Here is a 108,107-nt window from a genome sequence, read left to right on the forward strand (position 1 = left end):
TGCTAATGCTAAGTTAATTAATGGTTTGTATGTTTTAGAATATACAACTCATGTCTACAACATTGATCATAAAAAGCAGAAAACAGATGGTTCAAACCCAACTTACCTATGGCATTGTAGGCTTGGACATATTAACCAAAAGCGCGTCCAAAAATTACATAAGGATGGACTCCTTTCTTCTTTTGATTATGAATCATTTGAAAACTGTGAGTCATGCTTGCTTGGGAAAATGACTAAGTCACCCTTTACGGGTATAGGTGAAAGAGCTAATGACCTTTTGGGGCTCATACATACAGATGTGTGTGGACCAATGAGTTCAAAAGCTAAGGGTGGATTTAGCTACTTCGTTACTTTTACTGATGATTTAAGTAGATATGGTTACATTTACTTAATGAAGCACAAGTCGGAAGCCTTTGAAAAGTTCAAAGAATTCCAGAATGAAGTACAAAACCAACTTGGGAAGACAATTAAGGCATTACGATCTGATCGTGGTGGCGAATATTTAACCCAAGAATTTGATGAACATCTGATTAATTGTGGAATACTTTCACAATTAACCCCTCCAGGGACACCTCAATTAAATGGAGTGTCAGAAAGGAGGAATAGGACTCTACTAGATATGGTTAGGTCCATGATGAGCTTTACTGATCTTCACATATCTTTTTGGGGATATGCATTAGGAGCAGCTTCCAGAGTACTAAACAGAAGCCCATCCAAAGCAGTTGAGAAGACACCATATGAATTATGGAAAGGAAAAGTTCCAAATTTGTCTTATCTCAAGATTTGGGGATGTGAAGCCTATGTAAAACGTTTACAAGGCGATAAACTACACCCTAAATCAGACAAGTGTTTTTTTGTGGGCTACCCCAAAGAAACAAAAGGGTATTACTTCTACAATCGCGAAGATGACAAAGTGTTTGTTGCTCGCGACGGTGTCTTTCTAGAAAAGGAATTTCTATCTAGAAAGCCAAGTGGGAGTAAAGTGGTTCTCGAAGAAATTCGAGACGAGCAACAAATGGATGTGGATAACACCACATCAGAGGCGAGGGCGCATGAAACAATTAATCATGCGTCGGAGCAAGCTAATTCCACCAGCGAGACTCCTATCGTCCCACTTGAATCTAATTCATGCGAAAATCTTCAAGGAGTTGGAGAGAAAATTTCTACTGTTGCTCCTACCCCACGTAGGTCTGCCAGAATCAGAAACAAACAGTTTGTTGAGGTTCTGTTAACTGAGGATTCTGAAATCTTCTTATTGGAGAATGAGGAACCCACAACCTACAAGCAAGCTTTGGTGAGCCCCAACTCAGATAAATGGCTTGAGGCCATGAAATCCGAAATGGAGTCGATGTCTGAAAATAAAGTATGGACCCTAGTTGACTTGCCTGATGGGGTAAAACCCATTGGTTGCAAATGGGTCTACAAGATTAAAACAGACAAGGATGGAAATGCCTACATCCATAAAGCAAGACTAGTTGCAAAAGGGTTCAGACAGATTCATGGTATTGACTATGATGAAACTTTTTCCCCAGTAGCAATGCTTAAGTCCATTCGGATTCTTCTAGCGATTGCCGCATTTTTCGATTACGAAATATGGCAGATGGATGTCAAAACCGCATTCTTGAATGGGTTCTTGAAGGAGGAAGTGTATATGACACAACCTGAGGGTTTTGAAGATCCAGAAAATCCTAGAAAGGTATGCAAGCTTGAGAAATCCATTTATGGATTAAAGCAGGCATCCAGGAGTTGGAATCTTCGTTTTGATGAAGCAATCAAAAGGTTTGATTTTGTCAAAAGTGAAGAGGAACCTTGTGTATACAAGAAGTTTAGTGGGAGCAGCATAGTTTTCTTAGTCTTGTATGTAGATGACATACTTCTCATGGGAAATGACATACCAATGCTTGAATCAGTCAAGGAATGGTTGAAGAGTTGTTTCTCCATGAAAGACTTAGGTGAAGCTGAGTACATTTTGGGAATCAAAATCCATAGAGACAGGTCTCGAAGGATGATTGGACTAAGTCAAGAGACTTATATTGATAAGGTTCTTGACAGGTTCGAGATGACAAACTCCAAGAGAGGTTTTCTCCCCATGTCCCATGGCATTACGCTCAGTAAATCTCAATGCCCGGTTATGCCAGATGAGATGAGACGTATGGCTATCATTCCTTATGCTTCTGCAATAGGATCGATAATGTATGCCATGATTTGTACAAGGCCGGATGTTGCATATGCTCTAAGCATGTGCAGCAGGTTTCAGGCAAATCCAGGTGAAGCACACTGGACAGCTGCCAAGAACATCCTTAAGTACTTGAGAAGGACGAAAGGAATGTTTCTAGTGTATGGTGGCGAAGATGAGTTGGTTGTCAAAGGTTATACGGATGCGAGTTTCCAAACAGACAGGGATGACTTCAGATCTCAATCTGGATACATTTTCTGTCTGAATGGAGGAGCAGTGAGCTGGAAGAGTTCGAAGCAAAGCACTGTCGCAGACTCTACGACAGAATCAGAGTATTTGGCTGCTGTTGAAGCAGCTAAGGAAGCTGTTTGGATAAAGAAGTTCCTGACTGAGCTGGATATTGTACCAAGTTCTCAAAAGGGTATCGAGATATATTGTGACAATAATGGAGCTATTGCTCAATCCAAGGAAGCTAGGTCACACTTCAAATCCAAACATGTAGAGAGGAAGTTTCACCTCATTCGAGAGATCGTTGACAGAGGAGATGTCAAGATGAGCAAAATTCACATGGATGAGAACATCGCTGATCCGCTTACTAAACCCCTTCCAATGCCTAAGCATGAGAAGCATACTAGTGCAAATGGATTGAAGCGAATGGTGTAATTAGAAGTTGTTATTTGTTTTGAGAAAATAAATTACATATGTAATACATTCATTTGCAGAATTATGTTTAATCAGAAATTATCTTTTCTCTTATTTAATTGTGGTTTCAATATTAAATAAAATGTCCAAAAATGATTATGGATTGATGGGCTCATCAGGTTATCTATTCGATAGAGACCTGGTGTATGAAACCCCACAGGTGAACAAAATCCACATATTATTTAAGTTCCTAGTTCGAAATCATTAAAGTGGACATAAATGATTTCAATGAATGGACTAGCATGTAAGATTGATTGGATAGCTCGGTTTCATGGGCTATAGGAGTATAGTGATAATGCTCGGTCAATCACATGGATATGCATGAATGATGCAGGATCGAACTATAGACCAAACTTTGAAGTTCAAGTATAAAACTTCCGGATATATTAGTGGATTCCTTTGACATGAGTGGAACATTGGTTTCATTCAATGGATGAAATAACTGTGGTACATTCAAACGTCTACCCGTAACTGGAGATTATAAAGGGTGTTTCCCGGTTGTTTCAGAAGTTGAGTGGGAGCTTTGGTTGCCACAAGATTGGATAGAGTCTTCCTATTAAATTAGGAATGTGTCATGTTTTGGCCTCTTGAAGAGGGAGAATTCAGAAAATGCATGGCCGTGCTCAAATGAGTTATATAGTAACCATTTGTTTTGTAATTCTAACTCGGATTTCAAGAAACGATTTGTAGATTAATATAGATCGCATAAGATGCAATCATATTATCAAATCGACACAAAATGACTTAAGGAATTTGAATATTGCGCACTTGTCTCAGACAAGTGGGAGATTGAAGGAATTGTGTCTTCGATAAGTGCAATTACTAGATATATCAAGGATCACTATTATGGAGATAATAAGTTCATTCTATTGGGGCGTCATCCTCTGTTGCTAGACTATGAGAGATGATCTTTGGGCTAGTCAAATAGCTCAAAGCCCTTTAGAATGGATCCTATATTGGTCACACACAAGGGTATTGGGTTAAGCAAGTTAGAGGCCCATTTATGGGCCTCATGAGCAATCAATTAGTCATAAGCATGAGTGGGCTAAGTATAGTTTGAGTGGGATTAGGAAGTGGGCTTGGATTTGGACTTGGACTATTATTTAGAGATATGATCTATAAATAATAGCCTTGCCTAGGGTTGGACACATATCACAATTAGCAATACAGTGAATTGTGAATCAAGCAACCACCATCCAAAGGCCCTCATCCTCCCTCTCTCACCGCACGCCTCTCCTCCCCTCTCACCCACGGCCGGCCACCCCTAGTGGCCCTCGTGGTGTTGCGCGGTGGTTCTTGCCTGGTTGATCGTTCGTCCATCTCCGTAGAAGGTCGATAGAAGTGTTCTTTCGCGACTAACTAGCATTAGTGGAGGTCTTAATCTGTGCCCGTGGACCAAGTAGAGGAATCGCATTTGAGGTTCTTTATCTCCCATTGTTCTTGCTCGATCATCGTGGAATCACGCTTCAAAGGTATAATTCTTACTTCTTTATGTGTTATGCATGAGATCCTTGGTTTGGTGCTATATGAATATGATTCATGTTAATTCCGCAATTTAGTACCTATAATCTCCTACACATTGTGCATTGTGCATTGTGTGTGAGTAATATATACATATGTTATTTATATGCATGACAAAGGTCACTTTATGCTGTTAAAAGGGTCACTTTATGCGGTGAAAAGGGTCACTTTATGCTGTTAAAAGGGTCACGTTTTTATTTAAAAGGGTTACTTGTTGTAGTTTAAAGGGTGACTTTATGCAGTGAAAAGGGTCACTTTATATATTTAAAAGGGTCACTTTATGCTTGTTAAAGGGTTACTTTTTCAGTTAAAAGGGTTACTTGTTGTATTTTAAGGGTGACTTTATGCAGTTAAAAGGGTCACTTTATTCATTTAAAAGGGTCATTTTTTGCATTTAAAAGGATTTTTATGCATATATTCTGAATTTTCCCATGAGTAATTTGTGAATTTGTAATTTATGGTTATCCTCTGTATTAATTAGATATAGGTGGTTCAATAGGTGGATATCGTTATAAATCGCCTTCAAGGGGAAAAGCAATGGGTAAAGAGCCTGCTAAGGTCAAAACAGTACCTAAAAAGAACAAGACAGTTCATGAGAAGGACAAACCAGAGTCTAAAACTGTGAAGGCTAAAACTGTTCCTAAGAAGGCCAAAGCAGAGTCTCAGAAGGTTAAAGCAGCTCCTAAGAAGTCTAAAATTGTATCTAAGAAGGCCAAAGCAGATTCTGAATTATCTTGACAATATTATCTGGCGTGATGATGCTCTTGAATATACCAAAGAATTGTCTTCACACTTGGTATGTTTATGTTGATTCATTGTTATGTTTCTGTTTACTTATTATTTCCATTTAAATTTTTTTTCTTTTTTCTTGTTTTTATTTTATTCTAAACTTTTATATTTTATGTCAGTGTGATCAAATGGGTGTTTTTCTCGGAAAAAGAAATCATCCAAAGAGTTCTCAGCTACCTTCTTATGGGTTTCAAATTGTTGAGTTGGAATGGAGAAAAGAAAAGGTTGACAATTTGGACTGTGGGGTGTTTGTCATGTATCACATGCTCCATTTTGTTGGCGAATCGTTCAAATTAAATGAACTGAAAACAGTAATTATTCATCTATTTTGTATGTAGTTTTTCCCTTTTATTAATTACATATTGATAAGTTTTTTTTTTCTATTGTGAGATTATTGGGAGAAAATTTCTGCGAGGTGAGATCTGTACGACACTGGTGCTGTGTGATTTGAATGAATCTAGGAATGATGTGTTGTCAGAATTAGAGAAGTTCAATGAGAAGAAGAAAGATCCTTCTTATTGCCAGGGAATTGAAATGAGAAGAAAGGATGCAATTGCTGCAAAGAAGAAGAAAGAAAATGAAGAAAGAAAAATGGCAGCTGAAGCAGAAGCAAAGGCAGAGGCAGAAGAAGAGAATCCCAAAGGAAAAAGGGCAAAAAAGAAGATAGACAAGTACACTCCTTCTAAAGGGTGAAATGACTGTTAGTTATTAGTTGATTAGGTCTAGGAGTATTTTTTGAACAATGAAAAAACTTAATGTTTGTGCATATACATCAAGTTAAATGATGTAATTAAACTTAGTGGATAGTTTTTGGTTCTTTTGGAATACTGATGTGTGTGCATACATTAAGTAATTTGAAAGGTTCTTGTGTATGTTTTTTTGGGGTCACTTTTGTGCATAAAAAGGGTTACTTTGTAGCATAAAAAGGGTTACTTTTTATACTTGATAAGGTATACTTTTGTGGGTAGATAGGGTAACTTTTATGCATGAAAAGGGTAACTTTTATTGATAAAGGGGTAACTTTTATTAACAGAAAGGGTAACTATTACCAAAGAAAAGTGATTTAGTGGATAAAAAGGATAACTTTTATGCATGAAAAGGGTCACTTTTATTCATGAAAAGGGTTACTTTTATACGTTAAAAGGGTAACATAAGTTGATGTTTCCAATAATTAAACATCTGCTAATAAAAGTGTCAATCACATTTTCATTAAACTTGCTTGTCATAAAGTAAAAAAACAAAAGAAAAATAGTTTAACAATACAAGGTATATTAATTTCGAAAAAAAAATGTTCTAAAAAAGATCTTAAAAGAGTCGTAAGTTAGGTGTCTTTGATCCAAATTCTGAATTTGGAGGTGGCAGTGCTGGTTTTCTTTTTCTCTTGCTTTTTTCAAGTCCTCCTTTTGCTCTCTTGCTTCTTCCTTTTGTTACAGCCCTTTTAGGATCAAGTATTATTGGTACACTTGTGCTTGTACTCGATGCTGAAGAAACGTAAGTATTGCTTTGAGTGCTGTCTGCCACATCAGGAATGTTAGAAGCAGCTTCTGCACTTTTTTTCTGAGCAGCACTAGCAAGTAAGTCTTCCACCATTTTAAGACTGTTTCTGAAGCTTTCTTCCATAAATGCTCTTGTCTCTTCATTTTCTTGACTTTTTAAGATTAGATTGTAGAATTTCCTCATCATTGTTTGCGTCCATGGAATATATTGCTGTTTAGGATCCTGATTCTTCAACCTATCCCATGCCTCTGTTTTTGCAAACTTAGTCCATCTTTTTGAAACATACTTGTCTGGTATTCTTGTTACTGAATGCAAATGTAGAATTCTGATGCAATGATAACATAACCATCCAGATGCTTCAAAATTTTTGCAAGTACACCATACAGTCTGGCTCTCATGTATATAGTTTACTTGATGTGCAGACCATGGCTTGTCTTCTAGTGTTACTTGATAAAGTAGGCATTCTTCATTACTGCCTAACATCTGAACAGTTGTTGCCATAGAGTATCCAAACTCCTCTTCAAAATCTCTAAAGAGTGATAAAGTGAAAACCTGTACATCAAAATCATGTAGGTTCATTTAAATTGCCATATATTAGGTGTATTTTATGTAGTTGTCAGTTAACTTTTTACCTGTGCAGCATGCTTTAGCATTCCAGACAGAGGTAATGAAGTGAATGCTATTGACTTGCTATAGGTAAACTCATCATATTTCTCTGTGCTTCTCCAACGATTGGTTGTCTTCTTAAATATGGTATAAAATTCTGTCAAAGTAGTTGCTTTACTTGCTCTGAATCCTATAGCATGATTAGTGCTTTCACTCCTTTGTGACGATAAGATTCCTGCTGAAAAAAAATCTCTACTAAGGGCAGGTTACCATTTGTCTTTCAACTCATACACTCTTTTGTACCAAGAGTGTTATGTCAACTCATATTTCTGCAACATTGCCTGCCACTTTTCTTCGAATTCTTGTTCTGTCACACACATCTTTAAGCACTGGTTGAATGCAAATTTGAATTCTTTGTCTTTTTTAAGAGCTCCAAATCTGGTTATGGCATTTTGCTCCAAATGCCATATACAAAGTCTATGCCTTGTATTAGGAATCACCTGCATTGAAAATAAAGGGGTCACTTTATGCTGTTAAAAGGGTTACTTTATGCACTAAAAAGGGTAACTTTATGTAGCTAAAAGGGTAACTTTATGTGAAAAAGGAAAACTTTATTGTCACAGCTCAAATTTGTAAGATGTCAATATAAATCTTTTACCTCCAGAATTGCATTTGCCATTGCTTGGTCGTGAATATTGAAGTTGGTTTTCTATCCTCCATAGCTTTGAAGAAGGTTTGTAGTAACCACACAAATGAATATGTCGTTTCATCCCCAATAAAAGCACATACAAACATACAATTATGCCAGTGGTTATTTATGCCAACAAATGGAGCACATATAAGATTATATCTGTTGGTTCTGTATGTTGTATCAAAGACAAGAACATCTCCATATATCCTATAGTCTTCTAGCATCATTGAATCTCTCCAAAAGATATTGCAAATTCTTCCTTCTTTGTCAAACTTCACTCTAAAAAAGAAGTTTGGATCCTCTGATTGTTCTTGACTTAAAATGTTCACTAAAGTTTGAGCATCTCCAGCCTCAATTTGTTCCATTCTTAACCTTGAGCAGAAATTCAGGTGATCTACAACACTATGGCCTACATTCTGTTCTCCTCCAGCCTCTGTAGCCATGTAATAGTAAGTGTCCATTGTAGTTAGACCTGAAGATTTCATTGTTTTGATTGCTTCAGCTTTTTCCTCTGTCATTTTTCTTTCAGAACGATGCAAATAATGCCACTGTGGCTTTGTTAGCTCGTGGTTATGCTGAATAACATGAGACACCACCTCAAACTGTCCTTCTTTATTCACTTTTACTCTTATGCATGCCTTGCAATTCGATCTTGTAATGGCTACTTGTCTTGGCTTTCTTGCTTTTACATTTACATACTCTTCATCAACCATTTCAACTAACTTTGTTTTCTTCTGACCTGAATGTCTCTTTCCCTCAGCAGAACACACATAGTTTTTCTCAGTTACTATTTTTGTGTGTTGTTTGAATCTAGTTGTATGTTTTCTTATTGAAAACCCCAGTATAGCAGCATGTTTTTCATACAATTCCAAAATTTCTTCAAAAGTTTCTCTTACCACACCAACAAATGATCCTCTAAGATTTAAACCAGAAGCATCAATTGGATTTGTATCTGTTATTTAATACAAACAAATCAGATAATAACCACAGGCAGCATAAAAAAGGGTAACATTCGTGTGAAAATAGGGTGACTTTTATGCATGAAAAAGGTAACATTTAGGCATTCAAAGGGTTACTTTTTGCATACAATCTGAATTTTCAACATACAATCTGAGTGTAACATTTGTGCATAAATAGGGTCACTTTTAAGCATGAAAAGGGTAACATTTAGGCATTCAAAGGGTTACTTTTTGCATACAATCTGAATTTTCAGCATACAATCTGAGTGTAACATTTGTGCATAAATAGGGTCACTTTTAAGCATGAAAAAGGTAACATTTAGGCATTCAAAGGGTTACTTTTTGCATGCAATCTCAAAAGTTCTGCATTCAATCTGAGGGTAACATTTAGGCATAAGTACGGTCACGTTTATGCATGAAAAGGGTAACAATTATGTATTCAAAGGGTTACTTTTTGCATACAATCTCAAAAATTTATAGAAATTACCTTCAGTTGCATTTGATTTGGTTGTTTATTCTGAATTTGAATCAATTGATTTATCAGGAACCACTTGATTTTCTGCATTGTGAATTGCGTCTTCTGCATTCTCAATTGCTTCATCTGCATTATCAATTGCTTCATCTGCATTGTCTGGATGGTTGAATATTGGTACGAATTCATCTCCAAAACAATAAGTTTCTTCTTCTTCTATAATCGATCGATTTAAATCGATTTCAAATTCAGTCTCAATTTGCCTCTGTTTTTGTAGCAATTCGTGAATGAGATTGCTGCAATTTGTTGTATCGAAAGTCGAATTCTCCATTGATGATCGAATTCTGCAATTTGTAAGTTTTCTCACTTTCTTTGTCCTTAATTGATGATCGAATTCTTCTATTTGTGCGTTTTCTCACCTTTTTTCTCCTCGATTGATGATCGATTTCTGCAATTTTTGCGTTTTCTAACCTTTTTTCTCCTCGATTGATGATCGTTTTCTGCAATTTTTGCGATTTCTCACTTTCTCTCTCCTCAATGGATGATCGAGAGCTGCGTTTTCTCACTTTCTCTCTCCTCCATTGTTGTTCTGCGTTTTTTTGATTTTTAGGTATGAAATTCCGCGATTTAAAAAAAAAACAGTAAATATGTTGCACGTGGGAAAAACCCGATGTACAGTAAAAATACTGTACACCGGGTACATGCAAATGGAATTGTATATATATATATATATATATATATATATGTACAAATGTGATTCCTTTGAAATTGATAACAATTAGTTATGATTTTTTAAATACAAAAATGATACTTAAAATGAAAATTTATAAAAAATAAAAAAGCAGAACGTGTTTCTTTTGTACCTCCACAAGATTCGAACACAAGATGACTATCCATCATCACTCAAGGGGTTTGTTTCTTAGACCATTGGAAAATACATTTTTTTTTTGAGAAAAAAATAGTTATTAAAGATTAGTTATATGTACTTTTTTATATTAAATATAAAAGAGTTACACATCTAAAAGTATATCTTTGTTCCCTTCAAAGAAATAATAAAAAAAAAGTATGTTTTTTTTTTTATTTTTTTTATTTTTTATTTTGGTATTTTAAAATAAAATATGATTTCGTAAAATTGAAAAAAAAAAATAATGTTTTTTTTTTTTTTGTTATTTTGGTATTTTAAAATAAAATATGATTTCGTAAAATTGAAAAAAAAAAAACTTATGTATTGTCATAAGGTTTGAACTCAGGTCAACTATAGATATTACACACGAAACTTGTATTCTAAATTTCTAGACCATTGGACTAAGGGGTATCAGCACGTTGATTAGGTGAAAAGAAATTTATTTATTAAAATGTGTCTATGACAATTCCGGCGAAACTTTAGTGTGTCTAATTACAATTCCGGCAAAACTTTGATGTCCATTACAATTCCGGCAAAATTTTGTGTGTCCAATTATAATTCCGGCAGCAACATTAAACCAATTTCCAACTATACATTCTACAAAAATTTTACAACATTAACGTATCAACCAAATTTGTATTCATATAACTCTATTCTTCAAAAGTATTAACATAAAAATTCATCTTGATATTTATAAACCACCAGCGAAAAAGACCGGTAAACACGCCGGCGAATATGTCCGGAAAACACGTCGGCGAAAACGGCAAACGACAAGTAAACAAGCCGAAGGAAAAAAAAATCACCGACCGGGTCAACTGATTGCATGAAGAAACTAAGAATTTCAGATTTCTTGAATGTTCTTCATTCATTATTGTTATCTATGGAGAGAGAAAAAAATTGGAGAGAGAAAAAAAATGAGGAGAAAAAAATCAGATGCAATTTTTTTTGAGATTATATACTAAATTAAATTAGGTAATTGAATGTTTAGGATAAATTTGAAATTCAAAATTCAAAATTAAAAAAATAAGGTTTGAAATTCAAATAAAAATAAGGATGACCCACACATAAAAAAGATTCTCATTCCACCAATAGAAGACTTGTGTACGATATTCTTTGGTACATCATGTGTACCCCTACTCCCTCCATAATTTACACATTGTAGCTCATATTTGACTTAGAGAAAGTGTACACGATTTTCAGTAAAGAAATCATAATCGAACCTACTCAAGTTCAATCGAAAAATCTTCATTCTTAATAGAAAGCTCGTATAATCGGCTTCTATCAACAAACTTGGTGATTAAGATAACTTTACAAATAATGCAAAAAAGCGCTCTCCACTATAGGTTTCTTTATTTTGATTTGTAGAAAATTTGCAAAACTTTACAAGTGGTGTGCGATCATATATTTTTGATACAGTATTAGATTCAATGCAGGCATCAAGTAATGTGGTATGCGATCATATTAAAATTTAAAAGTGGGTTCAACGTGTCACCTTCTTTTAACAAAGAAAAACTATGATTTAAGCAAATTTTACTTTCTACCTATATTCCTTCTTTCATGGGACAAGAATGTCACCTTGATTTTTCCTATCACTTTTTTCAGCTTCGACTTCAAAGTTTTTTTTTTTTTAATAAACTCACGTACAATGTTTCTTTTTTCTCAATCAGTAACAAAAATTACACATGACATAATGAGGAACAAGAATTTGATCCAGACTGCTTGTACTACTTCAATGTATAGCTGTTTAATCACGTGAATCAGGCAAACAAATTCTTAGTTGTTTCGGGGTACAACTAGCTAGCGTACCCAAGCCTGTTTCATTACCCATTTGCTGATTTGGAGCTAGTAGCCCCAGACGAGAAACGAGGCAGTGACTATGATTAAGGGCAAGTAAGCAGAAGCCACACAGCACCAAGAACAATGAACTATGACCAATTGACCATTAATTTGAACTATGACAAAATTCATACATGCATTTCCCAAAACAACCCCACATTTTTTCCCCTGATTCTTCCCCCATCAAACCCTGTAATGGTAACTTTCTGGAGCATAGATACAAGTCTAAGTTAGTGGAAGTCTGATATACAGACTAACAGTTCAAATTTGTGGCAAAAGTTGTGCTACATACACCTGAGTATATTCTCTGGCCTCAGTTGCACTTCAATCAATCTTCTTTCTTGATGGTTTTATCAAGTGCTTCCAATCTTTCGACTAGGGGTGGGTGAGAATAGTGATAAGCTGAGTACCATGGATCTGTATTCATAGCTGACAAGTTCTCTTCCTGTCATCAGAAAATACAGATTCAGAAACACTCTTTCCAAACAAGTACTGATACCATCAAAACCAGACTTCTCTTGGACACAGATATGCATGAACATAGCAAGTACAATATCATATGCATTAATGGCAATAACAAAGCATAACAGAAGCTCAAGCAATGTAATGAGAAAGGCTAGTAGACTCGTAAGGCAAAAGAACTCGACTACTTGCTAAACACAGTGTACTAGTAGTCGAAATTATAAACTGACATGACTTCATTTGACATGTATAAAAACAAAATGGAATACATTACCTGCAATTTCACAAGACCGGCCTTGAGCTCATTTGCATATCCTAGGTTCTTTGCAAAAGCATCAGCCTGTGCAAGAGCAAATAATTGATCAAAACATGAACCAATAATTCTAGTAGAACTGTAAAAGAGACAATATTGAGTCAAAGATGTCACCTGAAATTCAAAAGACCGGCTGACAAGATTCAGGGCAAAGTTTACAAGGTGCTGGAGAGGTATCACAGTGTGCTGAATTCAAAAAATAAAAAAAGGAAAAAAAAAGAAATTAATGTGTTACTAAATGCTCAGGAAGCAAACAGTTTCATTTACTGAAACTAAAATTTGGAAAATTCGTATCCAGTATGCAGAAAAGAAGCACACAGCAAGAAATTAGGTGGGTTGATAATTGTGTAAACTGTAAAGTCATACAGCACAAAGATGCCCACGCTAATCTTATTAGATACAGAATAGCGCATGACTAGGTAGAAGGAACTCTATTCAAAGAAGAGATTTATTTCAGCATAGTAAATCTAGAAACGCTCAATAAGCATTGACAGCTAAGTCTGCCCAACAAGATATTCACATCAGTATTGATCCAAACCTGAAATATTATTAGACCGATGAGCACCGGCTGTACACCATGAAATCCAAAACTCTCAAACAGGTCCTTTGAATTCCTCACAAGAGTATATCCTCCAAATTGCAAGAAAGTAAGAATCTGCATAAGTTAAAACATATAAAAAAAACCATCATCAGATTATTGAGGACCTCAGTCAGAAGAAAACATATTGGGCTGAATAGCGCATGAAATCATCAATTTTAGATATCTATCAACTGCAAGATAACTTTGATTCAAAGAGTTCAATGTTTATCAACTATCCATAAAGATTTTCCACTTTCATTAGAATAATGTCCCAACAAATATTGGCAATTCCCTTGAAATTCAAAAGGATCACAAATTTCTTACAGAAGTATCATAAAAATCTAACAAGATGTCACCAGGTAGTTACAGCTTCACACTAACGCTTTTTGATAAAACCCACATCACATCAGATTTTAAAAACATACTGACAGTCCTAGCCACTGAGCTAAGTATCACTGAGACGATAGCTTCATTACTATCATATTTCTACTATTATTCTGGAAAGCTATATCATATTATCAATAAATAATTGCACACAATATGTTGTACAAAGAGACTTCTAAGATAAGAGGCTCAGCGGCATGTTAAATGGTATTACATGACAGTTTATTCTGCCACATCTATGGCTAGGTCCACTTCCGATTTCTGAAGCAATTAGCTAGAGTATAAATAACCTGGTAAATATGAAAAATTGAATCTCCCAAGTTCCAGATTTTGTTCATAGTGATTCATTGCTCTGTAGTTAAAAGGAAAATTTGATGACATCATGAAGCAGGTGCAATCTAGTCAGTCAGATTTTTTAAAAAAATTATTTGTCAATTATGCAGCTAATAGACAAGGAGAGCAGATCAAACTTTAGCCTACTCCAAGCCACATAACAAACGAGAAAGCAGACAAAAAATTGACAAGTTATACCTGGACAGCAATGAAAGAATACATGGTATGATTGAGTTTCCAGTGCCCTAGTTCATGTGCAATAACCGCGACAACCTCCTTGTCATCCTTGCACTGCGAAACCATCAACAATCCAACATCATTTCCCATAAAAAACATAATGGGTATGCGATTTTCGACATTGTTAAAAAACTGGCAGGAACACAAAAAAGGCTTTGTAGATTCACAACCAGCAACTTCTAGAACACATCAATGAATGGTAAAGCACAATAAAAAAAAAAAAAGCATAGTAAATTCACAACCAGCAACTTCTAGGACACATTACCAAAAGATAAAGACACTGTTGAGCTAGTGTTTACTAAATTAGAACAGAGCACAGAAATGCCACAAGAAATAATCTGTTAAAGCATTCCTTAAAATATATATATATATATATATATATATATATATATATATATATATATATATATATATATATATATATATATATATATATATATATAAAACCACATTGCTGCAGATTACAAATAAGAATGTTTTGTTAATTTGAGAAAATAGTCATGAGCACTAACAATACAAAAAGCCAAGGAATAATATTAGGTAAGGTGACAAGTATCAGCAATTAAATTATATAGGTCCAGTACTGAGCTTACCTGCTGAATCAGTGTATCGTAGAGGACAATACGCTTGTTATTGAAGAAACCATACATGTAAGCCTGCAAATCAATAGGAAACAAAAAGATAAATACATATTTCTATCTGCATTCCGGTAACTGCCAAAAGCATGTCATGCACACAGAAATGATACAGGTGGGTTGGCTGGATTGGAGCATTAGTTATTGTATTTTCCACAACACGCCTAATGAGGTCGAGGTGTTACAAGATCTTGCTGGGCTTCTAGAGATTCTTTAGACTGTTGCATTGAATATTTATTTGATTTTGGATGTTCAGCACCACATTTTTACACTAAAATTGGATGCACGTATTCTGGTTTCTTTCTACTAAAATTTTCAACTCCAAAATATTATAAGCTAAGAACAGAAGATATACATAAAATTGCATTTTCCTCAAATTTCATCAAGCAACTTTGCATTAACCTAGTCTCATATCTCTAACTTGACAATCGAATCATTTTTCAAGGCCACTTCAGTTTAAATTATCTAGACAAGGGAAAAGTTTCACCATTAAAAAGATTTAAATACTCCGTATAGGACAAGTTTGTTCACTAGAAGATGGGGAAAAATAAAAATCCCATGTCAATCACCTTGTACATCATACAAGGATTTTTCAGAAGGAATCAAGCAGTGTCTAAAAAAACCATATCCCAAAAGATCCTTCCAATTCCAGGCCAACCAAATGAATAGCCCAACATGCAGAGCAGTGAGAGCACCAGCACAATTTATTGATGTACAATTTTGATGCTCGTAAGTTGTAACCACAAAAATGGAACAAAAAACATGTAGATCGTAATATGCCTTGTACCAAAACAGCATCAAGAGTTTATATGATATCATGTCAGCCAGGATATCAACTAATACACATGAGGGCACAAAATGAAAATCTTAACAGAATTCCCGTCAAATGACAAAGTCACAGTAAACAAACAGGTATCACGTACTAAGCTGCAAAAGAGCAGTAAAATGCTAGGGTCATGAGAGAGTTACGAAACCAATTCTGCTTACAGAATTTTACTTTTAACAGCATTTTAGTTGCCACATATATATTAAAAAAAAAAAAAAAAAAAAAATTAAATAAAAAAACTCTTCCAACCTCAAATCTCAGTTTTTTTTTTTTTTTTTTTTTTTGAAGGTAAACACTGAGCCCTGCCACTAGGATCCGATCTCAACAAAAACAAGAAAAGGTTTTATGGCCTGGAAGGGGAACAATGGTGAGAGTTGAACTTGGGTCTTGGCCCCTTGGGTGTGGGAGGAGGCACCCTTACCACCACACCCAAGTTCTCTTCTCTAGTTCTCCTCACTTCTCGACTTTGATCCTTTTATTTTCAAAACACAATATAGGAAGGCAAAACAACAAGAAGAATACAGCAGCATAAATGAAAAAAACTAAAAATAATCCGCGTCATGTAAAATCTTGAAAAAAATCACTTACACACATGCCCACATAGATTAATAGCTATTCCTTTAGCAACCCTAAAACCTCCAGGCCGCAGTAAAAAGTTGCCATTAAGCATCACTTAAACTATTTAGTAGTTTAGTACAGCAAATCAACATTAAAAGACTAGTCATAGGTCCCATGATATATTTCAATACAAAGGTTGCATAACAGTTTAAAAGTAATCAGTTAGTGATGCAGGATTGCAGGCTTTAGAAAGAAAATAATGCAAATATAACAGCTGAGAACTCACATTGCTATGGCTTGACCTGGTCGATCCATCCACTACAAATAATTTCTTTAAAGGAAATTTCAGTGAAGAGGCGAGCTCCTCAATTTTCGTCCTTAGCTCTCCTTCAGGAAGCTATTTTCCACCACATTCCACAAAAAAATAAATTAGGCTACATATAAATTATAATCTGCCTGAAAAATCAGAGAAGCTGAGTGACATTATACATACTGGGGTGAACTTGTTAAATAGAGGAGCAATCAGAACAGGATAGAGGGTCATCATCACAATAGACAGAGCAAACATGAATCCCCAGAGGTAGATAGCCAAGTACGGGCCACCTTTCTGCAATTAGGAAAAAAAATGAATCCTTTACAGAATTAATAGGCAATAAAGGATATCAGCCAAGCAAAAGCAAAGTGAGCAGCGGTCAATACCTGTACAATGACTATCATTGCAGACACGATAGGAGGTCCAATCACAATTGCAAGAACTATACTCTTCACCATATCTTTAAAGAATAACCATACAGTTTGCTGCACAGCACCATTAATAATATTAAAAAATTTAATAAGAAGAAAGGTTAATGTAAAATCATAGAAAAGTTAAGTCACTTAATACATAGACGAGGAAAAAAAAGTTAGATTGGATTTACCTTATTAAACCCATGGCGAGCTTCAATCACAAAAGTTGAGTACAGAGAAAATGGCAAATCAGTGATCTGCATTAGAATATACCTTAACTTGTAAGCTTCAGCTATCATACATTTAAGTTATACACCATAATATCCTTCAATATTTACACATAAACATAGACAGAAATATAAAGAGAGAGTTTTACAGATATATATATATGCATCACACTACAGCAACAAAAAGTCAAAAAGTATTTGCAACAGATATCTCCCAATTTTATTTTATTTTTAATAACAAACTTTTAGTACATGTACATCACCCTTTTGGGATAAGGTTTTGGCATTGCAGTTGTGGTAGTAGGTTTATCATCTTATTTTACCATAGCAAGCACGCGTCTGTGAATCAGTTTCAGGCTGTGCCAAAGGACTCTCACCTTTACCAAGACATATACAGATTTTATAAGCTTCCCATATTACCTTTTGTATATATATTTAACCAATCATTTCCCACCCATTTACCAAACCAAACATTAACAAAGCTTTGAAAATTCACATTAAAAACATAACCTCAAACTACACTAAAATATAGCAACAATTTCAGAATGAAGACGCAACAGTTCTACACAATTCAAGCACATGTTCTGCATAACTAGCTTTTGGGACAGCCTTACACTGTATGTAGCTCATTAAAAATAAATAAATAAATTAAATAAAATTAAATAAAATAAACAGGGTGAAGTAAATGAGTTAAAAGAAATCGACTTCTGTTCTGTTTCCATTTAAATAAGAAGAATCATCAACAATAATTTATGAGATGGGGAGAAGAATAAAACATAAAATCAGGGGTCAGGACCAACAACTGTTGTGTGAGTGTGTGTGCTCAGCCACAGAGCCAATTGATAGTCCTGGCCGTTTAAAATACAATTGATACAGGATTAGGTTCTTCAGGGTTGACGAGTCCAGGACCCAAGTGTTATCAGTTTCTAGACACCAAGCGTAAGTGTGATAAGGTAAGTATTGACAAAATACCTGTGACCAAATCATAACACCAGCTAAGAAAGCCAAGGTGTGCAATATTTCATTTTCAGCATTAAGGCCTGCGTATACTAAAAAGTCTCCTGCTTTCTGTGTACAGGAAAAAGAGGAAGGACAAAAGCAAAAGAAGAAAAAAAAAAAAGAAAACTTAGTCAGAAACAATATGAAGTATTTTACAGCAGGTTCACTAGAAAACAACAGTACATGATTCAGCCACTCACATTCCAGAACCATGGGAGTATCCCAAAGTATAAAATTCCTGAATCTAAAACTATAGTAACAAACTCGTGAACAAAATGGAAGGCACTGCATTCAAAAAAAAAAAAGAAAAAGTCATTATCTGCAGGTGGGAAAGAAACGATGAAAGAAGAAAGCTTGATAACCCTTTGTAATACAAGTGGATGATTTGAAAAGAAAAAACTATCAATAAACCTTTTATCAAGACTATATGCCCGGGATTTTTCAAATTTCTCTTGGCTAATCACTCCTTCCAAAGGCTTGGGGAGTGTCGGTAACTTGTGCGCAGAATGTTGACGTAAATCGAGATAGGTTTCAAAGAGGTACATCAGTATCATAAAACCTGAAGTTGGATAGTAACAAGAAAATGACAAGAAAGTAGTTAAGCAAAATGGCACATCTACAGAAATATTAAGCAAGACAGACGACCAAGAAACAAAAAAAACTGCAGACCACAGCAAAAACAACAGTAGAGCAGACTCTCGTTTTTTTGAATTTTCAATACATTATATCATCAAAGCTGTTTAAGTAGACAAATTGCACAATAAACCTCAGTTTCATATTCACAGTATGATGATTACAGCGGCTGCTAAAAAGGTAGATAGATACATCACCAATTAAACGTACTATAACAACTATTGATGCTTTATTTTGTCAAAAACTATGAAATCCACTTTACGAAATATATTTAATGCGTATACTTTGTCCTTAGGGATGCATATATCATAATCAATATGTTTGTAATATATGAATAGATGTTTAACTTATTGCTCTTGGGTGTTACTCTACTTCATCTTCTCAATCAAAGAAATTCTTTTTCCAGATTGAGAAATTACCATATATAAGGAGTATTTTATCATTGGAATAGAGGGTGAAGGGGAAATTCCATCCTCATCTTCACCACATGCTTATAGTCATCCCAACCCTATGTTTTGTGTTCCTCAACATTCCCTAGTCCCCTATCTTTGCTAAGTACTAATAAGGCAAAAGGAAAAGACTCATGTGCTTTACATCAATTTTAACAAATCTTATATTGGTAATTCACCTCAAAGTACAACAAAACCCTAAAGGTTGCATTAATATTCATATAAGATGGCTCCATATGAACTTCCAATGATTAACTCTATTAGCTCAACTTCTGCACCCAAAGCAGCTAAGTACCACTTCTTCCTTCGACAACGCCTGGTCCTTATTTCATAAAGAAAATCAACTTTTCTTCACCTTCAAATACTTCTTTTCCTAATCTAGATATAAACGTCTGAAACTTCTTTGGAATCCCTCCCAATTCAATTCTTGCAATAACCTTCCCTTGAGCAAAAGATCGACCCACAAAATGTACTATTACTGTAACAATATTGCCCAATAATCAAAACAGATTTCTTAATTCACTAGAACTTCCAAATATAGTGACAATCATACATCCTAAAACAGTATTATAACAATAAACGGAATCAGAAACGGTAACTTTAACACACAATTGAATGCATGTATCACCTCAATAAAACACCGATGCACCATTAATTGAGCTGCAATGCCACAAACACAAACACAAATCCAATCCAATAAAATAGGTATCAAAAGCTTAAACCCAAAACCCCCATTAAAATTAAGATTGTAATTTATATCAAATTGCAATAAAAACAAATCAAAACAAACAAATCAAATACTGGGTATTGAATAAAAACAAGAAAGAATGAATACACGTATAAGATTAAACGATTCAGAACAAGCCACAAAACAAACAACAGAGATTTAAAATGAGAAACCCAATTAAAAATAGAAATCTTGAATTGGGTAATGAAGAACAGGGAAACATACCGACGACGGCTTCCAGATAAGGAAACGTCATGGCTGAATCGAAGAAAAATGGGTAATTTTCTTGGAATTTGGAGAGAGAAAGAAGAGAGTTTTAGAGAAGCTGGATGAATGAATGAAGAAAGAAGAGCAGGTATACTTAATACTGATTGTTAATTGTTAATCGTCAAGTCTCAACTCGAAGTGTAGAAATGACCCGGGTAATATTATATGGGTGGGTCAAACACTCAAACCTTAGAAGTTAGAATTGGTATTTGAGACTTCGGAGAAAACTAGAAACACCCAACATACGTTTTGCGCTAGAAAAGTTTGTTGTTTGGGCGGGTCAAACAATTAAAATGGAAACATACGAACATAGGTATCACGCTAGAAAAGTTAGTTGTTTGCACTAGAATTTTTGTTGTTGTTTGCGCTAGAAAAGTTTGTTATTTGAGCGGATCAAACCACGGAGAAGTAACATTTTGCATCGGTTTTGAAATCTACCATTTATGTAGGATCAGTGTATACGACTGTTTGATTTTTTACTAAGCTATTTTTAGTTATTCAAACCCGAACCCTTACATGGATCTAGATCCGGACAATATTCGTGTGATCCACAAATTTGAAATCGAGTTCAATCGAATTTAGCTAGTCCAGTTATATGGATCTGGTCTCTTGTTCTTTCTTTCATCAGAAAAAATTACCTACAAAAATTATCCTAGCAAAAATAAAAATACAAGTATATTATCAACCCTATTATCAATCTATCACTTCTGTATAAACTAGACTTTAGATGCTAATATATATCTGTTTGTATTCACAAAACTACAATGCCTTCTGTAGTTCTCTGTATCTACTAGTATCACAACCATAATGCTCCCCTAAATCGTCTAACGATTAATCTGCCTGCTCGGCTTCAAAATTTGCTTCAACAGAGCCATTTTTGGGACATTCCAGTGCTCCACATGCCTGCCATACACAGCAAGAGGAAAATCGAATTCAAGGCATGAAACAAGAAAAAACAAACATTGAAAAAAATGTACTTCATATTCTTGTGGCATACCTGCAAACTTTACCAGATTTTGGATCATAATAGTACTCTGTATAACCTGTAGCTGCAATATAATAATCATCCAATGGTTCTTTAGAGATTCTCCTTGGAGTTTAAATGGAAAGACATACAAAGTATATAGTTTATAAGTGTAGTTAGAAAGACTAAAAGATACTACACACTTTTTAGAAAGAGCATAAAGTTGTAAGCCAAGAGAATTTTGTGTGTTATACATGGAGTATGAGCTTATCATTTATCAAAGATCCACTTGTAATCTCTAAACATATAGCTGAACAATCAAAGTTCCACTTGTAGCCAATATAACATATATAAAAATGAAACAATGGTCCGATCTCACACTTGATCATTTAATCACAATCCAATAATTCATGAACTACTTAACATGTTGCCAGAAATCGGTGTTATGACACATTTTTCTACCACGACAACCCCTAATTTCTAATTGGCGGAAACAACAGAGAAATTCTATTTGAAAGATGGTTGCAACAGTGTGAAATTCAAACTCTTTACAGCCAAGCAAACTGGTGATGTGTTCTAAGGTATGCAAGTATAGAAAGTATGTCACAGTCTGTACCTAAGTTTTTGAATACATGGGGACTAATAGATGATCATGAATCAAATTAATTTGTGGACTAAATCTCACTCGGTTAGCTATAATTCCTTTCAGGCCTTGCCTTTGAAAGAAACATGAGATTCATGTGTGAACAAACACCTACCAGAAAGGATAGGCTTCCAAGGGAAAGACATGATACAGCTGAAACGCCAATGTCCAATACCCTTGTCCTGCAGTTGCACCAGATTAATCAGGTAAAATTTTAAAAACCAAATGCTGGGAGTGGTAAATGCCAAGTAAAGTTACCTCAAAGTCTTCCCACTTCATGAGTTTCATGTCAGACTTTTTGATAAGGGAACCAAAGTTAGTGCAGTTTCTCTTAAATCGCCTAAGCCCTTTAAAGGAACCCGCTGGATCAGCGAATTCACAGTCCTCTTCATACGCACCAAGCGTCAGATTTCCTGAATTTAAGCACCAGTTACACCAGCCAACCTATGAAATACTGAAGTATGATTTCAAGCATAAAGTTTTGGGAAACAATTTTGTTTTACTTATTTTGCGAGCAGAGTTGTAGGAAAATGCAAATATACAGTACAGATGGAGTTGGAATTCAAAGTCTGAAGTCTCTGGTATCTATCACACTGATTTTTGCTAGTTGACATCCATACTTTGGACAAGAATTTAACTAGTGACAAGTTTATATACACATATAATATTCCCTCGGTTCCTAAATAATATACCACGTTCTAATATAAACCGTCCCAATATAATTGGCTACTTTCAATTTTTAGCAAGTTAGTGAATATATTTTAACCTTTACAGTATTGGCAACCCCAATAAAAAACCTTGACTATAAATACCAAATGAAGATTACATTGATATGGCGAATATGTAAATGATTATACAGTAAAGGATAAATATGATTATTGATTAATAACCTACCATAACCAGATAAGTAGTGCTGAGTGATTGCATACCTGTGACAAAGTAAGATCTTTGAAAGTCTTCTTTGATTGTTTCAACGACAGCAGCTCGATCAATAGCTCCAGACTCATTACAGGGAAGCTCAGAATATTCATCCATCACATCAGAAGGCGGTGATCGGAAAAGTGAAGCAGCTATGCCAAGCAGTTCAGAAGCATACCATGCTACCTTAAGCACCACATTTTCAGGTTCACTCCCATCTTCCTTTTGTGTTGTCATTGAAGCATTGTTGCTCCTTGTTACTGAATTCTCCTTATTGAGTCCATAACACTTTATTCTGTAGATTTTTGGGGGAGAATGATGAAGCTTAGTAGAATTCAGATACCTGTAATCTGTACTCAGGTGGAGAGTTGCAGAGCCATGTGAAAGAAAAGAAGCCATTTGTGTGCAGGTATCTCCCTAGAGAGAGATTTGTGTCTTTCTTTATCTGTCTGTGGGGACAGGATAAAAATTGTGGCCAGGAAAATTTTAAAATAATGGACTGATTTTTTTTCGACAACATGCCAAATAGGGAGTATTGGAGCATGCGCAATTAAATCATGGACGCGTAAATTAAAAGAGTATAGAGAGCATATGTAAAAGAATACGACATTATGTAAAAGAATACCACATTACGATGTATAACATGAAATGTGTTGTTTTATTTTATAGCAATAGTTAAAAAAGAAAAACATACCGTACATGTTATTGTATCATAATATCGGTTGTATCATAATATCGGCCTCTTTTATATCTGCAGTTGTGTTCTATGGACAAATGGAGCATAAAACATTATATAAACTCTATTTTTCACTCAAAAAAAAAAAAAAAGTGTAGATAATTACGTAAGCAATTAAATTCCCAACTCTTTTTTACAATCCATGGAAGAGAAAATTCGGAGATAAAAAACAATGTCCTAGTAAATGGAATTTAAAAAAAAGGGGAAAACAGAGTGAATCTAGTATGGAACTTAGTTACACATTCCGTATCAATCTAAATATCTAATCCACAGGCTAAAAAAAACTCCTGGACACCTATAAAAGAGAGACAAAACGAGAAATCTTTTACTTCTATAGGATTGTTTCATTAAGCGAATTACTGAGCTTATAATATGGATAGCTGCAGTAAACTGATATTGAACAATTCCAACAGTATGTCTACAGTTTTTCAGCCTGTATGTACTTCACAGCATCAGGTTAGTAAGGAACTGCCAAAGTGCACACATCTGGATATGCAGATGCGTCAACAACCATCTGATAAAAAGAGCAGGCAGCTTTGAAATGCTAAGGAAAAACTCCGAACTAAGTACTGACAGAAGAGCTTGGGGAGATGGAAGCTTGGGGATCAAACAATCACACGAGTGACGTGCTCCTGAGAAATTCCCAAGTAGTGAATCATCAAAAAGATGTACAGCTGAATCACATCTGAAATTTCTAGGATATCATGTTATCATCTCGATGGCACCAGGTAAAATACATAGTTTCTTTGGAAGGAAACCTATATGTTCTCCATCAGACTGAATATAAATGGGATCACCATCATCAATTTGCTGCACTTCAATAGAATGTACACTGCAACAAGTAGAAAGAGGCTTGTTTAATCAATCATACAATAGATGTGGGCAAGTGTATCACTCAAAAACCACGACATTTTCAGTGAAACAGTAGATTAAGAAACCATAAGTGAAAAATAGAAAGTAGCAGAGAAGTAAGCAGATCTCTCCAGATGCTAAATTCAATAACCCCAGTAAAAAGGCATGATGCACTAAAAGCAAACAAATGTTGTATTCCTAAGCTAGAACATTAAAACCACCCATTGTAACACTGAAACAACGTTTTATGAGATTTGTGGTGAGCAGACAAGAAGTTAAAGCTATGTACATTACCAAAAGAGCATACATCTTCTGCTTTATTCCATTGCAATGTTTTAATTTTTACAGTATTCATAAGTAAACTTTGGCCATAGTTTTTACTACTTTAAAAATAACAAATGTTATTCTGTAAGAGGTTGTTTGTTTAATTTCAATGTATAGTTGTCAAAAATCAGTTTTATATAGAACACACTATAATACAAGTTAAGACAGAAATGGTCAAAGTAGCAGATGCCAAAGTCAACGTTGCAATGATTTTTTGTGAAAAAATAATTAAAGAATTAATCAGGATCAAGTTAAACTTCTAGATCTTCAATATAGAAGATGAGGGGAAATGGTGTGCATGCTTAAATAATCTCAATTGAAGAATGAACTTTTGAAGACAAGCAAAATAAGCTCCATCACAAGATTCACAACCGAGGTTAATTATTGCAGAACACGTTAGATTCAATATACAGGGGAAAACTGTAAAAGAACGGAAACCAACATCCATTGGGCTGAATGTGTATCAAGTATGATAATCAATAAAGCAGAATAAATTATGGATCAGGTTGCCTAAAATTGAGAAAATACCTTCTTGATGTTACATTTCTAACAGATAGATGTGTCCCATTATACAACTTATGCAATTTCAAAATGAAGTCATACCACTTGAAATCCTGAAGGGCCACAACCTGCACATAGAGAATATCATAAAGTGGTCTGTAGAACAAACCATTCTTTGTCACAAAGTAATTCTAAAATCCTCCTATATCAATTGGAGTTGGAGATTTTTTTGGTTCTCTTATTCTAGCAATACATAACAAAAAGACGTTATAATGGACAAGGAACTTTAAACATGTTACAGGGAGGATGTTGCACCATTGGAGATCCAAAAAAAAACAAGAAAGTTAGGTCACCTCAAGGTTTCCATCAGAAGGATCAGCGTTGGGGGTAATCTTCATGCCACCACCAAAGTATTTTGCATTTCCAATGCAAAGAGCTGTAACTTGAGAGTACTTCATCCATTCACCATCATCAATCTAAGCATTGAATATAAAGGAACATAAGTTTAAAAACATGATAACCAAAATAAAAAGACAGGACAGAAGTTGCAGCTCACCTTCACCCTAAGATCTACATTCTTGTGCCCCATGAAAGCTTGCAAAGCCCCAATAACATAACATAGATTCCCCAAAGTTTTATATCTGGCAGCATAGTAACCTGCCTTTGCACTCCTAACACCCCCACAAAAACATAAGGATTATGAGATGTGCTTTGTGATGATGCAAACACCAAAAGCTAATAAGGAAGTCAATTTAGAAATTAAGGATTAAAATTTCACAATTACACCACACACTCACAAGTGAATATCAGCAACATTTATGAAATAATGAGGTTCCTTATCTTCTGCAGTAATGACACCGACATCCAGGCGTGATTTTAACCCTTCAAAGCAACTTCATTAGCAAGTGTAGCAAGAGCATGCATAGGATATAAAAATTTACACTCGACGTAAAGATAGCATGAACAATGCCAAAAAAAAAAAAAAAAAAAAAAAAAAAAACTTGTCTGCTCACCTTTAGCTATGCGCTCAACAGCTTCGTAAGGGTCATTTTTCCTGAAGAGCAATAAAGAATAGATGAATAATTTTATATCTTCACATGTATTGAGAATTTCAAATTCAAAATTCTAGATAAGCAATGCCAGCATAACTGACCAGCCATATGTTCTGGCAAAATCAGAACCTGTGCCTAAGGGAATAAGCTGCAGAAAGAAACAGCAAGTAACTCAGCACTGAGCTGCAAAAATCCACAACAAAAAACACACTGAAAAATGCAGCTACAACAAGAATTTCTTTCTGCAAATAACAAGCTTGAGTCAGTAATTCCTTACACCAAGTGCAGTTGTATGATCAGGCTTTTCACCTTGGCTTGAAACAGGTTTTCCTTGCCAAAAGAAGCCATTCACAACCTATTGCAAGCCAAAAACCCTAAATAATGTTAACAATACAGTAGTACTAACTTATAATACTTGTATTTAAAAAGATAGTAGTGACATCAAAACTCTGAAGAAAGAACTAATATATATTTTACTAAAGGAAATGACAGCATGTTTGTCGAGGGTTTTCTAGATCAGTGAAGCAAAAATTCATAACACATCCAACAACACAAATATAAGTCAAGAACACAAGTTCATTCCATTCAAGCCAAAAAGCAACTGCTCTAGATAGAGTTTGGGAGCAGAAGGAAACACACCTCATGAAGAGTTCCATCACCACCCACAGCAATTACGGCATTGGCACCCTCCCTGATAGCCTATTCAAATAAGGATGGAAAATGAAATCAATGCAGCCAACAATAAATGGAAGATCACAACTTTATAATTTTTTTTTAAAGAAAAAACCCGAAGTTATACCTCTCTTGTTATATCAGTTGCGTGGCTGGGACCTGATGTAAAAGACTCACATATCTGGGCCAAAATGAAAGTAGCTTCAGAAAAAAGCAAAGGTAGTATAAGGAGATACCATATGCATGACATTCCCAATAATGACTAATAAAGCAGTCCAAAGTATCAAGTCAGTCAAAATCAGTAAACTGCATGATCCAATATCAAATGACCAATTTCAACAGCAATTCAGGTTACATAAAGCGTTTCTCATTGTAATTAAGTTATGATTCAACTTCTATTCACACAAGCAATCGGAAAGAAATAGGCCCTCCGTCTATTCGCCTCATTGATAATGTAATATGAATTTTCATGGCAAGAACCTACTCCAAACAGAGGGAGTACTTGATATATGAGCCAAATGGAGTTAAAAACCCCCCAAATTTCAATGACTTCACGTAACAGCTTTCCCTCAAAGTTCTAATAGAAGGTCAAAAGCAAAATCTGGAGCATGATACAATCTAGAATACTCATAATTCATCACATTTACATAACACTAAGGTTCTTTTCCATGAAAAATACATCGAAGTCTCATTCGCTAACATCTATTTGAAAAAATTTCAAAACAATTAGTTCATTGAACTCGAATTTCAATTCCATCGTAAATTCTAACACAAATCATCAAACATTTACAAATTCTCTAAATCTATCATCTATATGAATCTAAAAACATGTCGAAATTCACAGAAGCTTGCTCAATTAAGAAACCACAAATTCAATAAAACCGAAAAAAAAAAAAAAAAACAGAATAAAGAAGAAACTCACATTGCAATCAGAAGAAAGACGAGACCTCAAAAATGGCAATAATTTCTTCCATTCCTTTCCAGTCGTACCATTTGCTCCTACCGACAAACAATTCCATGGCAAAATCAACATCTCACAACAAATTCAAGGTGTTCAGCAACAAAAAATTAGAGCAAATCATAGAAATAGGAGAGAGAAAGAGAAAAACCTCGAGGATTGACGACGAAGACGAGATCAGAGCGACGAGAGAGAAGATTAGTGGAGGAGAGAGAAAATTGAGGCGGCATTGGTGGAGGATTATTCTGAGCTGCAATAAAACTCATCCGTACTGCAATTCCATAAACCATTTTATCTTATTGTCAGCTGAGTAAGAGGTTCCCACCGCCTGAATTTATGGCGGTTCTTTCTGGATCACGATAATCTCTGCTTAACTTGTAATACTGGAATTAAGAAGATTGATTGAAGGTTACTCTCTTAAGTTGGTTCAGACATGCTACGACAATTATGTAAATATTTAACCAATTATATTACATAACCAAATATGCAAACTCGTATGCGGTGCGTTCTATTTATTTGATTTTTACAAGTACTTGATTGGAATAAAGTGAACTAAATAGGGACTAAGGGCCTGTTTTGATTGACTGAACTGAGCTGAACTGAATATTTTATGAGAGAATGAAATTAAGAACTGAACGGAACTTATTGAAGCTGAAGTGAACTAAACTAAACTGAAAATAATTTAAAGAGAATAGGCCCTAAATGACCGACATTTGTGTTGCATCTTGCTTCTCAATTTGCCTCTCAATACACTCAAAGCATTTCCCTTTGCTATAGATTCTAAAGACGATTATGGCTACTTTTTCACAATCCTTGTTATGAACTTTTCTTATTCCTAATTCTATAGCCAAGTGAATTTCATTTTCTAAATCGACGGTTTCAACAGTAAATAGTTAGTGGTAATAACCAATGAACAAGGTTTAACTTTTTACAGAGATTAGTTAATTTGAAAAATGATGCTAGGTGCAGCAGAATTTAACAGATAGAGTCGTCAAAGTCAAGCTCCATAACACTGCTTGAGGTAGCTCTCATTAAGGGACGCTCCAACTACTCGAGAACATGTACCAAAAGTGATCAGGCTCAATGGAAGATTGATTGACAGCAAAAACTTTTCATTTTTCATACAACATCATAGTTTTGTTACATTCATGCCAACAGGCCAAAAACCGTAGGTACATGGAAAATGCCCAAAAAAAAAAAAGAAAAAAGAATGCTCATGAACAACCCCTAGCTTCCTATCTCCTACCCCTTGACTTTGAGTCAAAGTGGTGAGACTTCAACTTCTTCTTGCGAACGACAGTTGATGGTCCACTACCCTCTCTAAATGGCATTCCCATAAGGGACAGCAGTTTGTAGGCTTCCTTATCCGTCTTAGCTGTTGTTATTATGCAAACATCCATTCCCCTAGCCTTGCCAACAATCTCAGGTTTAATCTCTGGAAACACACTTTGTTCACGAAACCCTATGCTGTAGTTCCCATGCCCATCAAAGCTATTTGGGTTAACACCTTGGAAATCCCTTGTTCGAGGAAGAGCCAAGTTGATAAGACGGTCCAAAAATGAATACATAAGCTGCATCTCAATAAGCTTAGAAGTTAGAACATTTGTAAATACATCTCTGAGAGGTATGTCTTTGCTACATGCCAAAAGTTAAGTTAAATTACAATATTGAATGTGCAAATGTATGCAAAACCAGAACCAAAATCCACCACATTCAAGACATATATGAACTAGGTTGAATACACGAACTGATCATCAGAGAATCTGACCAGATTCCTGTTATATGACTAATTATGATAATATCAATGCTCATTTTCTGCCAGTATTACGCCCTTGGCTGAACCACAGAGCTGCTAGTTCAAGCTCTAAACCCATTCCATTTTCACCGAGTGAGAAAAATCAGGAAAATAGTGCTGTATTATACTAACTCCTCACAAAACATGATAAAACCCGAGTGACAAAACAGGGATGCAGCATCAAAGTTATCAAACAGTATAACAAAGCAATATTTGCAAATTAAGTCAACCCAAAATCAGGTTAGAAATGTCGATAAATAAACAGGCAGTAGACTTACATTTCCTCGTAGCGTGACTGCAATCCCAAGTGTCATACCTTCTCGGACCTTAAACCCTGCAATGGATGTTTTGGCCTTTGTCTTTACTGGCCTCTGCCCAGTAATTAGTGCCAACTCGCTAATTGCAGCATCCAAACCCTTGGCATTCTGTGAAGCATCCCCAATCCCACAGTTGACTACTATCTTCTCAACCTTGGGAACCTGTGCACATTTCATACCAACAAAAGAAAATTTCAGAAATTTAATCACAAATTCACAATATAAGATTTCTCTCCGACCTCAATTGCACAAATATTATTGTTGTAGTTGTATAAGGATAAATATCTGGAATCATTTATGATTTTATCAATATATTTGAAACTTGAAAGGAGCCCATAAAAAACCAAGTAACGATATCTTCTCCAGTAAATTCGAGTTCTTCTATACTAGAACTTCAGTATAATCTAAATACATTTAATAGAATGTTCATAAAACCTCCCTCAAAAGAAGTAAGATACATGAACGGGGAAAGGGAGAACTAATCCAATCTCCTTTCAATGTTGTGAGAGAGGCATAATTTGATAATACACTGATGATAATTAGCATTCTGCGGTTCCGCCCTATAAGTAATAAGCTAAATTGAACAAAATGAAACAGATAATCCAAATAATTCAGAAAAACTGCAGCATTTAAGTTTCAGGCACCTAAATTCAAATAACAAAAGATAAACTGCAGGAATCAAATTCCAGGCACATAATTATATGAACATTCAAGCTCTAAGTTAACAGATAAAACCATAGGATGAATTTTCATCTACATTACAAAACAAACCAGAAATCAATCCTTTACACTAAAATTCCACGACATAAACCTAAACATGAAATTCAACAGAATAACCTCATTCAATCCTAAAAATTCAATATACCTCATAAAAACGCCAACACATATCGTCAATTTCAGCACTAACATGAAAATTTAATCTATTAAGCAATTAAACACACAAAATAGACACAATTTCACTCCAAATTTTTTGAAAATAATGGTGAAATACTTAAGCAGAAGAGAGAGACCTCAAGCATGTTGGAGTAAGAGAATTCATCCTTAAGAAGAGGAATAATTTTGTCGAGATAAACATTCTTAAGACGATGAACAGTCTCCGCTTCAGATTTGTCGACGAAAACCGCCGTACCAGCAGCCGCTTTGATGGTTACCGGCGAGAATCCGACGCGAGGAGCGACGGAGCTCCGGCAAGGAAGTCTGACGCCGGCGAAGGAAGAGGAAGTTGATTGCAGCAGCGATGCTGAAGCCATGAGTGAGCAAGAGAGGTGTGATAGAGGAGAGAGAAATGGTGGTTCCTTAAAATAACACTGCTTTGAGAGGATCAGCCTTAGCCATTTGCAAAATTGGATTTTACAAAATTATTATGAAATTGAGGATTTATAAATAAAGTTATGATAATTGTCAAAAGTGTCTGGGTGGTGTAGTCGGTTATCACGCTAGTCTCACACACTAGAGGTCCCCGGTTCGAACCCGGGCTCAGACAATATTGTTTAATTTTTAAATTTTCTCCAATTTTTAATTAATAATTCTATTTTTATTTTTATTTTTTTTTAAAAAAAAACAAAATTTACACCTACGAACATAATTATTCTTCAATTTTTGCGGATTTCCCATTTTGGATTTGTTTTTCATAAATTAACTTGTTTATAATCTCTTTTCCTTTTTTTTTGACAATATTGTTTAATTTTTAAATTTTCTCCAATTTTTAATTAATAATTCTATTTTTATTTTTATTTTTTTTAAAAAAAAAACAAAATTTACACCTACGAACATAATTATTCTTCAATTTTTGCGGATTTCCCATTTTGGATTTGTTTTTCATAAATTAACTTGTTTATAATCTCTTTTCCTTTTTTTTTATTATTATTTTTTTTTTTTTTTAATTTGGAGAGGTTTAACATTAAAAAGAAGCTAATATACTTATATACGCAATTACGCGTACCTTAGCCTTGGGGCTCATCAAATTTAACTATATTCTATAAATCACTTATTTGAACTAATTAACATGTATCATAATTTCCTGAAAAAGAAAAAAATTAACAAGTATCATAGTTGGACTTGAGGAGTTATATTGACCCCATACAACAACACATGTCCAAGTGAACGAACTTTTTGTTGTGAAAATAGCTCCTATACTGTTAACTTGTCTAAATGACTGAACTTGTTCAATAGTTTACAGTTGTGAAATTAGCTCCCTCTTATTGATTAATAGCTTATCTAAACTTGCAAGTCATAAAACTTATAACTTGTATGTGCTTATTGATTGTTAGCTTATCTAAACTTGTCTGAAATTACTTTTCCGAAAATAAGTGAAAATTAGTAGCTGACAAGAACAAAGCCTTGTATAGCATAAAGAGCGCGCCAGAGAGAGGCTCTTCTGAGTTTCTCCACATCACAGAAGCTGTAAGCCTGCAAAAAGCCGACAATCATCCGCAAATGGAAAGCACTGCTCAAAGAGTAATAATCTCTCAGACAGTAGAAATAATTTATAGCCATACCCTTTTTAAAAGTAAATTCCCCCGTGTAAAAACAAAGAGCATGTAAAATAAACTCAATGCTAGACGTTGGAAGTTGGAAGCCAAGGAAAAAAAATAAAAAAAAATTACGGCACTATTAACAGTTTACAGTAGGCACAGCCGCACAGACAGCCCATCCTGCAAAAGTCATCTGGGGATGAAGATGATCATATGTTTTCCTTTTAAAATACATCCACAATCGAAATACACTATCTGTACCGAAAACCCGTGTCCAGTTCATGTCCATACATTGCTCGGCTAGGACTGCCAACTGGAAAAGGGTGTATTTGCTTTGGATTTGCTCGAAGTTCCATCTCCAAGAGTCTTTGAAATGCCTCAGGGGGGTTGTTAGCAGCACCAAGCTCAGGACCTAAATTTAAAAAAAATGCAAACCACACAATAAGTTAATTGAAGCTCAAATCATGCAGGATGCAAAATTAAAAAATACAATAATAATACAGAGTTGTATAGAATAAAGAATAAAAATTAAAAATTAACACTCCAAATTCCCAACTCTAGAAATGAAGACAGCTGGTGAAGTTAAAAGATTGAAACTCAGTTGTGTGTTTTAATAATGAACCCTGCCCGCCCATCCCCCACTCCTTGCTTTTGGTTCTAACTTATGAGACCGCAACTACTCATCACTGTTATAAATTATAGGATGATTAAAAGGATGCAGGGGTAAGGACAGCATACAGTTGGTGCTCCTTACCATGGCCTGAAAAGGAGACTCTTTAGAGATATTAAGGAGATGGTGATGTGAGACTCTTTAGACTCATTCCCATTTCTACACTTGAAAACCATTTAACATTTCATGGCATTGTGAACTGTGAAGAAAGAATAACAAAAGAGGGTTGGGTCGAAGCTTTACCTGATGGGCTCATTCCAGGACCACCAAATTGTGACTGCCGTTGACCAAATGGAAAATTTTGCATTGAGTTAGGCTCCTGAATGTAACCGACAGGACTGTGACTAGGATGAGGAGGCATAGGTGCAGCACCAGGAAATCCCCTAGCCAAATGAGGTGGAGGAAGATTGCCAGCCATGTGCATCTGTTGCAAGATTGGAGAAGGAATGGGATGATCAAACCCTGGAAGACCAGCCCCAGGATGTTGGAAAGATGGGTGGCCCATGTTTGCAGGAAACTGATGATGTGTTGGAGCATCACGATGAATCATAGCCTCAGGAGGCATGAAGTTTAGCTGTGGATCAAGATGTGCAGGATGTGAGTCCAAACCATGAAATAATGGTCTGTTGTGGTTCATTTGGGAGCTATGGATCTGTGGCGAAGATGCCTGTGGATGCATATTTTGGTATGGAAGTTCAGTCTTCAGCATATCAGAGGGACCATGAAATAAGCGTGGGTCATGCCCCCCTACCATGGATCTTTCATCTTTGGGAGCCCCACCTAGTGCTGCTAGTTTCTCAAAAACATCAGCCGACATGCGTGACGATGGGGGTGGGAAGTCTAAGTTAGATGAACCTGAATTTCGCATCATGGAGTTCTCAGCATTCATAGGATCAATGAGATTTATTAAGCTATCTTCTTCAGGGAGTGCTACATCAATTCCCCTATCAATGCAACCAAATTTAGATTCAACTTCAGCAGGTTGCTTAGAGAGTTCAGCTTCCTTTAGAGCATCATTAAACCCAAGCCAATCTCCTACTTTATCTGACTTGGGAATTCTATCATTTGGTGCAAATTGATTCATTCCATTTTCGTTCATTGTAGGAGGAAAGGGAAAATTATTTGAAACATCACTTCTTGCAGAGCCAGTTACACTTCTTTGGGCAGAGTGCAATTCTGTCATGAATGCTGTCCCAAATAGAGACTCAAGGGTCAATGAGTTTCCTGGATTATTTACCCCATCAGCGTCAATTACATTGCCATCAAGTTTACCTAATTTGCCAACCTCGTGATCCTCATGTGGTTTATTAGGTCTTTTCTCAACACCTGTGATTGGCACTACATCTTGTGACCCTCCTTTCTGCAGCAAGGAAAGAAGATGGTGTGAAGCTTGATTGTCAATATCATTGCGAGGGTGTCCAGCTTTCATCTCTAAAGCATGATGCTTAGTCCCAGAAAACTGAGAATTTGAACTTTCTCCACTAATTCCTGAAAGAATTGACTGCTCAAGATCTTCACAAGTTAGCACAGCAGGCTTTGCTTCTGTAACAAAACTATTAGAATACTGCCCCGATATCTTGCCTGGAGAAGACGCTGAATTGGGCGTTTTGTGCCCCAAACCAGTCTCTGAAGTAAAAATTGATCCAAATGCTGAAGTGTTAGGCACATTGGATCCCCCTTTTTCACCACCACCAATTAATGACAGCAGATTACTTGGCTTCTCGGACGATAGATCTCCTGGAGGTTTCAGAGAAGCAGTTATGTATAAATGAAATAAATTACCAATTTATTACTAAGCAAATCGAGCTTACCTTCTTCAGGAAACCAACGAGAAAATTTGGATTGCAACTTATTAGGGCTCCAAATATCATCTGTCTTAGCATCATCCTAATAATACCATGTACAGATATCATAGCAAATTATCAACCAAAAAGATAAAATTTGACATTAGAAGTAGCTAAACAAAGACCATACATTCTGTCTCAAAACTTGACAGCAAGTAAAGCCAAATATCATCACAATAATATGGACTCCAACTTATCCAGTACAAGCAATTGTTAAAGAAAAGCAACAAAGAAAAAATGTACACTTGGAATATAACACAAACGACTCAGAAAGCCTCTCCAGAATACCCATATCCACCCCAGCCTTATTTAATACCAATGAACACATAAAACAAGGCACTGCTGTCAAGAGAGATGTCAATGTGAATTGCCACACCCCCCCCCCCCCCCCCTCCTCTCCTGAAGAGGTAGCCATCATTCTTTCATTATGTTTGTATTTCAACAGGTAAATTCACAAAAAAGAAAAGTTAAAAGGTATTTCCTGCTTTGTTAACCTAAGACAAAAGAGTAAGGCCTCCACAACTGCAAGCTATATACAAAAAGGTTGCACGGCATAACAATCATATAATAAGCACAAGCTGAACAACTGCATAAGGAAATGCAAATAAGGAGAGCATTGTTACCTCAACAAAGTTGGATGTGCTACCATTGCTGGCCGTTAATGAATTGCTAGATGTTACAGCATTGCCAAATAGCTTATCTAAAATGGATGTTGAACGAGCAGGTTCACCCAGTAGCTTAGGCCCAGTAACCCCAAAACCAAGTCCCAATATTTCGCCATTCTCAAGGACCTCACTAGCATCAGGAAGTCTTGGAGCCTTTGAATGATCAGCACCTTGAATAATTGAAGATAAGTCCAGCGCTTTTGCTGCCTTAATATCAGATGTGCCACTCGCCTGATTGTGAAGGTCACGAAAATTTCTTTCCTGAGCTTTGTTGTTTACATCCTGATGATTGTCTTCTGGTTCTGATTTTCCAATCTACAGGATAAAAGGATGCACGCATAAGCATTAAGAATGAAAATATCTCAGCCAGAGTTAATAATCTTAACGTAGTTTAACTGTATTTCACATGATTAACACAGGAGTTGACAATATTTGCAAGCAACTTTCTAGTCCTAGTGATCATCTCCTTAACAGTCAAGGTCTCACGGAAGGGGTAGTAAAAAGAATAATGGAGAGACAGAAGAGCAAAACAAAGCTCAAGCCAAGCCACAGAAAATGCAAGACAGAAAGGAAAAAAAAAAGTTTAAAGAGGACAAGGCCATAAAGAAACCATTTTCTAATCATCTTGAGGGATACAGCAGGGTCAAGTGCAAGTTTTTTAAAAAAAAAAAAAAATTTAAAAAAAGAAAAAAAGTTGGGCTAGATTCAATGAGATTGGAGGATCCAAAGTGAGAGCCAATTACTAATCAAAGCAAGACTGGGGCAATACATATCTGAGCTTAACCACAATTTTTATAATTCAAATAACATGCAGATTGATTGTAAACCAAATCTCAGGTCATGACACTCCCTTAATCTTCATCTTATTGCTACAAAAGTTAACCATCCAAATCCACATTTGCCATGTAGACTGTCAATGATGGTCATTGAAATTTTAGCAACCTAAATTTTAGTCATGTGCCATGTAGACTGTCAATAATGGTCATTGAAAGAGCATGAAGGCTTTCAAGCTTTTATTGCAATTAATACATGGACAAGCTCATTCTCCAGTCTCCAAGTTATTTATAAACAAATGGACTCCCCCTACAAATACTACATTGCACACTTTTTTTGCATAAAAAATGTGTATAAGCTCGTTCTCCATGCTTTCTAGAAAAAAATGTCTGCCCTAGCTACTATGCTCTCCTAGCAATTTACCAAACTTCACTTTTTTTAGCCTACAGTGCAAGATCAGTTAAAAGGGGACAAAACTACTGACGTGAAAATCATACATGGTAGAGAGGGAAAGTACTATCTACTGACCAGTGACCACTATAGATTTACATCAATTTTATTAGCAAAACTACTTACTCCAGTTTTAAAAGCCTGAAGGAGAAAAACAATTACCTCTATTGATTCAGCATGCACCAGAGACGACTTGGCCGTGGAGCTCTTATCAACAACACTACTCACAAAACCTGGAGGAACAAGTGGTCTGGATGGAGGTGCATGCGAGGAAACTGAAAGCTTGCTGGAGTCTTCTCGTGGAGTTGGTTTTGATACTTTATCCAAGTCAGTGGACATCTTATCATCACTGGGATTTTCCAGCAATGCCATCTCTGAAAAGGCATCCCCTGTCTTGCCTTGACTCGATTTCTGTTTCTCTTGAAGTGCCTTTTGCTGCTCCTTCCTCATGAGTTCAAACTCAGCTAAAAAAAGTAATTAACTGTTAAAGTTGAGTTTAATGATGAAGAAAACTTGAATCTAACCAATTACATTGAAACATCGAATAAATGAAGATACCTCTTCGCTTTTTCTCCTCTTCAACCCTATCCTCACTGGTATCATCAGCTGAGCCAAATGTTTCATCATTGAAAGAGTCATTAGCTTCCCTTCGAGAGTGAGGTGCTGCCTGGAGGGGAGGGGAAAAAAATTGGTGAACCTAATATATATAATAGCTTTAGCACAGAGTTGCAAGAAGATAAAACTAAAATGACAACAAAAAAAAAATTGTATATTCAAGATCTAATGCTGAACATATAAAATAGACAGAGTAAGCACTCACATACATCAGTTCTTAAAATCATAGAAAAAGAAGAAACACACACATATACTAAGATCAAAAATGAGTACAAAGACAAATACAGAAATTCTAAGTAACAATCCATATACAATGACGCACTGCATACCTTATATGGACGAGGAGGATGATATGGTTCATTGCTCCTGTTAAGATGAGTGTTCTCATTAGGAGGACGAAACCTTGGAACTGGTGCACCTGCTGCATATCCAGCAGGTCTTGGAAAAGAGCCACTTCCAAGAAGACCATCATGTTCAGGGGGGCTCTGCCATGACCTCCTTGTCTGGCTTCCATAACGCCTTCCAGACTCTATGTAGCAGATGGCTTGTCAAATATTATTACAGAAGAGAATACTGATGAATAATCAGTATTTAGCCTAACTCATCAAAACTACTTCAACAAACTCCTAATTCAGAAACGCCCATATAATCCTACATTCCTACTTCTGTAACAGTACCATTTTATCTAAATAAACCTTTGTTAATAATCAGAACATATTAAATTCCTTCTAAAATTAAAATTCACATAACTCAAATTTCTCAACTACTCAAAACATCAAAGTAAAATTTTAAAAATGAAAAATAACATTAACATGTAATTATGCAGCAGTAAAAAATTAGCTCAGATTTTCTAAATATTATTAAGCTCCACAGAAGAATAGTCAGACCAATTTTACGTGCAATTACAAAAAACGTCTTCCTTGAAGAGAAATTAAGATCACCAATTCTATTTACAGAGACAATATAAGCGGTAGCATAGTTTTATGGCGGTAAGACAATTCATCATCATACAAGGTTTACATTTCAACTCCTCATCAATTTAGCCCCCGTTGTATGGGGAGCCTTAGATCACACAGGTTTTCCATTTCCTATAACAAACAACTTCCTCCACCCCCCAAGGGGCGGTTCCTAGAAGGTTGCAGGGAAACTAATCATCCATGACATATTTTATCATCAACCTATTGGCCATTGTCCTCCACAACTAATAAGACAACTCTATCTCAATTTGTTGGCACAAGATCTTCACAAGACTAGGCTAAGGGTGTTCTCTTAAAAAATAAAAATACTCCTCTATATCTCAAAGGAGAGGTCATTGTAAACCAGTTTACTAACACAAAAGATATGCATAATAGAAAGAAATTGTCCTCCTAACATTACACAAGAGCAAGTAGTGAAAAAGAAAAGGAAGAGGAACAAAAACTTTGATGAATCAAGAAATGCATGATCAAATAAAATGAACACCAAACTAGTCAGCACAGATAAAAAGTAAACTAAGAAAGTGATAGCGACGAATGATTCTGAAGAAAATACCTGAATCTGAATCAGTATCACTTCGTACACTTGAACGACTATCCCACCTGTTCGGTCCTCTAGAAAAATTACCCGAATCCCCTTTAGCTGACATGGATGATCCACAGTCAGTTCTCTTATAACCGTGCAGTAATGAACTTCCTAAGACACGTTGACGATCATGGGTGGATGCATCATCAAAATCACTGATCAATCACCATACCCATATTAGTAAGCCACAATGGTAAAACACTAATCAAAAGAGGAAAGTTTGCAAGTTTTATAAATCATAATACCTCAGAAGTGATTCATCAAAACCCTTAGGTAACTTTTTACAAACTTCCAACTCACTCAATGACAAAAGAAATTCTCTTGTATATGATCTGCTCGGTTTCCTGTGGCAGTAAAACAAATGCATCACTAGATTAACTTCAACAAAAGACAGAAAATCACTATAACAAGTCAATAAACAACAACAAAGGTGATCAAGTACTTTGAGGATGTAGCAGTTGAATCCTCCAACTGGACCGCCGAGAGTTGCTCCTCAACTCCAGAACTTGCGTCAGACATGGTAGATAAATATAAGAATACACTTCCACAACGATCTCAACCGATTGCACCACTCTCCACACTAAAATTGTTGAGGTAAAACAGGCATATGAACTCAGAAGACTCGCAACCCCACAATATCGAAAGCAAAATATCCTCCCCTTGTTCAGCAAAGTTCAAGCAGAAACCAGTTTTCCAACTCCCACTTTCTACTCAAAGCATCTCACCATCCAATAACCCATCATCATCCGCTTCAAAACCATTGCTTCTCTCCAGAAATCAAAATCCCATCTTGTAAAAAAAATCAATTATATTTCCAATCCACAAACCCTAAAGAGTTCAAATAAGTTCATCCCACTTCTTGATCTAGTCAAATTAACCAATCTACAATCAAAACTACAATTACTTCACAATAAATTCTTAAAACAAAATCACAAACCACAACCTCCTTAATTTGAGCTTAACATAAACATATATATACAGCAGCACTCATCATCTTCAAATCAAATTTCAAACTCAACTTCTAAATCAAGAAATCCTAACCTTAAAACCACGTTGAATTCCAATAATAGCAACCTCGGACAAACATTTCGAAAATGATGAACTACTCAAACTAAAGATTCAATCTTTTTTCTTATTTTTGGATTTTTTTGGTTCCTGTGTTCCCCGATAGAAATCACAGTGTTTTCCTAAAACAAATTAGGGTTTTATCGCATCATTTGTCAAATTTCTGGGTTTACAATTACAATTACAAGATTACAAAAGGGGAAAAATCACCTGAGATAGGATTCGAAGGAGAGAGAAGTTCAATCAAACGTGAAATTTGATGGGTATTTATCTTCTTCGTTTTCTTACCTCTGTGATAAATTAGATCGTTTATGAGGAGAGAGAAAGAGAGAGAGAGAGAGAGAGAGAGAGAGGGGGGGGGGGTAGAAGAGGGGAGGAAATGATATTGATAAATTCAATGATGTTAATGCACTCGCGTTTAACTTCACGTGAATGTCACGCCCTTGAGTGTTTCAAACTTTTAATGAAAATGATTCTATCATTTTGCCAAGGTCTCTAATTCTCAATTGGACAAGTCTTTTGATTGGCTGTGATTAGCAAATCCTTGTAAGTTTTCTTGCATTAATCCAAATCCTAAACTTTTGTACTATTCCATGTGGCTATGTGAGATTTGAGGGATGAGCACGAGGATAATGTATTTAAGATTGCGTTTTGTAGTTATTTTTGTATTTTACATTGAATTTTTTGTTATATGTAAAGTGTATCAACTCATTAAGTTCTAAATTTCGAAATCATTTGTATTTGCATTTCCTTGATATCGATTTGTTTTTGTTTTAGTAGTAAAATGTAGCTATATTAATTGCAAACGGCGTAATCTAATATTTTGTTTCAAGTAGGAACTGTCATCACAAGATTAAACTCATTAAACTGAGGAAATAAATGTAAGTTACTTAACAATTTTTTTCCCTCGTCTAAATAGAATCAATACTTTGTGAGCGGTGTTAAGCAATTTTTTAGCATTCCAGCCACATCAAGAAATAAGTTTTTCTGTTTCATTTTATTTAGTTAAATTAGAAGTAAAGATAATATGAGAAAAAAGTAATTTTTGAATAATAAATTTTACTTACACTTGTAGACCGTTGAAGCTGGGCTAAAGAAGTTAGGGTGTGTTCTATTCACCTGATTTTCACTTATCTGAACTTATCTTAACTAATCTAAACTTATTTTAACTTATTAGACCTTATTAAAACTTATTTTAGTTGTAATTTGTACTTGAGTAACCCTTATCAGAACTTATTAAACTTGAACTGAACTTATCTGAAAATAAGGTGAAGAGAACATACCCTGAATCAATCATCCTCGAACATTTTAAAAAAAATTCTAATTTCTAAAATGTGTCACAATCTAATCAAAAATTATTTATCTAAAAATTTATTGTTCAAATGTATCTTTTGCCTTATCTACGTAGTAATATAATTGGATATTTATAGTGGAACATTATAGTTGACCATTTTGTTTCATCAAAGACGACAAGAATGGATAGGCAAGATCTTACAATGATGGTCTTATGGGCCTAGCCAATAAAGAGTGAGTTTGAGAAGCAAAAGTTGAAATTTTTTGGAGCAATCAATGACTTCGCTCTTAGCTTCAAGAAATTTTGCTGCTAACAAAGAAGTCACGCCAAATACCAAGTTGAAAATGCAACCACAGTAAAGCCACACTCAGAGTTGCAGCACAGGAGCTTATGAATTGCTGCTTTGTAAAGGTCAAAAAAAACTTTATTCTATGGATTAGCAGAAACTTCATTCAATATCGATAGTTTTTTATTTGTTTACCAAATTTTCTATCAAATGAGAATGCATGGTTGGGAAACTGACGGAAAACTCTATTATAACATCAACGGTCAAGTCAAACCAGTTCCGGACCTTCTTCTATATACAAAACGTTCTCAGATTCAATATGCACAAAGGATTCTCATGATTCAATATGTACAAAGGATTCTCATTTGCAGCTACGTTGAAAAAAGTTTTAACATTCCCAACAGCAGCAGCAGCACTCTCTGACTAGTAGATATTACAAAAACCTCAGTAGAGGATCTCAGGACACTATACAGAGACACTTTCAAACCTCATAAGAAAAAGACTTTATATTACAAACCTAGACTAATGTCTCAAGCAACCTATTTGTTGGCTGCAGTAGAACTCCAGTACAAAACCCAGGCACAACAAGGTATGAGGAGCGAGGAGGTACACCACTTTGTTCCCTCCCAAGATTCGACTCTGCTAACCAAACTCGCAGAGAGCATGCACATTACACAAATACAACTACATGGAACATCTGGTTGTTTAGGATCATCCAAACTTGTGTACTGCTAACTTCCACTGGAAATATCGTATACGCGGTCATATCATGAAGGGGAAATGAAAAAGAGAGTAAACAAATCTGATACCCGACTGATACCTTCTTGATTAGTAAACAGCAGGAATTACAGTCTTGGAGTTATCTTGAGCTGGCAAGAGATGACTACATGACCTAGTTTTACCAGACTCCGCATCATATGATGAAAATAACTTCCGCTGCCACAATGAAAAACACAACATCAACACTAAATAAAATAAAATAAAATTTAAGAAGTAACTAATGTCTAAAAACAAAGTGCACTTACATATTCCTCAAATTCAGGGCTAAGCAAATTGACTGAAAGATTTCTCATCAACAGCAATACCTGGTAAGATATCAAAAGACACATCATTAGATATTTAAAAATAGTGCTGTTCATAAACATAAGAGAAACTTCTCAGAAAATGCTGAAACTATCATGTCAATCAAAAATCAATCACATACATATCAGATGCTTCAAGATCAAGCAGCAAGAAAAGAACTCAAAAGAATTCAAACCACTCAGGGACATTATAATTACTCTGTAGTATATATTCCTATTTTCCCAAATAATAAGAGAAAAGGAAACATACTGTTTCAACATTAATTGGGTCCATTGTCTTTAACCTCTGCAGGTGATCACGAGCATTGGGATCAAAGACACTTCCAATAAAACTGTAAACCTGAGCAAAGTCTGGTACAACTGCTTCAAGTGGAACAGAAATAAATGTTAGCATATATTCTGGCCAATGCATAATTTATACAGTAGGCAGATAGAATCCTAAAATTGTAAACATCATGGTTTACCATACTCAGGGTATTATTGAAAAACAAAAGGGATCATGCAGAGAATATCAGGTGCATGTTAATGAAACCCACATATAAATTCAGGATATATAAAGAAAAACAAGAAAATGCAAAGCAACATCAGATAAGGAAGCTATCAAATGAAACTTTATGACAATACATATTGTTCTTACTACCTCTTATTCAACCTGCCCCTTTTGCTCTTTTTTTCTCCACATACTATATTACGACACAATATATGAAATTTTAACTACTATTAAATCCTCCCCTTTCTTGCTATTCCTTTTGTTTTTTTAGATGATTTTTCCACCCAGATCATAGGACTATGAAAGAAGGTAAACATTACATTAAACCAATGAAAATTAACACAAAAAAGGAAGCAGGTAAATAAATATTTTATTCTATTTGTAATTAAAATGAGAAAATTAAAGACTATAGCAAAGCTGCAAAGGAGACACTAATCTCTAGTGAAGAAAAGGCTTCCAAAACAACCAATCTGACCTGGGAAAATAAAATAAAATTCACAAGACAGCTACACAGAGACGTAACTAAATGTATGTCAACTGAAATGTCAATGTACCCAGATTAAATTAAAACATTATAACTAATGTCAAGTAATAGGAACAAAAGGCAAAAAGAAAGGTAACAGTTTAATTGCTATGGACAATAATCAATATTTAATGAAGAGTAAGGAGCTAAGGATAACAATTGAAGCTTTAGACACTATCAAGTATCAACTATTTAAAAAATTAATCGGGTTTTCTAAGATGATGTATATACAACTGTACAAGGACTTGAAGGTGAAAAGAAGTAGCTAGCACAAGAAAAGAATGGTTGATGAAAAACCATGAATAAAGGTAAAGAGAATGATAGTTCCCAAGATGTCAACAAATGCACACACTCCAAAAGAGAATAATGTTACAAGTAAACAGTTAATTCAAGCCAGCACTCCAGGTCGAACCCAACACATGTATATGATATATCCTTCATCATACAATTGCTATACATCCAGGAACACAAAATTGAAGCACCATACAAAAATAAATAAAGGGAAATAACCCAAACACCCACTATGTTGTCATGAGAATTGGCCAGATTTGGCAAATCTACATAAATCACTATGGCAAGAAACAATACCTTTGATACGCTTTCCCTGAGTTGTCTGATCCGTAGCTCCAGCTGTTGGCCAAGTACTTCCGCTCTCATTGCTGCTGCTGCAGCAACCTGTGGGAGTCATTGAGGGCATTGCTAATGCTGCATCATCTGCATGACAGACATGCCAGATTAGTTTCAAGTCTGGATTCTTTCAGGTAATTTTTCCAACAGATTATTAACTTTTCATCATTCTTAAGAACACAGGCCAGCTTTTTATGATACACAATACATCACTGTCCTCAATTCTTGCTAAATTATGTCCACTTCTTGATAAATTCCAGTCACAACCTTTTTGTGTTGCTTAATACATGTTTTCTAAGATAGCAAACTGAAGTTGTACAATTCCTATAATTATTTTTTGTATTTTACCCTCGTTTTCATCTTCCCCCACACCCTGTAATAGACTAACTTAAGGGGGTAATATGGGTATTTTAGTAATATTAATTTGCTAGGTTAATAGTCCCTTAGTATATAAATAGAGAGGGAAGGGAAAGAATAAGGCAGGCAAAAATTAGATGAAACTTGTTGAGAGTTGTGACCTCAAGTCACTCTTGGAGAGTTGTGACCTCAACTCACTATTGAGAGTAATAGCCATAAGCTATTAACCTATCTTTTGTAACCGTTTCACCATTATCAATCAAAATCCAAGCTTTAATGTTTAGTTACTTGCAATAAACCAGATATGTTAAGCCAAAAAATCAGTTCATTACCCCAAACAAAATTACTACTATGAACCAGCTAGAAGAAAACTCCAGGCGCATTGATCTATAATATTCTGCTTTGTTAATCTCTACCTTCTTGAAGAACCTATCTTATACAAGAAGTTCACTCTATATAGAATCAGAGACTTATAATCTCAAAGATCATTAGCATCCAAAGATGGTACAGATCCATATAAAACTCATTTCACATTTAAGATAAATGAATAACAGTCAAAATTCATAAAAGTAAGAAATGGGTTTCAAGAAAGTGGAATAATTATTCAAAATGCCAAAATGTAGAATATAGATACGACATAAAAGATTAGTCCTTTTAAGGGGATTTGTTTAAGAAATCTACCTCTTCTCAAGTTTGCTGTATTGACAACTGGCACAGACCCAAAAGTCCAGGACGATGCTGGAGCACTGCCACTTTGATTGGTGAGGACTGATGATGGGTCATGGTGGTAAACATACCCAGGTTCCAAAACACCAACAGGAGAATTCTGATACTGTCCCATAGATTGATTAATCGTTGGAGCTGCAAACAAAACATTCAGGTTTGTAAGAATTACTAATTCTCAGAAAAGGTCACCAGTGAAGCAGACATGGCACATGGGAATCTAGCATTCTAACCAGTCTTAGAAGCCTTTTGCGGGTATGGATGGGCTGCTTTCCTCTTTGGTCGTGGAGGCGGCACACGTTCATTAGACCCACTCTTCTGAAGCTTTAGAAAGTACTTCTGAGCATGGCTACGAATCTGCAAGAATCATGAATTCATGACCAACAGCATACATCAGCAACAGAGAGCCAAGAATAAGCTCATTAGCTAGAGTAATACTGGCTCACCAACATCATAGACAATTCAATCCAAGCTACTCCAATGAGCAGCAATGTTATTGCTTGTCAACTCCAAAATCTAACAAGTTATTACTTAATCATCAGAGTCATAAACAATGAAGAAATAGAGTCCATGAGCAGGACGTTCCCAATTTGCATCACAACGAAAAAACATAATAATTGACCATCAATAGTCCATAATAGCCAAATCATCAAGCATGAGGGGTAATGGATGTAAGAGGATGTAAATTTCGGACCATGAATTATCAGATAATGAAACTATAGAACAAAATACAAACAACTACCAATCTCCAGATGCCCTTTTAATCCCAAGTGCTTTAAAAAGAACAAAACAAACTATAACCACCACCGTATTGAGCACATGGTTATGGCAGCATTTAAATAAAAAAATATAAATAAATAAAACAAGAGCTAAACTGGCCATAAACTGCGTACGACACAAATGTACAGAATTTAGATGTCAAACAACACAAGGTATATGATTCTGACAGCCCCACTTTATGAAAAATCTGGAAAGTAGAAGATCTCCAATATGTACCTGAATTACTGTCTTGGAACCAATAAAAGCTTCAATTTTCTTCCAATCACGATCAAATCTGTGGCATAAATTGGGAGAAAAGGAAGTATTAATAAATTAGGACACATTCGCTCAAACCTATCACAAACACCCATCTAGCTTACAAATAAATTACAAGAAGAAAAAAAAAAAGCACTTGCCACACCCACACCAGTACACCACAGCCCACATTGATACGACAAACCACAATTTTCCAATTTGCTTAAAGTTACTGCGTCCAAAATCTTACTGCGAACACCCCTATACTAACAAAATCTTTCCTATAGACGTATCCATCAAGGACCCTCTATTAAATATTATCCTTTCATTCTAATAACCCTTCAACAATGACAAAGTTCACCACTATCCACATTTATATCCATATTCTACCACCTCTAATTAATCAAGGGATTCATGTTGTAATCAACTACACCCGTTAAGTTTACATAACTTTCTACGTTATTATATCAAGTAGCTCTTCACAATACTATTGAATCACCAGCTTTTCAAAACACAAACCACATCTCTCAAGCTCTCAAATATTAAAAATTTATTAGTACTAAATCATGTTATAACTGTCCAAAGTTCATTTCTCTTTTCTTTCCTGCCAACATACTTCCTCTATTCACACTAGATGACGTAATTAACTCTTCACACTATTCACATAAACTCCTTTCTTTAACTTACTCTAATGATTTATTTAAGAAAAAAACAGTCATGTGAAATTTTATTTAATTGTTTCAATGAATACTTTCTAAATATCAACTTTTGTTTCAATATTTTACTTCGACACAATTAAAAATATTGATGATTAAAGAAATACATTAATCATGCCTAAATGAAATAGAAACAGCAAGATGATCACCAAATCCAATACAAATCCCTAACATAATTACAATGACAAAAATCAAATTTTCTTGTAAAAATGATAGCAATTACAATCAATTAATCCACAAAGCCGATAGAAACTGAAAATATATTCACTGATCAACACAATTCATCATGAAATTAAAAAATTTAGAGTACAACCATAACCAAACTACCAATAATTCAATCAATATTAACAATTAAACACAATCAAAAACCTAATTGACGAACAAAAAGGAAATTGAGTTAGTAAGTAAACTTACAATTGAAGAGCTTCTAGAAACTTATCGTGCTCTTGTTCAGTCCAGCTCTCTCTAGACTTAGTAATCGTATATGGCTTCCTCACTTTCTTAGAGTGATCCTCCGTCATCGGAACAGCAGAACCGCCGTAAACCGGCGAATTTACCGGCGGAATAGGGTTGACTCCGGGAAGAGGCATACCGGAATTCGTAAATTCTAGGTTAAAACCTTGCGATTGCGTAGGGTTTGGATTTACCGACACCATTATAAAATCTTCAAAATGAAAATTCAATCAATTTAAAAATTCGATTGAATTTATAAATGATTAATTGATTGATTAAAATTGAAATCGGATTGTGAGTTCGAAGAAGTTGGTGAATTTTCTGGAAAATGGCAAAGTGAAGAGGTTCTTGTGGTTTATATATGGAAAGATGGGTCACCGGATGATCTTATAACCGCCTTCTATTTTTGTATTTTTTGAAAAATAAAAGAAAAAAAGAAATGATTGACATTTAGTGTGTGGTGGAATTTGGAGGGTAGAATAGTCATTTAGACGTGTGTGGTGGTGGGGAATTGGTATTGAATACTACAGCAACGTGCCATAGTGTGGGGTGGCTGCTGTAAAGATTAAGGGATGTGTTGTCGACTGTTTAGCTGACTGTTGTGATTGCACATTTGCACGGCCCTTTTTTTGTTTTCATGTTTTATTATTGGATGATGGAGTGGTAGAAAAATAAATCCGGGTTAGATTCATGGGAGAGCTCGTATTGTGTATCCGGGTGAACCATATGGCGATTGTAGACGCGTTATCACACGGTGACGGTGTGCTTAGTGTCTGGAATCATGAGTAGAGTTGTTAAAGCCACACTCAACCCGATCCAAAACAAACTCGAAAAATATCCGATTAAGACTTCGACCCGGAGGACACAATAATTTTGTATGACTCAACTTTAAAAATTGACACGATCCAACCCGACCTCATCAAACTCAATCCGAACATCCGAATTAACACCTCTAATATGAGTGTAGCGGTGACTCGGTGAGTGAATATGAGCCGAGCCTCTTTGCTGGCTTAGTCGAGCTCAAGTTTGATACTAGAAGCATATAAGGTCGAATGGAATCTTCTTTGCAATCATATGAAGAAACACTTTGTCATCACCGTTCAAGAATTAAGCCATAAAAAATTATGCTTGTAAAGGAAATTCGTGTAAAAAGCAAAGAGCTAACTTGTTTCTATGACATGCACAACATCACGTAGTAAAAGGAGGTGACACATGACAAAATGGCTCATTAGGCGAATTGGCCATTAGATACACGAAAAATTTCTTCTCTTTTCCAATACAAAATTGGATCAATTCAATTTGATGGTTTGCTGATCAGAATGAACGTTCAACATAAACTCGAAATAATCTCCAAGGAATACTAACACTTCTAACAGAATAACACACTAAATGCTGATGAGGTACATAGTACTGAAAGATATACAAAGTTACAAGCCGTGTTGAATTATAAGCAATCTAATACGAGTAATTTGACAACCAACATTTCATCAGCTCTGCGAACCTAATCTAGCCAACGCAACACTCCATCTTCTCCTACAGAAGCCAAAACTTCAATTCGCACATCAAGAACACCCTGCAAACACCAAAAGATAAAATTGAAGTGACAAACTTTTTAAACAAAATGTAAAAAGTCTCAAGATTGGGCCCTACGATTTAGAGTTTACAAAACAAAACTAGAACTTTACATCGCAAAATGCCAATGTTTCAGTTCTTCTGTGCCCTGTGTAATTAAGCAATAAGCCTTGCAATCTGCAAAAGCACAGGCACCAGACTCTCTACAAGTTCTAGACCTCCTCTAACACATGCAACTATTTTTTTTTTACGGTATGGAGGACTTTGACCAGACCTCAACTTTAAAGGTTTTTTTGTCCAATATTTGCGAGCTAGACTTGGGAATAAGGGGAGTACCCTCATTTGGCAAGATTCAAACCCTAGAGGCCTAGACCTTTGGGAAACAACATTGTAACTGATAGGAAAACAAAAACGAAGAACATGTAAATCTCGATGAGACCTTAGTATATAACCGATATATGAAGTTCATAAAAAAGTTACCTGTGTATTTCTACAATTAACCAATCTACACTCCTCCAAAGGACCTTCTAATGACCAACTCTCCCATACATCAAAGCTGTGGCTGGCAAATACAAATTCCATCTTTCTATTTATCTGCATCATCAAAAGAACTTGATGAGCTACAGCTCGCATAGAAAAGCAATGAACATTAATCAAACACTTATTATACAAAAGAGCAGTGAATGATAATATGATATTATGAATTCCAATTCATCAGATAACACAGTAAAATATAGATTTGTCTAATGATCTGATACACCATTTGGACATTTGGATGTGAAAAGGGTAAAGTCAAACAATCAAGGGGTCAAAGGAAGACCAAATCTATAAACAAAAGAAATACTTCCTTCAATTTCTTTTACTTGCAACACTTTGACTTAATGCACTAATCGTTTACTCCACTTTAACTAGATTTGATGGTTTATACGGAGTAGTTTAAAATAGTATATAGTTGTGTGGGATCTTGTTAGTTTCACCCCAATGAACTTTCAACTAACAAGTACTATAATGTGACATTGACATCTACTACCTAGTTCCATGAAACTCTTAAAGCAAACTAAATTAGAAATCCGTAGTATATTCACAGAATTTAAAAAATGTTACTGGTAGTCACCATTTTCTTCCCCCTCTCTAATCCATCTCATAATAACAGATAAACTAGCATAAATCTGACAATTCTTATGCAATAGACAGAACAATGGAATTAAAAACTCAAAAACATAGCAATGTGAGCCAGAACCTAATACATCTCTTAGAAATAATAACATACCTGCAACAATTTCCCACCAGCTGCAAGCGATCGCAATCCAATTGTATCCTGGAAATTGCAACATACAATATCAGCAGACAAGGAAAAAAAAAAGTGGATAAACTTTTCAGCGTCAATTAATCCAACAATGTACAACACACGAAGAAAACTGCATGAACTTACCTTGCTTCCAAAAACAACAAGAAACTGCGCTGCAGGATCTCTTTTGGTAACACTATGCATTGTATCCAGGAACCAACCACCTCCCTTTACCCTTTGTCTTGAGACATGCAGCCCAGAGCGTTCCCTTGCATGTAAGGCTATAACACAACCATCTTTAAGTAGCTCTGCAGATTTCCGACTAGTGCTCTTGCCTGATTTCTGAAACAAGTCCAATGATGATTCTTGCACCAATTCTATCGATGTTTTCCTACTCCTAGAGTCTTCTGGTGAAGCACACCTAGAACCATAGCTTTGAACCTGCTCAGTACCGCTCATAGCAGCATCATCTTCCTGCTGTGAAGTACTCTCTTTTTCTACGATGTCCTCAATTTTATGTTGGGACTTTTGGCGAGCATGTCTCTTTTTAGCCTTTTTGCTTGATCTACTACGCTTCGTTTCAGATTGCGCAGAATTATTTGGAGACAAACCTGAAACCTGGGGCTGGCTAGGAGAATCTAATTGAGCAGATGAAGATTTCCTATGGGAACTTTCTGGCGTCGCTAAGTTATCAATGTTCAGACGCTCAAGAACTGGACTCTGCGACAGTCTTTCTCTGTCATGTTTATCAGATTGCTCATTCTCAAAGGTTATTTCGCTTTCCTCGTCCTCGTCATCAGAGACAGCACTGCCTGGAACAACACCATCAAGGAAGTAAGTTTGCAATATAGAAATGGCCTTTTCTCTTATCTCCAACCATACTTCTTCGCTGTAATCTGCACTTCGTGGTAGTACCAACACATTAGGCATCTCCCTGACCTGAAACATCATGTGCCAACTATATCAGAGGACATGGTCATGTTAAAACAAATAATGCACTCTAACTGAATCAAAACATCACACAATTAAATAGAAAAAAGCACACTAGTTACTTCCGAACATGAAGGGTAATGACTCTAATGAGATTAATATCAAAGTGCACACACTCCTCCCATCAGCGGATCAGCCACTGGAATATAGTGCTAGACATGGCTAATTTCTTATCAGCATCACAATCGAATTGGCACAGCTCCTCCAGTCTCAAAATTTTAAAAAGTTATAGATTAAATTGACTTATTATGTTAAGAGTTACAAATATGCATTCTTCCTTCACTCAGATAAGATCCATAGGGAGCAGCAAGGATTGGTGGGGACACTGCATATGTAACTTCCCCAACAGCAATCAAAGAGTCACCTAGATGGACACAAATTGTAACAAAAGCTTTCCAAAATTGTGCATGAATGCAGGACTATAAGCTTCCAAAGATATCTAGAGCCTATGCTGAAGATAACCACATTCATTTTTACAGAATAAGGTAAACGACAGCATCATATATGCTGAGTGCACAATTGTGATGCACATGCAATACTAATAAATATTCTGTAAAATGTAAAGCCCTGTATGCATGCACAAAACCAAGAAAGATAGAAACGAATACAAATAGATTGCGACACGTGCATTTCTGTTTTCATACTAGTGAACATACCCATGCTTCCATCCATTGTGGCCCTTCAGCACCGTCCAGTGCACAGCCAGCAAGGACTCCATCGATCAATAGCTGCTTCACCGCACAATCATCCAAAAGCTGACTGCTTCCAGTGTTTACCAAATATGCACCTGAATAGAATGTTTATCAGCATTAAAAAGAAAAATAGGGTAAAAAAGCACTAGCTTAAAAAATAAAATAAAAAAAAAATAAGAAACAGTTGTAGCATATAAATAATTAATATTACCATGTTTGATATGCTGCAAGCATTCAGCATTAATAATCTGGACAGTCTCGTCTGTCAAAGCACAATGGAGAGAGATCACATCACTTGCAGCCATTAAATCATTGAGTGTCTCCATTCTCCTGGCAGCAGGAGGGAATATAATCGACCTGCTTACTTGAGCCTGGAAGAAATGAGAAAAAATTATCAGACACTATTCAGTAAAAAAAAAAATTGAAAAGAACTTCCAAGCACAAAGCTGAAAAGTAAGAAAAATAAGAAAAAATGGAGCTTTAAGACCCTCAAAATTCCTTCACATTCATGTTACTGGTTGTCATTTTGTACCAGAAGGGCACATCTGTGAGCACGGCATTCATCAAACCAACTAAATCAATTTCAAGAGTGTACCCTATTTAGTATTTACCTCTCACATATTGCAAAAAGAGAAGAAAAGACCTACAATCACAAGATTCATAATATGATCATATCAATACATATTGCATCCTTTTATGGAAGGGGGAGGGAGGAGTTGAGATTGGCATAGTAGAAGCTGAGTTATCATCCTCACGTCAAATTGTTACGTCAAACCCAAGGCCTGACCTAAATTCCAAAAATGGCATTGAATACAAGTATACAACCAAACCTATGTCTCACCTGGCCAGCTTTCCATACATTTCATTCCCCCCAAACACCAAAATCCCAAATTATGTATCCAAGCCAAATTTTTGTGATCCTAGTAATCATCTTAACGCTTATAAGTTCTAATTCTAAAACCAAATGCAAATAATTTGGTTTTGAATCAAATGAATCACTTCTCTTCCCCGCATCTACACCGTCCTCTGATCATCATTTCGGACAATATACTGTCTTCTACAGCTAATAACAAACCAATGAAGATAATATTTTTCTTGCCCCTTGAGAACCATCTTGCAAGAAACATTCTAACCAACTGCATAATTAAGCTAAATTTTAGGCATATCAGCAAATCAATAAACAGAAGCCAGGCAATAAACACAATGTCACACTAATTAAACAATCAAAATCATTTTTTCATCTCCAAAACAAACCATTCTACCTAATTCCTTCATCAATTACATAAATTAACCACAACATTCATTCCACCAAACAAACTCCTGAAAAATAGATAAATCAACCCAATGTCACACAACAAGCAAGATCAAATCTTTCGCTCTCAAAAACCAATCTTTATGCAAGAAAACTCCACAAACTCAACCGAAATTGACATAATTACACAAAAATGTGAAACAACCTTACCTGGGAAACATCAAAATAAAGCACATTCATCTTAAACGACAAACTCCTGGTAGCCAAAGACGTAGCAGACGCAGATCTCCCAACAATCCCAAGCACTAACCCCCGACACCGTCGCATCCCTCGACAAAGCGGTTGCACAGAACCCAACCACCCAGACGAAGACAGAGAATGCCGCGACAACAGATGCGTCCGTCGCAAAAGGCCAAGAACAAGAGCCATAACAGTATCAGCGATCTCCTCGGACCTCGAAACATCGATGTGGACAAGCCGTAGTCCAAGATCGGCGGCTAAAGCAGAATCAACGGCGCGGTCGGATGAGCCGAGGCAGAGAACAAGCTGCCATGGACGAAGCCGACGCTGGGCGGCGCGTGGGAGGAACGCGAGGGAGTGGAGGAGAACAGCGGCGGCTGACTCGATTCTACCGTCGGCTAATCGGCTTAAGCCAACGTGTTCGAAGGCGGCGACTCCGGCGAGGGAGTGTTGTTCTAAAGCGTTGTCTTCGATGCAGTTTAGGGTTACGACTAAGGGGATTGGTGATGTGGGCTTGTTGTGGTGGTGGCCCGTTGATTTGATCGACATTTTGCGGGCTGGGCCGGAGGTGGTGGTTGTTGTGGCGGTGAAATGGGGGTTGTTTTTAAGGGTTCATTTTGAAAATTGAGATGGGGTTAACTGGAATGGTAATGGTAATGGTAAATGCAGTTGAGTGTGTGTTTTCTCTCTCCTTTGTCGGATGATTTTTTTTTAATTGGGGAAATTGAGGAGGAGGAGAAGAGAGAAATTGAAAAGGGGAGAAAGTCGCAAGTAAACTACTCCGTACAAATTACTGGTCGGAAAGTCTTCTTCTTCTCCCACTTTTTTTGTTGGTCTTTCATTTTTCAATTTTCAGATGTGTTCTATTCAACCCACGTCCTTTTTCTTTTTCTTTTTCTTTTTCTTTTTCTTTAAAATATTACTTTGAGAAAATACAAGATAAATTAGGGGCAAATTTGGTTAGCAAGTTTATAATTTCTATTTTCACTTTCATCTTTATACCATTTTCACATCATTACATCACATGTAATTATAATCAAAGTGAAACTTGTTAAATTCATCTCATTATCAACTTTTTAAATATGTAATTTTTATAAAAAAAACTTAATACGTAATTAACGATATTTAATGATAAGTAAATGATAATTAAAAGTTATGATCTGAATCTTTCTGATCCAATCTGAATTTATTAAAGAATAAGTATTAAGTATCTAAAATAAGTTGAGGAGAACAAGTCCTTAGTAGTAAGTTTGATCATTCATTCAATAGTTCATTTGGATACATTCCAACAATATATTTTATGATATAAGCTCTAATGGTTGAAAATGTCATGAGTTTAGATATATGATCTATATTTGATTCAACTAAGCTAGGATTAGTTCCAATAAGTTAAAACAACTCTTGTTATGTTCAACAAAATCGGTCATCCTCATGAATTGTGGTAAGAGAAATCAGTTTTATGGATTAGAAGAAAGAAAACAACACTTTGTTAAACTTCATGTAATAATCCAATTAGATGGATGAAACATTTCTCGACCTATCTAATATTTTATAATGGATGGACTAGTGTTTTGTTAAGGTTGTTGATTTTATTTGCAACCGTATATTGTGTTCTTAACTTCTTATGTTTTGAAACTTTGTATGTGTTTTGTGTGATGGTTTGTTGGTTTTATTGAAAGAAGAGGGTTACTTGTTGGATTTATGTACAACCAAAAGGAATGAGTTTATGATTAAATAGATTATCATAGAATTTTATTCCCATTATTATCACACGTATTTCAATTTATGAGAAAATTACAATAATATTATTAGTTGATGATAAAAATAATTATGTTGAATTGTTGATATTGCAATTAGTGATTGGATGTTCAAAAGCAAGTGAACAGAAGGTTAGAGCAAGATTATGATTTGAGCATAGTCTGATAAATATCCAACTAAACATATCCATTTGCAAAATTAAAAGTGTACAATTGTACTATGTATCATACAAAGTGCTTCATATTTCACCAATTATTATCCATTTTAAGAAACTTATTTTAAAGAGATAATCCGAGTTCAAAGTTAAGTTTGCAGATCGCAACTTAAAAATACTCCTTATCAAATCAAATCCTAACATTTACTAGTATTTGAATAAGTGATGCGTCGATGCCAAATCACACTTGCTGGCTTACCCACCTTGCTTGATAAATCAAATCCTTACAATTGTCGACACTTTTCCTTTTTTCTTGAAGGAGTGCCATACCATGTCACATGGGGCTTGGAAGTAGAGGCCATACTAACACTACTAATTCATGTGACACTGCCACTTCTAATTATGGTTGTTGAAAAACCAAGAAAAGTCTGATCTAACAAAACATAATTAATTATTTTCACATATGATTTGAGCAACGGCCAACATTAAATGGAGGACGAAAATTCTCCATATTTGTCGTTTCACAAGGATTTAGTTAACCAATAAGCATATTTACTCATTTAACCTTGCTTAAATTAGTCAAATCCAATGTTACTTCTATAATAAGCTGAATAATCACCATCATAACCATCACCAACCAATTGAATTTACATCATCACATAAAGGCCCGCCGAATTGATATTGCATCATGAACAACATGATACTGGGACCAAATCTAATGCTTGTCCTATAATGTGCACCGGATCGTATCAAGTACCAACCTCTCATTTTCCTAAGAAACCAGCCTCTTGTTTCTCTACAAAATCTGCCTCCAAACTAATAACTACCAAGCATCACATATTAAGGAAACTTTCAACGCCATTAACCCCAATTATTGAAATTATCTACACCACAAGGAGGAGTTGAAAATTCAAAATGGAACACATCCAAGCTAAAATATATTCATGAAAGTGAGGCACCTCACATTATTGTTTTAACAACAAAGATAACAACCTTAACAAATACTGTGAAACAGAATATACACTCTTTTAACGGACATGCCAAAATTGCTTATCTCTACAAAATGAAACAATATATGCAGGAAGCTAACATGCTTACTCAGACACACAATTTTTACACCACCTTCCTGGACAATGCTTAACACCGTCTCATGGTTCCAGATTTAGGTTACATACTGCAAAACACCCTAATGACTATCTAAAAACTGATGTGAAATGCAGATTTCTTAACTTTCTCATGGTATCATACAGACTCACCTCCAAATTTCACTCAAACAATTCATACCTTTGCTACACGGGAAATTCTGAAAGTATGTGGTGGCTGTCTTGACTGCTTGATATTATTAGCTTATATTAACTGCAATTTTATACAGTTTCTAGCCTCCATCTGAGGAGAAAACACGAACGTTAGTGTTGTGGGTTTATAATCCATCGGCATGGAGTCTTGCTGCAGTAGCAATATAATTCTACATTTTTCCCATGAGTCCTTTCTTAGACAATAAAGGGAGCATTCATGTAAAATCAGAAGAATCTCCTCCTGAAGTTCCTGGTGGTGGTTTGATATGATCGCATAAGTAATCCAACACCAATACCAATTCCTAAACACATACCAAGACCAATACCAACACCAACTCTTACTCCAGCATTGAACCAAGTGAGTTGGCCATCCTCCCCTTCATAAACCTCATCCGGATACCAATTGTGCATTAACTTTCCCTCTGCTTCATACTCATCTTCAGCCTCAGTGATCTGCAATAACCAAATATTGCTTCAAATTATATAAAGAATTTAAAAAAAAACCATTTACTTTGCACCTTTGTAATGAACAAACAAGTGGAAAGCAATAGACAAATTGGCACAAGTGAAACAGAGGTGTCACAAAATGCAAATACATATTTCTAGGAAAAAAATAGCAACACAGGACAAGGTGAGGCAGCTCTACAGCTGTCTAAAATCAATATTATACCTTTGCTAGACATTGGCAAGTAAAAAACAAACCCCACACCAGGCCTCCAGTCCAGCTTGAGGAAGTAGTGGTTTTTCAACCATGAAATTTGGATAGTGGGTGAGAATTGAGGCCTTGGGAAACTGGCTCTGTTAGCTCACGGGAATTGAGAGGGCCATTTAGTCATGATTGCTTCAACAAACAATTGTTTTCTTTGCTAGGTACAAGGTTAGTTCTGAACCTTTAGATTTGGCAAGCAAAAGGATACAATTACTAATGCTAGTGAAATGATGTGAGAAGGTGAATATACTGTACCTACAATGGCAACAACTAATAATTCTAGTATAAATTCATCATAGCAAGCAGTGGGGAAGTCAAGAGTTCAACCTTATCCCTAGCCAATCCTCTATATTTCCTATTTTGAAGTCCTCCAAAAAATATAAAACAATATGAAAACAACTTTCTGAAAACAACTTTCAATTTCTTTCCCTAATTTTACTCACGCTATTTGTTAAATTACTCTACCAATCAAACCAACAGTATAATTGAAATCAAACGAGTACCTAGAGATAATTGGTAGGATGACTGGTGTCGATTTCCCCCCACTGAAACACCTTAACACTCAGCAAACTGATCCTTTACCTAAAAACACTATTAAAAAAAATCATAAACCAAAAGCCTAATCATGCTGTTACCCCTAATTTGTTGCTCAAATTTACTAATTCAATGCCCAGAAACAGGAAATCAGTAAGAATAGCTCACAAGATCAGCTCACTGACATTTCAACTGTCAGGCATATGAATTATTTAGCTTTATTGCTTGCTTAAAGCTACACAAGGAGCAATCAATAATCTAGATATGTTTCCATAATCCTACCAATCCTACTACTCACAAGATAAGCATGAGATCTCCATCTTCATGAACAAATTATGCTCCAACTAACAGTTTTCTTACAATAACTCACCTCCCCAAAGAATGAGAGATTTTAACATGTTTCAGGACCACCAGGTCATTCATAATCCCATCCAAATGCAAAGTGACACCCTTGATGATTCCAAATCAAATAAATTTACATCATCAAATATACCGGTGATATTGGTATCCTTTGTAATTAGTCGGAATCATAAATAACACCATGGTCCTCGATCATCTAATAACTTCTCATCAATAGCGTTATCACGTACTCCGATAAAGGTGAGCATGGTACCACTACGTTTATCAATTCCTCACCACATAAGTAACTCAACTAACTACGTGCCAAGGTGACAGGTGTTTCTACCTTCCTAGGTGGAAATGGTAGTGTTGGTATATCACAAATTATCAGTCAATATTTTAAAATCATTCCAATTCCAAAACTTACCGATATAACATCATTAACCTTCCATTGAAATACTAACATAATTACACAAATATCATTTCTAAGTAATCCAATAATTAAACATAAAAATGCATCTCCATTTCCATGAAATCTCAAATTCTCAATACATATTTATCACTCACAGTATGATTCAAAAATAAATAAATATCTATCTTTTACAGGAACACAAATCATAGAAATCAAAACAATATTAGCAAACAAATCAAAACAAAAATCTCAAAAATGTATTCAAAATTCAATATGAAAGTGAACAATGAATTAAATGAATTACCTGTAATTTCCGGTGAATCAAACCATTAACAGCAACAATCTTCTGATGTTTCTCAGTCTCATCAGAAACCTCCGGAATCGCATCCAAAGTGCTATACCTCGGCGACTTTCTCCGAGGACTAAAGTTCATCATCTTCGTCAATATCACCGGCGTATCCGACCATCTTCCGGCAACATAAACCTCAATCGACGGCGACGAAATCCCTAATTTCGGCTGAAAAAACGCCGACGACGAACCGCCGGCATAACAATCCATACTCCACTCATTCTCGAACTTTCCAAAGGACCCACAAAGTAGCAAATTATCCATCTCACAAACCTCGAACTCCACGCCGCCGGAGACCTTAACGTTGTCGGTGCTAACATATGTAACCTCGGACGATTCTCTGTCAACACGATCTCTTCGAAGCGTAGACGACGCTGTTTCAGAAGCAGGAACACGATTTCCATTGATTTCGAGGGAAACACCGAGCTCATCGCGGAGGTGTCGGAGGGTGAGGTAATCTGGTGCGGCGTCAATGGCGCAAGGTGCAATACGAACGTAGAACAACCGGATTTCGAACCAGATTGACGGCGGTGATTTAGGGGGACCACCACCACCTCCGCCGGCGCAACCACCGTTCATGAGACGGTAAACCTTTGGTTTTGAAACAATTGAGAGGGTTGTTGACCCAGTTAACGATTGATGATCCATTGTAGAAGATGAAACGAAATTGGGGTGGATTTAATTGGGGGAAATTGTGGATTATTGAGAGAGAATTGGGGACATGATTAGGGTTTTGTTGGGAATTAGGAGGAAATTTGTTGAGGAAAAGGAGGGAGAAGAAATGAAGAGGAAAAGGGTGGAAAGGAAGACGACGAATGATGGTTGGAGTGAGAGTTTTTGTAGGAATGGATTATTTGTACTCCGTATAACATTAGAGTTGACGAGATTTTTTTATTTTTTATTTTTTATTTTTTTAAATTACTGTATTATTTTTTTTTATTTAATTTTTTTTTAAACTTCTTCTCCCAATCTCCCTTTATGTTAGGAGGAAGGGAAAGGAAAAGGGATAAAACGGGACCTTTATTAGCTAGCGCTTCTTTCCTCAACCAAGTATTTAGGCTTGTGTCCTTTTCAATTTGAATGTCGCGTTAATGTGTTACGTTCTGAATTTTTGGAGGTTTGAATTGATTTTTTCTGATATGATATGTTTAAATTTTTTAATATTGGGAATTAATCTGACTTGATTTTAATAAGGATGATTTGGCCTAAAAAAAAGGATGATTAATAATTAATGACTATAATAAATTCTCCGTACATTGTATTAAGTACAACGTTTAGTGTCTCACTCTTATCCAACTCTATAAGATTTATTTTGATACAACTTTATATGACAATATACTCTATTTTGTGCATTTTGATATTACAAGTCACAACATTGAGGTCATGAAATACTTGGTACGGTATAAATTTCTACTAATACACTGATTGAATTAAATAATGCTTGTTGATATTGTATTTATTAGTCAAGGGAACCTTTATACTATGATATTCCACGTTCAAGCGTACTTGGCTAGAAATGGCCATCAAATTCGCATTTCGTATAATTTGTTTCACTTTTTGTGGTATATACAATCTTTAATTTCGTAATTATTGTGTCGTAAATAGAATAGGTAATATTAGGTATAATATTATACTTAAAACTTAAAAAAGTATGTCGTATCTCTCTTTTCTCAAAAATTACAACAGCAATATAATAATACAACATGATACATTCTAGATGAAGTTTGTTTAGGGGATAAGGGAAAATAGATAAGAATAAAGAGGTTGTCTAATATTAGTTTGGATGCAAGATGAGGATTAGAGGGGAAACATCTAGAGATTAATCCTTGCATTATTAGTTTTTTTTTTTTTTCTCTGAAAGAAAAGGGAGGTTAATTAGAAATAGTAGTTAAGGATGTGAGAGAAAAGATTTAGTTTACCCTAAATTAAAAAAGGATAACGGAGATAGTTCATATGATTTTACTTTAAGTAACTTTGCCACCTTGTTGAGCTAGGCTTATGTATTTAGCTTCTATTGGGCTTATGTTTTAGCCCGATCTTAGGTTGTATAAATATACCCTTATACGTAATACACAAACTAAGGATTCACATTCTTGACATAGTATCGGAGCCAAAACACTCCAAAAACCCTAAAAACTGAAAAAAAAAAAAAAAAAAAAAAAATTCTTCACCTGTTTGATCGACAATCATGTCTGGTGACGGGAAGCTTGACCCTTCTTCTCCGTTTTACCTTGGAGCCAATGATCAACCGGGAAATTTGATCACTCACGTGGTCTTGATTGGAGACAACTACTTGGCTTGGTCACGGGCTATCACTTTGTCCCTTCGATCTCGTCGGAAATTCGGATTTGTCGATGGCACAATCCACAAACCTACTGAGAAAGCGAAATTGTTGGATTGGGATACGGTGAATTCAATGCTAGTCTCTTGGATATTACGGTCTATGGACCCTAAAATTGCGGCTTCTCTGCCGTATTTTGATGAGGCAAAACGCCTCTGGGATTACCTTGAACAGAGATATTGCATCTCTAGTGGACCTCGGCTTCAACAGCTTCGGTCGAAAATAATTGATTGTAAACAGATCGATGGTGTGTCGATCTCTGACTATTACACAACTCTGATGGGCTTGTTTGATGATCTCACGAGACTCAAGCCCCTTCATGGTTGCGAATGTGGCAAATGCGAGTGCAATGTTGCGGGCAAAATTGCTAAGGATAGGGAAGAAGAGGTGCTTCATCAATTCTTGATTGGCCTTGATGATAGCAAGTATGCTGCTGTGCGTACGAACTTGCTATCCCAGCAGCCTCCAGCTGATTTAAATCGCGCATACCAGGCTCTCCTTCAAGAGGAGGAGTCTCGTGGTATTGCTAAGGGGAAGGCAGAGAAGGAGAAACCCAAGGATGCTCACGTATTTGCTGTACCATCAATGCGTGGGAAAGGGAATATTAATCGCCGAGATAAAACCAAATTGTTTTGCACCCACTGCCAAAAATCGGGTCATGACAATGAGGGTTGTTTTGACCTTCACGGTTATCCGGAATGGTGGTTCGAATTGAAGCAACGTAGGGGGGGTGCTAGCAGCTCGCGACAGTCCTCGAAACCTGCTGCTGCTCAGTCTAAGGTTGCTGCCCCTGCTCCAGCTGTTGTGCGCGCTAATGTTCTCACCACACCTTCACAGGCAGGTGAGGACAACGTCTCCTTGGCAGACCTCAAGCCCGAGGATGTTCGGGCCCTGCTAAATTTGGTAAACGACAATTCAAAAGACCGAATGCAAGGTGAGTCGTCTTCGTCCTGGATTATAGATACGGGGGCTTCTCATCATGTGACTGGGAACGAATCTTGCTTAGTGGATGTGTGTATGATCTCACCTTGTCCCGTGGGTCTTCCTAATGGTGAACAGGCAGTGGCTTTCAAGGAAGGCCGTGTTTGTTTGGCCGATGACTTAATCTTGGAGCATGTTCTTTTTGTTCCACAATTAAAATGCAATTTAATATCGGTGTCAAAAATGATTGATGACTCAAATTGTTTTGTTCGTTTCACTAATTCTTTATGTGCTATACAGGACCAACATTCGGGGAGCCTGATTGGAGCCAGTGAACGGAAGGATGGACTCTATTACTTTCGACGGATTCCTACAGTATGTGCGGTGCAAGCTCCTCAACTGTCGGATTTTGAGCTGTGGCATAGAAGACTTGGGCATCCGTCTGATAGAGTTGTCAAGTTAGTTCCTGCAATTGGTAGTAGTTCTGATAAGAAACATTTAAATAAAGCTTGCGTAGTGTGTCCTCAAGCTAAACAGTCTAGGGATGTTTTTCCTAATAGTGATAGTAGAGCTAGTCAACTTTTTGAGTTGATACATTGTGATTTGTGGGGGTCGTATAAAACTCCTTCCACTTGTGGTGCACACTATTTTTTGACTTTAGTTGATGATTATTCAAGAGGTGTTTGGGTTTATTTGTTGAATTCTAAAACAGAAGTTTATTCCGTTTTTTATCCTTCTTTGCTATGATTGAGCGCCAATTTGAAAAATCTGTTAAAATAGTAAGGAGTGACAACGGAACTGAATTTAATTGCATGCTTCCTTATTTTAACGAACATGGCATTATTTTCCAAACTTCTTGTGTTGGGACACCTCAACAAAATGGGCATGTTGAGCGCAAACATCAACATATATTGAATGTGGGGCGTGCTTTGATGTTTCAAGGGAATTTACCTGTTGGTTTTTGGGGTGAGTGTATTCTTAGGGCGGTTTATTTAATCAATCGTACTCCATCTCGTTTACTGCAAAACAAAACACCATATGAGATTTTATTCGGGAAAGAACCTAGCTTTGATGAGTTACGAGTCTTTGGTTCTCTCTGCTTTGCACATAATCAGAAAGCTAAGGGAGATAAGTTTGCCCCTAGGAGTCGAAAATGTATTTTTGTGGGCTATCCCCATGGGAAAAAGGGTTGGAAGCTTTATGACATTGACACGGGTGACATATTTGTATCTCGCGATGTGAAATTTTTTGAGAATGAGTTTCCCTTTGCTAGTGATGATTCTTTAACTCAAGCATCCGAAAATAATGTGGTATTGACATCTTTGAGTGAGAATGACCAAGGGGTTGATTTTGACTTCTTGGATGACTTGGAGATGGTGTTGGAGGATAGTGAGAGTGCTCATGCCCATGATGACAGCACAATGCATGGTGCGTTGGGAGGGGCAGCTGCTGCCTTGGATGTGGGGGACGCTGCTGGCAGCTCACACCGCAGCTCCCCTGTGGCAGATTGCAGCAGCCGCAGCCAGGGTGTGGTGTCCCCTGCTGCTGCTGCTGCTGGCAGCTTCCCTGTGACAGAATGCAGCAGCCGCAGCCAGGGTGTGGTCTCCCCTGCTGCTGCTGCTGCTGCGGCTGGCAGTGAGGGTCAGAGCAGCTCCATGTCTGCTGGCGGTTTGGTTGTGGCGGGAAATGGTGCTGCCACAACAGCCGAACCAAATGTTCTTGAGCTTGGGCGCGGCAATCGAGAAAGACACCCCCCTGGGTGGCATAAAAATTATGTGGCACATACTGTACAAGCGACGAGTCCTCCTAGTTCATCTTCTCCATGCTCCTCAGGTACTCCCTATCCTATAGCACATTATGTGAATTGTGAAAATTTTTCCCTGCGACACCGTATATTTCTTGCAGCTGTAATTGCAGGGACTGAGCCTCGTAATTTCAAAGAGGCTATGAAAGATGCAGGGTGGAGAGAAGCAATGCAGAAAGAAATTGCAGCATTGGAAGACAATCAGACTTGGGTGATGGCTCAATTACCTCCGGGGAATAAGGCTCTTGGTTGCAGATGGGTCTATAAAATCAAGTACAATTCTGATGGTACAGTTGAACGATTAAAGGCTCGTCTGGTCATATTTGGCAATCATCAGGTTGAGGGCATTGATTATAATGAGACGTTTGCTCCTGTGGCTAAAATGGTTACACTTCGAACTTTCTTAGCGGTTGCGGCTGCGAAAAATTGGGAATTGCATCAAATGGATGTTCATAACGCCTTTCTTCATGGTGATCTTGATGAGGAGGTATATATGAAGCCACCTCCTGGGTTTCTTGGTAGCAAACCAGGAATGGTTTTTCGTCTTCAGAAATCGCTTTATGGTCTTCGTCAGGCACCTCGCTGCTGGTTTGCCAAACTTGCAGGGTCACTCAAAAGGTATGGCTTTAAACAGTCATATTCTGATTATTCTCTATTTACTCTGAATCAAGGGAATGTCCATCTTAGTGTTCTGGTGTATGTTGATGATTTATTGATTTCTGGCAATTCTGCTTCTGTGATTTCTGATTTTAAGGCGTATTTGAGTGATTGTTTTCATATGAAAGATTTGGGTGTGTTGAAATACTTTCTTGGTATTGAGGTTGCCCGTAGTCCGGAAGGCATATTTCTGTGCCAACAGAAATATACGCTTGATATTATTGCAGAGTCTGGTTTATTAGGGGCACGCACGCCCGGCAGGTACTCCAATTGAGCAAAACCACACTCTGGCAAAGTCAGGGGCACCACCTATTGCGGACTCCGAAATGTATCGGCGTCTTGTGGGTCGTTTGTGTAGGGATTTATAGGTACTACGCAGCGGAAATAACATGAATCATATTCATATAGTACCTAATCCAAGGATCTAATGCATAACACATAAAGCACAAATAATCGTACCTTTGAAGCGTGATTCCACGTGCGATCGAGCAAGAACAAAGGGAGATAAAGAACCCCAAGCGTGATTCCTCTACTTGGTCCACGGGCACAAGTTAAGACCTCCACTAATGCTAGTTAGTCGTGACTGAACGCTTCAATCAACCTTCAACGGAGAGGAGAGACATACTAACCAAGAACCACCACGATAACCACCACACGCGCCACCAAGGGGTGGCCGGCCGTACGGACGTGAGGGGAGGATGAGGGCCGTGAGTTGGAGAGAAGATTAGGGTTTTGGGATTGGTTGCATTGATGTCAAAATTCACAGTGTGTGAATTATGACTACTTCATGCAAGCCCTAGGCATGGATCTTATTTATAGATCTCATCTCTAAATAAGAGCCCATGTCAAAAGCCCAAAACCTAATTCCAATCTAACTATGCTAGCCCAATCCAATTCATGATTAGTTAATTGCTCATGAGGCCCATTAATGGGCCTCTTACTTGCTTAACCCAATACCCTTGTGTGTGACCAATATAGGATCCATTCTAAAGGGCTTTGGACCATTTGACTAGCCCAAAGATCATCTCTCATAGTCTAGCAATAGAGGATGACGCCCCAATAGAATGAACTTATTATCTCCATAATAGTGATCCTTGATATACCTAGTAATTGCACTTATCGAAGACATAATTCCTTCAATCTCCCACTTGTCTGAGACAAGTGCGCAATATTCAAATTCCTTAAGTCATTTTGTGTCGATTTGATAATATGATTGCATCTTATGTAGTCAATATTAATCTACAAATCATTTCTTGAAATCTGAGTTAGAATTACAAAACAAATGGTTATTATGTAACACATTTGAGCATGGCCATGCATTTTCTGAATTCTCCCTCTTCAAGAGGCCAAAACATGACACATTCCTAATTTAATAGGTAGACTCTATCCAATCTTGTGGCAACCAAAGCTCCCACTCAATTCATGAAGTGACCGGGAAACATCCTTTATAATCCCCATTTACGGCAAGACGTTTGAATGTACCACAGTCAAAACAGTCATTGAATAGAATCAGTGTTCCACTCATGTCAAAGGAATCCACTAATATATCCGGAAGTTCTATACTTGAACTTCAAAGTAGGTCTATAGTTCGATCCTGCATCATTCATGCATATCCATGTGATTGACCGAGCCTTATCACTATGCTCCTATAGCCCATGAAACCGAGCTATCCAATCAATCTTACATGCTAGTCCATTCATTGAAATCATTTATGTCCACTTTAATGATTTCGAACTAGGAACTTAAATAATATGTGGATTTTGTTCACCTGTGGGGTTTCATACACCAGGTCTCTATCTGATAGATAACCTGATGAGCCCATCAATCCATAATTATTTTGGACATTTTATTTAATCTTGAAACCACGATCAAATAAGATTGAAACTTTGTTTCAATTGATAAACATAGTTCTGCAAGCTAATGTATTTACTTTTGTAATATACTTTCTCAAAACATACACAACTAAAATTACATAACTTGCTTCAATCCAAGAACCTTAGCATGACTTTCATACCTTGGTCATGGAAGGGGTTTTATAAGTAGAGTTCATGAGACATTCTCATAAACATGAACTTTGCAATTTCTAAATCTTATAATCATTTTCATCTCCATACACTAATAATTTTCCTTCGCCCTTTCGCAAGGAACTTTGGAATTTCTAATTTGTATTCCAACATCACATTGGATTTCGATTGAAATCTATCTTCACTTGTTCTTTAAAACACGTGAATCAAATAGACGAGTATAGTCCATGGCATGCATGATGCATCCTTTGCAAATTGCATAAGTATCATCACTCAAAATCTAAATTTCATCAACCTTTCTCAAGGTATTGAATCGTTAATCAACGTGCCATGTCACATGGGATTGAAACTCTTTTCAATATAATGTTGAACCTTATAATAATCTTATCAATATAAGCTTCTTAACCAAAACTCAAACATCCTTCGAGACCTATGTATATAGATCTTGAATCCCAAATGTACTCATCTTTTTCTTCAAGATTTTCATATAAAATGCATTAGCCATTACTTGATCCTTCAATAATTGCATTCTGTACTAGACCAAGAAGACTTCATAGCTCCCACTAAACATCTTGTATATACAAGACCTTTTCTTCATTTTACGAGAACATCAAACGATTTGATTAACTCACAAAATTAAGAACATTAACTCCCTGATGCTAACTTCAATCCATTATTGATCTTATATGCATCCCTAGGATTATTGGATCTCCAAACTTTTGATTGTATCATATACAAATCTTATTTCATGAACAATTTCGAGAAAGTGTTTTGAAATCCATCTACCAAATCTTATAAGGTAGAAATCACTAAATATCTTTAATAGATCTTTGCAACATGACTAATGTAAAGGTTTCATCGTAGTCATAGTCATACTATGAATTAGTTGAATCCTTCAACAAGTCTTTGCTTTAGTTAGAAAACATTTTCTTTCTTGTCTGCTTTGCTTATATTGGGTTTCACCCAATTTAGGCAAATTATTCAAGTGTCATACACTTGCTTACAGACTTAGAATCTATTTTAGATTTCATGGTTTTAAACCACTTGGAGTCATAACTTGTCAAATCATCTTTATTACTTGCATAATCATGATGTTCCAAAATAAATATTTTAGAACTCTTAGTCATTATGAAATCATATTTCTTTGGCTAAGTTTTACATATGCTAGTCATCATTGTGGGTTTGATGCAACAATTGAAACTCATACAACAACTTTGTTTAGTTTTCAATGAGAAACGACAATAGAGGATGTGCACTTGGAATGTACTACCTTCGACACATGGTTATTAATCCCATTACACATAATGAGACCACGCGTTGTCATTTGTAACATGAGGTGAATCATGCTCATATTGTTGCTTTTATTCGATAACTTCTCGAATTTCTTCAAGATTTTCGAAGTCACTTTTCTTGAACTCTTTCAAGACTCTCGAACTTTTCAAGATTCTTATACTCCCACTTGCCTTTTAGGGAGGCATATTTAGCATAGGGTGAACCAACCATGGTTTTGAACCATGTTTGTTTGTTGCTTTTCTCGAACTCTTTCGAGATTTACACTACTCCCACTTGACCTTTTGGAACAATTTCCATAAGGGCACCTACTTGAGCAACAAACATTTTGTGCTAAGTATGGTTGTGTAGTAGTACCCCGTGCTCTATATAGGAATCGAACGTGCATCAAACGGTTTAATACATGTTTTATTCCTTGCTTTGTAGAAAGATTTAATAAGAACTTTTCTTATCCATATCTCATATGAAGCCTTTGCTACATTTGATTTGACGTATGTAGTTTGTTTAGTTTTGTAGCTTATTTTAAAAGTATATCCCTTGAACAATGGTTGGAAGATAGGTAATTTACATCCATTATCAAAATATATCTTATATAGATTGATAACTTCCTTCGTAAACACTTCACAAGGTTTTCTTTCGGAGTTTGTTGTAAAACGATTTCACAACTATTGGATGTTTATCAATGTCTTGGCTTAAATTCTCATTATTACGATCATATCTCAATACTTTGAATGTGTTGCCAATCATGTCTCGACTTAAAATTTCCACAATTACAATCATATTGTAGCGTAATCATTATCTTGTCAAGTTGGTACTGAACTTCATACTGAAAATTTTGAACTTTTCAAAATCTACACTTCCATGCTTCAATTAAGCATAAGTAGTGATCGTATCACAAATGAAATTTCGTTGTCTGTCTCTAGCCTTTGAACCTTTGGTTTCTTACATTGATATGTATTCGACCTTGAGTTCTCATCATCATTTCTCTAATGGTGACTTAGTCATAATTTCAAATTAGAATGTAAATTACATATATCAATAGATTCATAATCTAATGATATTGAAAGTCCATCCCTTTGGATCTTCCGCATGCAATTTTCATTTTCATTCGAATTAATTGACATATTAGAGACAGTTTATATATATAGAAATTGTTTAATTATGTCTATCATATAGAATTTTTAAACCTATTTAGCAATTCAAAACACATTATAACTCAAAGAAGCATAGAATAACATTTATTCCACGTTTTGAATCTTCGATGTTTAGTCATTACTAATCATTGAATGGTGTTTTGATAATGGCAAGAATGAATAACATTTATTTAATTCTAGCCAATTATTAGTGGAATACTGGTTCTACTTGTAAAGTTGCAACTTTTGCTTCCAGACTTGTAGATTCTACTTGTGAAGTTGCAACATTTGCTTCTAAACTTGTAGATTTATTTCTCCTTTAGCAATAACTTCTTCCTTTAGTTCAATCACATTGTGCAATGAATGATCTAAACAAGACATCATATGTCCAAGAAGTAGCAATATGCTAAATCAATTTCTATGATATAATTCTTAAATTGGAACATTTCCATTCTTTACCTTCCAATTATATGAGGTAGTTTCTAATCAATTGGAGTTGGTCCATTTAATTTGAAACATTTGTTGTTCATAACAACTTTTAGCATGTAAGTAGTTCTAGGTTTGAGAAGTAGCAACTTGTTTGCATTTCTTGGCCTATAACTTCTTAATGCAATCCTCATATATTCCTAAACCTTTCCCGTTTGAGCCACTTAGAACATTTCTCTTAGGTTCAAAATGATACTTTGCTTAACTTGTTTAAGTACTTTTCATGATTCTGCTAAGTTTATTCTATCATTATTTATATTTGAGTTTAATCAAGTATTAAACTCTATATAAAGTAGATGAAGAATACTGTTATTTGATCAACTTTTGATCATAGAGATTTCCAATCACTTTCTTATATTCAATCATATTGAAGATAAGAGATTTTATTGGACTTGTACACTTGTCTTTTGAGGGATTGTACCTCTCATCTCATTATGTCCCTTGAAACATTTTTCAAAATGAAGATGTGTTGGTATTTTACTCAAACATTTTGAATAAAACCAACCTTAGACATGTGACATGAATTTCTAAAACTTGCCTTTTAGAACAATCTTAGCAAAATTGGAATATAGGTTTATGGATTATCTTTTAAACCTTTTGAGAACGTTTCTCAACTTTATTTTCAATCGAGGAGATTATATATAATAATAAAATTAGAACGACATGTTACTTATAAGTAAACGCAAAATTCAATTATGTTTATTAAATTTAAAGTACCAAAAGCAAATTAAATTGGTAACTTTAAAACACTCTATTCAATTTAATTGATCCCATCTTGAATTAAGTGATTCCAAGATCCTTTATTCGTGCAATAATTAACCGGACTGAGGCCCTGCCATCAACCATTACATTTTCAAGGTGAGTAAACTCTTTACTGATTACAACTCTTGTAATTCTTGGTTGAATAATTAACCATCGCATGTTTAATTATTACTCTTAGCTTCAAGGTTCTAAACGGTTTAGGTAACCTTGTTGAATATAACCAATTAAAAGTGTAGATATGCGGTCCTACCCCCACTTCCCCAAGATATATTATGATGCTCTGCTGAGGCCGACCCATCACAAACGATCAAGGTTTTCGTCGGGTTTTTAATTGGGAAAGCTGTATCAATATTTCTGGGATCTAGATTTATTATGTTGTGATTGTATAGTGAACTCTAGCGCATCATCAAGCAACATAAATAAACCTAAACATGCATAATCTACTAATGCAATAAAACATGACATAGTATGGCCCCTTAATCCTAAGAAAACTAATAAAGTAAAATGCTCCCACTTGGATCTTCATGGATCTCATCCATCTTGCTCCATTGGGCCTTCACTTCATTGGCTTTTGGATCAATTGCAACCTGTAATTTTATTCTATTCTATCTACTACTTAAATAAAATAAATTACAAAAATACTCAACGGTACGCAGACCGTATTTAGATTACAAAATACATCACGATGCGCAGATCGTATTTTAGAATCTATGGGCCATACTAGTCTATATATAGCAATAAACAATATCATATATTATAAAGTGCCATATAATAAATCACTCATCATGCTTTCCTAAACTACAACATCTGATGATCATAATGAAGGAAACATGGCTATAAATATCTCATATTTTTAATTAATTACTGTAATTAGATAATATCATATATTAATCATAACCAATTATAAAATATCATATATTTTAATTTAGGTATGAGATAGAATCAAATCTTATTTGAAATTATGGAATATAAATCATATTTATTTTCCATGATTATCCTAAATAATTTAGGAATTCTATCCTAATTACTTGCCAATCACAATATTTTAAATCAATTATATCCAAAAATAATTATGGGATAATCACATTATTTAAATCAATTATTATCCTTTTGGAATATGCTCAGAATATCCTAATCATTCTTATCCATAATTAACCACTTTAATTTAGGATAATTACCAATTTAACAACTTAAATATGGATAATATCAAATATAACAACTATTGAATATTTGATTTTATCCTAAAATAAAAGATTTTATCCAAATAAAACCAATTTTATCTTTTAAAATAAAAGATCATATTTTCAAAATATTTTAACTTATCCAAAATAAAACCGATTTTATCTCAAAATAATTCGTAATTATCCTGAAATAATTTTTCAAAAACTGAATTTTTTTTTTTTTTTTTTTTTTTTTAAAATGCGCCAGCCACCGTGGTGTGGCCAGCCGAAGCTAGCCACGGTGGCCGTACACCGTGAGGTGTACGCTGCTATAGGCAGTGACGCACAGCAGCAGCAGTGCCGCGCAACTGTTGCACGGTGCTGCTGTTGCTGCACCTTTCTGATCCACCTGCTGCCCCTCCTCGCCCCTCCCTCCGGACCACCTGCAGCGGCAGCCGCCGTGGCTGCGCCACCCAGCCGCGGTTGCCGCTGCTAAAACCCCTTTTTTTTTTTTTTTTTTTTTTTTTTTTTTTTTTATTGAGTTCAATTTTAATCAACAACTTTTGTTAAATAAAATTCATGTGGTCCATGATAAATTAAAACATAAATTTTATGCTAATTTATCCAATTAAAATTAAATTCACAATCTAATTTTAAAACTAGGGTTTTTCATGAATTTTAATCCCCAATTCAATTTAACTCTTAAATTGAATAATTTGATCATGAAAAATTCATAATTTATCATGAAATCAAATAGATTAAAAAACATGAAGCATGAGACTATCAAAATTATTCAAAACCAAAACACAAAATCAAAATTTTAGGGTTTAGGGTTTCGAAATTTTTGAATCTAGGATTAGGGTTTTCGAATAAATTCGAATAAACTAGAGCAAAAATCGGATCTCTTCATGGCTATTATGAGCATGATTAAATCGCATTTAATCGATTCCAAAAGTTTAATCACATTAAATATAATAATCGAACCATAATTAATTATTCTCCCTCCTAATTGAATTAAAATTGTGGATTATCAAAGAATTATTGGCAATATGCGTAAATGCAATAGGCTAACTGATACCACTGTAGGGATTTATAGGTACTACGCAGCGGAAATAACATGAATCATATTCATATAGTACCTAATCCAAGGATCTAATGCATAACACATAAAGCACAAATAATCGTACCTTTGAAGCGTGATTCCACGTGCGATCGAGCAAGAACAAAGGGAGATAAAGAACCCCAAGCGTGATTCCTCTACTTGGTCCACGGGCACAAGTTAAGACCTCCACTAATGCTAGTTAGTCGTGACTGAACGCTTCAATCAACCTTCAACGGAGAGGAGAGACATACTAACCAAGAACCACCACGATAACCACCACACGCGCCACCAAGGGGTGGCCGGCCGTATGGACGTGAGGGGAGGATGAGGGCCGTGAGTTGGAGAGAAGATTAGGGTTTTGGGATTGGTTGCATTGATGTCAAAATTCACAGTGTGTGAATTATGACTACTTCATGCAAGCCCTAGGCATGGATCTTATTTATAGATCTCATCTCTAAATAAGAGCCCATGTCAAAAGCCCAAAACCTAATTCCAATCTAACTATGCTAGCCCAATCCAATTCATGATTAGTTAATTGCTCATGAGGCCCATTAATGGGCCTCTTACTTGCTTAACCCAATACCCTTGTGTGTGACCAATATAGGATCCATTCTAAAGGGCTTTGGACCATTTGACTAGCCCAAAGATCATCTCTCATAGTCTAGCAATAGAGGATGACGCCCCAATAGAATGAACTTATTATCTCCATAATAGTGATCCTTGATATACCTAGTAATTGCACTTATCGAAGACATAATTCCTTCAGTTTGATCTATTTGTCTTTCACTAGACCAGATTTGGCATACACGGTTCATATTTTGGGAGGGTCTTCTTGATAGTTTGGGAGTTTCACATCCGCAAGCGATGAGTTTATTTTGTGACAGTCAGTCTGCGTTGTATATTGCGCAGAATTCAGTTTTTCACGAACGTACTAAGCATATTGAGGTTGATTGTCATTATGTATGGGATACAATTCAGGAAGAGATTATTAGACCATCATATGTGAAGACCACGGACCAACTAGCGGACATCTTCACTAAGGCGTTAAGCAAGCAACAATTTTTGTATTTACTTGGCAAGTTGGGCATTTGTGATTTGCATGCTCCAACTTGAGGGGGGGTGTTGAGCTAGGCTTATGTATTTAGCTTCTATTGGGCTTATGTTTTAGCCCGATCTTAGGTTGTATATATATACCCTTATACGTAATATACAAACTAAGGATTCACATTCTTGACACATCTTTCCTCAAAAAAAAAAAAAAAAAAAAGTAACTTTGCCACCTTTCTAAACCAAATAAGGAAAAGCCAAATTTTAATTTTACACTCAAAAATCCTTTTATTCTCATCACCTTAGCTTGTCACTCATATGCCATAACATATATCAACGTTGTAATTACAGTACCAAAGTCAAATAGAATGTTGATTTCATCCTTTCAGAAACTAGCTACTCGTAATTAAGGGAGGATTATAGGGGACTGTGTTTAATTAGGGGCAAGTTTGTTGTAGCATACAGTGTTACTATTAATTATTGGTTTTTTTTTTTTTTTTTTTGGTGAAGTAGAGGGGTGGTTTTTTGTTTATTATGATCATATGAGTTCGTTGTTATTTTGTTACATTGTAAGAAAAACGGCAAAATTAAAGGACAGTTTTGCAATGGCTATAATAATTTTATAGCCATTGTAAATCTCAACCTTTAAAATTTGGTATTAAATCTTAACCATTCATTGAGTTGACAAATTTCATTTTATTTTTTTATTTTATTTTTTTTTTTTTTTAATGATAAATAAAATTTAATGTAGTTTTTTTTTCTGTAAACAAAATTAGAATTGATCGATTACTTTTAAGAAAAGCCTTAAAGTATTTTCCCCAATCCTTTCTTCCATTGATACGTTTGATTCCGAATTTCAACTTAGTATGATGATGTATTTTGCATAACAATGGTGTTGGGTGATATTTTGTTTTGCGGGAAAGAAGACACTTTGGATAATGGTGTTGGCCTGGGAGATAGTGCGAATATTTTGGATAACATTTCTAATATTCATATTCTTAATGAAAATGCCAAGTTAACCATGTTAATAATCTACTTAACAATTAATGGAGATTGTGAGATTTGCTGAGTAGATCAAAGAAAGTAATAAACTGCTTGTGTTGGCGACGAAAACAAGTTTTTTTTTTTTTTTTTTTTTTAAGAAAAAACAAACAGTTTTTTTTTAAAATAAAATAATTTTTTTTTTTTCCTTAAATTTTTTTTATAGTCAAACAAATAAATGAACAAGATTTATCCTTAAAATTTTAATGGTTGAGATTAATAACAATTACAATGGCTACATATTTATTGTAGCCATTGAATAGTCTTCCAAAATTAAAATTAGTTTATAATAATAAACTTCAGCATATGAGCGTTTGAGTTAACATAGTTTACACATTTGACATTACTATAGCCTTGAACTACCTTAGAGACAAATGCATGATTTATTGATTTGGATGCTGAGGTGAGAATAAATGATGGAATACTATCTCTTCATACTAATTAAATGAATATTTTTTTACATAGTTATTACTTTCTTACGTTACTTGCATCATTACTTTTGCATGGCATAATGGAATAAGCTCAATCCAGCCACGACAATCAAGTGCACTTGTATACATATTTAAAATACTCGTAAAAAGTAGGATATGCAAAATTAAACTGCCTTTTATGAACGAAATTATGACTAAATCGCCTCTCTATTAAAGATTATGTAGTTTGTTTTAGTTTGACTTTTATTAATTTATTATTTTTATATAATTTGACCAAAATATTATTTTACTTAACGAATTTTATTCAAATAATATTACATAAAAAACTAACAAACGAAATTTAAAACAGGAAATTGAGTAATTTAAAAGATAAGATTAGGCAAAGGTGCCAATATTTTTTCTAGATGTTAATAAATGTAGAGAGACAATTAATCAGAGTAATTACAATACTTTAATTATAGAGATGATCATTGGTCGGGTCGGGCCGGGCCGACCAAAGTCTAAAATTTCAGCCCATTTTTCGGGTCGGGTCAAGTCAAAAAGTTCGTGTCCAAACCCGTACAAAATGGGCGGGCAGAGTGGGCTTTTTGGCTGGGTCCAAAAAACAACTAAATTTGCATTAAAATGTTTTTCCTAAGTCCGCCCAATTTTATTTTTATTTTTTTGAAAAATTGATCTAGGCCGACTTAACCTAATTTCATACCAAAAAAGGCTGTTTAAAATCGGACCAGACCAGCAACAGGGCTACATATGATCAGCTCTTTGTGATTATTAGCATAAAATACAGTTATTACCGTCAACATATTAGGAAAAATTAAAAAAAAAAAAAAAAAAAAAAGTAAGGGTACTATGTAATACGATGCATGGCATTAGGCGATAAATTTGCTGCGCTTGGAGCACTCCTAAATTAACGTTTAGTGACATTTGGGGGATGGTGCCTGTGAATCTGGTGGTCGCGGCCTTGTGGGATGACAGCGTTTAGTGTGAGGAAAGAACAACACGTACTACTATTGAGTACAGAGTACGGTGTGGTACGTGCTCTTTTCTCAAATGTTTTCCTAACTATTCAAAGGTTCGGCCTTCAACATCGATAATTGATCGACTTTATTCCCTTTTAATTTTAAACCGAATAGTGTGATTTATTTATTAAACAGGCCTGAGCCAATCGTTCTAAATCTAAGAATGTCTGATAAATTAGAGAGAAGAGATAATAGAATGGTTTTTGTATTGCTTGCTTGTTTATTATTCATCAATAGGTTGAGTATTTATACAAAACCTAACCTTATAAGATAGGAAACAATATTCCTAAAAGATATACCATATATCCTAATGATATATTCTCAAAATAATATCTTAACATAAATATCCTAAATATATTATTCTCTTAAATGATATATACGGAAAATATATCACACATATATTTTCCGATATCTCTAACACCCTCCCGCAATCGTAACGGCAGTAACACGAACGTTGCGATTGGAAATTCTTCACTTTGTTGAAGCCGAGATGCACACTCTTGTGATGTCGCCTTCAATTTTTGTCTCTTCTTTTCAACGATGAGAACGTTCATCGTTTCGAACTCATCAGTCATCAATCAAACAGGAACGTCATTCTTTTCGAACCTGCAAATATAACAATTTTTGGTTTTTCCAGAGCAAAACCGAGCTCCAATCAAATATTGGTTTGTCAGAGTAAACCACACTCAAATCCAAAGAAGCAAAATTATGCTCGAATCAACTCACAAACCTCGTCTCACGGCACAAGGAGAACCAAATATATCTTGTCTCACGACACAAACGAGCCGTTTTTTTTTTTCATCTTTGAGAGTCAAAGACACACCAACAACTTTATTTTGATCTCAATGCTTAGAAAAGCCACGCATGATGTAATGTATACATCAAGTCATCAACTCAAATTCTGCACCAACACTAACTTGCACAGCGGAATAAACTAAAAAAAAATTTGGTAATTTTTGCTAAAGGATCATCCCACCGGTGGGTTTAATTTCTAACCCACCGGTAGGGGGGAAATTTTTTATGAACGGTCCCAAGATTTAACCTGCTCTTGATACCATGATAAACGCGGGCCTGGGCCACACCCGCAAACTAAGAGAGAGTCCACTTCACAAGATTAAAGGAGTTGGTCCTCTAACAATGTCTCATCTTAAAATCATATGATAATAAGAGGTGTAACCCTTTAAATTTATAAAGTGACCACAATTTTTTTATTTCTTAAATATAATACACTTTTTAACATTTTTACACTCTTTTAACGTGAAACTACATTTTCACTTACATGTAGTTTTGTTCATGGGCTCAACAACATTAGTGTCAACTTTTTGTCCGTTCATTTAGAAATGTCCCATTCGATTTTATTTTTTTTTATTTTTTTTTATTTTTTTTTGAGTTCATTGAATATCATATAAATAGATGTACAAAGTAACGAAGTACATACGTCTTACACTTATACTTTTCTCACTTATGATCTCTTCATCAACTCCCCCAAACCATGAATAAAAAAAAGTTTTTAAGTGTAACTTAGTATAGTATTCTTGGATGAAAAGAGTGTCTTAGAGATTGCAAAAACACTCTAAGCCTTATTTTATTATGTAATCCAATAATCACACTAATTAAGAAAGAATTTGGATCCAAGATTGATACTCTGAATTGTTACCATTATTTAACACCTTCTTGGGTTTACTACCCACCATTTGTTTAACTAAACATTATTGCTTCAAAAATCACCAATCTCAAGAGTGTTTACTTAATTGATCTTACACAATGCTTAAACATGATATGGATATACTCTAACCAACTAGAATGACTTTTTACAAAATAATGAAATTTCCAAGATACTCTAAAGCAAAGGTTATTATACCAAATTACATCTTGATGTTTGAAATCCTTTTTTTCAAAAATTTGAGGGATATTTTGATATGCTTTGCTTAACCTTAAGAGTTATTTGTATTTTATTTTTATTTTTTTTCCCGAAAAAAATGACAAGCTTGAAATAGAGGACAATTGATAAATAAATAAACAAGAAAAAACACGATTAGATCTCATCTGAAATATATAATAGTAGATAGATTAACATTAACATTAAGATAGCGCCTCATGCAAAATGTAGGTTTTTTTAAAAGTTGGATGAAAATGTACAAATCAAAATCAAAAGTGGGCACTAAGAAGAGATTATAGAGTGGGGGCTCTTTCAGCAGCTCCAGAAATGACAGTGAGCAAGTTGTTACCGAAAGGGTCGCTAAGGTGAGCAGCCAGATTCTCAACTGGGCCTTGGCCTGTCACGTAAGCCTGAATAAAGAAGGCGAACATTGAAAACATTGCCAGCCTACCATTCTTGATCTCCTTCACCTTCAACAAGGCTGCTTGGTCTGGGTCATTGGCTAAGCCCAATGGGTCAAATGGGCCTCCTGGGTGAAGCTTGTCTTCCAAATCCTGCCAACCATAATTATAAAATATTCTTAGAAATTTGTCTTTCTCATGTAATCGATTCAAATTGCAAAGTTAAGCTTAGCCTAATGAAAAGAAGAGCACCTTACAACCTTAACATCGAGGGTTAATTTCCAATAGGTGCATTTTGATAGCTTAATTTATAAGTTGTTAGCTGACAACTAACATCTACTTATAGTACACCAATTAATTTTGCCAAACACGTCCAATTTTACAAGCAAGCTAGATTGGAGGTGATACCTTGAAATGATCATTACCAACAATCTAATGAGCAACACCATTGTATATTTCCTACTTGATTGTAAATTATCTTATTATTTGATTAACTATCTTCATTCAAATTTATAGTTAAGCTAACAATTAATTAATATGATAGCTAAAACGGTTGCAATGAAATTATCCCATGTGAATTACTAGCTATGGATGTAAAGCTTCAGCAATCAGAAGACATTAATATAAAGGGTATACGATACAAGATGAAAACCGGAACATACCAAGCCATTAATGATTCTGTAGTATTCAGCACCACCAAGGAGAACAACCTCAGCAACAACAGCAACAACAAGGTTGATGGGAATAGGCTTTCCAAAGTAGTTTAAGGTGTTTCCATCTAGCAGCAAGGCACCAGTCTGTACAATATCAACAATTTTTACAATCTAAGTATGTAACATGTACCAATATTAAACATCATAGACAAAAAAAGAAACATTAATCAAGAATATTTGTGTTACAAATTAAGGAATACCTTGAACCAAACAGCTTCAGGACCACAGTTAGCACCAAACTTGTTGAAGGCTTCGGGGATGACGCACCCGGCTGCTCCAAGCATAGCCCAACGGGCGTGGATCAACTCATATGCTTGGTATCTGAACAAAGAAAATATCATTAATACTCGACATATACAAAGAATGAACTTATTTAATTTGTAATTAACAATTTATATATGATCAATGTTTTTTCAATAGAAAAGTTTGCTTACTTGGCGAAGTCCTCAGGCTTCTTTCCAAGACCAAAAGGGTCGTAACCATAGCTGCAATAAATCAATGTCATCCATGTCAAGCAAAGTTACATTTCATTTTTCATAAATTCCGAAACAAATCGAACAAGATTCTAGAAGAAAACCATATATTCCAAGTACACGTAGTATTACTAACAAAACAACTTAATGAACTTTGATCTACTTGAAGCAATTCTGAGTCCAAGCTAAGTAGTACGGAATATATAATCTCACTTATCATACTATATATGTTTAACACTAGCAAAGTCTAATCACTACTCAAGAAACATGATCTAACAAGATCTAAACATAATAACATATAATTCCTCTGTTTTAATTTAACTAGTAACGTTAATTTTCATGTTTGTCAAAATGTAATATACTTGTATTCAACAATAATTGACATGTAACTATTGAGACAAATGTAACAAATGGCAAGTGAATAATGTAAAAGTCAGAACGCTGCAAATAAAAATAGTAAAATAGAGGCCGTAATATACATTGGTTAAAAAAAAAAAGTCTTACTCTCCGGGAACTTCTCCGTTGAGGTACTCAGGAATGTCATCACGGTCCAAAAGGCCTTCAGGCAAGAAGATCCTACGGTCAGGGCCATACCACTTAGCAAGCTCATCATCGGCGGACGAAACAGCAGCAGGCTTAGCCTTAGCAGGAGGAGCAGCCGCCTTTTTCTTACCACCAAAAAGAGCGACAATCTTAGAAGGACCAACACTAGCGGTACTACTAGGGGCGGAAGTAGCACTTCTTAAGTTGAATGTGTTTCCCAACATTTCAGACTTTCCTAGACACGCCGCCGCTGTCGATGCCGCCACCGAAGCCATGACTGCCGCCCCTAACGTTGGATGATAGCTTAAGAGGATTGATTATATGAGTTTGTAAGAGTGATTGTATGAGTTTGTATTCTGTAAAATGGTTCATCTTAATGCTTGTTTCGGTGGATGTGGGGGTGCCACCTAGGAATCTTATTTCGGTGTTTTGATTGGTGGGAAATAATCTATTGCCTTATTATGATAGGTCAGATGTGATTGCGTGTCAGATAATGGCAGTGTGACGTGGCATTGCTGATAAATAAGAGTTGTTTGTGGATAGTTTGTGGTTTGTGCTCCTTTTGTTTTGGATAACATATTGCATGCCCTTATCTCTGTTTTCTATATTTCTATAGTAGTTTCTACCATCTTTACTTACTAGTGGATGAAAAAAAGAAGCTAAAACATGAATGGGCTTGGATAATTAAATGTGTATGTGGCCCAACAAAATGGAAAGGTATGGGCTTAGCATGATGAAGATTTCAGCTGAGCAGCCCATACCTAAATTGCTAAAAATTGAAAAATGTTTGTTCCTAAGGTTTTAAGTTCATTCTATTTTAGCATTAGTTGATCTTGCCTTTGGACTTTTCAATTTTGGGGAGACATTTGTTGTAGCTAAAAATATGGTTGCCCATTTTCGGGGTTAGATCATTTTTGTTGCGGTGGAGCCGTGGAGGTATAATTAGGTATTTGCGAAGTTTTCGTTAGGGCAAGCATTGTGTTGGCACATGTATAACGATTTGGGCATGTGAAACGGATACCAAAAGAAGGGCTAGTAAGGAAAGTATAGCAGACAGGATTGTGAGAATCTTAGAAAGGTTTGGGATGATGATTAAGATGATTTAGATGGAAGGAGTTAAGAATGATACCAAGAAATTGGGTTTAAAGGGCACATGACACTTAGCTTGAGATAATATAACAGAGAAAGAAGATACAAACATTATGGTTATCAAATACTATAGATGAAACATTGGTTCTTGTTAAATAAATAGGATTGCTAAATAAATGGTAGAAACTACTGTAGAAATATAGAAAACAGAGATAAGGGCATGCAATATAGTTTCTACAGTACTTAAATTAGCAATCCTATTTATATGGAACAATTTTTATTTTTCATTTTTTATTTATTTTTTATTTTTTTTGTATTAATGTGTAATCACTAAAAAATTGATCATTCTATAAAAATCCATCTATATGTACATGATTGAAGATAAGTTAGCTAACCATTTAAAAACTAAATGAAATACTGATCCAAAAAGAACTTTCAAGTTTACACTCCTTTTAAGTGCAATTTTAAGTAATATTGCATATGATATGAGTCATTTGACATTAGGGACAATATGATTAACATTTTGATCGAAAGAGTGTGATAAAAACTAAAAAACAAATCCTACTTGTTAGGGTCATGCTTGTTGGGCTACCTAGGCTATCCCAAAAAAGTTGGTATAGGATGATGAGTGATGATCCATGTGTCTCATCCAATCCAATCTGATTGTGAGGCCTAAGTCTTTGACGACAAATGACAAATACTTAATACATGGAGTACGTTATTTTTGAAAATAAACTTTGAGATTAATCTAGTAAAATAACAATTATGTTAACATAATAGTTATTAAATTTGATTAAAGTTATTAGTCGATCAGTATATGTATTGTATATTTGTGCAAAACATCAAAACGTTACGTACTAAGTGGTAAACCGATAAAGTATCAGATATGAATTACTTTTCCCCGCCTTTTTCGTTAACTCTTTAACACCTAAAAATAAAGAGAGTAAGAGACATGCATTCCTACCAGGCTACCACCCTAATAAGCTTAGGTCCAAAATCCGCAAGGCCATGATTTAATCAATTAGCCTACTTAAATTAGCAATCCTATTTATTTATATCAAACACCTTAAAATTAAAGTAGTTAACTTTGTTGAATGGTAAAATTAGCCTTATACTCTTATGATTGCCTATATCCAGGCAAACCGAGGTAATCCATCACCCCTCAAATTCGATTATCCCCTCCATCCATATACATATACAAACTAAATAAATCTTATTACTGTGTATGGAGTAATGCTTTAAATCAAAAGTGATAATAGTTTTTTATTTCAGTTATATATGTAATATACGTATAAATAGGAAAAACTGCACCACAAACAAATACGGAGTAATATAATACGGAAAGAATATTTAGCATGTGGTACGTATACATTAACAATCATCACTTTTAACGTGGTTACTTAACATATTTGTCTAGTTTGTTACGAAACCAATATTGAGCCATGCTGCTCACAAAATATTCAAATTACTAAGAGAGCACATTGGTTTGGCCAAAATGTACTCCAATCCTTAAAAAAATATTCATATCATACATTCATAAACATCCATACATGCTATATTTAAAGTTTGAAAGTCAATTTTTTGGACTTTATTTATCCTTGGAAAAAAAAAAGTCGTAACCACGAGCATAAATCCTAGCCATCTTAAGTGATCATGATTCTGCTGTTTGGTCAAATTAATTTAAAGTACACTAGTCAGCTTATTATATAGCAGTGGACAGTGGTATCCTTTGTTTATCCAATCACTAAAATAAGAATTTTCCAAGTTAATTTCAAGCCCAACAAGTTTACCGTAACAAACTTAGAAAAAAGAAGGGCCGACTTTAGATACGGATGTTACGGTATTATGAAACACCATATATTCAATATTGAAGACATTCAATATTACTAAGAGAGCACATTGGTTTGGCCAAAATGTACTCCAATCCTTAAAAAAATATTCATATCATACATTCATAAACATCCATACATGCTATATTTAAAGTTTGAAAGTCAATTTTTTGGACTTTATTTATCCTTGGAAAAAAAAAAGTCGTAACCACGAGCATAAATCCTAGCCATCTTAAGTGATCATGATTCTGCTGTTTGGTCAAATTAATTTAAAGTACACTAGTCAGCTTATTATATAGCAGTGGACAGTGGTATCCTTTGTTTATCCAATCACTAAAATAAGAATTTTCCAAGTTAATTTCAAGCCCAACAAGTTTACCGTAACAAACTTAGAAAAAAGAAGGGCCGACTTTAGATACGGATGTTACGGTATTATGAAACACCATATATTCAATATTGAAGACTCAAAGGGCGTTGAATTTGTAAGATTTAGAATAATTGTAATGCTTTATGTTTTTACGTCTAGGTACATCACGCACATATCGGTGTTCTTGTATGAGTACTTATTTTTTTGGTATACTTGAGTGTAATGTAGCATTTAGCCATTTACAATAGGAAAGAAAGATGTGGTTGATCGATATTCGCCTTAAATTTGATTAGGCAAAAAAAAAAAAAAAATATGGCAAAGATGTACAATCAATCCGTCTCAATCAATTCTGAATTCCGAAAAATAAAATAAACCACATGTTTTTAACGGTTCTTGCAAAAATTGAGGAACATAATTTTAAGTTTAGTTTTTTAGATCAAAAAATTTAAAATCATCAAATTATCGTAGATTGGTGTTTCTTGCCTTCTTAAAAATCTTGACGGTTGAGAGTGAGGGATAGCTCAAGGGGTTAGAGCTCCCATTCCAGTTCCAGATGATCTTGGGATTGATTGATTCTCATCCTAACCCTTGTGGCTCTCAAAAACAAAAAAAAAAAGGTAAAAAAAAATAAAAAATCATGAGGACCCCACAATAGTTTAGAATGTTGCAAGAACAAGATAAAAGGTCAGTTTTACTAAAACTTAGGGTAAGAAGTACTTGTTTTATTTATTTTTAAGGGATGATAAATCACAAGGAATATATTAATACTAGCCACGAAAAATGAAAAGCTACTTGCTACCTCCGTTACTTATTAGTTGCAATTTTGGGGTATTATTTGTGAGACATAAAATATTCCAAAGTTGTAACTAATATGTAACGGATGTAGTACTTTTTATTCCAAACCAAAAGAAGAATGAAGAATTGAAGATGAAGATTGATGACGTTATGGATAACCAAAATAGCAACTACCATCCAAACCACAATGTACATTATTGCATCATTCTAATTTCTAAAGAATAAAAAAGAATGAAAACAACTAGAAAAGCCTCAAGAGCTACAAATTTCGCACTATGCTTATAATAATCAGCTATTATCGACATATTTTCAATTGATACAATATTGTTGGCTTAGCTTTTTTTGGTATAATAAATTCATGGACACTTGTGAACTCCATTCATCTAACACTTGGGTTGGTATTCTTCTATACGAATAGTATATTTTCAACCATTATATGTTGTTTGTCTCAGATTGATGTAAACAGATAGATAAGTTTCAAGTCGAAAAAGAGTACTTAAGAATAACCAAATACGTTATCGATCAAGATAGGGGGAATTACTTTTTTTTTTTTTTTTCATCACCCGTGTCCTGGATTGAAGACTATGTTGATGCCTGATGGTGTAATTTTACATAGTAACATAACAAGAAAATTTGAATTTGGGTGAGGAAAATATATAACGGAATAATTTTTTTAAGAAAAATTATAATAAAAGGTTTTTTGTAGACGTATATTAATTGAATAATTGTGAATTCGTGTTACTTTCTAGTCTTATCTCTTATGAAGTATGTGATTAAGTGATTATGCTGTCTTGTGAAAATGATCAGGATAATTGATTTTTGTAGGACAGCTCAACCTATTAAACGAAGAAGTAAGCAAACACGTATACTGGTATAAACGAAGCATTCAAGGCAGACAATTTCAACACAACAAGGGACATGGTCGTAAGACGCTTAGATCATTAATTAAAGTGTTATGTAGCTGTACGGAACACTACTCAATTATATTGATCATAATTGTGTAATTATTGTTATGTTCCATCAAAATAATATGATCATCATGAGATTAATGTTGCAGCTCAATATAAATTCGATCTCCATAAACGGATTTATCAAATCAAAATAATCTACTATAATATATACTTGTAAGGAGGTATAACTGTATAAGGTTAGACTTAGTTTATGTGAAAGACGACGGTTGAAATTAATTAATTCTTTCTAGTTAAATTTACTCAAAAAAATAAAATAAAATAAAATAAATAAATTGTACTGTACTACTTATATGAGACTTAAAAATTTGTTAGTAAGAATAAATGTTCAGCAATATCATGTGCTTTAATTGAATGTTACATTAATTATTGACTTTTTCTATATACTCTGTAATAGTTATGGCCAAACAAACATTTACCCCCATATCAGTATATCACCATATGTTTTCAAAAGTTCCATTTTATTGGTCACAAATAAATTGCCGCCCCTTGTTTAGACTTTGCTGTGAAATTAAAGTTGTTCAAGTTAAAACATCACCATCACTTAGAATTTCATCTTCCTTTTTCCTTTTTTTTTTTAGTTTTTTTTTATTTTTTATTTTTTTTATTTTAACACAATTATCATCTTTTACTCACCTTATCGCATTATCACTTATCCAATTATCATAGCTCCTCTTTTCTTCTTACTTTCTTATGACAATATATTGCAACATGCATTATCTTATTGGTGCTTTAAGTTGTTAAAAATAACTAAATTGTTCAATTCCCCTTCTCTAATCTCCTCCTCAATTAGGGATTATATTGCAACTACAACAAAAATATGTGGAGGAAATATCTAACTTTTTTGATCAATGTGTTGAATTGTACTTCACTTGAACTAAAATTTTAACACTTCAAACAAATTCAAAACACTACACACTTGTATGGACTATCATTCTATCAAATTATAGGTTTGGTACATCATAGCATCATGATAAAAATAATAAGACATTGACAAGCTAACATACCAAACTGTTGAGCTCATGAGAAAATCCACATGTGAGTGGTGTGTTGTCCCACATTGATTGAGTCTATAAGTAAGAGTTTGTATTGGGATGTGTATCCCACATTGAAGAAAAAAGATATTTGTGTCCACTTTATAAGGCTAATGGACTACTCTCCTCATTGCCATATGGTTTTGAGGTGGAACCTCCTTGGTTGTGTAAATTGGACAGTTATAACTGGTGTGACCCAGACCCGTTTATCATGAATTAACAAATGGTTATTAGATCTCCCAAAATTAGCTAATTCCATGACTTAAATATGTGAAACATGTCAATGCAATTCCTTTAAGCCAAGAATTGGTAAAATGATACAATCATCATTAAAACTAAAGAACATAAAAGTTACAAAACCAAAAATTTTGGAATTTCATATAAAGAGGGAAACTTTAGTGTCCATATATTTCTGTTATAATGGCAGCAACCACATGCAAATTAAACTCTTTTAAATTTACTCGTACAACCAATACAGTAACATGAAAGAAATCATATCATCAGATTATTCAGATTCTCTCTAAGAAAATGTTGGACCGACACATATTTACCACTTAGAGCCCGTTCACATTTACTTAATTTCAATTCAGTTCAGTTCAGCTCTTAATTTCCCTCTCACATAAAATATTCATTTCAGCTCAATTCAGTTCAGTTCAGTTCCAATCAGTTCAGTTCAGTTCAGCTCCAATCAGTTCAGTTCAGCTCAATTCAGTAAATGTGAACAGACCCTTTTTAGCTTTGACAGTAAAAGTGGTACTGTAAAATTTTGAAACCTTCTGACAATTGACAAATTACCCTGTTTGGGTAAAATACGTGAGATTCATGCCTATTTGGAAAGGACCAGTCATCAATATTTTTTAATTTATTTTTTAGACTAGGATGAGTCATCTTTTGTAAAGGATGAGTCATCTTTTGATCAAATAGTACTTGTTCATTTATGGGGGAGTTTGACATAAGTAGAAGGGGATTAGGATTAAAGTTTTATGCGTAATTAAGCTACATTTCGGTGGGGCTTTGGGCGGTTTGAGGGGTAGGGGTGTTTGCATTTCAATATTAATGTAAGGGTATTTATTTATTAGTACTTTAGCTTGATTTGGTTGTTTGGTATTGATAGTAGGATAAATCGTGTATCTGTGTTATTTCTCTTTATAAGAATTTAAATGTGTCAATTAGTCAAATTTTTCGGCAAATTTTACAATTATTATCCTCACTAAAGGTATCAAAATGAGTATTTGAGCCTAAGTCAGTAAGTTATTTCCTGTGAGATGACAGACCTATCATTTAAACAAAATATTACATTCACTTGAGAGCAATGCGATACCAAAAGTAAAACGTTAAAGAGACGCATAAACAAAAACCACACGCGCGATACACTCTAACATGCTTATATGGTGCACGAGCCGACGAAAAGCACCATTCTCAAACCGTAGTACTTCTACCACTCATAGTCATCCAAAGAAGTAATGGACTGAAAAACATAACACAAAGAGAGGAAGTTTCTTACAACAAGATAGCTACCCTTTCCTCCACTTGTGTTTGTATATTTGCCAAAACAATTCTGTAATTTCATTTAATAATATTGCGCCCTTGAAGTCCAAATGTCACTCATATCCATAGAATAAAAACCCTGAAAATATTCGATTTCGTATTCTCTCCTCTCTAAAAAAAAGCCATCACCTTTATTTTCCTCTCTTTCTCTCTCTCTCTCTCTCCTCTTTCTTCTTTCTTCCTCTGCATTCAGAGTTCAGTTTCTTTGTCTCTGCTTCAAATTTCAGATCTAAAGGAATCAAAGATACAATCTTTAGAAAAAAAATAAAAAATGAAGGTATAAAATTTCTCCTATAATTTGGATTCTGATTCTCAAAAAAATATGGGTTTTGCCTGAAAGTGCTTTAGATTCTATTTTACACTTATAATTAAAGTCTCAAGTTCAAAGGGTTATTATCTTTTTCTGCCTTTGATTAAAAGGGTTATATCTTTTTGCTTTTGCTGTATTTTTCGATCATATGCTTTTGATTTGAGCCCCTTTTTTGTAAATAATATTAAGCAGTTAGTTAATTAGCTTAAAAAGTACGAAGTAAGAAATTTAAGAAATGATATACTCTGTTTTCCCTTTTTGTTGTTGTTGATTTCGTGGAATGCTCAGTATAATTACGATCAACAATTTAGAAAAGTTAATCTAATTTGGCATGATATTTTTAGCTGATTAATTAGCTTGGAAAAAGAAGAAAAAATAAATGAAATGAAGTCCGGGAGTAAATAATCATCTGTTATGTTGACAGGCCCTGTTTAAATTTTGCTCTGTTTTATAATCATTTTTTTTTTTTTTTAAATTGAAAATTTACAGAAAAGTGTGAAATAATGTTTGTTTGGTTGATTTAATGACAGAAAATTGTGTTGAAATTGGACTTGCATGATGACAAAGCGAAGCAAAAGGCTCTTAAGTCAGTTTCTACTCTTCCAGGTAATCCAAACCACCAAATTTTCATCACTTCGAAATCTTATTGTGTCCTGGTTAATTGATTTAATTGGGTGATTAATCAAATAATTTTTGTTAGGTTTTTATATTAAAAAAAAAGAGAGAAAAGAATGTTATGGATGATGTGATTCTATTTGGAATATTTTTTCTGATTCAAGCTTGAAGTTGATTTCATCAATAATTAGCAATTTGTTGACCCCACACTTTCGATATCATTTTCTTCTTAAAAAAAAATGGAACTTTGTTTATTATGTTGTCATTATTGATTTTGTTTAGTAAATTGGAATATTGTACTGGATCATGTCATCATTTTTTTTTTAACCACAAGGGCTTTGTAAAGTTATGGAGTAGGTGTAGGGATATTTGAATTCGTGAGGCTGTGACCTATCGTACACAAACTCTCAGTTTTTCCTACTCGTATTAGTTAGGACCTCATATCAGGTCGCCATGTAGCCTAGCTCGTAGGAAATCAATTATTCAGTAATAAATACTAATTCCGTGACAATTCTGATTTAGTGAGCATGTTTTGTGTAAAATGGACTGCATATTAGTGAGATTTTTTTTTCTTTTATTTTTGCTGGAGCTGTTTAAGGGGTAAATATAAATTTGATTTAAGTTACGTAGTGTAGATGAAAACTCTCTTTTGTTGAATTGATTTCGATGGTGAAGATCAGATAAACTCATTTTAGGTGACACTGGGAATTTCTAAGCGCCACCCAGGGCGGCTTTGAATAGTCTTTAACTCTTAAGCATATGCTATAAGAATATCATAAGAAGATTTTGATATGATCTTTTCAAATTTCAATAATTGTGGTTATTTTACAAACATTTTACAAGGTTGTTTGCTATATACATCAAGCTCTTAACTCCTTTCAAAGCGTTCCATTTTGACTACAAGTCCATCTTTTATAAATGTTAATACATGTATATAATTACATGTCAATTTTTAGTAAGAATGCAATATTATTTGTCCCTTTTTTGAATGTCAATGAAAAGAATATATTGCTCCATTTTGAATTGGCTTTGGAATGGTACCAATTACCAACCTTAATTACTTTTCATAGATTTCCAAGACCAACTACCTCCCTTGAAAATTGACATTAGTAACAACTAACAAGACAATTAACTAATTAAGGTCCTAGGAATCTTGTTTCCTACATTAGAATCTGCTCATTGTTTGCAAATACTAGCGAATGGTCTAATGCAATTTTACCAAATTAAAAAATGTAGGGATTGATTCTATTGCAATGGACATGAAAGAGCAAAAGTTAACTGTGATTGGCACGGTGGATCCCGTAAGTGTAGTCAGCAAACTGCGCAAAAATTGGCCAACCACGCACATAGTTATCGTAGGACCTGCAAAAGAGCCGGAGAAGGAGAAGAAGGAAGAGCCGAAGAAGGAAGAGGAGAAGAAAGAAGAGACGAAGAAGGAAGAGGATAAGAAAGAAGGGGAAAAGAAGGAAGAGCCTAAAAAAGAAGGGGAAAAGAAAGAGGAGCCAAAGAAAGAAGAGGGCAAAAAAGAGGAAGAAAAGAAGACTGACCCAGTGCTCGACCTTGTCATGGCCTATAAGCAATACAACCCTCAAATGACTACACACTACTACGTTCAAAGCATGGAAGAGAACCCGAATGCTTGTACTATTTGCTGAAATAAATCAGTTGGCCTCTTTATTTTCCGAGGTTGGACACCAAGGGCAAATGATCCTTGAACAAAGAATGATATGCAATCAATATAGTCATTTGATGACTGCTGCTTCTCTGATCTATTTTTCTGAAGTGGGTTATGTAATCGATCAAGCATGTATAGCACGTTAATTAAGTACGAGTAATATTTTTGGTAGCGATCTGAGCTAATTAAGCTCATTAGTATTCTAAGCTAAGCTTGTTAATTTTCTTATCTGGACCGTCGATCTTATCATTTGTATATAATTTTTCTTGGGGTAGTATTTAATTGTCAAAACAACTTCTCTGGATGTTAGTAGAGTGTAAGTTCGTTTATTCAATACGGAGTAATAATTATTGCATTCAGTGCGTAGTTTAGAAAAATCAATTAATTAGTGTCTCATAGTAGAAAGACATATTGTTCATGTGATTGTTGAGCTGCCAAAATGGAACATTTACACATGATAAATATGGTTAGATTATTTACCGTACTACCAATTGGATGTTGGTGTAGTGGTGATTGACACTACACTTGGTAGGAAAAATCTGTGTTCGATCACCGTAACAACAATTGGGAGGGGACTAGAACCTAATCACCCAGAACTGATCCCCAAATCCGAATTAGCCCAAATGGTGAAGCGGAAGAAACACCAAAAAAAAAAAAAAAAAAAAAAAAGATTATATACAGTACTGTATTTAGTGATGTGAGTGAATAATGATGGGATTTTAACATCATGGAGATGAGGAACAACAATTGAGGCCATAGTAAAATTAGCTGAGCAATCCATATCAGTTAAGATGTGTTCGGTAAAATTAACAGTTGTAAATTTGTTCGATAAAGTCGTGTACCATGCTTGTACATTAAATTAAATTAAGTACGGAGTAGTCATTATGAAAATACTTCTACGTCCAAGTAAATGCATGAAAGCCTAGACCTAATGAAGTTGATGCAAGCTTCTTGGGCGGCTAGTGGGGCAAAGAAAGTGTACAAGAATGAACGGTGAAAGGCTGAAAGCCAAAAGGGATTCGATCATGGGTGGGTCGCAAGCTAATGATGCCCACAAACATACGCCCAAATTACATAATGTTACGTTGGTATACAACTATACATATAGGTGGACAATAGTTCATGACAATTTCTTCTGCTATGCATTTATATATACGAGTAACTAAACAAGGCGGAGAACTTATCTTGTGACTTTAAAATCACGAGTCTAAGGTCCACCAACTACTATTTGCTTTGGAGTAGAAGAATTCCCTTACCTATTAACTACAATTTGTTTTGGAGTAGGAGGATTCCTTTATCTTCCACCTTTGCTCTTAAGTGTTGACCAACAGAGCTGAATTGGCATAACCTGTGAGAGGTGTGCCAATTCAATAGAGAATATTTTTATATCTGTCTAATTACTTCCTTTGTTCCAATAATATTGCAACAAGGATGAAATTACGCATCCCAAAGCATATTTTATGTGTTAAATGTTTATAATTTTGTAAGAATAAAAACTATAAAAAGTTTATATTATGAAAGTATTTTATAAGACAAATCTAACAAGATCTCACATAACTACATTTTGCTTACATATAAATCATATTATATTGTCAAACAAGAGTGATAAATAGTGAAAAAAGTCCATTATTGCAATATTAATAGAACGGATGAAATATATAATAATGTTTGTTGTTGGTATTTATATGGCTGTAATTGCCGACCCTCGAATATACTTTTTTGCTTTTCTACGCACAAATACAATATAATTGGGTCCCTTATCTTAATAGTTGACCACATTGTAAACCAGACCAAAAAGTAGTTAGTTTAATGTACTTCGTATATAGAATTTTACTTAAAAAATTAGCTCGCTCCTCAATTAGACAAGGTTGACTATCTCGGTTGCTCCTCTATTTATTTTCTAATCAAGGTAGTGATACCGATACAATGTTTTTAGGTAAACAATAAAATGTAATACTTTGTATGATCACATAAGCCAATGTAAAAATGTATGTATAGATGATATTGAATGATACAAAGTACTAAATAATTATAATATTGTAGAAATTAAATAGTACAGATTATCAATTTTTTTTTATTGTAAATATACGTGGATAACATGGATTGAGAATCAATTAAAAAAAAAAGTGCAAAACATAATAAAGGAAATTTCTTAGGAACACTTTTTAATTTTTGCATTTATTTACACATAACTTTAACTCCCACACGCATTATTATATCTTGACTCTTGAGTGATGGGAATAGGAATAGGGACACGGTCTAATCTCAACTAAAAACGCCATGCCAAGAATTATAAAATTATAAAATTGTTCGACCTCAGCACCTTGTCAATTGTCACTAACGTAAAATCATATACTTCCGTCAATACTTGTAATGTAGCTAGTATGATATATACATGCAAAGAAGAAAAAAGGTAGGTTTAATAAGACACTTAATAAAAAGGTGATTAGCAAAGGGAAAATTATAAATAAAATCAAAATTGTCATCAATTGCATATTGGTAGGTCAGGCTGAGTCTTATAATTATGAACCACAAATAAAATTGTATCATGAATAAATAATCCCTCTCCTACTCCAACTAGTAAAGACTAAAGAGAATTACACCCCTTATACATTCCATTTTAGCTTTCGTCCAACCACAACAACCAAATATGTTTAATGTGTAGCTCTATTATACTCAACCATAATGATGTCAAATACTTACTCCCATTTGAATTGGTGCCTACTATATACGAACGAAATTACGAAGTAACAAATATAACAGAAAACCTAATTACTATGTACTTATGTTATTAGTATTCGTCTTAGTTGCTAAGCATCGTAGCATGGCTTGTGTTAATGAATGAAGACTTATCAGATTTTCATAAAGAGAACACATTAGGAATTACAATACTGGCTATTAATGTCGAGTTAGTTCATATTTTAGATCTTTTCACTCTTGCATATATAACTTTTTAATTAAATACACTTGGATGTACCATACTTTAATACTTCGTACTCCATATAAGATTTGCAAATATAAATACGTACAAGGCCTAACTCATCATAAGTCATGACATATACATACCAGAGACAGAGAAAGGACAAATTACGCATCAAATTCAAATATTATAAATTTAAGACATTAGTACGAGTAATAAATATGGAGGCCGATGGACGATGACAAAAGAGAATGTTAGTTTGTGGCTGCTAGAACAACACAAGAGATGTTTGACGATGACACTATGATCATCCAATCCATTTCACAAGCTTTATTTGGCCTGACTTTAGAATGATTGGAATTCCATTATATATTTATTAATTCGATTTTTTAAAAAATTGTGTGACCATTGATCAATTAATTAAGCAATAATTGAACTACTCTAAAATTATTCTTATCAATAGTATGCATGTCAAAATCGTAGGCAGATGTTTGCGCCTTATTGATGTAAGTATGGTGTGTATCTTGGGCTCTTGGCAGTCTTGCTCTTTTTCTCCATGTACTCCGTAGCATGTAGCGTACCAAATCAAGTTTATTATATTTCATAAGCTAAAGTAAATTATTTAATTTAAAGATTTTGCTGGTAGTTGGTATGTTATATATGCACCCTAATACCCTATGTACACGTGTCATACATCTTTGTGCTAGTCATATAATCATACATTAATACTCCATTCCTTTTCAAGTAATTGTTCTAAACGTTGTACTGATTTAAAGATAAATGTGTATATCAAAACATAGAATCTTGTTAAACGGAAGACATACGTTGAGATAGTTTAATTACAATATTACATTAAAGAAAAAAAAAAAAAAGGTATGCAAGGGAGAGTATAAGAGTGAAATTTTGATCTAACTCAGAGTCAGTCTTAGATCGATGTTTAATGAATGACTTAATAATTTATTCATTTTTTTTTACAATAGACTTAATAATTATGGGGTATCGAATAATGTTCTTTAAGACTTTAACCAAAAGTTGTTGCTTTTGTGCCTTGCAAATTTGCCAAATTCATTTTACAGGTTAGTCAAACTTTGTTTTTGAGTAACAACATCATCAATTTGAGATTGTATTGGTGAATTAGTGACATCGCTCCCTAGGGTCTATGGATCAATTCTCATAACACTCATTTGAAGGATTGGATTTCTTTCACAATTGAAATGATCATTATTGCAACCTTCGTTAAGTGCTTTGCAATAAGGATTCAATCAGATGTAATATCGTTTGGAAATATTGGCTCTATTTTGCAACCTTGAAAATACCTGTTGAGCCGCCTTGGCTAACCAAGGGATCAACTCACTCGAGCACCATCTAGTGGATACAGGTGCATCCTAGCATTTTCACTTGGCGGTTGATCGCTTTGTGGTTACCCTAGAAGCTAGTGTTATCCATCCATCCATTGATGAGCACCCTCAACTTTACTACTCGATTTCGAAAATCTACTTTGATTTAATCATGTATTCACCACCATTACTGACTAGTTACACACATGTTCTTGAGCGTTTCAAGTAGTTTTTAGCCTTTTCTTATGATCTTTACCTCGGTGAAGGCAAGTGGTTTTAGTCTTTAGAAATTCAAACAAACTGCTCGTAAAATTGGATTGACAGAATTAGCATTTGGGAGACCTACATAATATGTTATATGTACCATATATATGGGCTGGACTTTATTCGATTCGTTGGGCCTTAACCAGCTTCAACAATGGGCCTGTAGAATGTAAATGCACGTTTGTGTTTGGGCTTTTTTTTTTTTTTTTCCTTTTCCATGTACCCCGATCCGTATTTGTTTAATGTTGCTCTTACCTCTTATTTAGTAACACTATCAGCTCTCAAAAAAAAAAAAAAAAAAAAAAGGTACTGTAACACTATCAAGTTATGAGGTTCTCAAATACTGCGTAGTCCGTACCTATTAATGTGCATAATTTGACTATATTTATTGTATATGCTTCAATGGATGAAAGCCGTCAGCAATGATGATCAAACTAAGAATTCCATATGTAAATAGATTTCACTAACAGATCGAGAACTCAGAAGTATGTAAATATGCATAAGATCTTACTAAACAAGTAAACACAAATATTATTAACATGGTAACCCCAAACAAAAAAAAAAAAAAAAAAAAAATCTGGGGAACATATTTTTGAAGAAGGATTCATTTATAGACGGTCAAAAAACCTAAGCACAATTGACCCCTTAAACAATAATTTTATCCCAACAAATCCCTAGTAGGCAGTCTGAATTATCAGTAAAACTGCAAAAATCATTGGAATATAAAAAAACTTACGTACTAATAAGATTCTAAGTTATTCGGATAAATATGACACGAATTATTGAAATTGCTACATACATGAATTTATTTATACTTATATATATATAGTATTACTTGGAATGTTTTAGGTTCTGGCTTTAACGAGTGGAGATTGAGGAATGGGAGAACGGGGTGATAACAAGTTATGTGGTGACATGAGACTAGTTTCGTCGATCCTTCGATTGTTAAAGCTAAGACGACCAAGTTGCATCTGTTCCTTCCTCTTCTTGAGCGATGTTTTTGGTTTTGTCTCCCTCTTGTCGCGCCTTACAAAGGATCTAATCCTTTGGAGGGCAACATCTACGGCGGCATCATCAATGTTTGCGTAGCACACCCTAAACCATCCAGGCTCTGAACAATGAAAAGATGAGCCTGGTGATACATTGATCTTCACATCATTTATAATTACTCTCCATAACTTCAATTCCCCCTCCGTTGTTGCCTCCTCCAAAAGGTGTCGCAAGTTCATCCATACAAATAGTCCTGCGTTGCTCTTTAGGCACTCGATCCCAACTTGAGACAATCCGCCTGTAAAATGTTGATGCCTGAAAAAGAGGATACCGAGAATTAGGGAAATGATTTTGACACACTTTATGTGAGCACAGTTTTTTATGCTCTAATATCAAATTAATTAAGGGTCTAAGAATATGGCATATGACCTAATGTAAATTAAAGTCTATTATATCTTAACTAGTCAAAATAGACTAATGCATCATGTGCATGACATACATGAGCTTTATATGCACGGTATATATATTAACTATTATAACTTTATAAATGTATGTCATGCACAATTTATAAGGGTATTGAGAAAAATAGGTCTAATAAATATACCTTCGCGATAGCCTTTCTCGGCTTGTGTCTAAGAACCTTGTCACGAACTCATCATCGGACAACATGGCGGCTAGCATATGTTGCGTTTGTGAAGAAACGAGCCCAAAGCTTGACATCCTACGAGCAGTGGTCACAACGCGGTCATTATAAGAGTAAACAATCCCAACTCGGAACCCTGGCATGCCCATGTCCTTGGACAAGCTATAGACGATGTGAATAAGGTCAAGGTTAACGTGTGGCATCTCCGTTACAATTTCGGCCACGCTAGTGTACCTTGGCAAGCTAAATACAGTAGCTGCATATATCTCATCACATACTAGGTGAATTCTTTTGTCATTCACAAAGTTTACCAACATTTTTAGGGTATCCTTATCTTGGACTGTCCCTAAAGGATTAGAAGGGTTTGTGACGATTATGCCCTTAACTCGGACGTTCTTTTGTAGTGCATCTTCATAAGCTGAGATTAAGGCTTGTTCAGTAATCTTAAAACCATTCCAACTTTCACATGTAATTGGAATTAGTTTTACGCCAGTTCTCCAACTCAAATCACGGTTAAATCTGCATGAAAATGACACACAAATCAATAATTAGTGGCTAATTAAATCATTTTCAATGTTCCCTACACGTATAGGTCATGTTGGCTTGTTGTAGGACATAAGGAACTTCTTTGTCTGGTAATAGTAATGTTCTTTTGGAAATAAAGTATATGACAAATATACATTACACTTTAATTTGAAATTCATATTTTGTCAATATTTGTATGATTTAATCAAGGTTTAATCTTTGGAGAAATATTTCTATTTAGACGTACCACTTAAAATTAAAAACTTTGGACAACAGTGATAAAATTATGTTTATTATTAAGATTTTGTTGCTAGCTGTCTTCCACCTTAATTAGTTAGATCGTGATCAATTTTGCAACATTCATATGTTTGACACTATAGTTACATATAAGAATAAGATGGACTTGTGTGAACAGAATTTGTTTTATTATTGTTGACCCTTGACTTAAATTATTAATTAGTACGTGCGTATCAGGTTGGATTAATGGCTTTAAAAGCATTACTTCTTTATTTCTCCCAAAAAAAAAAAAAAAAAAAAAAAAAAAAAAAAAAAGCCTACTTTACTGTTATGAGTTGTGAAACAATTCATATAATAGCAAAGAAATAATTTTAAGCTTAATGGTATAATTTCGGCTTTTAAGTCTTTTTTTCCCCCTTTCTATAAATCCAACATATGGAGTATATATACTTGTATAATAGTTCCTTGTGCACGTTATACACTTTGACTAATACAGAATACTACCTAAGTCAAATGGAAATTATACAACTTAGTCCAACATGAAAACATGTGTTTGACTATCTAACTAAAATTTACAACAACCCTTTCTTTTATAGACCTATATCAATTATTTTACATGCTACGTACATGCTAACAGAAAACAACTTAATGACCTAACTCAATTATTCTAATGCATGATCGATCTCATCAATAGTACAATATTTATAGGATTAATTAAGTGACATAGCTAGCAACCACATACTTCTGTTACGATTTTAAATTTTATGATCCTATATGAAGGTTAATTAGTACAATATATAAATATCATTATTCCTTATAGTGCATGGTAACCTATTACATATGTTAACCTTAGATTTTCAATACTGTCCTCACACTATCTACTCATTAAGATAACTTAACATAAAAAGGGATCAGAAATGATTATTCATGTTGCACTTTCTACATGTCACAACTCATCATTTTTTCATACGTAACTTTAACCGACTTTTTGCGTTGCAAAAAGTCTACGAAATCCTACAAAGTGAAATAATAATGTCAATAAATGATGAAGGTGATTTGTCAAGTACACGTACGCTGGATAATAAGGTGAGGGGACCAAAAATGCGTCTCCTTTATCTGCCAAGCAAAACAATATCGTCTCATTCGCTCCCGTGGCTCCTCCGCTCATTACTATTCGTTCCGGGTCGAAGGTCACTTTGTCGCCTCTCGCTTTCCCCATGAACTTTGCAACAGCCTGAAATGTCATCATAACGTTTAAATATATATACATAAGGGCACGAGTCAATCCTGTCGACAGAGTAATAGAAACTTACAGAACGGAACTCAGGCAAGCCATGGTAATCTTGGAATATAGCAATTTCCATAAACTTATCGATTCCTTCAGGCGTACATATTGAAGCTTGTGGGTTTTTAAGCATCCACTCCTTAACTAAATCAAAGCTAAGCTGCATGGAGTAAACACATAACATATAATGTTTCACCCATTTATAAGTTTACATGAAATAACATTATTGTTAAAATTTAAAAGTGCATGCATATATATTAGAATCCAAAATAATACCTGATTTTCAGCAAGTCCCATTTGAATTACACCATTAGGGTTGTTGGAAGAGTGGTAAGGATCATTATCATAAGCCTTCCACCCATCAAAATACTCGACATCCTCGCCGTGTCCATTGTTTGTTGCTACCTTGGAAAGAAGTTGATGACTATCGTAAGCACCGTTGCTCATTGACGAATGCATTTTTAAACAAAGAATTGAATGTTTCTTTTGTTCTTGTGTTGTAGTTGGTGGTAATCGGGTAGTGTTTGTTAGGGTATAAGGAAATTAAGCTAGAATGTAAAATTTGTTGGGAGAAAGTAGAGAATATAGTATAGAAGAAGAATTTGATGTTGTTGAGACCAATGAATTATAAGAGAATTTGAGAGATAAGAAATGAAGCGTTATGTACTCTAATATTTATAGGCCGGAAAATCAAGGTTATTAAAAAAAAATACATTGAAAAGTCTATTTCAAAGCGGTAGAAAGGTATAAATTTCCAAAAAACGTTAAAAAAAGTAAAAAAGGAAGGTGCTTGAACTAACAAAAATGGTGAGAAAAGTAACATAGAAATACATGGAACCATTTAAACCTCAAAAAAAATGTTGTCACAGTTGGCCGGTTTTATTCCGTAATTGCTTGCGTAAGTAATTTGCATCCCCTAAAGCACGTGAGGAGGAGAAAGTATAAGTATGGTCTACTTTTAGACTTTTTATTAGGCATAACCTTTTACTTGATTATCATTAATCAATATTTCGTCTATCTAAGAACTAAACAATATAATAACAAGTGTATTTAACTTTTCTTCGTAGGCATAATTTTCGAGTTATTTAGGCTTAATGATAAAGGAGTACAAATGAAAAATTATCTAGTATGGTATCAAATAATTACATAAAATTTTAACGAACTTGATCCCAAAAATGAAGTCGCGAACCATAATTTTACGGAACATTATATTCCTTGGTCTGAAGGGAAAATCCTAAGCTTTTAGATTATATACTGACTTTGTAAGTTTCCATCGATATTTACATCAATTATAGTTTGCGCTTTGCATGGAATATTATGACCAATAAGTTTAGAAAGTTTGTTGACAAGACGATTAGCTTCCACATGTGGATGTGAGTGTAGCAAACTTCATTGAACGTTTATCGAAATCAGGTGGCATGTATGCACATCTTTCATACTTCGTATATATTAACCTAAATTGTTCAAGGACATTAAAACTATATATATCCCAAAGGATTATGTATACTACGATTTCAAGGTCATTTTTCGGGAAGAAAAACATTATATTTACAAGAAATAGTCTTTCCTCTTTTCATTGTTTGGTTTGTGCATAATTGAAAATAATCTAATTTGCACTAAACAAAAATATATTCTTAGGAAAGAAAAAGAAGTTTCCTCATTAATGCTATGTTTTTCATAACATCTCAAACATAAACCTAAGTTCTTCTAATATACACATAATCACACTTCATATACAATCTAGATAGCACAATTGATTTTGTCAAAAAAAAAAAAAAAAAAAAAAGAAAAAAAGATAGTACAATTGATAGGTAGCAATTTCAAAAATTGAAGACATACTTGATTGGTGTAATATTTTGTTCAATTCATCAATAGTACTTGTTTAAAGTTTGCATAAGAAAGTCCAATCTATATACATTTATCTTGTACACTTATATGTTTATTTATGTCACAAATCAACAGGAAATATATATCTATACTACTATAGTACCACAAATCTCATTGTAAGATTTCATGTCTAACCAAATTAATCTAATTGTTAGATTTCTATCTAACCAAATCTATGAAACTAACATTATTATAAAAAATAGGAAGTACTCCATAAAACACGGTATATAAAAATAAAAGTAGAGAAGATGAAAAACTCAAGTATCATGTGAAACATAACAACAATAGAGGACGAATAGAAGTGACTACTATAAAGTGTAAACCGCGGAAAAGCAAGCACACGCTTGTGGACCATAACCAGTATTTGTTCCCCTTTCGGTAAGTAAATAACACTCTACCCTTTTTCCTTCATACTACGAGTAGCTTAGTACATCTTCCTTAGTTCTTACGAGTAGTATAGTAAATTAAAGGAAAATAAATACTGTACTTGATCATTTAAGTCAAACCCTGCATTTAATTGCCATGTGTCCTTAAATGTATTTTGCCTGTTGTAGAAAACGACTTCACTTATATTAGGAATTCTTTCTTTTTTGTACTCGAATTGGACGGTAATAGTGTTTGAGTATATATGGAATGTGTTTAAGTCCTGATCATTTCATTCCTTTGTCATGTAAAAACAAATTCCAACTCAAATTCAAGATTGATAAAACGTTTGATTCATAAATATCTCATGTTATTCAAGACGCATCTTATAATATATGAAGTACATCTCTATTTTCATTCGCGTAAAAATTATAAGAATTTGAAATTAGGAAAATACGTGAGTATATAATAAGACGAACTCAACAAGATTTCACGTGATTATATTAACTCTTATATTAACAATTAATTGGGTAAAAAATTTAAACAACAGAATAATATTCATATAGAGTAGAGGGGGTTTACTAGCCCCCCAGAGTGATAGCAATTATGGAAACTAGCTAGGGTTTTCAAGGACATACTACCAGATAAGAGAGATGATGATTGATAATACCTTTTCTATAACATATGCATGATTCATGAGTCAAACAGTCACACTAACAAATTTTTTTTTTTTTAATTGACAAACATATTACATATTACATATTATATATATGCACCTAATTATTAGTTGAATAGGTAACAAACTAACAACATCAACTAATATTGTGTTGTGTACTTGCAATACATATAAAAGAAATATGCTTTAATTTATGCATTAAGTTACGAAAAATTGCAAAATTAGGAAATCATCAAATATTAACGAATTAATAATTTATCAAGGGTTTACCGACTAATGTTTAGCTAGTATGTGAAATCGAAACTCGTCACTGACTTATATTCAAAATTCCAACCATCATAATAATAATCAAGTGTGACTTTAAAGCAAAAGTCAACAAAACATGCTTATTTGCCGTAATGACTTTTGAAGCTAAAAGTAAATGGACTTTGCCTACTACGGAGTACTAATTGACTCATTGCCAATTCTACCTACTTGGTTAGCCACACGTCCAAAATTAATGTAGATAGAGTACCAAAACAAACTGCTTTCATTCTATTTGTGTTATGCAATTATCATTGTTTGCACGCACACTAATTAATCTCCCTAATTATACACACAAATTAATGACATCATTGTTGTACTTTGATTTTGTACTTTGAGATTTTATTTTTTTTTGTTCACATATAAATTCATCACTTTCTAGTCAAATTCATTAATGGAATTCAAAGGACGCACATAAAGATACGGCTCTATACAACTAATTGTCTAATTGACAAGTAGCATTCGCATTAAGATCGAAGTTGTAACTAGATTGCCTCTCTTACTGTTATATGGCACTAAACCCAGGCCACCAAGTGTCGATTCAAATGTGTGATCATGGAGAGGAAAAGGTGAAGTAAGGGGATCGATGTCCCCGAATGGACACATTGATAATGTTACTGAACTAGGTCAACGTTTAAGAGTAAAGGGATGAGATAAGAGAATAAATATAGTTGGGAGACTCGAACATATAATTTAAAGTCACAAGAGAAGTTTCCCATTGTCTTGCATTTAAAAAAGTGTTGTGAAATAATCACATAATTTTCAGGTAAAAAAAAAAAATCATTTTGTGAACATTTATTTAAAAATAAATAAGCTAAGACACAACACCAAATCTCCAATAATGTTTTTACAGGGTCATTTTAAAATATAACTACCATATTATTTTCCAATCGATCGTCAAAACCCAATCATATTAATGATGCATCAAAAGTTTGTAGTTTCAGCACAAGGCTTATGTCTCAAGTCTCAACTGAAGAACACGTTTTAAAGACCATGCAACGCCACCTACGTAGCTATGCTAATGCCTATGGCGCTATGCTACCCTCTCTGTTGAAAAATGAGTGAGTAAATAGAGTTAGTTGCTCACTTGTTTCTTTGACCTGATTAAATATAAATTCAATTGAAAGTCCAATCTCCAACTACTCAATACAAAGTGCGTGAGATTGAGTTGTAATTCTTTATTATTGCCATTTGTAATTATTTTTTTTATTTTTTTTATTTTTTTTTGGGAGGAATATTTCAATATGTATTTCTATAACAAACTTAATTAACTTATTAGGATCTGTTATTTTCAGCTTATTTTCAGTTCAGTTCGGCTCCAATCAGTTCAGTTTAGTATAGTTTCTAATTTCTTCATAAAATATTCAATTTAGTTTAGTTCAGTTCAGTTCAGCTCCAATCAGTTCAGTTCAGTTCAGCTCAGTTCAATAAATCAGAACAGGCCCTTAATTCGAATTATATTACATCTAATTATAATTTATTTATTTTTTTGAAAAATATATAGTAAAGACCACAAATTCAAAGGAGACAATGTCAATTAATATTAAGTCAAAATACGGTTATGATCGGGCTATAATTGTAAAAATAAAAAACCAACTCACAAAATATGGCCTTAATCTGATTCTAAGGAGAATAGTATTATGAGTATATCATATAATCTTCTTCAAGTATAGTTATAAAATTCCTAATAAAGTTGATAACGATTATAGTAAATCTTAATTTGATGAAGATATATATATACGTGAGTAAAAGAATAATGAACGTAAAAAAAATCATATTAAACCCCTTTCAAAGTGATCGAGATTAACCCTAATATTATACATTCATCAAAGACTGATCAATCATCTAGAATTCTCTCAGCCTGCAAAAATTATCTAATCACTATTGTCTATTGGATACTAGTAAACACACAAATACACAATGTGCACACGACACGTTATGCTTTCATGAGTACTTGCAATAGATAAATAAAGATTAGGCTAAGCTTTATTAATTAATTATTATTAAATATTAGACTTGCTTGGACAATACGTTAGATTGGGAGGCATCATTTTACCAATTTTTTAGGGAGTCAAAATCTTTGATATATAATATTAAACCTAGTCAACACTTTTAGTAAATGGTAATAATATTAATCAAAAGGCAGGAGATGATGAAAGTACTCGTTGCGAAAGTTATTTTGGAATTTGCATACTTAATTTGGTCGTCAATTACTTGGGAGAAAAGGCATCAACTATTAATTTGGTCCATTTCTATTAATAATACTCGTACTAATTTTTAAATATTCTTCTGTTCTCCAAAATTCTTTACGCTTTATAGTGCATGCAGTTTAGCTTTTTAGTTGGCGGGCATGTTTAACTTACTCTGAACTTTGTACTTACTTGTTGATTGAATACGGAGTATTTTATTCTTTGGCATTAAGAAGTAGAAGGGAGATTAGAAGCATTTTTACCCTAAACACTCTCACTTGATAGGTTTGAATTCTAGACTACTAAGATTTGTCGTAATTTTTTTTTTTAAAATGAGCCAATACTGTGTTGGTAATTTTATTACTTGATATAGCACATTGATACAAGTGAGATCTATTACTTGGAGTGAAATTATTTTTTTTTAATGTAAAACTGTGCTTCAACATACACATATTGTCCGACAATTAAAGAGTAAGGAAATTAATCCATTTAAAATAGCATAATAATAATAATATTTGAACTCACTTAACAATATACTCGTATGTGCCATTGTTTTACTGTATGTATTTGTTATTATTTGACCATAATTTTTTTAGTTCTGCATTTGTGAAAATTATAAAAAAAAAATTAGTGCAATATAACATGAAATGAATATGATATTCTGTAAGATTTTATATGCTATACATTACAAATCAACAACGTTGGTCAAAACCAAGCTCTAGTGGTAAGGATTGCAGAAGTTAGAACTTTATAAGTTGATGTTATCCTTATGAGAAAATTTCAGAGGTAAAAATTTTCATTTCCTCTAATTTAAAACATACTGTAAATTTTTTCATGATATTAATTACACTTGATTAGAATGTTACTTGTAACATACTCTCTTATCATTAAATAATTACGGAGTATCCGTTATGTAGTTATAGGTATAATTGCAAATGCAACTTTAATAAATAAAGCTAAAGTACTGAAGCAACTTCAAGGCCTTGTTTAGCAATTGGCTGTTGACTGTTGGCTGGTTTGATTGGCTGGTTTGACTAGCTGTTTGTATTGGTTTTTTTGTTGACTGATTGACTTTTTATTAGTCTAAAAACATGTTTGGTAAAATTAGTTGTTGGATGTTATTAGTAATTTAGGTAGCCAAAAACCAAAAGCCAAAAGCTACTACAAGTAGCTTTTTCATTTTGGCTTACAAGCTCGCTTTTCAGCTGGCTGAAAAAGCCATTTACCAAACACAAAATTTAGATGTTTGACCAAATGAAAAAGCCAAAAGCCAATTAAAAAGCCAATGAAAAGCCATTTACCAAACAAGCCCCAACTAAATTTCAGTACCATTTTTTTAATCTGAGGAGATTTTCTTGTTAGCTAATTACAAATATTAAAATGAAAATATAGGAAAAAATGTTTGAATGTCGGAATATCTAAAAAGTAAGCATATTTTGTTGAGTCTATGAGAAAACCCACATGTGAGTGGTGTGTCGTCCCACATTTATAAATGAGAGTTTACATTGGGATGTGTATCCCACATTGAAGAAAAAGATAATTGTATCCACTATATAAGGCTGAGGGGCTACTCCCCTCATTGCCATATATTTTTGAGGTGGAACCTCCTTGATTTATAAAGTGGACAGTTATGACGAGCGTGGTCAAAGTGGACAGTTATGACGGACATGGCCCAGGACCTTTTGTCATATTTTGTTAAGCAAACCTACCCAAATAATCTATGGATTATCAAGTCTCATCAACAACTACTTTCTTTGTTTTCTTTTAATAATATTGAAATTTTCACGTTTTTTAGTGTAACAATATAACTAATGCTTGAAATATTTTTAACCACTAATAAGAAGAAAAAATTAAGATTCTAAAAGTGCACCGCATATTAATACATTTATACAAAATTTTAAATAATGAAAATATATAAAGTATATAGCATATATAATTAAATTAACTGAATGTTGAAACTTGAATCTATTGGCTTGCATAGTTGCATGTAGAACAAGCCACCTAATGTTGGTGGTAAATTCCTTAATCAATGGGCTTACATGCATTGCCATAGATTCAATATCAACTTTTGTGTTGCTTACTTTTTGTTTCATTCATTTTCTATTTAATTTTCTTTAATTTATTTCTCTCAAATCTCTTAATAGCTAGCAAGTCATTGTGAGGATGCATTTTGAGATCATAAAAAAATGTTAGTAACTATATAAGTCCACTAATTGTTCATATAAAGGTTTGAAATGGCATTGAGTCATCAATCACGAAAGATATAATGTAATTGGCTAAACTAATAGTTAAGGGCTTGTTTGACATCGTTTTTTGTTTTCTGTTTTCTGTTCTTCTCAAAACAAAAAAATCAAAAACGGGAAAGAAGAAAAAAGTGTTTTCACTTTTCTGTTGTCAGTTTTCAAAATTATCATGATTTTAATAAGTTTGACTATTTTTTGATTCATTATATGACATGTACCATATGATTTTGAAAAACAAAAAACCAAAAAACAGAAAACCACAATAATGCCAAACGAACCCTAAGATACAAAATTGAAGAAAGAAGATAATTGTGTCCACTTTATAAGGCTAAGGGGCTACTCCCCTTATTGCCATATGATTTTGAAGTGGAACCTCTTTGATCGTATAAAGTGGACAGTTGTGACGGGTGTGACCCAGGCCCATTTATCATATTTTGTTTAGCAAACCTACCCAAACAATCTATGGATTATCAAGTCTCATCAACAACTACTTTCTTTTTTTTCTTTTAATAATATTGAAAGTTTCACGTTTTTTAGTGTAACAATATAACTAATGCTTGAAATATTTTTAACCACTAATAAGAAGAAAAAATTAAGATTCTAAAAATGCACCGCATATTAATACATTTGTACAAAATTTTAAATAATGAAAATATATAAAGTATGTAGCATATATAATTAAATTAACTAAATGTTGAAACTTAAATCTATTGGCTTGCATAGTTGCATGTAGGGGTGTTCATGAATTGGTCCGGACCGAAAAATGGACCGGACCACCTCGGACCGATCCAGACCGGACCAAATTAATCGGTCTGGCATTCGGGTCTAGAAATTTACTTTTCTGGTCTGCAATCCGGTCCGGTCCAAAACACTATAAAAACCGGTCTTGGACCGGGCTAATTTTTTTAATTAAAAATATGCGTGAAACCTTAATTAATGGTTAAGATTATCCTTTATAAACTTAGAAAACTTTAAATTTATGAGCTTTTTTTGTACTAAATATACAAAAAAAAAGACGTTAAAGTGTAAATTTTTCTTTACTTTTTTCGAGTTTTCCATAAAATTATTTAAAAAAATTAGAATTCTTTTTTAAAAATTCTTAAATCGGTCCAAAACAGTCTGGTCCGAGTTTTGGACCGATTCTTTCGATTTGGTTCGGGTCGATCTTGGACCAATGAACAGCCCTAGTTGCATGTAAAACAAGCCACCTAATGTTGGTGGTAAATTCCTTAATCAATGGGCTTACATGCATTGCCATAGATTCAATAGTAACTTTTGCAT

The 108,107-nt window shown here is 34.6% G+C and overlaps 10 protein-coding genes and 1 non-coding gene across 14 annotated transcripts; 2 read left to right on the forward strand and 9 right to left on the reverse strand.

Annotated features, from left to right (window-relative positions):
* Positions 1 to 12,233: 12,233 nt before the first annotated feature.
* Positions 12,234 to 20,620, reverse strand: LOC145585741 (CAAX prenyl protease 1 homolog). The gene is made up of 14 exons (XM_081642454.1): positions 20,468 to 20,620; positions 18,845 to 18,992; positions 18,634 to 18,718; positions 18,407 to 18,502; positions 17,399 to 17,464; positions 17,181 to 17,279; positions 16,975 to 17,088; positions 16,768 to 16,878; positions 15,056 to 15,118; positions 14,424 to 14,516; positions 13,467 to 13,583; positions 13,043 to 13,114; positions 12,890 to 12,955; positions 12,234 to 12,598 (listed from the first exon to the last, which is right to left on the reverse strand). The coding sequence occupies exons 1-14, from the start codon at positions 20,496 to 20,498 to the stop codon at positions 12,482 to 12,484; spliced, it is 1,278 nt and encodes a 425-aa protein (XP_081498580.1). The 5' UTR covers positions 20,499 to 20,620; the 3' UTR covers positions 12,234 to 12,481.
* Positions 20,621 to 21,053: 433 nt separating this feature from the next.
* On the reverse strand, positions 21,054 to 23,502 carry LOC145585743 (uncharacterized). The gene is made up of 5 exons (XM_081642455.1): positions 23,046 to 23,502; positions 22,375 to 22,529; positions 22,232 to 22,298; positions 21,507 to 21,558; positions 21,054 to 21,412 (listed from the first exon to the last, which is right to left on the reverse strand). Exons 1-5 carry the CDS (start codon positions 23,431 to 23,433, stop codon positions 21,334 to 21,336), a joined length of 741 nt encoding a protein of 246 aa, XP_081498581.1. The 5' UTR covers positions 23,434 to 23,502; the 3' UTR covers positions 21,054 to 21,333.
* A 571-nt stretch (positions 23,503 to 24,073) lies between these two features.
* Positions 24,074 to 28,570, reverse strand: LOC145585744 (sphingoid long-chain bases kinase 2, mitochondrial-like). The gene is made up of 12 exons (XM_081642456.1): positions 28,281 to 28,570; positions 28,094 to 28,170; positions 27,299 to 27,352; positions 27,139 to 27,198; positions 26,777 to 26,854; positions 26,601 to 26,647; positions 26,461 to 26,501; positions 26,245 to 26,329; positions 26,004 to 26,118; positions 25,801 to 25,923; positions 25,475 to 25,575; positions 24,074 to 24,602 (listed from the first exon to the last, which is right to left on the reverse strand). The coding sequence occupies exons 1-12, from the start codon at positions 28,417 to 28,419 to the stop codon at positions 24,473 to 24,475; spliced, it is 1,050 nt and encodes a 349-aa protein (XP_081498582.1). The 5' UTR covers positions 28,420 to 28,570; the 3' UTR covers positions 24,074 to 24,472.
* A 621-nt stretch (positions 28,571 to 29,191) lies between these two features.
* On the reverse strand, positions 29,192 to 31,537 carry LOC145586820 (large ribosomal subunit protein uL5c). The gene is made up of 3 exons (XM_081643756.1): positions 31,252 to 31,537; positions 30,203 to 30,403; positions 29,192 to 29,700 (listed from the first exon to the last, which is right to left on the reverse strand). Exons 1-3 carry the CDS (start codon positions 31,489 to 31,491, stop codon positions 29,365 to 29,367), a joined length of 777 nt encoding a protein of 258 aa, XP_081499882.1. The 5' UTR covers positions 31,492 to 31,537; the 3' UTR covers positions 29,192 to 29,364.
* A 113-nt stretch (positions 31,538 to 31,650) lies between these two features.
* TRNAV-CAC (transfer RNA valine (anticodon CAC)) lies at positions 31,651 to 31,724 on the forward strand. Its single transcript has one exon. It is a non-coding gene; the product is annotated as a tRNA-Val (tRNA).
* Positions 31,725 to 32,709: 985 nt separating this feature from the next.
* LOC145586818 (uncharacterized) lies at positions 32,710 to 40,695 on the reverse strand. Of its 4 annotated transcripts, none has more exons than XM_081643753.1 (11): positions 40,335 to 40,695; positions 39,736 to 40,175; positions 39,539 to 39,637; positions 39,264 to 39,448; positions 38,063 to 38,262; positions 37,677 to 37,785; positions 37,281 to 37,582; positions 35,853 to 36,209; positions 35,197 to 35,272; positions 33,629 to 35,122; positions 32,710 to 33,127 (listed from the first exon to the last, which is right to left on the reverse strand). In XM_081643753.1, the coding sequence occupies exons 2-11, from the start codon at positions 39,810 to 39,812 to the stop codon at positions 32,967 to 32,969; spliced, it is 3,060 nt and encodes a 1,019-aa protein (XP_081499879.1). In that variant the 5' UTR covers positions 39,813 to 40,175; positions 40,335 to 40,695; the 3' UTR covers positions 32,710 to 32,966. The 4 variants fall into 4 exon arrangements, with proteins under 4 accessions (XP_081499879.1, XP_081499881.1, XP_081499880.1 ...); XM_081643755.1 differs by having other exon boundaries at positions 39,736 to 40,082; positions 40,569 to 40,689; XM_081643754.1 differs by having other exon boundaries at positions 40,569 to 40,685.
* Positions 40,696 to 42,201: 1,506 nt separating this feature from the next.
* On the reverse strand, positions 42,202 to 48,289 carry LOC145586821 (protein REVEILLE 5-like). Its single transcript, XM_081643758.1, has 9 exons — positions 47,885 to 48,289; positions 46,737 to 46,794; positions 45,974 to 46,097; positions 45,699 to 45,878; positions 44,622 to 44,747; positions 43,271 to 43,380; positions 42,964 to 43,023; positions 42,759 to 42,874; positions 42,202 to 42,679 (listed from the first exon to the last, which is right to left on the reverse strand). The coding sequence occupies exons 1-8, from the start codon at positions 48,124 to 48,126 to the stop codon at positions 42,767 to 42,769; spliced, it is 1,008 nt and encodes a 335-aa protein (XP_081499884.1). The 5' UTR covers positions 48,127 to 48,289; the 3' UTR covers positions 42,202 to 42,679; positions 42,759 to 42,766.
* An 883-nt stretch (positions 48,290 to 49,172) lies between these two features.
* On the reverse strand, positions 49,173 to 60,494 carry LOC145586822 (C-terminal binding protein AN-like). Its single transcript, XM_081643759.1, has 9 exons — positions 59,463 to 60,494; positions 57,400 to 57,617; positions 53,928 to 54,531; positions 52,677 to 52,836; positions 52,430 to 52,560; positions 50,928 to 51,722; positions 50,766 to 50,813; positions 49,976 to 50,089; positions 49,173 to 49,496 (listed from the first exon to the last, which is right to left on the reverse strand). The coding sequence occupies exons 1-9, from the start codon at positions 60,153 to 60,155 to the stop codon at positions 49,425 to 49,427; spliced, it is 2,835 nt and encodes a 944-aa protein (XP_081499885.1). The 5' UTR covers positions 60,156 to 60,494; the 3' UTR covers positions 49,173 to 49,424.
* An 18,273-nt stretch (positions 60,495 to 78,767) lies between these two features.
* LOC145586823 (chlorophyll a-b binding protein CP26, chloroplastic-like) lies at positions 78,768 to 81,084 on the reverse strand. Its single transcript, XM_081643760.1, has 5 exons — positions 80,696 to 81,084; positions 80,153 to 80,203; positions 79,919 to 80,039; positions 79,668 to 79,802; positions 78,768 to 79,158 (listed from the first exon to the last, which is right to left on the reverse strand). The coding sequence occupies exons 1-5, from the start codon at positions 81,007 to 81,009 to the stop codon at positions 78,898 to 78,900; spliced, it is 882 nt and encodes a 293-aa protein (XP_081499886.1). The 5' UTR covers positions 81,010 to 81,084; the 3' UTR covers positions 78,768 to 78,897.
* A 7,355-nt stretch (positions 81,085 to 88,439) lies between these two features.
* LOC145586824 (heavy metal-associated isoprenylated plant protein 39-like) lies at positions 88,440 to 91,319 on the forward strand. Its single transcript, XM_081643761.1, has 3 exons — positions 88,440 to 88,641; positions 89,205 to 89,280; positions 90,526 to 91,319. The coding sequence occupies exons 1-3, from the start codon at positions 88,636 to 88,638 to the stop codon at positions 90,942 to 90,944; spliced, it is 501 nt and encodes a 166-aa protein (XP_081499887.1). The 5' UTR covers positions 88,440 to 88,635; the 3' UTR covers positions 90,945 to 91,319.
* A 4,846-nt stretch (positions 91,320 to 96,165) lies between these two features.
* LOC145585745 (1-aminocyclopropane-1-carboxylate synthase-like) lies at positions 96,166 to 99,763 on the reverse strand. Its single transcript, XM_081642457.1, has 5 exons — positions 99,442 to 99,763; positions 99,194 to 99,325; positions 98,954 to 99,114; positions 97,080 to 97,637; positions 96,166 to 96,790 (listed from the first exon to the last, which is right to left on the reverse strand). Exons 1-5 carry the CDS (start codon positions 99,622 to 99,624, stop codon positions 96,331 to 96,333), a joined length of 1,494 nt encoding a protein of 497 aa, XP_081498583.1. The 5' UTR covers positions 99,625 to 99,763; the 3' UTR covers positions 96,166 to 96,330.
* Positions 99,764 to 108,107: the final 8,344 nt, after the last annotated feature.

Source organism: Chenopodium album, chromosome 16 (genome assembly GCF_948465745.1).
Source record: "Chenopodium album chromosome 16, dcCheAlbu1.1, whole genome shotgun sequence".
In the NCBI taxonomy this organism is placed as follows: domain Eukaryota; kingdom Viridiplantae; phylum Streptophyta; class Magnoliopsida; order Caryophyllales; family Amaranthaceae; genus Chenopodium; species Chenopodium album.

Coding starts and splice junctions, on each gene's coding strand:
- LOC145585741 (XM_081642454.1), bottom strand. CDS start 20,498: ATGACGTTTCCTTATCTGGAAGCCGTCGTCG. Junction 17,089..17,180: donor CAATGATAGTCATTGTACAG/GTATTGACCGCT, acceptor TCCTAATTGCAG/AAAGGTGGCCCGTACTTGGC. Junction 13,584..14,423: donor ATTCTTTCATTGCTGTCCAG/GTATAACTTGTC, acceptor TAACTTATGCAG/ATTCTTACTTTCTTGCAATT.
- LOC145585743 (XM_081642455.1), bottom strand. CDS start 23,433: ATGGCTTCTTTTCTTTCACATGGCTCTGCAACTCTCCACCTGAGTACA. Junction 22,530..23,045: donor AAGATCTTACTTTGTCACAG/GTATGCAATCAC, acceptor GCTTAAATTCAG/GAAATCTGACGCTTGGTGCG. Junction 21,559..22,231: donor TTGGAAGCCTATCCTTTCTG/GTAGGTGTTTGT, acceptor ATTATATTGCAG/CTACAGGTTATACAGAGTAC.
- LOC145585744 (XM_081642456.1), bottom strand. CDS start 28,419: ATGGTTTATGGAATTGCAGTACGGATGAGTTTTATTGCAGCTCAGAAT. Junction 26,648..26,776: donor ATCATACAACTGCACTTGGT/GTAAGGAATTAC, acceptor TTCTTTCTGCAG/CTTATTCCCTTAGGCACAGG. Junction 26,330..26,460: donor TGTTGAGCGCATAGCTAAAG/GTGAGCAGACAA, acceptor GTTGCTTTGAAG/GGTTAAAATCACGCCTGGAT.
- LOC145586820 (XM_081643756.1), bottom strand. CDS start 31,491: ATGGCTTCAGCATCGCTGCTGCAATCAACTTCCTCTTCCTTCGCCGGC. Junction 30,404..31,251: donor CTTACTCCAACATGCTTGAG/GTCTCTCTCTTC, acceptor AAATGTGCACAG/GTTCCCAAGGTTGAGAAGAT. Junction 29,701..30,202: donor CAGTCACGCTACGAGGAAAT/GTAAGTCTACTG, acceptor ATTGAGATGCAG/CTTATGTATTCATTTTTGGA.
- LOC145586818 (XM_081643753.1), bottom strand. CDS start 39,812: ATGTCTGACGCAAGTTCTGGAGTTGAGGAGCAACTCTCGGCGGTCCAG. Junction 35,273..35,852: donor GCACATCCAACTTTGTTGAG/GTAACAATGCTC, acceptor TGGTATTATTAG/GATGATGCTAAGACAGATGA. Junction 35,123..35,196: donor TCGTTGGTTTCCTGAAGAAG/GTAAGCTCGATT, acceptor TGAAACCTCCAG/GAGATCTATCGTCCGAGAAG.
- LOC145586821 (XM_081643758.1), bottom strand. CDS start 48,126: ATGGTGTCGGTAAATCCAAACCCTACGCAATCGCAAGGTTTTAACCTA. Junction 46,795..47,884: donor TTTCTAGAAGCTCTTCAATT/GTAAGTTTACTT, acceptor TTTATGCCACAG/ATTTGATCGTGATTGGAAGA. Junction 45,879..45,973: donor GCAAAAGGCTTCTAAGACTG/GTTAGAATGCTA, acceptor TTTTGTTTGCAG/CTCCAACGATTAATCAATCT.
- LOC145586822 (XM_081643759.1), bottom strand. CDS start 60,155: ATGGATCATCAATCGTTAACTGGGTCAACAACCCTCTCAATTGTTTCA. Junction 51,723..52,429: donor CACAATGGATGGAAGCATGG/GTATGTTCACTA, acceptor ATGATGTTTCAG/GTCAGGGAGATGCCTAATGT. Junction 50,090..50,765: donor CTGGTGGGAAATTGTTGCAG/GTATGTTATTAT, acceptor TTGATGATGCAG/ATAAATAGAAAGATGGAATT.
- LOC145586823 (XM_081643760.1), bottom strand. CDS start 81,009: ATGGCTTCGGTGGCGGCATCGACAGCGGCGGCGTGTCTAGGAAAGTCT. Junction 79,803..79,918: donor CTGAAGCTGTTTGGTTCAAG/GTATTCCTTAAT, acceptor GATATTGTACAG/ACTGGTGCCTTGCTGCTAGA. Junction 79,159..79,667: donor ACAGAATCATTAATGGCTTG/GTATGTTCCGGT, acceptor TATGGTTGGCAG/GATTTGGAAGACAAGCTTCA.
- LOC145586824 (XM_081643761.1), top strand. Junction 89,281..90,525: donor GTCAGTTTCTACTCTTCCAG/GTAATCCAAACC, acceptor TAAAAAATGTAG/GGATTGATTCTATTGCAATG.
- LOC145585745 (XM_081642457.1), bottom strand. CDS start 99,624: ATGCATTCGTCAATGAGCAACGGTGCTTACGATAGTCATCAACTTCTT. Junction 99,326..99,441: donor TGGGACTTGCTGAAAATCAG/GTATTATTTTGG, acceptor TACTCCATGCAG/CTTAGCTTTGATTTAGTTAA. Junction 97,638..98,953: donor CCCTCACCTTATTATCCAGC/GTACGTGTACTT, acceptor ATTTTCATGCAG/ATTTAACCGTGATTTGAGTT.